General features: G+C 43.6%; 5 protein-coding genes across 15 annotated transcripts in view; 3 read left to right on the top strand and 2 right to left on the bottom strand.

The window, feature by feature from the left end:
* ATP6V0B (ATPase H+ transporting V0 subunit b) overlaps positions 1–6,932 on the top strand; it is a 13,184-nt gene extending 6,252 nt beyond the window's left edge. Inside the window, exons 2-8 of the mRNA XM_081946662.1 lie at positions 88–136; positions 2,343–2,426; positions 2,761–2,838; positions 3,283–3,352; positions 4,363–4,414; positions 5,253–5,443; positions 6,359–6,932. Coding sequence (XP_081802788.1) covers positions 88–136; positions 2,343–2,426; positions 2,761–2,838; positions 3,283–3,352; positions 4,363–4,414; positions 5,253–5,443; positions 6,359–6,385 — 551 coding nt within the window. The 3' untranslated portion in view covers positions 6,386–6,932. The remainder of the gene's footprint in view (positions 1–87; positions 137–2,342; positions 2,427–2,760; positions 2,839–3,282; positions 3,353–4,362; positions 4,415–5,252; positions 5,444–6,358) is intronic.
* A 21,031-nt stretch (positions 6,933–27,963) lies between these two features.
* B4GALT2 (beta-1,4-galactosyltransferase 2) lies at positions 27,964–53,422 on the top strand. Of its 2 annotated transcripts, XM_081948517.1 has the most exons (8): positions 27,964–28,237; positions 40,855–41,231; positions 44,249–44,484; positions 47,790–47,980; positions 48,985–49,107; positions 50,070–50,174; positions 50,568–50,621; positions 51,919–52,050. In XM_081948517.1, exons 2-7 carry the CDS (start codon positions 40,922–40,924, stop codon positions 50,587–50,589), a joined length of 987 nt encoding a protein of 328 aa, XP_081804643.1. In that variant the 5' UTR covers positions 27,964–28,237; positions 40,855–40,921; the 3' UTR covers positions 50,590–50,621; positions 51,919–52,050. The 2 variants fall into 2 exon arrangements, with proteins under 2 accessions (XP_081804643.1, XP_081804642.1); XM_081948516.1 differs by lacking the exon at positions 50,568–50,621 and having other exon boundaries at positions 27,965–28,237; positions 51,919–53,422.
* Positions 53,423–53,775: 353 nt separating this feature from the next.
* LOC309389764 (von Willebrand factor C domain-containing protein 2-like) lies at positions 53,776–59,334 on the bottom strand. The gene is made up of 3 exons (XM_081948518.1): positions 58,843–59,334; positions 55,555–55,684; positions 53,776–54,440 (listed from the first exon to the last, which is right to left on the bottom strand). The coding sequence occupies exons 1-3, from the start codon at positions 59,152–59,154 to the stop codon at positions 54,256–54,258; spliced, it is 627 nt and encodes a 208-aa protein (XP_081804644.1). The 5' UTR covers positions 59,155–59,334; the 3' UTR covers positions 53,776–54,255.
* On the top strand, positions 58,406–72,102 carry CCDC24 (coiled-coil domain containing 24). 4 transcript variants are annotated; one of them, XM_081948515.1, is made up of 9 exons: positions 58,406–58,673; positions 60,600–60,799; positions 66,115–66,281; positions 67,936–68,043; positions 68,707–68,796; positions 69,842–69,896; positions 70,664–70,733; positions 70,914–71,037; positions 71,321–72,102. In XM_081948515.1, the coding sequence occupies exons 1-9, from the start codon at positions 58,634–58,636 to the stop codon at positions 71,685–71,687; spliced, it is 1,221 nt and encodes a 406-aa protein (XP_081804641.1). In that variant the 5' UTR covers positions 58,406–58,633; the 3' UTR covers positions 71,688–72,102. The 4 variants fall into 4 exon arrangements, with proteins under 4 accessions (XP_081804641.1, XP_081804640.1, XP_081804638.1 ...); XM_081948514.1 differs by lacking the exon at positions 58,406–58,673 and adding an exon at positions 59,764–59,943; XM_081948512.1 differs by lacking the exon at positions 58,406–58,673 and adding an exon at positions 59,764–60,015 and having other exon boundaries at positions 60,661–60,799.
* SLC6A9 (solute carrier family 6 member 9) lies at positions 72,052–136,794 on the bottom strand. 7 transcript variants are annotated; one of them, XM_081948506.1, is made up of 14 exons: positions 136,661–136,794; positions 125,158–125,308; positions 84,980–85,136; positions 84,106–84,237; positions 82,177–82,432; positions 80,645–80,777; positions 79,720–79,854; positions 79,495–79,598; positions 78,553–78,790; positions 76,769–76,903; positions 76,551–76,650; positions 75,524–75,624; positions 74,385–74,555; positions 72,052–74,248 (listed from the first exon to the last, which is right to left on the bottom strand). In XM_081948506.1, exons 2-14 carry the CDS (start codon positions 125,209–125,211, stop codon positions 74,033–74,035), a joined length of 1,932 nt encoding a protein of 643 aa, XP_081804632.1. In that variant the 5' UTR covers positions 125,212–125,308; positions 136,661–136,794; the 3' UTR covers positions 72,052–74,032. The 7 variants fall into 7 exon arrangements, with proteins under 7 accessions (XP_081804632.1, XP_081804636.1, XP_081804633.1 ...); XM_081948510.1 differs by having other exon boundaries at positions 125,220–125,308; XM_081948507.1 differs by lacking the exon at positions 136,661–136,794 and adding an exon at positions 135,743–135,833.
* Positions 136,795–143,361: the final 6,567 nt, after the last annotated feature.

Genomic DNA, 143,361 nt, shown 5'->3' with positions numbered 1-143,361 from the left:
TGTACCATCACAATTTCAGGCGTTGAGAAGTAGGGTCTAATTTCAACTTTCAAAGTTGAAACATTCAACTTTGCTTTTGTTTTTCAGGAATCTGCTATACAATATTTGACCTGGGCTTTCGCTTCGATGTAGCATGGTAAGTTGTCCCTTTCTTCCCAAAGGGGGATTGAAGTAGTAGCGGGGGAAATGGCTTATGAATATTCTTCATGATGGCTCAGGAAAGGTGCTATGGAGATTAAGAGTAATTGGCCAGTGTATCTCACAAGCTCTTGGATTATGGATACCTGAAGGTCTGGCAGTGCTGCACCCCAAAGATGAGTAAGCAAAGCTTGGCCTGTTTGCATCCACACTGCAGTTCTTGACAGCAATATTAATGGCACAGTTCACTTTTACTAATCAGTTCTGCTAATAGCATCATTTTGCCCACTCGTCAATTGGCACCCTAACCTCTTATTAATATTATTTTTGAATAGCTTGTCCTCATGCTTGGCTAGGTAAGGTTTACAAGCCATTCAGTGTTGGTGCCCTATTTGTATGGATAAACTTTTACTTCTTGCCCCGAAACAATTTTATTAAATTCATTAAAGATCAGAAAAGAATATACAAAATAGTAGGATTTGCATTCTTCTTTGGTAATGTTTTAATAATGTAAATTAGAATAATTCTTAATTATAATGTAATTAATAGAATCAGGAAAAGGGAGAATTAAAGTAAAAAAGGGCATTGGGAGACTATATACATGAATAGGTAAACCTAAGGAGAACATTTTAAAATACACATTTAGTATTTCCTCTCCAAAACATACTTGAATAAAATAAGATAAACTATCATGAAAAAAATATTATTAAAACTATGAAATGCAGGTTAGAAAAGAATAAAATGACCTTTGATTATAAGGTTCCACACCTTTGCTGTTAATTTCAGTCAATGCAGTGTATCTCATTTTTACATACTACTGATTCAGAGGAAGATATATTTTTGTTTACCAAGTTTTTTGCAATGGCAAAACTGGCAGCTAATAGGAATGGAATTAATGTCTTATCCTGCATCCTGGACATAAAAGTGTTTCAACTCTTCTCCTTGGGATGCTGCTACAGAGCATTGCATGCCAAAACAACTAGACACAGAGATAGTTTTTTTCCTTGCCATCACTCTGCTGAGCACATTATTTCCACAGTTCTGTCTTATGTCTAAGTAGATTAACCATATAGTATGGCTGTATCATTTTTATCCTTCTCATTTGTTCCACTACCTTCTCTATGTGTATCATTATTATGATCATTATCCTTTGTTATTGTGATTATTATCACTTTGTTGTTTTGCATGTATACTGAGAACTTATACATCAAAGACTAATTCGTTGTGTATCTAATCAGAGTTGTCAATAAAGCTATTCTACTCTATTCTATTCTACATACATGTATGTTTGGAAATGCAGAAATAAACTAGCTGTAGGGTAAATTGCCATATAATATTCTTGATTCCATTAAAAACTTTTGACCAAAACAAATAGCTATAGATGTATTATTGTAATAAAAGTGAATATATTTCAATTTATTTACAGCTTCAGACTCTTTCTGCTCCTAAGCCTTTACTACTCTAACATTTATTGACTGAGTCTTCCATGCATGCTCAAGAATCCAGGATGATTAGAATCCAGAAAAACCCTTAGAATATAAATCTTCCAGTCAGTTCCAGAATTAGCAAAAGTGGGAAACAGAATATAATTCTGGAGCTGATTTGTAGGTGTCCTGTTAGGTGATGGATCAAACAAGTTCACTGCTTGCTGCATTTCATGAGCTTTTATCTATTACTATGCCAGCTTCAGCACAACTTTCTTATAGTTTTTTTTCCTGTCTCATTCATAAATAAATTTTTTTCTCACTGCCTGTTTGCATGAATGAAAAGATAATTTTTTGTGCATTGAAATGGAACGATAGACTAATTGTTACAGCCAAGCTACAACTAGAATGTCTTTTCCCAGTGTTTTTAACTAGGACTCCTCCTTTTCTTCTTTTGTGAGAACAATGATTTCATATCTTTCCCTGAAAATAAAACATCCCTGGATAATAAGCCCAATCAGGCTTTTGAGCACCTGTGCTAAAATAAGCCCTCCCCACAAAATAAGCCCTCCCTGAAAAAATTGCAACAGAGCAGCAACCATGAGGTGACCATGCTCGTTGCCTCCTGCACCTCAAAAATAACAAGACTTCCCCAAAAATAAGGCCAAGTGCTTATTTGGGGGGGGGGGTCAAAAGAAAATAAGACAGTGTTTTATTTTTGGGAAAACGTGGTATGATGGGTGGGGAACGGCATATTTTAAGATCTTTTTCTATATATAGGTTCCTGACAGAGACTTCTCCATATATGTGGTCTAACCTGGGTATTGGGCTATCCATTTCATTGTCAGTGGTGGGAGCTGCATGGTGAGTATCTTTTTTCTTCATATCCTCTTCTCATCACTAGCTGGCAAGTACGGCTGATCTCTGCTTTTGAGTTCACTTGCTGATATTAAAATGGTACATGAAACTAAGTAGCTTCAAACCATATTAATTTTTGCTTGGAAAAGAATTGAGGGCCCACGTAAGATACTTTGTCTTGCAAAATTGAAAGGCACATTCAGATGGGCATCAAGAGTTTTATGAATAAATAATTTATTACAGGCATAATCTGAAGAAACTATTTGCCATCTACTGGCACCGATTCCAAATTATCTGTGCAACACGATGAAGGCTGTCCATCTAATCCTTCTGTTTTTAGGGGCATTTACATCACTGGATCCAGCATCATTGGAGGTGGTGTCAAAGCACCTAGGATCAAAACCAAAAATTTGGTCAGGTGAGTAAAGCTCATTTCTTCAGACGTACTGAAAACTACAAAGGTCACCAGGACATCAGGACAATGTTATTCTCCAGATAACAGTGGAATTAAATCATTGGGGCATTTACTTGAACAAAGCTCTTTAAAGGAAAAAAATGTTCGTTTCAGTGACAACCCCTCCCCCCCGATACACAAACCCTACCCCAAAACCATGGTGTAAGCATATACAGATTGAAGCTAGTAATACGCTTCTTTGCGGTACAATATCTAGCAGTACAGTATATCCTATTGTCACCATGGCATCTAGGAAAGAACAGCATTGGGGCACAAAAATCATTTCTTTCTTTCCTTCTTTCTTTTTCTTTTAGAAAAGTAGAGTGTCAAATAATGATATCATCTGGGGAAGATAGCCATTTTTTTTTTGTCCCACTTCAACTGCTAAACTCTTCTTTCTCCTTGCAGTATAATCTTTTGTGAAGCTGTGGCCATCTATGGAATCATCATGGCTATTGTGATAACCAACATGGCCGAGGTATTAACTATTTTGTATAAGAGGGATATATTTCTTGGCTAAAGTTGACTGTACCATTTTTCAGATACGTCTGATTTGATGTTAACCTCATCCATTTCTTTCCTGTGAAGAAAGCCAAGTAGATTATAGTATTCCAAACCAAAATACAGATCAAGTCAATCAATAGATGTCTAGTGTTGTGCTAAATATAATAATTGCAGATAGCAAATAGCAAACACGGCTCAAGCTTTTAAGGTAACCTCTCTAAACATCAGTGAGTATAAAAGCTTGGCCAGATGCTTTTAAAACACTGGGCAGTGTTGTCAAGATTAGTGATCTCCATTGCAAATGAAAGAGAAACTGGTATTAAAATTAATATTGCAGAATATTATAATATTGCAAAATATGACTTTTATGAGCAGATTCCTTTTCATCTGTCCCTAATAAATCTCCATAGACAGTCCTAAGTAAATATTAGTCCAAAAGTTATCAACCATCAAAACTATCTAATTATCAAAAGTTATCAACACTTGTCCAAAAGTTCTCCATTACTAAGAGTTAACCTATCCTAAACGGTCTGCCTTTGCCCCATTTTTAAAAAGAAATTAGTTTTGGTAAATCCTAATGCCAGGGCTAGTATCCTATTTGTGTTTTGCGCTTTGAGCATCAATTGGGGTTTCTGCTACTCTACCTGCCTTCCTGCTTTGTAGCAGCTTCCCTACCTGTGATGCTTGATCCTATGTCTGGATTCGGTAGTGGAATTTTCCAGGCTTATGGTGCTGGTAGAATTTAATTTGCCTTTCCTAGGTAGAAAATTGGAAGCAGTTGGGGAATTATATTCACCATAGATCTGAACCAGGTTTTTGAGGGCCCACCCCACTGGGGGTGGGAGGAAGGGCATGTATCAGACCTGGTTTTTGTCTCATGGGGTTAGTTATAATTGCTATATCTGTTCCTTCTGGTGGGAGATATTATTCTAATCTGTTTGGAAAAATGTTTTTGTTTTATAAAATACTTTTTTTTCCTTGCAGCAATTCAGTGGTAGAACCCCTGAGCAAATTGGTCCCCGGAACTATCATGCAGGTAGGCTATATTTGTAGGTGGGGGTGGGGGTGGGGTAGGAAAAACAGCTCTTACCTTTGTAGGAGCATCATGGATTCCTGGTTACTTGCCAACTACAAGTCATGCTATTATCTGTTTAAGCATAGGAAGTATGGTGCCTTATGATTAATGCATTAACTATAACCGTGGCAACTCATATCTTAACTAGTTTATCTTTTTACTTGTGGGAGTCTAATCAAATGAGTTTATAAAACTATCAAATTTTCTCATTTTGGCCTACGTTAGTCTTCAGGATTTCAAATCTTTCCCAACCTTATAAGGCATGGAATCTGGAAAAACCCACCAAATGGGTTGTGCATGTTGCACTAGTAATTTCTAATGTGCTGTCTTCTTGGATTGAGCACTAATAGCAATAGCACTTAAGAGTTATATACTGCTTCACAGTGCTTTTCAGTCCTCTCTAAGAGGTTTACAGAGTTAATATATTGCCCCCAACAATCTGGGTCCTCATTTTACCGACCTTGGAAGGATGGAAGGCTAAGTCAACCTTGAGCCGTTCAGGATCAAATTCCTGGAGTGAGCAGTGAGTTAGCCTGCAACATTGCATTCTGACCACTGTGTCACCATGGTTTATCAGATTACAATTGAAGAGATCAGAATAATATGCATGCTGTATTCAAAACCACCATACTAGCAGTAATGTTCTTATGGCAAACCTCAGAGGCAAGGTTTTCATGCATGAACTGGACATTCAGATCATGTTTTTACTCCACTATTCTCAAGGAAAAGTCCTGAAAGCTTGACAATTTGAAAATGCCATTGGATACAGCCTATTCCTAATGCCGTTTTCTCTATGTAGGTTTCTGCATGTTTGGGGCAGGTTTGACCGTAGGATTTTGCAATCTCTGCTGTGGTGTATGCGTGGGCATTGTGGGAAGTGGTGCTGCACTAGCAGATGCCCAGAATGCCAGCCTCTTTGTCAAGATCCTAATTGTGGAAATCTTTGGCAGTGCCATCGGACTCTTTGGAGTCATTGTAGCAATCCTGCAGGTAAGTCACTCTTATTTTCCTCCACATGAGATAGTCTGCTTGTTACAACTTTTCGTATAGAAGCAAAAAGTTATTTTTCAACAAAGCCCTAGTAAATTTACAATCCCTGTTTTCCTAAGTTTTCCTACAGTCCCAGTTTCCCAGGCAGTTAGATTAATACAGTAAAGAGCAATTTCCTATATTTCTGTGAATTTAGGTGCACTAACTTCCAAAAGTTGGAAATAGGCAAGAAATTAACTTTTTAGTATGTTTTAGTAAGATTGCATAGCTTCAACCCATTTTCTCCAGGGAGAGTCTTTCATTTACATCAGAGCACTGATCTGAATTTTTCATTTCATCCTCCTGGGCTTTTTTTTTCTAGTGCTCCTTACTCTCATCCAAGACTGTTGTGTTTTCTCATGACCACAAACAGATAGATTTGTAATATTTGTTTTTAAAAGCCCCACATTACTGCACATAAACAAATCTGTTACTTGATGATATGGGAGGAAATAGGATAGTCGTAACTGTTCATGGCTGGCATTGAGAAATTGATCACTCAGAAATAAGTAAGGGGGCTGAGGAAAGCTGTCCTCTCCCCCCCCCCCCCCCCAATTTAACGAATTTTGGAATTATGTTTAAGGAATAGTTTTAGAGAGGATGTTGCTATTTATGGTCCTTTGAGTCAACTCTGATTTCTGGTGACTACATAAAGTTTCTTGGTAGCGTTTTCAGGAATAATTTACTGATGCCCTCTTTCTTAAACTGAGAGAGAGTGACTGGTTCAAAATCACCAGCTTGGTTCAAGCTCATTGGAGGACTGGTACTCAGACTTCCTTGTTCTTAGTCCAACCACTACACAAAACTTGATGTAGCAATATGTAATCCATAAAGTATAGAATTTTCCTGATCTTTTTCTTTTCTTGTATTTTGCAGACAACTAAAGTGAACATGGGTGACTAAACTCTTTGCCAACTGCAGATCCTGTATATATTTATTTAATGTCTCCTGGTGGCCTAGGAGCTTGATGTATAAAGTTCTTCTTGTGATCTTCACCTACTGGGCCATGGACAAACCTGATAAATTGATGTGTGTTTGTGAGAATTTATCCTTCTCTTCCCCCTGCCTTTTTCCTGCTCTGTTTTTCTTTTTTTCCAGAAGGAAGGGGCTGGATGCCTTGCTGGAAAGAGCCTTAGGTGTTCTAGCCTTTTGCACTCTCTGTGGCAAACACTGCCAATTATAATACAGTGTTCTATGAAAGAAAATTGTTCTCGTCCCAAGTAGATGCCCTTCCTGTGTGCTCCCTGCTGATGTGCCCCAGTTATTATCCTGGCTTTGATGGCTGATTTTTATTCCCCCTGAATAATGGTGGCACTGGCTGAGCTCTTGGCTTTGGAGACTGTGGATAGTGCCCCTTCTACACACACCTCCATGTGAAGGGACACAAGAAACGAACAACGTGATTTTCTGAATCATAAATGATTGGTTATTAAAATCAATGATGATGAAAGTTTATTGTATTGTGGTTAATTGTAAGTATTAAATGTTTTGCTTGAACTGTGGTTGGTGAAAGATCTGCACTGCATCAACTGTAGTTTCAAACCCTGCAGTAAAAGCAAAACTGGTTTAGTTTTTCAGAGGAAGAAGATTGTTTTCTAAGATGCTTGGCACTATATTACATCTTATTTTATTTCCCTAGTTCATTTTATTTTTAAAAAGTTCTAAACTGCCCCAATCTCCAGATTCTGGCCAGTATGTATCAGTAATCATTTTTTTAAAAACCCACATCAACTCATACCACCAATAATACAACCCATCAATGTTATGAATGCAAAAGGATGGAAGCAAATATCTAGACTTTGCTTCAAAGTCCTGATGAAAAGAAAGGTTTTGAAAGCTTTTTCTGGAAGCCAGCAGGAGAGAGCCAAGCACATCTCCGGATGCAGCTTTCTTTTTTGTTAATGTCAGTGCCTCTATCAAGAAGGCCTGCCTTTTTGCCATGTACCTCCTATCTCTCAAGATGGGGGAGGGAGGAGAGAAGAGGAGAACCCCCGGCAGGCCTTTTCTTGATTTGACAGGACAAGCAGATTCTTTGCAGAAAGCAATAATTGATCTCATTCAGTGCCAACGCTGGACACCTCCTGGTAATGCAGCAACCATAAAATAGGTGTTTGTTTTTGCAGCAGCAGGCTCTAAATAGCTACAGCTACCAGCATTTTGCATCATTATAGCTTCTAAGCAGGCTCATGCAGAACGTATTGCTATACAGTAATCCAATGAAGTGATGACACTCATTGTCACCAGGGCCTCCTGTTCCAAATCAGGGCATTACTGGCACATCAGCTGGAGCTGGGAAAAGCCTCGTAGCTGGGGCCTCCCCCTGTTGTTCAAATAGGAGCCCTGAGTCAGGGAGGATCAGCACGTCATAGAATTCCTTCAGAGGCAACATGGATTCATTTAGAGCTACGCTTGAAACTGACATTTCTTAGGCTGAGTTTTTATGGATATTCAGCCGTTTTAACCTGATATGGTTTAGTCCATTTTTGAGTTCCCATTTGTAGTAGTAAGTCTCCTACAACACATCTGACTTGGCCTGCATTGGCGATATACCATTGACATCACCCTGTATGGTTATTAATTATCTTGTCCCATTCATCTTAGGTACAAGACCAAACCCTGTGGCATCCTACATGGAGCATCTGAAGGTTTGGTTGCTCTTTCTCTGATAAGAATGGATCTACTATTTAAAAAAAGAGTGCCACCTACAGCAAGATAATAAGGTCAACAATACTACTGAGAGATGGAATAAAACAATGAATAAAACACATGCACACCCATCCAGATCCTAACAAAAGTGCTCCCATCAGAATGACAATGTTGTTCCCCTTCCTCTTGCTAGGTCTTAATTTTGACTGAAAAGGCCCAGATAACCTGCCTTTTCTAATATCTCTAGCAAATTCCTCCACCAATTTCCCAAAAACAGAATGGTACAGACAGGATGGAAGTTGTCCAATAGGGTTTGATTGAGTGATGGCTTTTTCATGAGAGGGTGAATTGCACCCTTCTCGACACAGGAAGTACCTCCCCTGCTTCAAAGAAGCGTGAATAATCTAAACCCATCCATATAGGTTCAAAGAATTCCAGGTAATACTGCAAGATGTTGCCCAACTCGTTTGATCTTAAGTGAATGTATGTGATTTTATCTGCAAAGAAATCTGTAATAACATCATAGCCCCTGCAGATGTTCTGTCCTTCCCATCCTTTTTCCAAAAGGAATTAGCTCATCCTGAACAGGGTAGGAATCTGAAAATGCAATAAATACAAAAAAAAACATACCTCACTATCATATCACCACCATCAAGTCCAAATAAGGAACCATACCTGTGTAGAAGCATTTACTTCTGGTCTTATGAAGCCATCGCTAGGGCGTCTTCACTAGTTCCTATAGTCCCCTGGGAACCAGGTTGTGCATCAGGATTCGCAACTGAAAAGAGGTGGCACGGGGACCCTCTTGTCCAAATGTTTTGGTCTCACTCGAGGCGGGGCTGTCCATCAAATGTCAGGAAATTTTCCAAGTGCCCTTGCCCTCAGAACCTGCAAATTGATAAGAAAATTATCTCACTGTAGTAGAGGTTAAATGATAACACCTTCCTTATCCAGATCGCATCTCATAGTTTCTAAAGTAAAAATTGTGCCCATTCTTGAGAGCTGGGGCCAAAATCAACTGTAGCAAGCCACGATTGCTATGGAGGCCATGGGATCCCAAGCTGTCCCAGCACACAAGAGTTAAACCTGCCACCTTTAACAACTTCAGGAACTATTGTCGTTTATGTACTTCACTTTCTGATCTTACGTCAAAAGCATTTTACGCATGAATGCACCTACACACACACACACACACACACACACACATCTACATGCAGTAAAAAAACACTAATAAAAAAATAAAGCCCTAGAAACCAGCTATTGCCAAAAGAGACAAAAATGCATGGGAGAAAAGATCTGGTAGGTTGAACCCTTTCCTACCAATAGTAATCCTATGAATTAAAGATTTTTTTAGAATATAGAAAAGGAACCATGCTGTTCTTCTTTACTTCCCATTAGAAAACCTGGAAAGCTCTGCTGCATTCAGCAATTTTGAAAAAAGAGCAATATTTACATTCCACAGAAAGTGTCAGTTGGTCTTACCTGAACTGCATGTCTCGAAGATGGCGTGGGAGTAGTCACACATGGGTATTAACACAGCCCTTTTTACCTGGAGGCTGAGGTAAATCTTGAGGCCACACCTCCATACCTCATCTGACCTCCCAGATTAACCGATGGTCGTAGCAAAGAACCTGAAAGAGGAAGGGACAGGTAAAAACACAAACACATCCTTCCTGCCTGGTCCCTGACTGACCGCTGAGCTAACTCAGACCCTTGGCGCGGGGCGCTCTAACGGGGGGGAAGTGACTACTCCCACGCCATCTTCGAGACATGCAGTTCAGGTAAGACCAACTGACAGTCTCCGAAGAGGGGCGTGGGAGGAGTCACACATGGGACATACCAAAGCTAGATGTCCTAGGGAGGGATTACTGGGCCTGAGCCCCACGAGGGTCTAGGACTCCCTGAAGGACTCTCCTCCCGAAGGCCGCCTCCGCGGAGGCATAGGTGTCTAGCTGGTAATGCCTAATGAAGGGCGAGGGGGAAGACCAAGCGGCAGCCCTGCATATCTCCTCAATAGGAGCCTGGGTGGCCCAGGCCGCTGAGGTGGCAGCACTTCTGGTAGAGTGCGCGGTGATGCCCTCAGGAACCTGGAGGCCTCGTGCCTCGTAGGCCTTGGAGATGGCCGATCTGATCCACCTGCTGATGGAGGCTGGGGAAACCTTGGCTCCCTGGGTGGACGTCTGAAAGGAGACAAAGAGCGCCTCAGAGCGTCTGAAGGGTGCCCTGCGCTTCAGGTAGATGCGCAAGGCTCTTCTGACATCCAAGCGATGCCAAGATTTCTCTCTATCCCTGGCCGGCTGCTGACAGAAGTCCGGCAGAACTATTTCTAAGCCTCTGTGAAAGGGAGAGTTGACCTTGGGCATGAATGCGGGGTCCAGTCTGAGGACGACCCGGTTGTCTAGGAATGAGCAGAGGTCCCTTCTGCTGGAGAGGGCGTTAAGCTCTGATACCCTCCTGGCTGACGTGATGGCAACCAGGAAGACTACCTTGAGGGTCAGGAATTGGAGGGAGACCTCTCTCAGGGGCTCGAAGGGAGCCTCGGTCAGAGCCTGGAGGACCGTAGGGAGGTCCCAGGTAGGGAAACAATGGACCACAGGGGGCTTCAGATTCGTCACCCCCTTGAGAAAGCGCTTTAGGACAGGGTGTTGGGATAAAGGCGGGGCGTCCACACACCCCAGGACAGTGGAAAGGGCCGAGACCTGCCTCCTCAGAGTGCTAGGGGCCAGACCTTTCTCCAGACCTTCCTGCAAAAAATCCAGCACCTGGGGCACGGAAGCCGCAGCTGGGACGATGTCCCTCGCTCGGCACCAGTCCGCGAAGGCGAGCCAGGAAGCATTGTAGATGCGAGTTGTGGACTGTCTCCTGGACGCCTCGATGGTCCTAATTACCTGCACGGAATATTGGGCCCCTCTTAATTGTTCCCGCTCAATCGCCAGACGGTCAGATGGAGCCACTCCGGGTCCGGATGCTCCAGAGACCCCTGGAGCAGGGTTACCTCCCCCTGCAGGATCCTCCAATGGGGGGCTGAGGACAGATCCACCAGGTCTGCTAACCAGGGGCGGCGTGGCCAGAAGGGGGCTACTAGGACCATCTCTGCTCTCTCTGCCACTAACTTCCTCAGGACCCCGGGAATGAGGGGAAGGGGGGGGAAGCGTAGAGGAGGCCGGGCGGCCAAGGGCAGCGCATCGCGTCCGTGTCCATGGCACCTCTGGCTGGGAACCTCGATATGAAGACTGGCAGCTGGGCGTTCGCTGGGGTTGCGAAGAGGTCCACTGTTGGATGGCCGAACCTCCTGCAGATCTGTTGGAAGGTGGCGGGATGGAGTTGCCACTCTCCGTTGTCGACTGTCTCCCTGCTGAGCCAGTCTGCCTGCTGATTCTCTATCCCGGAGATGTGCTCGGCTCTGATCGATCGGACGTTCCTTTCTGCCCAGTTCCCCAGCCAGAGGGCCTTGTTGCGTAGGGCCTTGGAGTGGGTACCTCCCTGTTTGTTCACGTGGGCCTTGGCTGCCACGTTGTCGGTCAGGATCAGGATGTGGTGGTCGGTCACTGCGGTCTTGAAGTGGCGTAGCGCCAGGTGAATGGCTCTGAGTTCCAGCCAGTTGATGTTGTTGCGTAGGTCTGATGTCGTCCAGCGGCCCTGCGCTATCTGAGATTCCAGGTGCGCTCCCCAGCCGAACAGGCTTGCATCTGTCGTGAGGACCATCCTTGATGGCTCCCTGAATAGGGACCCCCTGTCCAGAGCTGGAGTCGTCCACCAACGGAGAGAGAGGCGCACCTGGGGAGTCACGAGTACCTTGAAGGTGGCATCGCTCGTCCCGGCTCTCTGGTGTGGGAGCAGGAACCGCTGGAGCTCTCTGGCGTGGAAGCGAGCCCAGGGCATGATCCCTATGCAGGAGATGAATTTCCCGAGAAGCCTGGAAAGAAGAACTACAGGGACAGAGCGTGATTTGCGGATCACCTGCACCAGCTTAACAATGCTGTCCCTACGCTCCTGAGAGAGGGAGACTTCTCCCAACACCGAATCTATGATGGCCCCTAGGTGTTGGAGCCTGGTAGAAGAAGCTAGTTGGCTCTTCTCGAGATTGATCGAGAACCCCAGGGACCTTAGGGTATCGATGGTGAGACCTAGGTCCTTCTCGGCTCTGGCTGGGGACCTGGCTAGGATGAGGATATCGTCCAGGTAGCAATGGAGCCGAACTGAGAGGGAACGAAGGTGACCTGCAGCCGCAGCCAGTACCTTGGTAAAGGTTCTGGGGGCTGAGGCCAGCCCAAAGGGAAGGGCCCTGTACTGGAAGTGGTTGCCCTCATGGGAAAACCTCAGGAACCTACGATGCTCGGGGGCAATCCTAATGTGAAGGTAGGCCTCAGTGAGGTCGATGGAGGCCAGGAAGTCCCCCTGTCGGATAGTCTCTAGGATGGATTTAAGAGAGGCCATCTTAAACCTACGGTAGACAACCCTGGAGTTGAACAGCTTGAGGTCCAAGATGGCTCTCCACCCCCCTGAACTCTTGGGAACCAGGAACAGGTTAGAATAAAACCCTGAACCCTTCTCCCCCTCCGGGACCCTCTCTACTGCCCTGATTTCCAGTAGATGCTGGATGGCCTTGCCCAGTAGGGCCCGTTTGGCCGGATCTGAAGAGGAGGTGAAGGTTCGGAATGTATTCGGGGGCTGCGCGCGGAACTCCAGGTGGAGCCCGAGCCTAACCCACTCATCTGAGGTAACACGATCCCAGGCATCCGCAAATAGGGAGAGGCGACCGCCGATGGGATGATCCCGGGACGGATCATTTGAACCTGCGGAAAGGACGGCCGCCCCCCCCCCTCGAAAGGGCCGCTTGCCCTGCTGTTGGCCCCTGAATCTGTCTCTGGGGAACTGCCTATCCCCCTGCCTGGGAAACCTGGAAGCCGTGTACCTCTGATTCTGGAAGTCCGAATCTGGTGGGCAATACGTCGCTCTCCTGGGATAGGGAGCCTGTCGATGCTCTGAACGCCTGGTCGTGGTGGGGAAGACCTTACGTTTATTCTTGACTTCCACAAGAATGGGATCCAGCGAAGAACCGAACAGCTTGTCCCCGGTGTAGTCAGCTCCTGCCAGGTGCCACTTTGCACGAGATTCTGCCTGCCAGTGGCGCAGCCACAGAGGCGCCGGGATGCTACAGAGGACGATAAAGCTCTAGAGGCATACCTAACCACATCCAAGGTGGTGTCAGCTGAGAACTGGGTGGCTGCCAACACCTTTGAGATGTCTTGCAACAGGCGCACTTCTGAGGCCGGGGTCCTGTCTCTTAGTTGCTCCAACCATAGGACTGTGGACCTGTTAAAGAAGGAAGCGGACGCAGCCACCCTAATAGCCCAGGTTATCGCCTGAAATGACTTACGCAACACCATCTCCGCTTTCTTGTCCTCTGCTTTGAGACAGTTAGAGATGTCTCCAGTCACTACTGCGGAGGACGAAGCCAAACTGGCAACGGGGTGTCCACTGGTGGTACCTGCAGAGCTTGGGCGAAGGTAGCATTAAGGTTATAAAATTTGCGTTCATTGCCCCCTGGTGTAGGGAAGGATCCTGGCTTAACCCACTGGGATTTAAGCACCTCTAAAAACATTTCAGGAGTAGGGATCTCTTCCTTCTCTGCCGGCGGCCTGTGGAAGGGTCCCTTTTTTCTCCCCCCACCAGTGCTGGGGGTGGAAGTCGCTGGAGCGGGCTCTGTAGGAGAGTCCAGGTCCGTAGTGGCTCTGGCCTTACGCAGTAAGGAACTAAATAGGGAGGGAGGGAACAGCCCGGTAATATTGGGAGCCTCCGGGGTCTGGGCATCCTCATCCTCCGAAAACCCCACCTCCTTCAACTCTCCCTCCTCCAGTTCCGAGGTCTCGCTGGCGGTGGAGGGGGAGGGAGACCTGGATTCCCTGGGAGCAGAAACCCTGGGGTTATCCTGATGGCCTCTGGTGGGATGTCGGGAAGACCTTCTACTGGAACTCTGGGACTGGAGTTGCATCCCAGAGGTTATCCCCTGGGCTATAGCCCTGGCTAAGACCTCCTGAAAGCTTGCAGGGAGCTCTGGGAGAACAGGGTGGAGATCTGGGGGTTGCAGCCCTTCCCCTGGAGCAGGAGACTGGGGGGCCAGTCGGTTCCTAGCAGGGCTGGGTGCCCTGTGCCCAAAGGGGTCTCCCCGTGTCTCCGATGGTTGGGCAGGTGAGAGGGGGGGCGATATAGAGCTAGGCCCTCTGCCTGAGCCCCTAGGGGAGCCTGGGAATCCAGCCCTGGCCTCTTCCAGGGCAGGGAGTCTGCGAGGGGAGCGGGATCTGGACGGAGAAGGGCTGATGGTGGCCCTGAAATTTCTCCTAGAAGCCCTGGTGGCCCTCATTTCCTTAGAGGAGGTCTCCTTCCTGGCGGCTCTGGGATGGCCTTGCCTAGCGGAGGACCTTCCTCTGGTGACTGGGGGCCCTTTGGAAGTCTCCTCTCCCGGGTCTGAGTCCCCTGGGGATCTAGGCCTGGTCCCCCTGCTCCTCGTCTCTGCCATGTACTCACAAGTTCGTTGATCACCACCTCCTCCTTCTGCCGGCCTCCTTGCTGCTGTGCGCGTGCTTCTTCCCAGCTCTGCGCTCTTCCTAGCAGTTCCTGCCACCGATCCGCGGCCCGAGCGCCGGCTCTCCACAGCGTTTCAACCCTTCCCCGATCACCGGCGGAGTTCAGGCCTCTAGAAGCCTCTTCCGGCTTCGGTGGAGTCTTCTGAGCGCTCTCGGCGTCCATAGTAGGATCACCGGTCACGCGCTCTCCCACGTGCTTTTTCAAAATGGCAGAGGTGCTAAGATGGCGGACGCCGATCTGCGGCCCGGTTCTCTGCCGCTCAGGTGCATTGGGAGCCGATCCTTCGGTTCCTGGCTCAAACAGCGTCCCACGAAGCTCTCCTGTGAGGCATGCCGCCGCCTCAGTGGTCCTCGCGGCGCGGGGCTTCTCCCCCTCTTACGCGGCCGTCCGGCCGCCTGGGGGCTCGCGCTAGCAAGCGGAGATGCTTTGGAGCTACCTGCGATGAGCACGGATGAGGAGGGGTGAAGAAGCAATCCGATGAAGAGAAAATGAAGCTCTGTGGAAAAAAAAACTGAAGTCTTTGAAGAGAGGGAGAGTCAGGTAAAAACACTCCTTCTGGGCCGAAGGCTGAGGTTAATCTGGAGGTCAGAGGAGGTATGGAGGTGTGGCCTCAAGATTTACCTCAGCCTCCAGGGCAAAAGGGCTGTGTTAATACCCATGTGTGACTCCTCCCACGCCCCTCTTCGGAGACTGTCCCTAGGCCAGTGTTTCTGCCCTAGGCTGTTTTGCTGCCTCTTCGCTTCCTGGTTGTATAGTGTTCAGGTTTCTTGAAACATTTGAAACTGTATAGAGAACCACTTTTCCAATGTTTGAGCAACAATACTTAAAAGTCTTATTCTTCTGTTTATTCTAAAACAGAAAAAAATAGCATTTAGGGATTTTTGGCCATCTTTCAAGGCATAAACTGGTCACCCAATATACTGATTCTGGAGAAAAATCCATTAAAACTAGAGGACTACCAGATAGGATTGGCTTTTAATCCCACTTCTTGGTGATTTAGCTGTCAAGCTACTAACTGAGCTACGTGTCAAGTTAGGGATTAAAAGACATCAAATGCTAATCAATTTAATTTTTATGCTGGCGCAATCTGATACTGCTCTCTCTGAAACTGACTAAAATTGATTTATTACTTCTTTGTCTAAATAATTGGCTGACAGTAATATTGGTAAAGGAAGAATGGAAAGGACATTTCATGGTGCCTCTCTAAGCAGTTTATAGAGTCATATTACCCCCAACAATCTGGGCCCTCATTTTACTGACCTTGGAAGGATGGTCAACTAATCAGGATCGAACTGCCAACAATGGGCAGAGTTAGCCTGCAAATACTGCATTCTAACCACTGTGCCACCATAGCTCTTTAGTATTTTAGTAAACCCTAACCCTATACTTATTTTGATTATTGAAGATTAATAACATCAGTAAATTTATCCAAATTTAGTCTCAAATTTCCACCCCACTCCAGGGGAAGGATACTGTAAAATCCCCATTCCCTCCCCATCCCACTAACCTGCTTTCCAGCTCCGTTCTGCCACACAGGGCAACACAAGAGGACCCAGCCAATCAGCTGGAATGCCGATCAGCTGGGATTCGGGAGGGAGCGAATAGATGGGGGCGGAGCCAGCCAGAGGTGGATTTGCCGGGTCGCCGAACTACTGAAAATTTCCGCTACCGGTTCGCCAGAACCGGTCAGAACTGGATGAATACCACCTCTGATTGATACACGTATGTAGTTTCTTGATAATAACAGAGAAATGATTTGCCACTGCCTTTCTCTAGGCTATTTTTTTCAATTTCCCAATGACACCTACAGCCCCATTCCTGAAACAAGTCTGCTTAACTTCCAGGATCTTATAAAGCCAGGAGGGAGTAGGACCTGTTGAGACAAGATTATTCGGGAGGATTTAGAGCCGAGGGAGTCCACTGTGCCACAGACGTCCGGGTGTGAATCCCTTGTCATGAAATGGGGCCCTGTGAGACAGTTGGGCCTGCTGATAGTATACCTGGCTCCTCGCTATACATCAGCGGCCCTGCCTGAACTCCTCGAGCTGATCGCATCGGTGGCGGTTGAGACCCCCAAACTCTTAGTGATGGGCGATTTTAACCTGCCATCGGTGGGAGAAGCATCTGAGGGGGTTCGGGAGTTCATGGCTTCCATGACAGCCATGGACCTGACTCAATTGATTCAGGGCCCGACACCTTGGACCTTGTTTTTGTCTCTGGCCAGTGGTTGAGTGATCTGGGAGGAGGGGACGTAACCATCACTCCCCTGTCATGGTCAGATCACTCACTCCTCCGACTTGACTTCCCTGGTGCTACCCCCCGCTGCGGGGAGGCGGAACCGGAAATCACTAGATGGTTCCGCCCCAGGCACCTAATGGAACCAGAGAGGTTCCAGATGGAGCTTGGGCCACCTTCTGTAGCCCTGACCCGCCCTCGGGTAGAGGACCTGGTGGTCGCGTGGAACAATGTGACTACCGGGGCCTTGAACCGGGTGGCGCCTTTGCGGCCTCTCCGGTGGCAACGATCCACCCTGGCCCCTTGGTTTACCGAGGAGCTAAGGGTGATGAAGTGCTGCAAGAGATGCCTAGAGAGTCGTTGGAGATCCTCCCGTTCCGAATGTGACCGAACACAGGTACGAGCCCATTTAAGGACGTACCTTGTGGCACTGAGAGCGGCCAAACGTCAATATTGTGCCGCTCTCATTGCATCCGCAGAGAACCGCCCTGCCGCCCTGTTTCGGGTGTCCCGCTCCCTCCTGTTTCAGAGGCCGTGGGAGGCCCCTTTACAGGGTAGGGCAGAGGAATTTGGGAAATACCTGCAGGATAAAATCGTTCAAATCCGGAAGGATTGGGTCCCTTTCAGTGGCCCAGTGGAGACGTCCGTGGCGAGTCTTGAGAAATCAATCTGGGAGGAGTTTGACTTGGTTGCCATCGAGGATTTGGACAGAATGCATGGACGACTGCGACCTACCACATGTTTACTGGACCCGTGCCCCTCCTGGCTTGTACTGGCATCCTGGGAGGTTACACGTGACTGGCTCCTGGGCCTAGTGAACGCTTCGTTGAGTGAGGGGTCTCTTCCGGCCGCCTTGAAAGAGGCGGTGGTGAGGCCCTTGCTCAAGAAGCCTTCCCTGGACCCTACGGAGCTGGCCAATTATCGTCCTGTCTCCAACCTTCCCTTTTTGGCGAAGGTTGTAGAGAGTGTGGTGGCTTATCAGTTTCCACGACATCTGGAGGAAAATGATTATCTAGACCCACGCCAGTCCGGCTTTCGCCCCGGTCACAGCACAGAGACGGCCTTGGTCGCGTTGGTGGATGATCTCTGGAGGGCCAGAGATAGGGGTTGTTCCTCTATCCTGGTCCTATTAGACCTCTCGGCGGCTTTTGATACCATCGACCATGGTATCCTGTTGCACCGGCTGGAGGGGTTAGGGGTCCGGGGCACCGTTTTGCGGTGGTTCGGCTCCTACCTTTCCGGCCGGACGCAACGTGTGTTGGCAGGGGAGCAGAGGTCGACCCTAAGCCCCCTTACTTGTGGGGTGCCACAGGGGTCGGTCCTCTCGCCACTCCTGTTCAACACATACATGAAGCCGCTGGGTGAGATCATCCGTGGGTTCGGGGTGGGATACCATCTGTACGCTGATGATACTCAGCTGTACATTTCCACCCCGAACCACCCCAACGAGGCCGTCGAAGTGATGTCCCGGTGTGTGGAAGCCGTACGGGTCTGGATGGATGACAACCGACTCAAGCTCAACCCCTCCAAGACGGAGTGGCTGTGGGTTCCGGCCCCCCGGTTCAACCAGTTAATCCCATCCCTGGCCATCGGGGGCGTACAACTTGCCCCCGTGGAGCGGGCGCACAATTTGGGCGTCCTCCTGGATGCCCGGCTGTCCATGGATGACCATGTGACAGCCGTGGCAAGGGGGGCGTTCCACCAGGTTCGCCTGGTTCACCAATTGCGCCCCCTACTGGACCGGGACACCTTGCGCACAGTCACTCATGCCCTGGTGACGTCTCGCCTGGACTACTGTAACGCTCTCTACATGGGGCTTCCCTTGAAATGCACTCGGAGACTACAGTTGGTCCAGAATGCGGCCGCGTGGGTAATTATGGGGAGTACAAGGTACTCCCATGTGACACCTTTCCTGCACGAGCTGCACTGGCTTCCTGTGGTCTATCGGGTGCGTTTCAAGGTCTTGATAACAATCTTTAAAGCGCTCCATGGCTCAGGACCTAGATACCTGCGGGATCGTATCCTGCCCCATACATCCCTGCGACCAATTCGCTCACACAGAGAGGGACTTCTCCAGGTGCCGTCCACCAGACAGTGCTGAGGGGCGGCGCCTAGGAGCCCAGCCCTGTGGAATGACCTCCCTCCGGATATTAGGATTACCTCTGACCTCCGCGCCTTCCGTGTAAAGCTCAAGACCCACCTATTCCAAGTAGCTGGCCTGGCTCAACCATAGTTTGATCATATCGCTCCTGACGGGTTTTTTAATTTTGTGATTTTATTTAGGGGATTTTAAACTGTGATTTTAATTGTTTCCATCCATCTGTCTACCTCCTCCATGTATATGTCTATATTTTATGTATGTATTGTCCATATTTGTATTTTATATGTTTTTATTGTACGCCGCCCCGAGTCCTTCGGGAGAGGGTGCGGCTAACAAATAAAGTTTTATTATTTTTATTATTATTATTAAGATATTAAAATATAATAAAAGCTATTTCAATTAGCTTTGAAATGGACTAAGGGGAAAAGCCCTCTATTGACAATAAAGGCATCCCAAGTACCTTGTAGAAAGGAAGGGGGGGAGGGTAATATCCCAGCAGTCCTTTTCCTTGGTTCCCTCCGCCTAATCTCATATTTTATTTGTGCATGATTTCAAAGGCTGCTACTTTACTTTGCCCCAAAAATGGTCTCCTTAGAAATGTTATCGTCCTTATTATTACTGTTGGTTGCATAATCAGCCAGATGCTTAGGCTGGATTTGGCATTTTTATCCACCTATTGAATTGTTCCCAAGGCCCGGAATAGGCAGATGTTGTTTGATGGTGTTTTGTCGCAGATGTAAGCTGTTCCAAGTAAATCTTGCTTTTGAAATTAATTGATGGCAATTTTGTCAATCCTGATGGTGCGTTAGTGGTGCTCTAGAATGTTTATTATTTATTTGACTTTTATTCCACCTTTAATACTTTATAAGTAGCTGAAGGCAGCAAACCTAATACTCTTTCCTCCTCGTATTTGTCCCACAACAACCCTGTGAGGTGGGTTGGGCTGAGTGTGAGTGATTGGTTGAAAGTCATACAGCCATCTTTCATGCATAAAGTGGGACTAGAACTCACAATCTCTAGGTTTCTAGGCAGCACCTTAGCCTTATAGGTTTCTAGGCACCACACCAAATTGACTAAATTACTTTGGATGTTTAACCTGCTGTTTTATATATAACTCGTGGCAATAAGCATATCTAATACTCCTGCCTCCTATTTCTCCCATGTCAAAATCTTGTAAAGTGGATTGGGCTGAAAAAGAGTGACGATTCCCAAAGTTATTCAACTGGCTTTCATGCCTAATGGAAAGCCTAGAATTCAAATCGTCCCCTGGTTTCTAAGGCAGCATCTTAACCCACATACCATACTGGCTCTTCATATGCTAAGACAGTGATGGCGAACCTTTTTGTCGCCGAGTGTCAAAAGCGTGTGCACCCGTGCACGCACCTATAATGCAATGTGTGTGTGCCTCGCCCCCACACGTGTGTGACCCCCATGTGCCCCACCCCACACATGCATGCATAACCCCCCCTCCACTCCCTTTACCCCCACACATGCACGCACGACCCCCCTGCATGGGACCCCCCTTGCCCATGTTTGGCTTCCAGGCTGGTGCAGGACGCTATCCAGGCCCAAAATGGGACATGGGAGGAGGCCCTCATGCAGTGCCCCAGCGCCCCCTTTTGACTTCCAGGTTGGTGCAAGACGCTTTCCAGGCCCAAAACAGGGTGCGGCGGCGCATGAGGCCCCAAAATGCAACGCAAGAGCCCCCCCTCACATGCAGGCCACCTGCACATGCACACATGCATCCCCTGCATGCCGCTGCTGCCCCTCCTCCCATGCGTGGCAGAGACCCAAAGGCTAGCTGGCCAGCAGTAGGCACATGCGCATGCACGGTGGAGATGGGCTGGGGCGACGGCTGGCATGCCCGCAGAGCGGGCTCTGGGAGTGCCATAGGTTTGCCATCACGGCGCTAGGATATTGCTTCCCTAGAAAAACATTCCCTTGCAGCTTAATTCTGGACAGCAGGTCTACCACACAGATGAGCTAAGGAGTCATAAGCATGGTCTTGAACCTCCAGCAGCCCTACACAGTCTTCCCAATTTTTCACCTCTTAGGGAGCAATAGTGATGTTTTCCTGGCTTATTATTTGCTTCTTGATTGATTGGGCTACATCCCTGCAAACTCCTTGTAAAATGCAGCAAATTTATTCCCTTTAGATATTTACTAAGCACCCAACATAAGGAGCCAAGCTGGCTCATCAGCCTAATGTACTGGCAAAAGGATTCACGCCAAGATGGTGGGTGGGTATCAGGATAGAATCAAGGATTCTAAAAGTCTACATCTCTACTCTCTGCAAATTGCAGGTGGTATTAGAATTAAGACAGTTGGGTTGAATCATTGGACTAAGAAGTGAAGCTGGGGAAAAAGTGCTGAGAAGCCTGACAATATCGGGACAGAAAATAATAAATCCAAGAGCCCTCCAATATTGCAATCGGTCTCAAATGTATTTGATCAAGAATATTAGCATAGTCGGCTAAGTGCTTAGAGCCACTGTGTTCATTAATTTATATCAAAGCTGCAGGAGAGACGCTGCAGTGCAAACTGGGACAAGAACTATATAAGGTTAGGTGTTTCAGAGACTTTTCAGCCCCGGACATTTATCTGCTTAAATGTTACAGAAAGCTGAAGCACATTGACTGTATTGATGACATTAAGGGTAACTTAGTCAGTGAGCAAATACAAGCTAATAAATAAAATTCCTGAGGATACCAAGATGAGATTACTTTGTTGCAGTGGTGAAATTCAAAACTGTTTACTACTGGTTCTGTGGTATGGTGGGCATGGCTTGGTGGGTGTGGCAGGGGAAGGATACTGCAAAATCCCCATTCCCTACTTACTCCTGGGGGAAGGATATTGCAATACCCCATTCCTTCCCCACTTCTGGGGCCATCCAGAGGTGGTATTTGCTGCTTCTCTGAACTACTCAAAATTTCCGCTACCGGTTCTCCAGAGCCTGTCAGAACCTGCTGAATTTCACCCTGCTTTGATGGCAACTTAAAAATGCCACTACTTTGATAACAGAGATATTCTTCCCTTTGTTATCTTTTAGCAGGGGCTGGAGTACCAAATATGCTAAATGCAACTTTTGAATTCAGGAACCCACAGATTTAGTTCTTAGCATTTCTGCCTTAAAAACCCTTGTTGCTGGAAATCATCTGGACTTTAAAGAGCCACTATCAGGACAGACAATACCGAATTATGTAAACCAATCATCACATTTTGTACAAAACAGATGTATGATTTCATCTTTTATTGGGTTCCAATAAAAACAGCTCTCCTCTCTATGCTTAATGCAAAAGAATGCCTGGTGTTAGGGGATGAGGGCTTTATTCAAAGGATGTCTTGCTATTGCATCAACCTTGCCTTAACTTGCTAAACACAAATAACATATATATTTATTTAGGCAAATCAGGTTGGCAGAGATAAAAAATAAGGCTGGCAATAATTTAAATAGATTGGAATAGCAAATATGTCATATTTTAGGGATTATGCTAATTATGTGTGTTCTAAGTCAACTCTAAGGCTACAAAAGTTTTCAAGATTCTCAGATAGTTGAATCTCAGATTTTATAAGGTGGTTGAAGATTAAAGGTTGATGGTCTTTAAATATATTCTAGGAAGATTGCAGAAACCGAAAGCAAGTCTACCTGCTATTGTTAAAGATGCAGGTTGTATTCTAGACTGCGTGATTCAGAAATGGTTGATTTGCTGTATTCATGGTGCTTTCATGGTGTCTTTCCTCAGACAGAATTAAAAAGAACTTCCTATTTGATTTTTCTTCCAAATCAAATATATTCTTCTTTTTCAGCTGTATCTTATAACAGATTTATCCCCTTTCGCTGGAAATATATGATCGCATGTCTCTAATCCAGAAGCAGTGTTAAGCGCTATTATGGAAATAAATTTGAAGAAACATATATCAATGGGAACAAAGACAAAACGTGAAAACTCAACTGAATTAGATGGGAAAGCATAGCAACTTAATATAAAGTGTCTGATTCCAAGAAGAAAAGTCTAGGAAAGTTCTTCGTACCTCAGCACTATGGAAAACAAATTATTGAACACTCTGATACTCTATCCATACTTTGAAATACAATATATCCCATAATCAGTGGTGGGATTCAAATAACTTAACAACCGGTTCTCTGCCCTAATTATTTCTTCCAACAAGCAGTTCACCAAACTGCTCAGAAAGTTAACAACCGGTTCTCCCAAAGTGGTGAGAACTGGCTGAATCCTGCCACTGCCCATAACAGTTTTAATTATGCCAATGATTAGCCCAAGCATCCCTTTATTTAGGTTGGATTTACATGACAGCATCCAACCATATTTTATGCCAACCCACCCCAAGAGATTAATTTGAGTTCATTGAGTAGGATATAGTTCACTTAATGTGTCATGCTTAGGGATGTTGGGGCTAGGAATGAAATATTCCTCAGTGGTTTAACTATCCTCTAATTTTACTAAGTAAGATTTATTGAACTCAAAACCTTGTGTTGGAAGTTATCACCCAGCCCTCTCCCAGAAAAAATGAAATATCCTAGGAAATATTGAAAAGGCAGAATATTATATTTTCCTGCATGTGAAAAAGGGAGAAACACATTTTAAACACAAAGTAAATTCCTGCAGCTTCCGGCCCATCCCCACTTTGTCAATGGGCCATTAAGAAGGCCAAGCTAGTCCACTTTACATAATAAAGAGTTCTCCCCATCAGCTCCAGGGGGATGGGATTAAGGCATGATAATATTGGCACTTTACTCAACTGACCACATGGCATCTGAGAACTCAACCAAACCTGGATTCAAAACTCAGCCTAGAGGATTGCCCTTGCACAGGGCCATGGGAGTCTGGCAACCAATCAGAATACATTTCTTACACAGGAACAGGAAACAGAGAGGTGGGGCTGAACAGATTATAAAAATCCCTGCAAGCCCTTCCTTTGCCTTCTCTTCTTCTCCACCAACATTGAAGAATGTGATCACCTTTTCTGTTCAGGACTCAAGCCATGCGGTCCTGTCCACCATTAAAACCATCTTTCCAAGCAGTCTCCATGTCTCCAGTGTCTTTTTCCCCACTTGGAGCCGAACCCAGAAGGACATTTCTTCCAACACTTGCACACCATTTTCTGATCTGATCTGGGCTAGTGTACCAATATATTAATATAGCTGTTGCGGTTTGTGTTTTTGTATTCCACAAAGGTAACTTCAGAGATTTTTTTTTCTAATCTAATAATGTAATTTTAATTTTTGTATGTCCCTGGACTAAACAGTAGAAAGGTCCTTGCATATACATATCCCCTGAATACCATGTGCATATTAACATGGCACCAGATGTACTGAACTTTTCTCCAATTATCTTACCTAGGGAAGGCTATAGGGAGCCCAGGCAAGGTCATGGTTATTTCATTTGCTAGATTTATATCCTCCAGGAAGTTAAAATGGCTTATACAGCACTCTCTCCTCTAACGCTTCCCACAGTTTTACAGGATAGGTTGAATTGAAAGCAAACTTCTTGCCCTGTCATCCAGACCCAGTGATCTTTCATATCTAATCATAGACTTGAACTTGGTCTCTCTGGCTTTATGTCCATCAATTTAACCTCTACACCAATCTGGCTCTTTAAAAGCTGAACTCTGCTAGTACTTATTTTAGAACATCTTGTTTTTCCCCCCCTCACTTTCCTGTAAGAAGGAACAAGGGAATAGATAGCTTCTTTTCTCTTCCTTCTAAAGCAGGGGTGGATTCTGGCCAGCTTTACTGCCAGTTCGTTTGTGCACATGCACTTGCTGTGCGTGCATTGCGCATGCCCTGCGTGCACATACAATTCAATTCAAATTGTTCTGCGCATGCGCAGAACTCCAAAACAAGATGGCGCCGGCAATGGTGGCAACTGGGGAACTGGTTTGGGAGCGTGGCAGGCCTGGGTCACTGTTGGTTCCAGCCTGCCTACCCAGTTCAGCCCAACTGGTAGGAATGTATTATTTTTACATTTAAAAAAATGCAGTACCGCAAAGTCGAAGTGACCATACATCTACATTATATACAGCTAGTCTCATCCATTAACAATTAGCGTACTTAATACATTGTCTATCTTTCTGTCCAATCACAATATATACAATTTGTTCCAGTCTTGTCACCTTGCCTTATACCAATCATAAAATCTGTTCCAGACTTTAAAATATTCTGAATCCCCTTTATTTTTAAGTTCAAGAGTGAGCCTATCTGCTTCTGCACAGGCCAACACTTTTCTGATTATATCTAGCTCTGATGGTGTATTTTCTTTTTTCCAATATTGTGCATAAGTTATGCGTGCTGCAGTTAGTACATGTATAATTAGATAAAGTGTATCTTTCTTAAACCCCTCCGGTATTATACCTAGGAGAATAATTTCTGGTTTAAACAAGATTTGGTCTCCCACCATTTGTTCTAACCATGATTGAATCATTTTCCAATATTTTTTTGCCTAATTACTCGTCCTCCACATATGATAAAAAGTGCCTGGTGTTTTTTTACACTTCCAACAATTTGGGCCCAGATTTTTGAACATTTTGGAGAGCCGTGCTGGGGGGAGATGCCATCTGTAGAACATCTTATAAAGATTTTCTTTATGCACCATAGCCATTGTTAGTTTCTGATTAAGTATCCAAAGTTTTTCCCACTTAACCAATTCCACATTATAACCTCTGTTTTAAAGTCTTTTTAATTCTTCCAAACTCCAGGTTGGAAGACCCAAAGTCTTCTCTTTCCTGTTATTTCACCAAATAGCCCCAAACTTTCTAAGTGGCTTGTTAACACCACTTTCAAGCTAAAATATGCTAGATGGAACAAGTTAGTAGGATGCATTACCAGCGTAAAAAGAATAGTGATGTATGCCAATAAACTGTATTTTTGGGACTATAAGACGCACCAGAGTATAAGACGCACCATTATTTTGAAGAGGTACATTTTATAAAAAATGTTTTTGCAGTCTGCATTCCTCCCAAACCTTCTGCACACAGTGTTTTTTTTTAAAAAAGAGAGGAGCATGCAGAGCTTTGGGAGGCTTGTAGAGTTGGGGGATTGGGGGGGGGCAAAAACGAGCAAAAAAAAGGCCTGTTTTTCGCAAAAATGGGCCGTATTTGGAAAAAAAAGGCATGCAGAGGCTTTTGGAGCCTTGTAGAATGCTCCTGGGGGACTGGGGGGGCAAGCACGGTCCATTGTTTGCTCATTTTTGCCCTCCCCAGCCCCCAGGAGTACTTTGCAAGCCTCCCAAAACATCTGCACGGTCATTTTTACAAAGGGGGTGGGGTTTTGGGAGTCCAAAAATGCTGTATTCAGTGTATATGATGCACCCAGATTTTAACTCTCTTTTTTGAGGGAAAAAGGTGCGTCTTATACTCCAAAAAATACGGTAAGTTGTCATGGGCCAAAACTCCAGAGCTCTTTTGAGCCAGAAAGTAACTATGGCAGATGGTCCAGGCTACCAAGATTGTACAAACTGGGCAGGGGTGAAATTCAGCAGATTCTGACAGGTTCTGAAGAACCGGTAGCAGAAATTTTGAGTAGTTTGGAGAACTGGCAAATACCACCTCTGGCTGGCCCCGGAGTGGGGTGGGAATGGGGATTTTGCAGTATCCTTTTCCTGCCATGCCGACCAAGCCACGCCCCCAGAACCGAAATTTGAATTTCACCACTGACAGGGCGGGGGGAAGTTGAACACTATTTCAGAGGTGAAATATTAATTCAGTACGTCTCTACCTACATCTGAAAGATCACTGATTTCCGAATACCACATTAAATCTCCTTCTGTTTTTTCTTTGGCAACATATTGTAGCTTTAGCTACCTTGTTTCTCTCTCCAGAAATATGGGCCCATGACTTGCCATTGCCAACTGAATGTCTAAAGAAAGCTTCAGTAGATTTGTTAGATGTAATTGTTCATTTTGGGGAGGTTTATGGTTACTTTGTGGAAAAAAGAGAATTCCTTCTTTTTAATTACAAGACTGAAGAGTTGGGGGCTATTTTGAAATGAAGAAAATACGCTTTTCCCTGAAGCTAAATTCATCCTGGGTTGCTTTTTGATATGCTGTGACACTCTATAGTTTCATGTAGGGTTGCTGAGATGTTGAGACTTTGGAAAAAGTACAAAGAAGAGCAACTAAGATGATTAAAGGCCCAGAGACAAAAACATGAAGAACTGTTGCAAGAATTGGGCACGACCAGTCTAGAGAAAAGAAGGACTAGAGGTGACATGATAGTAGTGTTCCAGTATTTGAGGAGCTGCCACAAAGAAGAGGGAGGTCAACTTACTTTCCAAAGCCCCTTTAGGCAAAACAAGAAACCATGGATGGAAACTAATCAAGGAGAGAAGCAATTAAGGAGAAACTTCCTAACAGTGAGGACAATTAACCAGGCTTGCCTTCAGAAGTTGTGGGTGCTTCATCACTGGGGTTCTTAAAGAAAATACTGGACAGCCACCTATCTAAAATGGTATAGGGTCTCCTGCTTGAGCAGGGGGTTGGACTAGAAAACCTCCAAGGTCCCTTCTAGCTCTATTCTGATTGAAAAGGTTGAATTCTCTTAATATATGTATATATATAAAGCTCGTTTATATATATAAAGCTCGTTTATATATATAAAGCTCGCCAGATGTGTATGAATACCAGAACGGTAAGAGAAGCAGAAGGGTAGGGAGTCTCCCATAAATCTTTTCCTGCTTGATTCCTGTGACCGGGAATTCCGGTCCTCTCAAAGAGTCCGGACTCCCACCAGCCTCGGAGATGCTCCACCATCTTCCCATCACGTGACTCCTCGGAGAAGCGCCTCAGCCTCCCCCCCCCCTTTCCCTCCCCCGTCGGATGAACTAAATGGGGCCGATGAAAAGAGCAGGCTCGCTAGAACGGCTGGCAGGGGCTGGCAGGGGCGGCGCTGAGCGGGCAAAGAGGCGGAGCTGCCGGCGCGCCCAAGCAGGCCTGATCCCGCAACTCGTCTGGCCATCAGTCGGTCTCCCGCCTTAGCTCCGCTGTGCTGCCCGCGATGGCGCGCAGGGGTCGCCCTTACTGGTGGCCGAGAAGCCGCTCGGCGTGAGGCCGGGCCGGGCTGGGCTGGGGCCGGGGGAATCGCCGCGCCGTCCCCTGAGCCGCCCGGCCCGGGCGCCGAGAGACAGCCGGCATCAAGAGCGTACAGCATCGGCCAGGAACGAGCAGGCGGTGAGCGGGAGCGGACGGGGCCAGGGAAGAAGCCGAGTCCCTCGCGCTGTTTGAAGGGGGGATAGGGAAAATCCAGGGGAGAAGAGGGGAAACCCCGGCGGGAGGAGGAGGAGGAGGAGTGGGGCGGAGACCTTGCCCTTATCTTTCTGGTCCGGCAACCTTCTTTTGTTGTCGCCGAGACGGGGGATTGGGTGTGTTCCTTCTATCGTGTCTGTCTCTCGGGGAGGGGGGGGCTAGCATTGGACAGTGGCATGGATTCCTCTTTGCCATTCTGGAGCGCATCCCAGGCTGGCACATCATCCATGCCCGGGCGGTGTTTTAGTAGGCTCTCTTGGGATCCTCAGTTGAGTGAAGCGGCCGCTGTGTGAGGACTTAGGGCTTTTATTTATTTATTTATGCGTAGGTGTTTTGTAGGGCGTAGATGGGTGCCGGTTCTTGCAATGGGAGAAGCCGGACTACCTACCTCTGCCCGGAGGTATGTTTACAGGCAGATAACGTGTGGACGCTTGGGAAAGAGTGTAAAAAGGTGTGCTTGTTTCTGGAAGTGCGTATCTCTAGGATGCTCAGAGTTGAGCCCCTCCCCCAACCAGGCTCGTTTCTTCCCCCCCCCTCCCCCAAGATGGCTTCTGCACAAGCCCCCAAGTTGATTTTTGTAATCAAGGATGGCTGGAGTTGTGTCTGGGCTGTCCCTGGATGGGCTTTGGTACTCCTAAGGCGAGCATCTTTCCTTCCCTCTTTCTCCTCTCTGGCAGGATTCCTTTTGGGGTCCTTTTCCTTATGGGTACCCGATAGTCAGTGGATTCCCAGGTTCTGCCTCTGATTTCCTGGATAAACTAATTAGCTTGTCTGTGTTTTTTTTTTTAAAAGACAAAAAGCAGAGGCATTTACTAGTGAAGATAAAAAAAGGGGGGGGGAATCATACAGCATGGCTCTGTTTACCAGGTTGCCTGTTCCATATAGAGTGGTCTTGCTGTTGGAATTTGAATCAATGTACTTTAAGCACTTGGTGGGTAGCAGTTTATCTTTCTCTGTGTTGCCACGTGATTCTGGGTTTCTCTGAAGCCAAATTATTTTGCACCCTTCAAGAGCTTGTGTGGAAAAAAGGGTTGCTGGACTGGAGCGCCAAGTCTGAATAGATTTCCTTAAGAGTGCTGTGGTCTTAGCCTAGAAAAGCAGGTGTTTGAAAATCAGAGAGCTCGGCACTCCTTGTGACTTCTTACATCTTCTTGTATATAGTGGCTTATTTTCCTACCAGTATCTGCTTTCAAAAGGTACCATTCCCAACTTGGTAACTAGAAGCACAAACGTCAAGTCAGTTTTCAAGGAACATCATTGACTCATAACGGTTCTTGGCTTTCATAGTTAACCTGAATATTTCTGTATGTCATCTAGTTAGTGGAGCCTTTCTTCTGTTGATCGCTGTACAGAAGAGAAAGCTGAGTTTCCAGCTAAATTATTCAGAACCCAGGAGCAGCCAAGTAACAGTGCAATTCCATTAGTGGATTGTTAACGATGCAACAACAACAACAACAAAAAAGCCCTTCAAAGACAGTGCCCTGTGTTTTTCACAACTCGCCTTCGCTTCATTTTAATATTGGAACACATAATTACATAATTAATTAGGAAAATAAAAACGGAGGAGGAAACCTATAGATGCATTTTGATTCACTATTTCAACTAATTTAAAGAGGATTTTCCTCTAATAGTGGAGGTTAAAATGGCCCTGCTTAAATAAATAGCTTCCTCAAAGATTTTTGTAAAATTTGCCTTTCTGGATATGTCACTTAGTGGCTGAGACACCAGTGTATTCCTCTACAAGGGACAAAGTGCAAACTGGCAAACTACTTTTGAGCTTGGAGTTTTCAGTCTGCATTGTGAGTCCAATAGCTTACAGTAGCTGCTTGGTCATGATGCTGATATGTTCTCAGTGGCCTGCTTCTTCTTAGAGTGCAGCCCTTTGCACACATGCAATTCAAGAGAGTGGTTGAATTGATGGACATTAATATCTAATATTAAAAAGCTGAAAACGTACAGAAGGTTCTTCTCTCTTCCCATTCTCCATTGCATCAAGATATGGTTACTTTTTGTTCTTGGACAGTTCTTTGTTGAGTGAAATATACTGGTGGGTAAGACAGTTGACTGGTTATTGATGCTTCAGCACTCCTTGAAGTTGATACTCTCCCATTCTTCCTTGGGTGTGTTTCATTAAGTCTGGATCTGAAAGAAATCTGATACTGGGAGTGATATTAGGAAGGTGCTTGTGATATCAAAGGTATAAGATACATTTCTGTCAGTCCTTTAATTATCGTCATAATCATGTAAATGGCCATTATTTTTAGTTATGAATGTGAACTCTGGAACCTTTTTTAAGGCTCACAGAAATCACTGGCAAAAACATTTGTAAAAATCCTAAGAATAAATGAGGAATTAATCTCACTCTTTTTCAGCAGGAAAACAAGTGCTGTCTAATATTACTCAAAAATATTTTTAAAAATACTGAAAAAGGGAAGTGGAATGGTAGTAATTAAGTATACTGCACAGGAACCTGCTTGATTGATTAATTAAATGCTTTGAAATTAGCCAATTTCTGCCTGAATTAACGGTTGATTATTTATTTTGATTATTAATTCCCTTATAAGCCACTTCAGTAAGTCACTTCAGTAAGGTACTTCAGCTGTATATAAAAGCTACAGCCACAGTCAATGCAATAGTAACAAGAAGTTCAATTGCAGAAATACAATATAAGGTAAAGGTAATGGTTCCCCTCGCACATATGTGCTAGTCGCTCCCGACTCTAGGGGGCAGTGCTCATCTCCGTTTCAAAGCCGAAGAACCAGTGCTGTCCGAAGACGTCTCTGTGGTCATGTGGCTGGCATGACTAAACATTGAAGGCGCATGGAACGCTGTTACCTTCCCACCAAAGGTGGATCCTATTTTTCTACTTGCATTTTTTACATACTTTCGAATTGCTAGGTTGGCAGAAGGTGGGACAAGTAATGGGAGCTCACTCCATTACGCACCCCTAGAGATTTGAACCTCCGAACTGCCGATCTTTCTGATCAACAAGCTCAGCGTCTTAGCCACTGAGCTATCACATCTCATAAAAAATGCAATATATGATTATATTAAAACATTTAATATAATATTTCTGGCACCAGAAGCTCAGAGCACTTGGGCTACCACAGGTGCCCCCAACATGAGTGACGTTGAGCTGGCCACACACCCCTGCACCCGGCAGGTCAAGCACAACCCTGATGCGGCCCTCAATGAAATCAAGTTTGACACCCCCCAGTTTAGAGCAAGGCTGTTTCTGTGTTTCAAAGGCCATGTGGGCATTTAGTAGAAAATCCCTTTTCTCAGATTGCTTGGAAATTGCTCCATTCTATCGCAAGCTTAAATATTCCACCTTGGGCAACGGAGAGCCTTTCTTCAATTGCACAGCCTCTTTTATAGCCTGCATGGTTGACCATCCTATCTGGCACAATTCTTCCAGCCACTCATACTTTCTGAAAATGAATAGATTTGCAAAGCTTTGAAGAGGATTTTCAGATGAATAAGAGGTCCTCTCTGTAGTCCTTCCACTTCTACCTGGAAAGCAGTCTTCTCATACCAGCTTTCCCCTCCTCCTTTGTAGGCCAAGCCAAGCATCCTCAAATGATGATAAGGTTTTCTGTTACTTTCAAACAAAAAACCAGCACACTGGATAAACAATATGAGAAGTCTAGGAGAGGAAATGTAGATATTTTATAATAGCCATTTTTATGATTATTTTTATTACAAATGCATGTTTGCTGCTTCGGTCATATTATATAAGTGTCTTACAGCCTAACCTACCAGACAAAATACATCTAAACTATTAGACATATCAATAATAATAATGCTGTCAATTTAGATTCAATGTGGTAATAATAATATATAACCTGATACTAAACAGCAAGACTCATCTCAACTCAGGCATATCTCTCATCCTCACCTTCGTTCTAAATGCATATTTTAAAAGGCCCATTTTGAAAAGCTTTCTGAACGCCAAGAGTGAGGCTGATGTTCTTGTATTTGGTGGGAGGATATTATTATTAGCATGAATTAATTATGATGTTTCTTCATCAGGGTGAGCTCCACACAGCTGCTGCAGTGCTGTCTCTTGGTCCCCTCCTGCTTCTTTCCCAGCCAGCCTTGGCACATTGTTGACAGGATTCCCCAACAGCTGGGCTCTCTTCTCACTTCCTGGAGTTCAGGGGGTGGAAAATATTCTGTTCTGAATCTGATCAATTTCTCCACTTCGTCTTCTTCATTTTATCTCTCACTTTTCTCCAGTCAGTCCATTAACGGCTGTGCGTTGCTTTTAACAAGATGTTGTTTCTTTCCTTTCTTGTCCTGTGGGATACTGACTTAGCCTTTTAATTGCACTCCTTTATTCCTCTCTACGCTTGATTGTCTTTTTCCTGTTAGAAGTTAGCTTCCAACCACTTTTGAGAATCTTATTCCCTTTGAAGGTGAATATCCTGGTGCTAATAAGACCTCAACCATATGGTCCTCCTGCTCAGTTGTAGGAGATGTTTTCTGCTCTTATTCCCACAGAATCAAAGTCAAAAAAAGAGGGAAAAGGGTGTCATAGGGCTTTTAACACTGGAGGCTGAGCATTTGGTTTGCACCCAGGCAGCCATTTGGTTTAATTTAACTGTATGCTTAGCTTGAAATTAGAGGCTGTTTTATTTTGCTTAAGTGGTTTAAAATCAGTATCAGTGGGGTTATATTTTAAAATTCCATTCTTTGTATTGTAAATTTACATCGCTGTAAATCCAGTGAAACTTCAGTAGAATTTTGTTATTAAATGCACTTGAGTGTTATGGAGACTTCTTTCTTAATCTCAGAATAAGCAGACCTGCTTCGTGCCTCCTACTATAATCAGAAGACAAAGAGGGACAAAGAAGTGCATTATTTAGAGAGTGATACTTGACTCACATTGCAGGTCATAATCCTGAAGCAAACATCCATCCCATTATCTACTCATTTTTAAATTAGATTTGTACATAAAAACCCATCACATAAATAAATAAGAATTGAAAAAAATGAGCAACAGTAACAACCAATACAATATGCATAGAGGCATCCAACTCATCGCTGAAAAATGGAGCCTGTATCTTATGTTCCTTCTCTCTGCTTTTTTACTATTATCATGCAAACTAAACGAAAGACAAAAGAAAATGTAATAATAAGACACGAGAGATACTTTTGTCTAGGGGTTAAAGCACCAAGTTAGAAAGCAGGAGACGGTGAGTTCTAGTCCTTAGACATGAAATTTAGCAGGGTGACAGACTACAAATATTGTGTGTGTGTGTGTGTGTGTGTGTGTGTATTTCAGGCATGTTCAATTGTGCCTCAGTTTCCGCTTATCCTTTTCTTTTTCTCTCTCTCTCTGTAAAAAATGAAAGACGTGCAGCTCAGGACATTGAAATCTAGGCAATGGGAATGGAAAAGCTCCTTTCTCCTAGGCGCTGCTTGGAGTGTCCAAGCACGGGTTAACTTCAGCTTGCTGCCCAAGGACTGAGTTCGAATTCTTGTAGCTCCGCCCCTTGCTCTCCTCAGAGGCTCAGTTTTAAAAAACTCAGTCGCCCTACAGGACGCTTTTTGGGGTGCTCCAGTCCTTGTGCAGCAAACGGGACCCCCTAGATAGCATAGTGTAGCTCCTTTTTTGTTTTTTTGAGTATAGTTAGACAATTCCTTAGCGTTTGTTATTTTCTTCCTCCTGTCGCTTTAAATTGAAGACTGAGATGCGCGAGGCAGGCTGCCTGCAGCGTGGCTGGCTTTCGTTTTCCACGATCGCAGCCGCTCCTCGGGGGGGGGTCGTTTGGAATCTCCCAACGACCAGAGTGGGGTCAGGTAGGCAGTTAGGGGCCCCAGGGAGGCATTAGGCTTCTAATTTCTCCCCCCGGGGTCGCTCCAGGTGCGAAAAACGCGGCCGCGGCCGCCATTTTGGATTGCAAAATTGGCGCTATTTTCTCCTGGGCTTTTGCCTTTGCCACGCAGCCTGCTCTCACAGCAGATCACCGCTGAGAGGATTCCTTAACTCCGGGCCTTGTTCTGGGTCTCCTGACGGGCTCCCCTTCCTCTCTAAACCTCCTAAGCGGCTGCAAGGGTTCTTTTGAGTCTACCAGACCATTCACTCTTGCCTATCAGCGCAGATCTGCAGGCACCCGGCCTTCTAGCCGGCGCCATAGACCAGCCCCACTTGCCTCAGCTTCTACAGGCCTCGAGCACAGCAAGCCAGCAAGGCCTCATCTCATCTGACCTTCACCCAAGATCTGATGGAGAAGCAAGTGGATCCTCAGGCTCGTCCTACCACCAGCAAACGCAGCAGGCCCAACCCTGCTGCCAAAGGTGATGGGGTGGGGTGCCCAGCCAAGGGGAAGCGACCCAAGGTTCAGAAGACCTCCAAGGCCGCAGAGAAAATGGCTGAAAGGCGCCAAAAGGCTCTTGAGAAGCAGTTCCAAAGGGCCCAGTCAGCTCAACAGCAGCAGCCTTCTGCACCCTCACCCAGGGAGGAAGGGGCAATAATTCCTGCCCCCTCCCTCCAACAAGCTGAATCCATTCCCTTGCCAGCTGAGGAAGATTTTGGGTTTTCTCCCAATCCCTCTAGGGCCTCCCTTGGTTCCCCCAGCCATTCCCTGGTTGAGGATTACCTGGATGAGGCAGATTCCCTGTATGGGGAGGGTTCCCTGGCCCCCTCCCAGGCTGGCCCAACCCTCCTCCAGATGCAGGAACCACACCTGTCCAAGGCCATGCAGGGGGTGGTGGAGCGCGCCATCGCTCAGGGTATTTCTGATGGCATGCAGCAGTTGGTCTCCAAGTTGCCCCTTATGTCTGCTATTCCCAGCAAGGGCAGATCTGTGAGAACCCAGGCCCCTCTGGCTAGAGAGGTCTCTCCCACACCCACTGGCATCAGTGAGGTGTCTGACTGTGAGGAGGTTGAGCAGAGGACGAAAACCCCACCCCAGAGGCCCCTTCCACCTCTGGTCTCTTCAACCCCTCCATGTTTAGAGCCATTCTGACCAAGGCCCGTGCCGCGGGCCCCCAAATGGGGCTTCCCCCGGCAGATAAACCCACCTCTGACCAAGGTGGCAAGGACACCATAGGGCCTCAGGATCCGGGCGCGGGGCTCTTTAAAGAAGTTCCCCCTCCCATTGATTTGGTTCCTGCCCCCCAACTGTTCCTGGACATCATCCAGCGACAATGGGCTCAACCAGGTTCCATGGCCAATCCCAGTGGAACTGATAAAAAGCTCTTTACCATGGAGGCCCCCCTCGAAGAGCTATTAAAACTTCCTCAGGTGGATGACCCGATTGTATCCCTCACCTCTACCTCGGCTCTCCCGGCTGACCTACTGGAAGGCCTTAAAGCGGAGGATAAAAGGGCGGAGTCAGCTGCCCACAAGACCCACCTGGCCACTGCGTGGGCCATGAGGGCTTCATCCTCCTCCTCTTATTTCGGCAGGGCGGCCCTATTCTGGCTCCGCAAATTGCTGGCCAGCCTCCCAGCGGGGGACACCAGGACGAGGCAGGATGTTAATAAGATAATAGCGGCCGTGGAATATTCGGCCGACGCCTCGCTTGCGGCTACCAAATTCTCTTCCAGAGCCTTAGCCTCTAACGTAACCTCACGCCGTCTGCTGTGGCTCCGTCACTGGCAGGCAGACATAATGGCGAAGTGGAAGCTCGCTTCCGCGCCCTTTAAGGGAGGCAAGCTATTTGGAGAGGCCTTGGATTCATTTTTAATCGAGTCCAAGGACAAGCGCAAGATCTTGCCCGCCATGACTAAGAAACCGGACCGCAAGGGCCAGCCATTTCGCAGAAATTCCTTTCGTGGCTCAGAGCCCTCTACCTCTTCAGGGGGTACCAGCCGTCCTTACGCCCAGTCCCAAGATCGTCCCCAGGATAAATCATCCTACAGGGACAAAAATAAACAGCATGGCTACCGTAGACCATTCCGTGGGGGGTACTCCAATCGGTCCTTTCAGAAACAGAAATGACCGTTACAGGGATCCTCCCATAGGCGGCCGTCTCCAACTCTATGCCGCCCAGTGGGAGGAGACCACGACGGACACCTGGATCCTGAACACGGTCCGTTATGGGTTGACCCTAGACTTCCTATCCTTCCCTCCGCGGACCTTTGTCCGCTGCCCCATTCCCAAATCCCCCCTCAAACTCCAACTCATGAGGGCGGAGATAGACCACCTGTTACAGATAGCGGCCATAGAGAAGGTACCCGAAGGTCAGGAAGGCACAGGCTTTTATTCCATCCTGTTCCTAGTCCCCAAGTCATCGGGGGGAGTGAGGGCAATACTGGATCTCAAGAGACTCAATACGCATCTGGAGTACAAACGCTTCAAGATGCAGTCCCTTCAGACCATCCTGGGCTGCGTCAGGCAGAACGATCTCATGACCTCCATAGATCTGAAGGAGGCGTACCTGCACGTCCCAATCCACCCGGCACATCGCAGGTTCCTGAGATTCCAGTTTGCCAACCAGCACCTCCAGTACAGAGCCCTCCCCTTCGGACTCTCGCCAGCCCCGTGCACCTTCACCAAACTACTGGCCACCATCGCAGCACATCTCCGCTCCATCCCGGTGAGACTGGAATGCTACCTGGACGACATTCTCATCCACTCGTCCAGGGGGCAGGCCCAGAGAGATCTGGACATAACCATCCGTGTTCTACGACAACACAGCTTCTCCGTCAACCTCGCCAAAAGGCATCTGACCCCGACCTGCAGCATCCAGCACCTCGGCACAGTCATCAACTCCGAGTCCTGCAAGGTCTTCCTCACACAGGAGAGAGTGGACAACATCAGGTCTCTCGTGAGGAAGATACGCTCCACAGGGTCGGCGTCGGTCATCTCCCTATCCCAACTTCTGGGGAGACTGGTGTCCTGCATCTCGGTGGTCCCGTGGGCACGTCTCCACACACAGGACCTCCAATGGTTCTTGCTACCGCTCCAGAGACGCAAGGCCAGCAACTTCAGGTGGGAGGTGCGCCTACCCCCCCAAGGTGCTTCACTCCCTCCGATGGTGGCAGTCGGGCGCTCTCCTGAAGGGGTGCTACTTCAAGGAGCCGGAGCGCCTGGTCATCACTACAGATGCCAGTCTCTTCGGGTGGGGCGCCCACCTTCAACAGCAGGTAATTCAGGGCAGGTGGTCGCCAGCGGAGCTCGCCCACAACATAAATTGGCTAGAGCTCCGGGCTGCCAGGCTGGCTCTGCGCCACTTCCTCCGGCTGGTCAAGAACAGAGACGTGCTGATCCTGACCGACAACATCGCGACGAAGGCGTACATCAATCATCAGGGCGGCACAAGATCCTTTGCCCTGATGACGGAGGCGGAGGCCCTGGGAAGGTGGGCGGAGAGACACCTGACATCCCTGCGAGCAGACCACATCTCAGGAGAGGACAACGTGACGGCAGACTGGCTCAGCAGAACCACCATCCAGAACGCAGAGTGGCGCCTTCACCCGGCGCTGTTTCATCAGCTGTCATAGAGGTTCGGCCTCCCAGTAGTCGACCTCTTCATGTCTCCAACCAATGCCCAGCTCCCCAGGTACTTCACGAGGTTCCAGTGCCCCGGGGCGGAAGGCACAGATGCTCTTCGGTCTCGCTGGCCTCCGGGTCTGTTGTACGCCTTCCCGCCTCTCCCTCTGATTCCTCATGTCATCAGGAAAATTCTGTCAGAGGGGGCAGAAGTGCTGCTGGTAGCTCCTCACTGGCCGAGGAGATCCTGGTTTGCCGACCTGATCAGCCTCTCTGTGTCACACCATTGGCGCATTCCTCAGGATCAGATATCCCTCAGCCAGGGGGCAGTACAACATCCAGAGCCCCAGTGGCTGCAACTTGCCGTATGGCACTTGAAGGGGACATCCTGAGGCTCAGCGCATATTCAGAAAAGGTGATCCGTACCATCCAGGCATCCAGGCGCCCTTCGACGGTCAGGATCTACGAAGCCACCTGGTCGTCCTTCTATCGCTGGTGCCTCCAACATCAGGTCGTCGCTACATCTGCCACCGTCCCTCAGGTCCTGGACTTTTTGCAGGAGGGCCTTGACAAGGGCCTGGCGCCCAATACCCTCAAACGCCAGACGGCTGCCTTGGCCACCATCTTATCCACAGGCTCGCACCTGCCTCTCAGCAAACACCCGCAGGTGCGTAGTTTCCTCAAAGGCGCCACCAATCTGTCACCTCCCACCATCCACAGGTATCCAACCTGGGATTTGTCTGTGGTGTTGCGCTCTATGTCCGAACCTCCCTTTGAACCTCTCCGGACAGTTGGACTGTGCCACCTGACTCTAAAGACCGCCTTCCTTATTGCCATCACCTTGGCACATAAGATCTCTGAACTGGCTGCCCTCTCAGTCAGAGACGACCTCTGTGTCATCCATTCCGACAGAGTGGTCCTTCGGCTGGACCCAGCATTTGTGCCTAAAGTCAACAGCGTTTTCCACCGTTCACAGGAGGTTGTTCTCCCAGACTTTTGTCTGCGTCCCAGTCATCCCAGGGAATGCGGGTGGCATAAGCTGGACGTCCGTCGCACTCTCTACATGAAAAGGACAGCTCCCTTTCGCAAGACGGAGGCACTCTTTGTGTCCTTTCAACCTGCTACTATGGGCAGGAAGGTTACCTCTTCCACCATAGGGCGCTGGATAAGGGCGTGTATCCAGCTGGCCTACAAACATCAAGGCAGACCAGCTCCTCCTCGTGTCACTGCCCATTCAACGAGGAGTGCCGCAACCTCGGCTGCATGGGCCACCCAAGCATCCATCAAAGACATCTGTCGGGCTGCCACGTGGTCGAGCCTGTCGCCCTTCATCAAGAATTACAGACTGGACGTTTTCGCCTCGGCTGAGGGAGTCTTTGGGAGGAGAGTTCTGCAGAGAGTTGTCGCGAGCCCCGTGGCTGTGGACAATTCTTCCCTCCCTGGGACAACATAGCTTTGGCATGTCCCGTGCTTGGACACTCCAAGCAGTGCCTAGGAGAATGACCGTTGGCTTACCTGAATGGTCTTTCTCTAGGCGCTGCGGGAGTGTCCAACCCCACCCTGTGTAAGGGCCGCGGGGTACCTTCCATTGGACATCCAGACTATCGCCATTGACAGGTCCTTTGGATTATTCCTTCGTTTTTTAAAACTGAGCCTCTGAGGAGAGCAAGGGGCGGAGCTACAAGAAATTCGAACTCAGTCCTTGGGCAGCAAGCTGAAGTTAACCCATGCTTGGACACTCCCGCAGCACCTAGAGAAAGACCATTCAGGTAAGCCAACGGTCATTTTAATCAGACTCCTCTTGCAAATTGTTTCCCTCCAAATCCAAATGCTATAGATACACTTTTAGTTGTCGAAGGATATAGATACGGTTGACTGCTCTGGGTTGTCTTCTATGCATTTTTGTGTGATTCAGACCTTTGAAAAGCGCAAAGGGCTCTTTGATAGACCACAAAAAGAAAAGGGTTAGGAGGGCTTATTATGGGAGCTACGAAGTGGTAGGAAATGAATGCAACTTATATCTCAATTGTCACTGGAGAGGCGGGGAAATTCTACTTCCTGAGAAACAGCCACATAGGTCCATATTTCCGTATTTCCTCAGGGGATTCTTAAGCTTGTCCTTTTCGGTGTTCAAAATAGCCCTCTCCTTTCATATATGCTATTAAGGAGAGAACAATGTGGATACTAATTGTGATAAGTGGGAAACTATCTTTCATTTTACTAATGACTCCTTGGATAGGTGTTCTAGCTAAAAGCCAATCTTACAGCCTTTTATATTTGCATTTTCAGCTGGGCTTGTTTCTGCCCAACTGCCTCTATCAGTGATGGATAACCTTTTGGTTGTTGGGTGCCAAAAATGCAAGTGCGTGCATGCGAGAGCGTGTGTGTGTGTGCGTGTGTGTGTGCTGGTATCCATAATGCAAAGCACCCCCCCACATGCGCATGCGCGCGTACCCCCCCCCACACACACACACTCCTGCACACACACGCCGCATTGCTCGCCTCCAAGCTGAGCTTGGTATTTCCTCCGAGGGGTCGGGGGAGGCCATTTTCCCCTTTCCCAGGCTCCAGGAAAGTCTCTGGAGCCTAGGAAGGGTGAAAACAGCCTCTCCCGATTCCCCCCAGGCCCTCTGGCAGCCATAAATGGATCGTTTCCAAACTTCTGGTAGGCCCATTGGGCCTGTTTTTCACCCTCCCCAGGCTTTCCTGAAGCCTGGGGAGGGCAAAAATGGCCTCCCCTAGCCCTTCAAAAGGCCGAAAATCAGATGGCTGGCGCATGCATGCACGCTGGAACTGATGGCTTGTATGCCATAGGTTTGCCATCACAGGTCTATATTGTCTATAGAGGGAGATGACCAGTAAATTAGAAGAGCTTATCTGGGTAAGTTGGAACCAAGATGCATAGCATAAGCATGCATAGTCATTCTGCAAGACAGGAGTGGCCTACTAGCTTTTGAGATTAAAAAAACAACACATTCATAAAGATGAGAGACAGTGTCTTCTTAATTTTATCCAACTTTTTTTTTTTAAAAAAAGAAGTTTTATGTGGTTGGTGGGAAAGGTATCCTTCCTCACTTCTTTTTCTCTTCCCCAACAGGCTTGGTGTTTGGACCTGAGCTGCCGATGCTGTGCTCTCCTGATGCTGAACAGCCTGTGTCCAGAAGATGAGCAGATTGTTGGTGGGAGTGACCCTCGAGAGGATTTGCAAAGCTGTACTTCTCCTATGTTTACTGCACTTCCTTATCATCATGATTCTCTATTTTGACGTCTACGCCCAGCGCTTGGACTTTTTCAGCCGCTTCAACGTACGCAACTCTTCCCGCTCTCTGCCCTATGCCAACGTCTCTCGGCCTAATGGTACTGCTGGGCCTCTGGGCGCTGAGCTCCTGGCTCCAAGTGTCAAGCCTGTTGGGACCAACAACACGGTCACTGAGAAGCCCTTACCTCCCTGCCCAGAGATGCCACCTGGTCTTGGTGAGATTATAAATGAACCCTGCCTGGTTTGTATCTTGTCTTGAATGAAAGCCTGCTGTGAGGATCCAGCATTACGGGGTTGAGCATATCATTGTTCTGCTTACCCCTGTTTTTCTTGAATCTTGGCATCCCTTCTTGCTGAAAGGTGATATTTGACTTCAGAGGCAGGAAGGGAACTATAAGATAGAATCTGCACAGTGTTGCAAATGGAATTGGATAAATAATCCAATCCTGTCATTAGGATGCAATGGAAAACATGTGAGTTAAACCAAGAAGTGGTCACGTAATGGATTTATTTTTACCTTGGACACCCTTTTGTTCCCCATTTTAGCACAACTCTAAATTCTTGGCTGCCTATATTTTCTGGCTGTCCCCTTTCCATAAAATTTTATTCGCATTAATCTTTGCCAAAGTATATTAAAAATGTACAAGGCGGTGGTAAAACTGAATTAATTTCATCAGAGTTGTCTTTTAGATGTATTTTTTTTTCTCTTGAATGTAATCTTTCTCATTGCAGGGTTTGTGATATACTCCCCATTCTTCTAGGAACTCAAAGCAGACAGCAAGTACAGAATTATCTTAGTGGGACTTTCCTTCCAAGTACTTGCCATATTTTCAAATAGGACTCAAAGCCATCCTAATAAGTCAAACTAATAAAATTCAGTAGACTGATTGTAACCTTGGTGATAAAACTGAGGAGTTTTCTAGTGCCTGCTATAAGGATCTCTGTGTATGGATTGCAAATAATTGTTGTTGTTGTTTTTAGTTGCAAAGTCATGTCTGATCCATTGTGATCCCTGGACAACGTTCCTCCAGGCCTTCCTGTCCTCTACCATTCTCTGGAGTCATTTAGTGCTTCGGTGACCCCTAATGCTTCAGTGACTCCATCCAGCCATCTTATTCTCTGTCATCCCCTTCTTCTTTTGCCCTCTGTCTTTTCCAGTATTAGGCTCTTCTCCAGTGAGTCCTTCTCATTAGGTGGCCAAAGTATTTGAGTTTCATCTTCAGGATCTGGCCTTCTAAAAAGCAGTCAGGGTTGATCTCCTCTAGGACTGACTGGTTTGATCGCCTTGCAGTCCAAGGGACTCGCAGGAGTCTTCTCCAGTACCATAGTTCAAAGGCCTCAATTCTTTGGCGCTCAGCCTTCTTTGTGGTCCAACTTTCACAGCCATACATTGCAACTGGGAAAACCATAGCCTTGACTATACACACTTTTGTTGGCAGGGTGATGTCTCTGCTTTTTTGCAAGCTGTCTAGATTTGCCATTGCTTTCCTCCCCAGGAGCAAGCGTCTTTTAATTTCTTGGCTGCAGTCCACATCTGCGGTGATCCTGGAGTCCAGGAAAATAAAATATGTCACTACCTCCATTTCTTCCCCCTCTGTTTGCCAGGAATTGAGAGGGCAGGATGCCATGATCTTAGTTTTCTTAATGTTGAGTTTCAAGCCAATTTTGCACTCTCCTCCTTCACCCGCAAATAATTAGGGAAATGTTTTAGCATCTTGTGCAGATTGTAAAAGTACTGTAATAGTGGCTGCTGATCCTCTGCTCAAAAATACATTGTCGTTTTAGTTTTGGAGGCCATAGCATTTCACATTTTCAGCTGCAGATAGTAGCCAGTGCTTGTACTGTACTTATCACCGCTGAATGGGTGTGCCTTTATCAAATTGCTACTGTTGCTCTAGAATGAGATTACCACCCATCTGTAATCTCAAATTTGTTAACTGAACCTTTTCTCAAGAACCATTCAGGGGTTTATTCAGAAAAGATACTAAACTACAATTTGTTAGAATTCTGGCATAATGGAGAAGGAACAGTATGGTAGTTTCCACTATTCTGATCACCCCAGCTGGATCCTCTTGGGAGAAGATAAGGGGGAAACTGTTTTTCTTCATATTATATAGATGGAAGTGATTGTACTTATTCACACCTATTGCTGCTTTCATTGATAACCCTGCCCCGTTTGCAGGGCAGCTGTGAGTCACTGCTAAATGAATCGAACAAAATGTTAAAAAGTTATGATATTTTTGTAGTTCCTTACCAAGCACACCCAAATTACAGTAAAGTAACCAAAATATCTTTACAATCCCCAAGGCATGTCACAACTTTTGAGCACCCCTAATGTTTGGAAATGGAAAGCTGAAAAATATGACACGCCCTATATTGGGAAGCTTGCAGTTGGGTCACCTAGATAAAAGTATAAATACTAAGACGTATTTGGGCAAGTGGGTTAATTGTGCTCTTGACAGTTTGATGCCCCAATTATACATAAGGGGAATTTGCAGAATTTGTATATGCGCATCAAGTAGCATGGTATGCAACATGACATCATCACACAAATGACACAATTTGAATTAGACATGACTGATGCAATTTTCGCAGTCAGTGACATTTGTGTGTGATGGTGGCTCAGTGGCTAAGATGCTGAGCTTGTCGATCAGAAAGATTGGCAGTTCGGTGGTTCGAATCCCTAGCGCCACTAATGGAGTGAGCTCCCGTTACTTGTCCCAGCTTCTGCCAACCTAGCAATTCAAAAGCATGTAAAAATGCAAGTAGAAAAATAGGAACTACCTTTGGTGGGAAGGTAACAGCGTTCCATGCGCCTTCGGCATTTAGTCATGCCAATCACATGACTATGGAGACGTCTTGAGACAGTGCTGGCTCTTTGACTTTGAAATGGAGTTGAGCACTGCCCTCTAAAATTGGGAACAAGAAGCACATATGTGCGAGGGGAACCTTTACCTTAAATGATGGGGCATATTATGTCAGTGGCTTGAACTACACGCCTTAGTGCATTATAAGTTTGGATTTTAAGTTCCTTTGCTGAGCTTTTCAGGACAGTAGCCTCCCATCTTGATTAACAGAAGTGGCAAGTTCATATTGAGAAGTTGGTTAACTGAAGCATTTTTAACGGAATTATTATTTCTTCTTCTTCCTCCTCCTCCTCCTCCTCCTCCTCCTCCTCCTCCTCCTCCTCCTCCTCCTCCTCCTCCTCCTCCTCCTCCTTCTTCTTCTTCAGTGGGCCGACTCCTTATTGAATTTAGCTCTCCCATGAGCATGGAGAGAGTACAGCGGGAGAATCCAGATGTCCAGGAGGGTGGCAAGTATTCACCCCTGGACTGTGTGCCTCGACAGAAAGTGGCCATCCTCATACCTTTCCGCCACCGCGAGCATCACCTCAAATACTGGCTCCACTACCTGCATCCAATCCTACGACGTCAGAAGGTGTCCTATGGAATCTACATTATTAACCAGGTAAATGTAGGGTCAATTATAGCCCTGTTGTAGCAGTCCAGGGGGGGGAGGGATAAGTAAGATAGGATGGTGTCATATGAGGAAAAAACCTGATTGTTAAATTTGGCCTTGATCGAAATAGCCTTTCTATCTTAACCAGCAATAGAGAGGCTTGCTGGTCTCTGGCAGTTTGCAGCCTTGGAATGGTATGTGAGTATGACCTTGGGAGGCAGGGCAATGAGATACAGCCAAGGGAATGGTCAGATAAAAGGTACTTAGCTTGCACCAGGAATATGGGCAGGGCAAGAGGCTCAAAAGAGACCCTCCTTAGATTTTTGGGCTGTAAAATGAATGGGTGAGAAAAGAACTTGCAGACTCGAAACGTTTTGTTAATGTAACCTTATGATAAAGTGGAGTTAGTTTATCTGACTGTGTTTCCTGTCTAGTCTGTTTAGTAAGGCTAATAGACTTGATTTAAACACACACACACACACACACACACACACACACTTATTAGACCTCTGGAAACAGTCATTTACCCTGGCAGTTTCTTCAACTTATGGAGGAGCTGAGAGAGAGGGAAAGTCCAAAAATGAATGTCAAAAAGAAGGGGTGGTTGTGATTATTTCTGGCCCTCACTGACATTTGGCTTCAAGGGAGTGGGGCTAGAAAGATTTTCCCAGTGATGAAATGACAGCTTCCAACATACTGGGAAAGCGATAGTATTACACTATGAATTAGGGATGGTCATGATGTTTTATTTATAGTCAAGTATGAAAAGCCAGGTTAAAGCTTTTGTTTGATCTGATGACTGGAGAGGATTTAGAATCATACACAGAAATTCAATCGTTGAGAACAAGCCAGACGTCGCGACGACACAACGTGCGGTCTCGACAGTCCGAGACCGCTGTTGATTCTTTTACCTGCTGCATGGTCCGTAGGGACCTAAACCGTCCCGGAGAGACGGTGACAGGGAGACAAATCCTTGCTGGTCTCAGGGACACCGCAAAGTCCCTGATTGACCCAAGGGAAGTTCTCCAAGCCAGCGGTAAACAGACAGCCCCCAGGCTGACAAAGTCGGAGACGGCTCCGGAAAGAAGGTGAAAGTGAGTCCAGCTGGTGAGGGTTTTTTTTTTCTTTGAGAATGATTGCTCAAAGAATTTTTTTTTTAAAGATAAATTAGTCCTTTAAGCAAAAGAATAAAGCGGTGAAATTTATCTTTATTGGACTGTCTTAGAAAGTTTCCCCCCCCCCTCTTCTATGTAACAGCATTTTGTGGATTGAAGTGATTGGAATGCTTCCTGTTTCTCCTCTTAAGTGAATGAATTGATTTTTCCTCCTAATTTGTGCTACCTTTATTTTTTGGCTGATCTAAAACTTTTTTCACTTTAATAATCCTTCCTCTTTCTGACTATTAAATTTTATTAAAGACATTTAGAGATCTTTGTTCTCCTTAAGCTTGATACGAATAAGAGAAAGTTGAATCTGCCATTCGGAAGCCAGAACTTGGTTTTTTTCTCCTTTTGAAACAAAGTATCCTTTGCTCTATTTTCTCTGAGTTTTTTGACATTGTAACTAGAGGGTTTGCAGCTTGTCTGTAGAGACTGATACTGGCTCAAGGACATGAACTGCTTTTCTTGCAGGTGTCCTTGTGGAATATTTTGGACAAGGGAAGGGAAAGAAAAGAAAAGATAGAACCCTCATTTTTTTTCTCCTTGAAAAAATTAAAAGGATCTTATGTTTAAGCAATTTTAAAACAAAAAAAAATTTTTATACATAAAAGAGATATTGAAGGCGAGAGTGGCAGTGGATTTCAAACTTTTTCTTTTCTTCTGGGAAATATGCATTCATATACAGATGAAGAAACCCTAAGCTACCAGGATTTTTTGGATGGCATTTTAAAGATATTGGAAGGATTTGAGAGGTTTGATAAGAAGCTAGATAGATTATTGTCTGGCTCATCAAAAGATGAAGGGACTGGAGCCTCAAAAATTAAAGAAGAGAGTGAAGATATAGAAGATAAAGACAAGATAACAGATGAACCTAATAATGGAGCACCTAAGAGTGAAAGTGGAAAGGAGGGAACACGGAAAAGTGAATTTGATTATTATTACATACTTGAAGATTTGGAGTTCTGCCCCCCCCTGTCAAGATATGGATTTGATGATGGAATTAAGAAGAGAAACAGCCTTAGAAAGACATTGGATAATTAAAGACATGCCAATTTTAATACTAATTCAAGGGCAACCAGACTATATGAGAGATCTTTCAAGCAAAAAAGTGTTGAGACAAGTTTTTAAAAACGTTATAAAGAAGTTTATAAGAGAATTGACACAATTGGCTAAAGAGATAAGACAGTTTTGTTCCTGGAAAGACACAGGCTGATGATGAAGATTGATAACTCAAAACTTAGTTAACTTTTGGTGATTAATAAGTAGGATTTCCTGGATACTTTTAGAATGTTTTCTTTAAAAAAATTTTTGTTAATTAATAATTCATTATGATAATAATAATGAAGTAAAAATCTCAATTAGTAAAAATAATTTGGATATAAACTGTAAATTGCGACCTGGGGAAAAGATTTATCAATTCCACTAATATATTTTTGTTTAGATTTTATTATAAAGATGCAATTTTTCTTGGGCACTTATAAACTCTACTAACAAACTTTTGGTTAGACTTTATTATAAAGATGTAATTTTTCTTGGGTCGGCGGGGAGGAGATGTGATATAAATGTCAAAAAAATCTTTTTTTTTGGATAACTACAATAATAAGAAAATGTTAATGGATAATGTTTAATGATTTTTATATGTCTTGGCATTGGTAAACGCAATTAGATATAAGCCTTAGATAGTGAGTTGGGAAAAAAGGGGGGAAATATGCTATAAAAGGGTAATTATTGGAGGTTTATAGGAATAGCTAATGAATGCCAGTAGATGGCTGTGTCTTCAAGTGCAAATGATTCTACATAAAAGCATATTTAAATAATTACAGCTAAATGAGAATGATGGTATATTGATGGTAAAATACATAAAGATCTTCGATTTTAAAATGTAAATTAAAAATATGAAGGATGAATAGTAACGCACGAAAGTCATTTGTAACCAATCGACAGGCTTTCTACAAGATGTAATGAAGAATGGGTTTTTTTGTATTTTTGTTTAATTAAAACAATAAAAAAAATTCAAAAAAAAGAAAGAAATCCAATCGTTGTAAATTTCTTTACAATGCAGAAAATAATTAAGTTCAAGCCAAAAATGTAATGTACCTATCAAAGGGATATGTTGCTTAGGGTTACCCTGTCATTTATGATGTTTCCAAACAGTTTGGTGAAGACACATTTAACCGAGCCAAGCTGTTGAATGTGGGCTTTCTGGAAGCCTTAAGAGATAATGAGAGCTATGACTGCTTCATATTCAGTGATGTTGATCTTGTGCCCATGGATGACCGGAATCTTTATCGCTGTTATGACCAGCCTCGGCACTTTGCTGTTGCCATGGATAAGTTTGGTTTCCGGTGAGTAAATGGATTTGGAATTTCTTTGCCAAATGGACTCAAAGTTTGATTTGGATTGGAGTTTCACTATGCTATTGGCACAGTATAGTATAACATACTCATAACTTCCCATCTGTTTCTTAATACATTTCAAAACCAGCTCTTTGAGATTGCATTCAGATGAAATTATTAATTGGAGCTTGCAGGTTAATGTAGTTCTTTGCACTCTGGTTATTCCTGAGACACCAGAGGATCTTCGAAATTTTTAGACTCAAGAGTAAAGGAAGAAGCAGAATCTGGATATATTTTTGTTTAATACATGCACACATGTGAGATATAACTTACATTCACACTGCACACTTACCATACCTACATCTGTCCCTGTTTGAAAATTCTGTTATCAGGCACGGATACATGCAAAATCTATGTACTAGTGATGTAAAAACTTAGGCTGCAATGCCTTGTGAATATTTCATATTGTAAGCCTTATTATCAAGTGTTTCCAGATCATTGAAAATGAGCAAGAAAAAAGGATATGATCCTGGATTTATCAGATAGAAGAATCTGATAAGAGACGAGGTGGCGCAGTGGTTAGAGTGCAGTACTGCAGGCTACTTCAGCTGACTGCTAGCTGCAGTTCAGCAATTGAGCAGTTCAAATCTCACAGGTTCAAGGTTGATCAGCCTTCCATCCTTCTGAGGTGGGCAAAATGTGGACCCAGATTGCTGGGCGCAATATGCTGACTCTGTAAACTGCTTAGAGAGGGTTGTAAAAGCACTATGAAGTGGTATATAAGTCTAGGTGCTATTGCTATCTGTGAGTCCAATTAATATGATGAGAAATTGGACAGCATTTAGAGAGAGCACGATATTGTGGGAACAATAAGTGACATAGATCACATCACACACATGGTTTAGAAATCGGGGCTTAATCTACAACAGGCTTTCCCTGGACCATCTAGATCTATGCTTCTGAACTTGTTTCTAGTTTGATTGATCCTCATCTCTCTTGCTTGCCCCCTACAGGTTACCATACTCTGGCTACTTTGGAGGAGTCTCTGGCCTAAGCAAGACACAGTTTCTGAAGATTAATGGCTTCCCTAATGAGTATTGGGGCTGGGGTGGAGAAGATGATGACATATTTAACAGGTATGTGAGAGACTTCAGTTGGGCTAAGCCCACCCAGTACTTGTTCTTCTGTGGGTTGGTGGCATGAACTATGTAATCCAGGAGTCACCAACCTTTTAGATCTCAAAGGACCACTAAATTCATAATTTAAAATCCCGTGGACCATTAATATGAATTTTTAAAAAAAGATAAATGGTATTTAGTGCAATATAAAAAATGCAAATAATTTTCCTGCAGACCACCAAAATTTTCTCATGGATCCCCATTGGTCCATGGACCACTGGTTGGTGACCACTGGTGTAATACATTTTTCCATATAGCATCTACAGCAGGCATCTCCAACTTTTCTGGCTCGGACTGCCGGAGATGGTGACAGTGGGATGATGGGGAAGAGGAGGATGGCTTAATGCGTGCCACCGTTTTTACACATGCAGCTTCATATATGCGTGCGCACGTAGGTGCATTCACCTCACTTTCGCAGCTCAGTTCCGAATGGGCTGCAGCCCAGAACAGGACCATGGGCCCCTGATGTACAGGGAATATTTGGACTGATTCTTTTGCTGGATGGGATGATTCTGCAGCTATGAAGAAAAATACCTCGACAACATAGTATGAGGCCGGCGCAAAATGCAATTAAGTTCACATGGAGCAATAGGACTGGGTGTTTGTTAGTAGTATTCACTGGGCTAGGGATTTTTTGTCTTTCACTGTGAGTTGTAGTGTGTTGGGAAGGTGCACAAAGGGAGGCTCAGCCAATCTCATTGTACACATGATGTACTCTGACAATAAAGGGTTGAATTGAATTGAATGATATATACTGAATTTTTTGTAATTACCTTTTTCTCCTTGATCAATTCATGAAAGCCAGAAATATGGTGGGGAAGAATGGAGAATAGAATATTGTTAAATAGTTCCATTATTTTAAAGGCTTGTTTGAAGCTCACTGTTTTCCTAACCTCTGTCCTATACTGTTCTTTGCACAGGATCTCACTTAACGGCATGAAAGTATCACGTCCTGACGCTCGCATTGGGCGCTATCGCATGATCAAGCATGAGCGCGATCGGCACAATGAACCAAATCCCCAGCGGTAAGACTGTACCTGTGTTGACTTCCTATCTAATCCTCATAACTTTCATCATACTCTCAATCCCCAGACTGCAGACCAATTTTCTGTTGCAAAAAGTAACCTTCCTGACATCGATTGGAAGGTTGTGGGAGTAATCTTTCAAGGATCTTCTCTTTATCAAAGGGAAGTAAATGATATGCTGTACACATTTTTTTTAAATGTTTCTCCTTGTAGCAGAGGAGTGCAGACTATTTTGTGAGAGGAGGATAAGGACCACAGCCTTTGAAAATAAAGCTAAAACCACAATTTAAAAATTAAGGAAACTAAGATAAAGAAGTGGGTGGGAAAAGGGAAAGGAATCTGATTAAATAATTAAATAAAAAAACCAATATTTAACCCTCTTATATTTAATAGTTCCCCCTTCTATCAACATTGAAAAATAGAATTTGCTGAAAACTTTGGAAGGAGGTACGAAGTTATATCCTTGAGTCTTAGATTGTACTTCCCCGCTGTAACATGTCTCTGAAGGGAATTTTATGCTGTTCAAGTCTTCTCTTTCCCATCCTACTCTCATTCGCCTCTCACTCCTATATATGTACATGTATCAATGATTAGAATAAAGCTATGGTCTACTGATGGAGGAAAGGATTTGAACTGACTGCCTTAGAATTTAGTATATAGAGCAGGGGTCCCGTAGCCCAATCTGTGGCCCTTTGGGAACTGGGCTATGCAAGTGGCGGGCATATATGCGAAGCTTCATTTGAGCATCTGCAAGATTAGGTAGCATGTGAAAAACCATCCCCTCCCTTCACACCACCACTGCCATCGTTCCATGGAGCCAGAAAGGTTGGGGACCATTGATGTAGAGAATAGGCAATGTGGGATAACTAGGATGGTATTTATTTGATATTGATTTACATAGGTTTCCCTTTGTTTATCTGATAAGAGAGCCAGGATTGAATTCCTCTCAACCCTAATCTTTTAATATAATCAATTTTTACTGTTCTCTTGCCAACCATTTCACTTTGAATTCCAATCAGGGTATGTCATTTGAGGAAGATTCTTGTATCTCTTTCCTGAATGTTGTGGGCTGCATGGAGAGTTTTGAGTAGCGATTCTGTCCCCATGCATTCAGATCGGGGTGAAATGCTACCAGTTCTGACTGGGACCGGTAGCAAAAATGCTAAGGTTCAACTGAATTGATAGTAAAAAAAAGTTTTAAAAAGTGAAAAAAAAGGTTCGGTCACCCTCAGCTGTGCCGTGCTATCATCGGAAGCTTTCCCCCCCCCCCCACTTTTTAAAGCATTTTTTCCTGCCGATTTGGGCAAATAGGTAGGGAAAAAATGCTTTAAAAAGTGAAATAAAATGGGTCCAATGATCGCACGGTTCATAGCTGATCCACATGATCGTCAGAACCATTTTTTCCATTTTTAAAGCATTTTTCCCCCTATCTGTTCACCCGAACTGGCAGGAAAAAAAATGCTTTAAAAAGTGGAAAAAAGTTGGCCATTGCCACCCGATCACAACCCCCACCAAGCCACGCCCACAGAACCGGTGGCAAAAAAAAAATAGATTTCACCACTGGTTCACATGACATCATTTAGTTTTGGCAGCCCTGTACAGAACTTATGGAATAACAAATGCATTATGGTGGAAACTACAGAGACCACTGCATCTTTCATTAATTTATGTAATGTTATCGTATGTAATGCACTGATCAGAATCCCACCAAACGATGTAATGTTCTGTTTTGTTCTTGTGGCAGGTTCACCAAAATTCAGAATACCAAGGTGACCATGAAACGCGATGGCATTGGTTCACTGCAGTACCGCCTCGTGGAGATGTTTCGCCGTCCCATGTACACCAACGTGACTGTGGATATTGGCCGACCGCCACCACGCCCTTCTCGGGGTTGACTCTGCTGCTTGGCCCTGCCCATGGTCCCATGCATGAGGAGCAACATGGATCTCAGCCCTGACCGGTTCAGAGGACTGTGTCCTGACTTGGATGACCTGTCTGCCTCCTTCATGGGAAAAGCGGAAAGGCTCAGGACATACCTTTGTCTTGTCCTTGCCTTTGGCTGAAGACCAGCTCCTTAACACTAGTCAGTTCTCCGCAGTGCCCTTCAGATTGGAGAATGAATGTGTGTTACATGCTTGGTCCGGTGTTTCAATTTTGGGCAGAGCCAAGCTCCCAATTGCTGAGGAAAGCCCTGAGAGCAGAGAAGCCCTGTGTGTAGGGCTTCCCTTTGTCTCTGGCAGAGTCCATCCTCTCCCTCAACTTTTTGCAAGGCTGTGTCCCTGAAAGATTCCAAGGGTATGGTGGCTGCTCTTTGCTTCTTCTCACAGACTGAAGGACTACTGCCTTTTGAGCCTTTCTTCCAGGCACAGTCTGGTCTCACAGTGACTGCCAGCTACCAAGGTGTAGAGATGGTTCACAATTGAGGAGAGCTCCATCGCCAGTAAAAGCTCTAATGGGTCTGGCCCACTGCCCACCTCCATTCATGGCTTGGTGCTGTCCCCTGCTGGATCCTGGATGCTTTTTTTCTGACTCCAGTACACAGGGGTGTTTTATACAAATCCTCATTAGAATACTTGAGTGCTTCCTGGGTTAATGTATGTGTAGCCTGTCTGGCATGGTACAACGGGACTTTCTTCTTAGCTGTGATTTCTCTTCTTCCTTTCCGTGGAGCAGATTGGATGGTAGTGAGGTTGTACCTTTTAGTAGGGTGGATAGATGGATGTATGGTTTGACATACTTGCTCCTCACTGTCATAAGCACGCAGAACCTATAGCCATTTGTTATAGAACGGAATAACGTGAAGGTAGATTTCAGCCTGTTTTCCCTTGATCCACTACCATCCCAACTTCCACTCCTCAAGCAATTCTAGCAGCCCTACAGTTTCTGCCAGGCATCCTGCCCTTAACCACTCATTCTTCTTTTTTTTAAAAAAAATATCAAAGTACCCTCAATCACAGCCCTGATGGTATCTTGGTGGCAGTCCTACACCTAGTACTTGGAGCTAGGAAGCTGCTGGTGTTCCTTCATTCTGGTTATGGTGCCTGGCAAGTAGAATCACCTGCACCTCTGTCCACTTTGGGATGACAACTGGGCCAGGCTGGAAGCCAGGCACCAGCATGTCAAATAGCCCGGGTGCTGGTGACTTTTGTACATTTGAATGTTTTGATCCCTTTTCAAGCCTATGGTGAATGCAACACTGGTCACTATGATCAGACTTTTGTATTCAGTAAAGTTTCAAAACTTGGAAACTCCTTGTGTCTAGAATTCTGTAGGAGACTCTGGGTTGGGACAGCCCATACCATTGCCTTTATTAATCTAGTGCTCTCCAGACATGCCCGGACTTCAGTACCCAGAATTCTCAGCCTTTAATTATACTGGCTGACAATGTTGCTTGTTGAAGTTTTTGGAAGACACCAGATTGGACATACCTCATCTGTGGTTTCCTTTCCTTTCTTTTCCTTAGCAAGGCCAAATTTAAGACATTTCCAAAATGCATCGTAGTTTCTCACACTAACTTGATTTTAGCGGGTAGAAACATGAGTAATTGGCCCAGGAAATTATGTGTGTAGTTGTAGAGGAAAGAGAAGCTGTTTTATAAGGATCCTTTATTGTCACATATTCAAGAAGTACATGCAAATGAAGCACAGGATTTGACTTTTTATAAGTATAACCCTGTACAAAAGAGCTGTCCTTTGAGTGGGATTGACTGGAATTCTAGGAGGAGAGTATAGGAAAGTCAAATCCTATACGAAATATATCAGAAATTGCTATTAGCAATGTGTTTGGGGAGCAGGGATGGGAAAGTTGTTGCCTTGTAGCTGTTGCAGAAGTGTATCACCCACCAACCCTAGGCAGGAGTGCCATTGGCAAGGGATGATGGGCATTGTAGTGCAGCAGCAAATGAAGGATCTTTTATAGAAGGTCTAGATAGGAGGAGTAGGGAACTGGACTCTGATCAGGGTCTAGGATAGGTAATTGTAGTTTGGAATTGGCAGAAGAGTATCTGGTGAGGTTTGTTTGTAACTTAGCCCTTAAAGAGATTATGAGATGTGGTTAAGGAACCACTTAATATTTAAATGGGTTAGGAATGGTGCCTGTTTGGAACTCGGCATCCTGCCAACTGCTCACATTTAGCTAAGCGGTTTCCTTCCCAGTAGCCAGCATCCTGGCCATCGTGACAGCGGCAGCGAATACAGGGACCGACCCACACACTATCTCCAGCAGGAATGATGTTGTGTTGGCTCCCATCAACATAACAATTTGGTCCTGTGGGAATAAAAGTATTTTCTCAATGTTTCACCAAGATTTACCCTGAAGATAAGAGAAAACAACAGAGACCATCAATCATCTCACACTTGGCCATTGACCAGTGGTGGGTTTCAAATTTTTTTAGAACCTCTTCTGTAGGTGTGGCCTGCTTTGTGGGAGTGGCTTGCCGACCATGTGACTGGGTGGGAATGGCTTGCCGGCCATGTCACCGGGTGGGCATGGCCAACTTACTTAACAACGCTTTTGCTTAGCAACCAAAATGTTGGCTCAGAAACTCTGGCATTTGAAGCACGCAAGTCTTAAAGCTGTCAAGTTACAAAACCCTTGCACCCCTAACTCTTTAGAAAAAAACAACCCAGTGGTGTTCAAACTTGACAGCTTTAAGACTTGTGGACTTCAATTCCCAGAATTCCTCCTCCAGTCCTGTTGGCTCAGGAACTCAATCATTGAAGCACGCAAGTCTTAAAGCTGTCAAGTTACAAGACCCTTGCACCCCTGCCATTGACCCTCTAAATGTAGCTTGCATGAGTTATCAGAAGCAAAATGGGTTTTCTATGTGAGTGTGGCATAGAAAAGGCAAATACAGGTAGTCCTCACTTAATGGCCCAAATGGGAATTATGGTTGGTAACCTGAGGTCATTAAGCAGATCACCATGTGGCCTTGCTCAATTTTACAGCTGTTTTTATGATGCTCACAAAATGAATCACCACAGCCATTAAGTGAACCACGTGGTCATTAAGCAAATCCATTTGCCTGTAATGGACATTTTTTTGCCGGAAACCAGCAAAAAACACCACAAACTGCAAAAAAAATTTTTTAGCAAATTGCAATTATACAATCACAGGCAATTTGTCAAGCACCCAAAATGTGATCAACTGACCACAGTGTGCAGCAGTCATACATTTGAGGATGAGTTTGTCAGAACTGAACAATTCCCTGCATTCCCAGATTTTGGAACATAAGTAAGAGTATAACTTTATAGTACTTACATTAGTCACAGAAATCTAATTCATTCTTTACATTTTCATTAGGGCACCCCTCAAAGAGGAAAGCAAGCGCCATAGCCCAGGGGTTACTTGGGAGTGGCACACCTTTCCCTTAATTTCTCACCTTCCTTGCAGATGGGGCAGCAACGGCCTTTCTCATAGATGGGATTGACACATGGTGGAGGGGCACAGTCTGCTACCAGGCAACGGGCAATTCCATCCAAGTCACAAGTGCACTGCTTGCATTCGGACGGCTGTGGGGTGGGTGGAGAAAACAAAGCTTCATCAATGGGCCACGACAATTTGCAACCACTCCTCTATGTACACAACAGCATTGGAAGGATTTATTCCCAAGATGAGCCCATCCTGTGTTATACTTTGCAACATGCATATTCTTACAGACTGGCACAAAACTTATTTTGAAGGTTATTTCTGCACTGTCACATTGCCATGCTGCAAGGTTCTGGAAGATGCCTTCTGGGCAAGCACGCCTCTTTTTCTTCATTCTCTCACTACAATGACTCTCTTAGCGCTGTGCGAACAGTTCACTATCACTGCAGTCACATAGTAAGTATTTGCAAGACATAATTAATCCCCTTTAAACAAAAACTTGACAGAGGTCACCTTTTTAGAGACAAGCAGAAGGAGTGATTTCAGTATTGATCTCATGCTTAAGCAACTTCCTTCTTGCTTACTCACACTTCCCTTTTCAGGTCCTGCTGAAGTCTCTTCCAGAAAGAGTTTTTCTAAAAAAGCATTAAGAATAAGATGCTGCCATATTGCTACTGGGATCCTCCCAGCTGAAGAATCTCACATTTGTGCCCAAATCTACTGCAGCAACAGTTTTTATTTTAAAGGCAAGTGTGTTATCCAAGCAAGTGGGAGAAAGACATGCCCAAAAGATTTATTTGCAGACATCATACTTCTCCATAAGTGAAACATTTTGCAAGCATTTCCACATTTTCTGCAATTTTGTGGCACTTGCAAACATTTTCATAGACTTCACAATACTAAGATGGTACCATCAGAGGGCACCATCCATTCAGATTGGCTTCAGTTTTAGGAGAAATGCAAGCCTCCCATAAGATTTCTTGAGCTATTAGCCTCCAGCCACCACTTTTATATAGTAGGAAAAATATATTTTTTGTTCTGATTATGCATGTAAAGATTGTGGTATGGAATTTCAGATCAGGATGTGCTAAACACATCTACAACAATGGAGGTGATGCCCTCCAGGAATCTTAAGGATCTGCACTTAAATAGTCAACAAAGATGTTACTGTTAATTTCAGTTTGTTATATCTCTAATAGCAAAGCCTACCAACAGTGTTAGGGAAGCCAAACTAATGATAATGAATAAATATAAATAAGTAACGATCAGCTTGACCCTATTCTCAATTCTCTTGTGCCCTTCCTGCTAGCTACCATATTTACTTAAAGATACAATCCTCACATTATTCTTCGCTGTATTAAATTCCTTCTCCATTGGACCAGCAAATGGTTATATAAACTCACACCTCTATTGAACTGTTGAAATCATTTTAGTTGGTCACATGGACATTATAGGCCTGTTGCCAAAAGACATGATCAGAATCCTAAAATTAAAAAACAAATTTATATAAGAAAAGAAGCTTTCCACAGCTTCTTAAAAATCCCCAAAGGCTTTCCAGATCTGATTTGGCAAGATGTTGCCCTATTCTGGTGCTATAGAAAAGCAAACAATTTTTCCCCTTCTTCCTAAATTGCTTGTCTTGTTGCTTATAATACTAAAATGTAATCCCTTCAGCTAACCACAAATTTTAAAAAGCTATTTGCCAACAACATTTCACTTTTATACAAATGCAAATGGTGTTACAGTTTCATTGTTACTTTTACTAAAAAATCAAACATGCAATATTGTACCCATTCTCCAAAAAGTTCTGGGCAAACTTCAAAATTTAGGCCTCTCTAAAAGGGCTGATCGTGCCTCACAAGCTACAGGAGGAAGCACTCTCTTGTTTCAGTAAGCCTGAAAAAAAAGATGCCACTTTTAAAAAATGAATTAACTTTAATGAATTTAACACAGTTCTGTTGGCACAGAAGCATGAAAAAGGTTGTGGTTGCTCTAATGAATAGGGGGAGATGCTTACTCATGAGATCCAAAGCAATTCTCTCAAATCATTTTCAAGTGCACACAATCTTACTCATTAAGAGTGAGAGAAGAAAATTAATGGGAAGGGAAATAATTATTTTTGGTGAATTAGGCTCCATCTGCTCACTGAAAAATGTCTCTTAAGAACACTCAGCAAAGTTGACAGCAAGGACATTATCTGCTCACTGTCCAGTCATGAGGATTGGCCCAGCTTACTTCATGGGAATGATTCATGTGATTCTCAGAGGCAGGGAATCCAAGAGTAGAGCAGGCTTTGATCTTCCACCCATAACATCTTAGTCTAGATCTGTTTATTCAGCTATTGGTAAGGATCTTTGCCCCACCCCCATTGCCCAGTTCCTCCTGGCCAGCAAGTTCTTTGGCCTGACAACTCACCTCTTAAAATACGTTTCAAACAATTTTAGCAGCAGCCAGAAAGAAGGTACCAAAGTAATTTAGTGTCGGAACTGAGAAATACCATAGAGCAGGGGTGTCCAAACTTGGGAACTTTAAGACTTGTGGACTTCAACTCCCAACTGCTGGCTGGGGAATTCTGGGAGTTGAAGTCCACAAGTCTTAAAGTTCCCAAGTTTGGACACCCCTGGCATAGAGGATAGTTGAATAGACAGAAATTGTACTACAGGCAGAAAGTCCTAAAATAAGTCCTAAAGTCCTTATTTTACTTGCATGCTGTCAAGACATTTTGACTTTAAGAAACCTCTTCTTCCTCATTTTAAATCTAGTGCTTATCACCTACCTCACTTTCTAATACACTGTAAGACAATCCTCGAAGTGGTAATTCCGTTTCCATTTCATAGCCAACTATGCTCCAGGAAAACCTCTAGACCAGTGATGAAATTCAAATTTGTTTACTACCAGTTCTATGGGTGTGGCGTGGTGGGCGGGGCAGGGGAAGGATATTGCAAAATCTCTATTCCCTCCCCATTCTGGGGCCAGCCAGAGGTGGTATTTGCCGGTTCTCCGAAGTACTCAACATTTCCGCTACCGGTTCTCCAGAACCTATTAGAACCTGCTGGGTTTCACCCCTGCTCTGGACTGAACAAGTCAACCCTATGTTGTCAATGTCCCAACTCGGATCTTCAATAGACGGAGGTACTTCTCAACTACTTTTGTTAGCAGCTTTCACTTTTAGCCCGGGGTAAGCAGGTTCGCACCCTCAGGGAAGGGGCCATCACCCATCCCTGCCTGGCCTCGGTGTTGTTGCCTGATGGTTTTTCACACCCCCACACACACCTCCCCCGCGTTCGTTGGCTTGCCTCACCTGGAAATACTGTCCCAGGTCATAAACCTGCCCTCGGTGCTCACAGCCGACGCGTTCGCAGCGCGGACAACAGTCGCCCGGATAATGGCTGACGTGAATGCAGGCAGGCGGCAGAGCGGCGCAGTCCGTGCGGGCACAAGCTGGCCCTTCCGCCGTGCACTCGCACTGGATGCAGTGGTCACTTTCCAGGGAATACCATTCCCCTAGGAAGTAGAGGCTCCCGTTGGCATCGCAAGTGATGACTGGCCCCGCCAGCCCGGGCCGAGTCACCGTAGCCAGCAGCAATGCCAGGCTCAGCAAAGGGAAGGGCATCGCGAAACTCCAGGAAAAGGGGAGGGGGCAGCGGCTGGGCAGAGCGGAGAAAGCGGGTGGAGAAAAGCCCCCGAGTCCGCTTTTCTCCAGGCAAAAGGGACCCAGCCCGCGGCTGACAAGCAACCTGCCTGGCCCTTACGCTCCTTTTGCCCTTTGTGCAGCCGCCCGACCCGGTGTGAAACCCGAGCACCCCTTCCCCAAAAGGGAGGGCGGAACCTCGGAACTGGGAGGGGCAGATGCATTGCCCCCCCCCCCGCCTGCCTGCCTGCCTGCCAGGCTGGTCCCGCGCTTCCCCTCCCACCCGCCTTCAGAGCCCCCCAACCCTCCGAACTTCGCACCTCGAAGGATCGCGCTGCCTCCCGGCTCGGATGCCCCCGCGCAGCCTTTCCTTCGATGCCCCTGTACGGTTCTGGGAACGGGAATGTAGCAAGTGGCCGGATCGGATACCTATTCCACCCTTTGCCAAAAGGCTGTTTCCGAGGGTGCTTGTCTGCACTCTGGGCTGGCGGCTGTTTCAGCCTTCTGGACGCGGCTCCTTTAAGAGGCGAGGCTTCCGATGAACGGGGGGGGGAGTGTTACCATAGAGACAAGGAGTTGATGCTCCCGAGAGCTCGCGCGGGAAGGTGAAGAATTGGGGAGGGGGTGTATAAGTGGAGAGAGGGATTTCTCCCACTCCCCGTGGAGCTGCGTGCAGAGGCTGTTGGTCAGTCCGAGGGCAAAAGCGAGAGGGGCGAGGAATTAAGTTGGCAGCACGATCGAAGCTGGGCCCGGTGTAGGGGAGATTGCGGGGTTAGTTTGGCCAGGCAAATAATACCGGGATGAGCTGCTAAAAATGTTGGAGCTGGGGATAATGGAGAACAGGTGGGTTTGTTGGCTGCGAGGGGGGGGGTTAATGAAATCTTCCCAAACTTTCCTTCCTTGCCCAAAAATATCCTTTTTAAAAGTTAAGTTAATTGTTCTTGGGATGGTTGTTATTCAAAGAAAAAAAACCCCACTTAAATCAAATTTAGGCCATTTGCTCAGGTTTGGGAAGTACTGGATCACTAAATAGGTGTGCGATTATGAGTTTGATGTATTGCTTAGTGACTCAGGGACTGTGACCTTGCCTTGTTGTGAATGATTAATACACAGTAACGATTATTATTATGGCTGGTCACGCCCTTAGATTGGATTTGGCAATTTTATCAACCTGTTGAGCTCTTCTCAAAGATTTGGGATAGGCAGATTTTAATTATTAAAAAAGCATAAAATGCAACATTAAGCCTAATAATATGTAGTAACAACAGCAGCAGCAGCAGCAACAACAACAACAACAATAATACTTAAATGGTATTCATTAATGCTGCTTGTGAAGAAATGGAGATAAATTGCCAGGTGTCCTTGCATTGGGTGCCTGTCACCTGCTATTTAATCCATATATCTCCTTCTTTTCTCTAATGCATTAGACTTGGGAATTTCTATTGTTATCTTGGAATTGGACTCTGCCCCCATGTTCCCCTTGTCCAGTTTCTCCTGGGAGCCCTTGAAGCCAGTGCCATCGCTCTGGAGGATGATAGAAGAGCAGCTAGCACCCAGCGAGAGACTGGAAGTGAAGACTATTTTGGGAACTGATCTCGTGGACCACAGCTTGGAGCTTCATGATGAGGTTTGGAAGGGGAACTTCAGGCCAACTGTATGACCTAAAAGTGTGGTTTATGCATTTTCCTATTGAAATATAGGATATAGTATAGAGAGGCTACAAAAATCACCACCTCATTTTGAATGGGTGTGGGTGGTATCTACCGTCACAATAGTGTCCCTTGCATTTTTGACAAGTTGAATAAAAACTTCATTGGTATTATTTATATGGAGCTGCTTTAATGTGATGTGCTTTTTAAACATGGGAACTGTAATCCGAATACTTTTGGAAGATTAGGTTGGGGAAAAGTGCTGAAGGCACACATGTAGACCTCATCAGTCAGTTTGGTCTAGTAATTAAGCCCTCAGGCTAGAAAGCAGGAGACCACAAGTTTCCTGCCTTAAGCATGAAAGCAGCCTGAGAGACTTTAGACTAGTCACTCGCTCTCAACCCAAATCACCTCAAAGGGGTTGTTGTGGAGAAAATAGTAGGAGAAAGCTCTGTTGGATATATTCACCACCTTGAGTTTTCTATAAACGTCTCAAGAGGTGGAATGCAAATAAAAAATAAATAAAGAGATGAGACTAGACATTTCATTTGTCATTTACTGTTTGCCACATGGAACAAAGAACTCTTCAGTCAAGAGCCATCTGCATGCTATTTAGTAATGTGAACTGATTAACGTTGATATGTTTGGCTAAAGTATCTATAATGTTTTGCCAGCATCATATTTTATACTTGTGGTTCCCGGCACTTCATTTCAGCAGTCTGTGCAAAATTAGTGTAGATCGGGGGTGTCACATTCAATGTCCTTGAGGACCTCATCAGGGTTGTGTTTGATCTCGGTGGGCTGGGGTAGGCATGGCCAGCATGGCATCACTCATGCCTGGGGAGGGGGCTCCTGTAGTGGCCTGAGCACTCTTCTACAAAAACAGGCTGCTGGGTCCCATTTTTGGTCTTGACAGCCTCCTGTGTGCGCCCCCCTGGAGGGAGGTTGTTGTGGCCAAAAATGGAGTCTGGGACAGCCTCGCGCAGCCCTCCCGAGCTCCGTTTTTGCTGACAGAGCCACCACCGGCCAGTCCTTCACTGTTTCCAGGTTGGCCCCATGAGCCAGATCTAAGCACCCCATCGGCTAGATCTGGCCTGGGCACCTTGAGTTTGACACCCTTGCTGTAGACTGTTGAGTTCTGGAGAAACCATCTCTCTTTTCACTGCTTTTGAAATAAAAACAAATAGTCATTTTGGGGAAAAATTCAGAGTTATAATCTGAGAACTGCCCAAATAGGAGGATTATGACTTCAATTATTTCTCCCTCCAGTGATCAAATCTTGGTCTCAAGCAATAGCATTCAAGCAATAAAATAATATTCATTATTTTATTGTTCAAGTGTTGCTCTTCTTTGTTTTTGCTTTTTTGGCCAGTTCAATCTGGATGTCCCAACTACTTTCAAAGTCTAGTTTAGATCCTGTAAGGGAAATTTATCTGCTCCGAGAAAGCCAAATTGTAAGAGTGAATTGATGAATTGCCTTCTCTCTCATCTGCAAGTTTCCCTTTTGACCCATGTCAGCTGGCTTCTAACACTCGACTAGAGTCCCTAATCCTATTTCAAGCTCTTTGTTCTACTACAGTCATTCACACCCTTTATTCAGCCTGGGGCAAAGAACAATAAACATTCCAAAATCCTTTCTCATGCTAATGGATTTACTTCTCTCTGCATGGATTAGTTAAAATATACTATGCATGTAAAAATAAAGAAAATAGAATAAATAACATGGGATGGATGGACAGAATCAAGATATTACTGGAATATTTGTGGAAGTGACGTACTGTGGATTGTCCCCAGAGACTGGTTTATCTGGATAGCTGTCAGGCCTGATTCAAAGGCACCTAATTCCCTGCCTACCAAGATCAACTGGTATGCTTTTCCATCTATATCTTCCTGGGGTCCATGACTCCAAAGCATCGTAATTTCTATTGTAATAGTAACTCACCATCTCTTTTGAGGTTTCTTACCTACCTTTCTATTTCCTTTTAATTTCAAGCTGTCATGTGGCAGAAGGGATACCTAATTTCACTGCTCTGCTCTTGTCCCCAGTCAGGACAGCTGAGAAGTGGTTCAGTAAAATAATTGTACTTTTGTTGATATGTAGGGCCAGTGGCGGTGGCTCAGTGGCTAAGATGCTGAGCTTGTCGATCAGAAAGGTCGGCAGTTTGGCGGTTCGAATCCCTAGCGCCGCGTAACGGAGTGAGCTCCCGTTATTTGTCCCAGCTTCTAGCTGTTCAAAAGCATGTGAAAATGCAAGTAGAAAAATAGGAACTATGTCTGGTGGACAGGTAAGAGCATTCCGTTCGGAACGATTAGCACATATGTGCAGGGGGAATCTTTACCTTTAGGGCCAGGAAGGGAGTGCTGGAATTTGCCCTCCAATAATGCCTTCTATTATGTCCTTTGTAGGCTGGGGATATTTTGTCTGCAGAGTTCAATATATTCCTTCCCTTTCTCACAGGGGAAGCAATAGTTGTGAAGGGATATGAATTCAGCTTTGCAGCTTTTATGGAATATCAGTGTTACAAAGATGATAGCAATGCAGTCTTACCTTGCATTGGGTGGCAATACAGATGGTCCTCGACTTATGACCACAAGTGAGCCCAAAATATTTGTTGCTAAGTGAGACAATTAAGTGAATTTGCCCCATTTTATGACCTTCCTTGCCACAGTTGTTCAGTGAATCACTGCAGTTGTTAAGTTAGTAACACAGTTGTTAACCGTATTAATGGTTCCCCATAGACTTTGCATGTCAGAAGGTCGCAAAAGGTGATCCCATGACCCTGGGACACTGCAACCGTCATAAATATGAACCAGTTGCCACGCATCTGCATTTTGCCAATCTGACTGTGGGGATGCTGCAGCAGTTGTAAGTGTGAACAATGGTCGTAAGTCATTTCTTTTCAGTGCCATTGCAATGGTTTTTAAATGAACTGTTGTAAGTCAAGGACTACCTGTATTCTGTGCTAGTCTGAGTGTGGAGAGTAGGTATTTTAATGTGAGAGTGGGGGAGTGTTATTATTGATAATAAATTTGTAGAAGAATTTTGTCCACCTTTTGTTAAAGGGTTGTGGCATAATAGCTCCCTCCTCAATTCTAAAATGCTTTTCAGAGCAGCTTCCCTCAGCTTCCTGTCCACCAAATGAGTTGGCACTACAATTGCAGACTGGCTGGGAATTTTGAGAGTTACGCAGGAGGATGGAGGTTAGAGAGTGTTGTTCTATAATTTCACAGCCTATGCCAAGTCCCTAGACAAATTAAAATGTTACTGAGATATATGAGCCATGGTGGCCCAGTGGTTAAAGTGCAGTATTGTAACTGCCCACTGTCAAGAGTTCGATCGTGACTGGCTCAAGGTTGACTCAGCCTTCCGTCCTTCTGAGGTCCATAAAATGAGGACCCAGATTGTTGGGGGCAATATGGTGACTCTGTAAACTGCTTAGAGGGGGCTGTGAAGCACTGTGAAGCGGTATAGAGGTCTAAATGCTATTGCTATTATGGGCTTTATACAGCAGCAGGCTGCTTCAGCATTCCAATCTTGAGTTTTATGACATGGATGAATTTAATGGAGAGCATTATTAATCATAACATAATATAATGTTGTATACATTGTTATCATTCATGAAGGGTGCTAAGTCTTGTAGTTACATCTGCTTTTGTTCTCTCACTTTTGTCTTTAGTTTTTACTTTTTAAAACTTTTTTCTTTTAAATTTAATTCTTCTTCATATGCTGCTGCTGTCTTAAGGGATATTCCCCCCCCCCCTTGGTATATGTTTTCAATCCATAGATCTCTGTTGTATGAGCAGGGATGTTTTTCTTTTTTGAATTTCAGAAGATTCATAGAAAATGAATTGTTTCTGTGTCTGTGTTTTGAAATTGATACATGTCAAAGAAGTAGAGTATGGGGGCATATGAGAGAGGCGTTGGAAACGAAGGGTGAAAAGATATAGGAAATAGCCAAGTGAGATGATAAGTAGCACAGATGAGATAAGGAAGCAAATAAAAGGGAAGGACAAGTAAGATAAAATATCTCTTGCAATCTTCCCCTTTGTGAGATCTCCTAAGATAGAAACAGTTATTATTTTGAGACAAATGACAACTACCATAAGCTATGGTCAAACGTAGCTGGATGTTTAGAGAAGAATGGTACAAAGTGATAGCACGCTAAGGAAACTTGCTGGAAAATTTTGAGTCAGTTTTGTTTGATAATTAAGATATTGAGCTGGTCCTAGGATTTAAATCAGGGGTGTCCAAACTTGGGAACTTTAAGACTTGTGGACTTCAACTCCCAGAATTCCCCAGCTGCCAGCTGGGGAATTCTGGGAGTTGAAGTCCACAAGTCTTAAAGTTCCCAAGTTTGGACACCCCTGATTTAAATCCATCATCAGCCACAAAAGTTCCTAGGTGACTTTGAACCAATCACTGCATTTTAGTCCATCCAACCTCACTGGATTGTAGTGGGGAAATATAGGAGGAGAGAGCGCACGGCTATGAGGTCGTAAAGAAAAAGTAAGATATCACATAAATGATTGATTTTGACATTTTGGATATTTGCATCGGATATGTCCAGAACCTCCACAACCATTTTAACCAATCTTGCAGCCTACCTAATATGTAGGTTTGTACCATGGTATTGAAGACTATTCAGTTATGAATCTGAACCCCAACCCAGATTTGATCTTGCAACATTATCCTGGGACACGTATATTTGCCTTCATTTGTGAAGATTATCCAGGCTACGTTATGACTTAGTCTTTCAAAGAAAAGGGAGAGTTTCTGCATGATGTTATTATCTTGCTCAATTTAGCTCATGAATCTTTGAACAAAGAAGCATCTGGAATGTAGCAGGAATGCTACAATTGTAGTCAGTGGTGGGATTCAAAATTTTTTACTATCAGTTCTGTGGGCGTGGCTTGGTGGGCATGGCAGGGGAAGAATACTCTAAAATCTCCATTCCCTGCCCACTCCAAGGGAAAGTTGCTGCAAAGTCCCCATTTCCTCCCGGTCAGCTGGGACTCGGGAGGCAGAGAATAGATGGGGGCGGAGCCAGTCAGAGGCGGTATTTACCGGTTCTCCAAACTATTTCCGCTATCGGTTCTCCAGAACTGGTCAGAACCCGCTGAATACCACCTCTGACTGTAGTCTTCAGATGTGTAACTATTTTTCATTATTTGGGCATGTGATGGAAGGGCATGGAAAGATTAACAAGTGACCTTCTTGGGATTTCTATCATGCAACTCTAAATATTTTGGGGTATGTCCGATGCACACAGTTAAGCCTCCTCCCTCTTTACAGGTAAAGACTCTCTTGGAATTCTATCAAGAATTGCAATTGGACCATTTTGAGCAAACACCTGATAACTGCATCTTACTGGCTGCTCCTCCCCACCTGAAAGAACTAGTAAGAGAGGAGATTCGCCTACTCCTGGTTGGCTTGCAGCAAAAGGCATTGCAGGAGGGCAGGTACTGGTGAAAATGAAATGCTTCACAGTGAAGGTGTAACCTGCTTGCAAATTCTAAAATATTGCAAGCAGAACTCTAAATTAAGGTCTGTAGTCTTCGTAGAAAGAAAGATGCTGTAAATCTCTAACTCAAGAGCCTGTGGACCAGGCTATATAAAACTTCCAAATTCCTTGAGATTCAAATTCCCCAGAAATCACACTGTCAAACTTTATGGGCCAGAAAGATGTTATTTCCCACTTTTTTTTTGTAGTGATGATGGGGAAAAATAGAGAAAACTTTCCCCCTAGTTCTACTGGGCATTTCCTGATGCATAGAACTTAAATCTCACTTCTGTCTCCACCTCCCATTTATGCAGACATCTCACAACAGCACAAGTCCAACATTCATCTCTTTTGTTTCTCTAGTGTGCATGATCCACAATCCATATACTGAGGCTGGGATTATGTCCCCTCCCTCTCCAAATTCAAAAGAGGGATTCATCTGAATGAGAACCCGGATCAAGCTCAGCAAAGGGGCTCTTGGCCAGATATTTGCCTCCTAACTTTGTTGCTGTATAAATAATAGAAAGGGCACTGAGGACAATTAGAATGGATTAGCCAGCAAGGAAAATGTTTTTCTTCCCAATATTTCAGTTGCACACTGGAAACAAGTTTGTTTTATTACCCCTTCAGGGTTTTCTTCACTATTTAAACCTTGCTGTCTCTTGGACCCAGCCTTGTGTAGTTTGGCTAGAAGAGTTCCTCTCCCATTATCTTTATTCTAACCGCTGTGCCATGATGGTGCAGTGGTGAGAAGCTAGTATTACAGGCTGACTCTGCCCACTGCCAGGAGTTCAATCCTAACCGGCTCAACCTTCCATCTTTTTGAGGTCGGTGAAATGAGGACCTAGATCAGTGATGGCTAACCTTTTTGCCATTGCATGCCAAAAGCAGGGGGAGCGCGGTAGGTCGTGCAAGCGCATGCCCCACCGATAATTCTGTGCGTCTGCCCTCCATGCATGCACACGCAACACCCCCATGATCCCCCCATTTTTGGCACACAATGGCACGGTGGACCCATTTTTCCTTCTCCTCAGGCTCCAGAGCCTTTATAGGAGCCTGGGAGGGCACAAATGGCCTTCCCCACCCACCCCCGGAGATCCACTGGAGGCCAAAAACAGCCTGTTTCCTGACTTCTGGTGGGCCCAATAGACCTGAAAATCAGCTGGCCGGTGCGCACGTGTGCTGAAGCTGAGCTTGTGTGCCCAACAATATGGCTCCACGTGCCACCTATGGCACACGTGCCATAGGTTCGCCATCATGGACTTAGATTGCTGGGGGCAACATGCTGATTCTGTAAACCGCTTAGAGAGGGCTGTAAAGCACCGTGAAGTGGAATATAAGTCTAAGTGCTATTGCTATCGCTATTGACCTGATTACGTGAGTTTAAGCCATGGTTCCTTTCATGCAGTGGCTAGGGGGAAAGAACGGCCTTTTGGTTAAACTTGCTTTTTTCTTTTAGTTTTAAGGATGCTCATCTAGATGATTTTCATTTCATATTCCAACAAGTTTATGGCTGCAGTCCTTGACTGTAAGAGATGGGTGGCCTACTCATGACTCTTATTAATTAGAAGATTGGGGCTAGGTCCTTGTCTCATGCCTGCTTCTTATTGCAGGGACCATGACTCTGCCATTGCTAAATACAACACACATGTGATCAACTTTGCTTTTAAGACAAATGCTGGAAGTAATCGGCCATCATCCAGGAGCAACAATCTCATCAGGTAAGACCCAAAAGTAAACTTTATTCAGCTGTCTTGTATATTACATATCTATTGCAATATGTTAATTCATATATACATCTGTTTTCCCCCTTTTTTAGATTCTTTGGGGGGGGGGGATAGATATATTATTTTGTACATTGTATTTCCCCCCATTTTCTTCCTAGTTATGTTTATATGATATGGGAGAGGAAAGGAGGAGGGAGACACAGACAAATAAGTGTTCCATTAGACTTATTTTTGATAAATATAATTAAGATTTCATTAATAGTACCTAAGTATGTATCAACATATAAGGGATGTTTGCCTAGGTCCAATATTTTGACCTGATGGTAACTGTAGTTTTTTTGGAGTTTGGATATTTGTGCAAAAACTGGCCGTAAATGGCTGCCTTGTTCATCTACTGCTGGAACTGAAATGCATGCTGTGCTAGGCGGGTCAAGCACTGCTCTGTACTCTCCATAGAGGAGAGGGAGTTCAGGACATTTACAGATATGCAATGAAGGTTACGAACAACTCCATCCAGATTCTGCTTCCCATTCCTGATCCGAGCTACTTCGTGCCAGAATGCCTAATTGTGGATTTGGAATCTTGCCTGGCTGAAGGAAAAGCTGGTCTGTCTTAAATTGCAGGGCATTTGTATTAATCCCATTTCTGTTTTCCTAGGTCATTGTCCTGTAGCAGCCCAAATGATTTGGAACCGTATTCTGATAAACTGAATATCGCTCAGATCGGCGAAATAGCTTCTAGACTTAGGCAAGTCTGCACACCTCCTTCCTTCTTTATATTTTTCTTCTAGGAACAGTTGTTAGAAGCAAGGAGCGCAAAGAGGACTTGTAAGGGGGGGTGAACAGAATTGCCAATGGTAAATATGGCAAATAATGGACTGGCTCATCAGAAATAGGAGTGCTTGGGGCAGCAGAGCATAAAAATACATGCCAATGAGCTCAACAATTTGTATTCAGAATTTTCTCCTCTACTCCCTATAGAATAACCTGCATCATACTCATGAAAACAAGAAGAACAGGGAGATCTGCAAGCATTTCATTCTGATTTCCTCAGCCTGCACATGTGTGTTGTGTTTTCTTCTGTGTGAATGTAGTGTATGGATCAGTTGTGGCAGAAGAGCTTTTGAGCAGCAATGCAATAGGAACTTTTAAACTGGGAAATCTTAGTGAAACAGCTCTACTACAATTGTTCCTCACGGCGTCGTGTTTGCTGCTGCCTTGAAATCTTGGCCTGAATGTATCCAAACTTCCATCTCTTTCCCTCTTTGGAAGAGGCAGAATGTGCAACCTGTCCCATTGCATTATGGGATGCAAAAAAATGTGGTTTTCAGGAAAAAGGATCACGAAGCGGGCACCTCACTAAACAGTTAAACAGTACCATGAGTTCTATGTATTGGATATAGGAATGAAAGGGGTCCTAGTTGCAAGGAATCCAGCAAGAAACAGTTCACTGCTCAGGAGTTTGGGAAATTTTGAACCAAAATGCTAACAGAGGAACAGACCCTATTAAGGTTAGGAGTGCCTGTGAATTTTCTTATTGAGCGTTTTCGTTAGGCACCTCCCTAACCTGAATTTCACATCCTCCCCAATACACTGAATTCCTACTTTTTTTTTTTAAAAAAAAAGCTGATGTCCGGTCTTCTAATTCAGTTTTGAATGGCTAGTTTCTATAACGGGAAACAAAAATTGGAGGAATCCATGGAAGTCTCACACTCAATCTCTGCCCCTGGCGATTGCTTGTTTTTCTCCCAAATCTCACATTCTGTCAAATCTTTATTGACATTTTTATCTAGGACTTTGCTAGAGGATGAATGCCATGCTCTGGAAAGATACATTACACATTTGCAGGTAAGGACTATATCTCAGCTTTCCCAGAGCTTCTAGACACTTGCACTTCTAAAAGTCCAATTCGGATTTTGGTCATGGATCTATGAGGCTGCTTTGTGCACCAGTGTATTGAAACTTCACTCTCAACTTGCTCTTCATTTAGAATATCCAAAGTGGTCCGGTGATCATCTCTGATTTGGGAGCTTGTCCTATGAAGTACTCTCAGTCCCATAGCTACAGCACTTGAGTTTTTCAAGGAGAGGGAGTATTGTGTAATGAAGATACGTTTGACTTTTATCCCAGCTTTGTAACTAATTCATTAGCTCCCATTCCTCTCATCTTTTCTGGTCTCAAGGTGGTGGTAGATGAGGGCTGAGAGATGCAGAGGAGAGGTCAATGGCATTTTTGGTGTGCAAATGCCATTGCTCTGGATGCAAAGTTGCTACAACACTACCCCCTACTGTTTGTCTCTGCTCTTCTGAACCAACTTTGCTCTGTGCTCTTTGCACAGGTATTCTGGGTAATATTGTCACAATGACATAGGAATGCAGGCAGGAGAAAGGAAACTTAATCTCCTTGACTGAAGGGACTGGGTGTGTATGGCTCATCTAAAATAGCTTTCTGTAGTGATAGGGGCATGTAAGAAGGGGGGAGAGTGAATCACTTCTGTGTACAGAACTCTCAATGCATAAATTCTTTTGGGAAAGGCAGGTATTCCTCTGGGGACTTACAAAGGAGTATGACTTTGACATTTCAGTGTCTCTTCAAAAATGTTCTTTGATTTACAGAACCAACTAGAGGAGGTGCATCAGCATGCTACTGAGCTGCAAGACAAAATGCATGAACCCACCATGGCTGGTAAGCAAAACTCTCCTCTCATGTTTTTATTTAGAATTAGACTGGGGATTGGAAAAGAGGTTTTTTTTCCCCAGTATAGACAGTATAAATAATTGGGCATAGATTATTTCTAAGCGGTGGTCCCCTGTGTTGTTCTTGGGCTTATTGTTTCTCCATCTTGAAATAATCCTCTGTCCGCAGAACTACAGGAAGAGAAACGTGTCATGGAGCAGGATTTGCAATTGAGTCTGCCCAAGTCATGTCCTAGGCCACCTTCCCCGATGTCAAACCAGTTTGGGAATAGCACCCCTTTGTCTCAGCTCAGGTAGGATGAAAATGCTTGCAAGCTACAATACTAAGAAGAGGTGGAAAGAGCAAAAGCCTTACAGGAGAAAGTGAAAAACTTAATCCAGCCTTGATTTATTATTACTCTATCTCCAGAATTTTGAAGTAACATTTTTGGAATTTGTTCAGTCCACTTTAGTGGAGTTTGGAGATCCATAAACTCTTCTGCAATGACTCGAATTTCTGCAATTTTGTTACTTTTGTTGGGGAGATGCTTAAATAAAACCTTTTGTATCACACAACCCCTTCTCTTTATTTCACAGCCATCCAAGAGGCTTAGTGAAAGGGCCAGGATTTGGACAGATCAATCCTGCTTCTAACGAGATTCCTTCACCAGATCCCAGGGATCAGATTTCTCTACTCTGCTATCAGCCATCATCCCGATGGAGCCATTCGACAAGGACCCCTTTGGAATGGATGCATCAAAAGAGTGAGGATTGCAACCAGGCAAGGAAGGACAGTGACACTAAGCTGCCTACAACACTGGGACATCCAACTGCTTCAGTATACAGACCAGCATCAGCATCAGCCTGGGAACCTGCTTTCCTTCCCATGCCTCCTGCAGAACCTTGTCCTCCGACTCGCTTTTGCCCCCGTATTAGATTGTTGCAGTGTAAAGGACCAAGCTAAGAAAATTAGAACTTCCTCTTCCTTCTGACATCTCACTGCTTGCTCCGTGGCAACAGTGCCCATTGGAACCACATGCTGCTGTCCCCTAGACTTGAAATGGGCTTAATGTTGACTACTGCTGTCTTTGCTCATTCTTATGTTCAAATTCATGGATTCCAAAGAAAGTAACAAGGCCATGCTAAATATCCTTTCTTCTGTACAGATAAGTGTCCTGGGAGTGCAGCACTGTCCCCCTGGGATCCTTCCTCCTCCTCCTCCTCCTCTCCATTAGGCAGTACAATAATTCCATTATAATATTAAAGGAAAGATACGGCTCCTCAAATCACCCTCTTCCGATCCCACAAAAAGAACTGTACATCCTGAGTTCAGGAATATAAATTTCATTAAAATCTATGAGACTTTTAACAATCTACAACTGGGAGAGTCACAGTATGGGAGACTCGTACAATTATTGCTGTGAACAACTGAGAGGTGGCAGTGGCAGTTGCCACACTCTGCAGGGGAGGGAGGGGACAGACATGGAACCATGCATTAAATAGTGCATTTTCAGTACAGAGGAGGGAAAGGATTGGATGCTGGCGACTTAAGGTAAAAATGCCATCATGACACGAAGCCATCTTTCCTCCCCATCATCTGTGCATGATGCAGACATTTGGCACTTAAAACACTGGCCATTTCGCCCACGTCACTGGCTGGGGCAGTTACCCTGTGGATAGGGACCAGATGTGCCCTTGCTGTTGGCATTGTAGCAATTGTGCATTCCTGGGAGCTGAGGGATGCCCCTTACAAGAAGTTTGGCATTGGTATCCCTACAAAAAAGTTTGGCATTGGTGTCCTGGTACCATTGCTGCCACAGGATAAAGGGCAAGGGAGTGGCTGTCAGGACCTCCTCCAAGGCCTTGCTCAGGATAAAGTGCAGGCAGCAATGCTGAAACGAAAATATGGGGCAATGAGGCAGGAAGACACAACCATTTAGTTACCCCTCCCCATTTGAGCCAGAGTGAGACCTGGCTTGTGTCACGAAGAGATCATCCTGCTATGAGATATTGGTGCTTCTGGCCACTTTCTTCGTGACTGCAGCATGGGAATAGAGGCTTCCATCCCCATTGGGAAGGGCTAACCACGGCTAACCAGGAATAGCTTTTGTGGAAGACCATGCTTTCTGACCTTTGTGCTTCCCTCAAGTTGCAAGGGTTGGTCTTGGCACATCATCTACTCTTAGCACCAAGGTTGGCTCTGCTCCTTTCCCTAGGGACTGGGGCCGGGCTAGGTCCCAAGGGTCCCTTGCAAGTAGAGGGACCCTGTTCAAATTCATTTGCTCCTCTGTAGGGGAAGAGAATGAACAATGGCTTCAGAGGCTCCATTCCTCAGAACTCAAGTACAAGCGTCTGCATAATTCAGTTCAATACTTTGCTCCACCACCTCTACACAGTGTGGCAGCAGCTTACAGGAGGTTTCCCACGAACTTGGGACTTTCCTAGATTTGAATCAGTCACATAGCGTCTCTATTAAGTGTGTGTGTGTGTGTGTTTGTATACACAAGAAAAGAATTCTAGACAGTTAGACAAATAAGGCTAGATCCTCCCTACCAATTATGAGAGATTTGTGGAATTTTCTTAAGCTTTTGGAACCATCATTGGAACTTTATATCTACAGTCCTGAAAAGGCTACCCCACTTTTCATAGAATACTAGAGAAGTGGGAAAGCTGGGAAGGTATAGATACTGATGGGTAGTGTGCAGTTTTCCATGCATGTGTGCAAGAGTGCTCATAAAGGCAGTAGTCTAGCTGAAGGTTGTCTAGCTCTAGACTGAACTTTGCCTAGAATATCAGCTCAGATTTGAAACCACTACTGACCCCCAGCACTCCCATTAGTTTCCTTGTGGGGCCAGCCAAATAGCCCTGATCCAGGGCAGTGAGGACCGTATCGTCCCCAATAGATTCTAGATTCGCTGGACCCAGGAGTAGCTGCCAGAAACCACCCTGAAGTGATTTCTAAGCTTCTAAGACATCAACCAACCTTCCTACTGGTACCTCTCAAGGAACCCCCGCCTAGTTAGCCAGTGCACACATCTGTCTCTGATCCTGGTCCTGGCTGTGAATTGGGGCCATGAGTATTACTTGTAAACAAAAGGGTTACAAGATGGCACAGGGACACTAATGAGGTGGGTGGGATGGGAACTCATAGCCCCCTCCCCCAGAGTCCAGCACAGCCTGGGAGCCAGGGGTCCCCCACCCAGTGGGGGTACTTTAGTATATCTGAGCAGAGTAGGGTTTAGAGAACCAGGACAGGTGGGAATGGATTGATGCAAGGAGTGCTCTCTGCCCTGCCTCCCAGGCTAAGGTTCACATCATTGAGTCTTGGCTGTGGGTTGAGCCATTGCTTCCGATGGTAATGGCAGCCATCATGCCAGCCTCATCACTTTTGGGTTTCTCAGGGTTCAGCAGCTGCACCTCCAGCTGGGATTCTGTTGAGCTGAATGCTGTTGCGTAGCGGCCGGTCTTGTGCTCAATAAGCGCTGGGCCCCACTCCCGGCTTGGCCGAGTAGCATTTTTCAAACGCTGCAGAGATACAAAAGGCAAACAAGGAGTTGGTGGTTTCAAGAGCTGGTTTGCAGTGGGATCTGAGGCAAGTACACCCATAATGTCCAGAAAGTAGCAGCATCTCTGCCCAGTTGCCTGCAAGCCCCGGTCCTACCTGCAGCAGTGAATCTCCTTCTGAGCGCAAAATGTAGTAGCCTGCATAGATGGGGATGCAGATGACCGATGAGAGCGCCATACAGAAACCAATGGCGATGGCCCAGTTCGGGTACACATAAGTGTTGTATGTAATTGGTTCATACTGAATCACTGTAAATATGAGGATAAACTGGAAGGAGAGGAGGAAAAGATTGATTAAAGCCAACTATATTGTTCTGATCTAGGCTTCCTGATACAGTAAAAAGCACACGCTTAGTCCCAAAAACCGTCTTTTTATTTCAAAGGCTGTGAATTGTGTTCATTCGCAGCCCACAATGAGTCTCAAATAGTTGTAAAGAGTCCTACAGTAGGCTGCAAAAGTCCTTCGGAATAAGGCTGATAAGCACCCAACTTTATCTTCCTTGACACACTGCCAAAGACTTAAATAGCAATGAGCTTGGCAAGGCCACACGGAGCAGAGTCAAAATGGAGTTTAAGAAGATAAACTGACCAGCATGAACCAAATTGCTTTCTGGAAAGGCCCATGTGTTTTTGCTCCTCCTTTATGTCCTATGGGAGGGGCCAATCACCTCCAAGCCTTACATCCAAGTCGTCCCTTCTGTCTTAACTATTCTTGCCGTTTGGCAGCTCTGCACATGCGCGCACTGGGAATAGGTGGAGCCTGTTCCTCTGCCTCGCTGCTGTCTGTCTCTGGAGGCAGCACATAACTCCCAGATGGCCTGGCCTCCTCTCTGCCTCTGATGCAGAGCCCTCATCCAAGTCTTCTCCAGACTCCAGGACTGGCCCATGTCCCTCCCCAACCTCCTTGCTGTGTTGACTCTGCTGCCAACTCCGCAGGCTGCCGGTGGACCACAGCATATATACTGCCTGGCATCATTCCTAGTCTTGCATTCTGAGGACCTTCAAAAGCCCTCTTAATTTCTCAGACATGCTTGTTTTTATCACAGGAAGTAGAAAACCTCTGGCCTTCTCTCCCGCCTCCCACACTTACTTATCTCTTTTTTTTTGTCACAGTGACAAAAGCAGCTTAGTCTTTATTCCATTCTGGTTATGTTGTTAGTCACCCAGTCCCCTTTTCCCTCACTCCCAATCCTGTCTCCTATGTTCTTTTGTGCGTGTCCCCTTCTTTGTACTCACAAAGATGATAACCGGAGAGATGAACCTCCAACAGATCTGGAAAAATAGGGGTGGTGGAAACCCCAGCATCATCTCAATGTCCTTGAAATAGCTCCGGTACCCTGGATAAGAAGATGGTCAGTCAATTAGACTGGAGGTATTGTAATTAGACACTAGGAATACTGCAAAAGTCCACAGGGTATATTTCTTCATTATGCTTCTCTCCCTGTTCCTCAGTATGGCTCCTTTGCTCCCTACCTCTATCACAACTCCTGAGAGGGAAAGCACAGCACAAAAAAAGTCTATGCAATGAAGAGATCTGAAGCAAGTTCTCATTGCCTACTGGCAGAGTGCCTGATAGGGTTAATGTCCAGACCAGAGAACACTAGGCAAAATAGAGGAACCCCCTCTAAGGACAATGGGTCCCCTTAGTATACTGTAATAAATGTGATAGCAACAGCAATGATTGGGAGGTGGTTAAGAGACATCACAATGACTTGATTCCCTAGAACGCTAGCCTTATGCCCTTGAAACTTGCCCGAGGAGGCCAGATTTCTGCACTAAACCTGCTGCTTTAATCTGCTTCTTTAACTACAAACTCTTTTTAGTTGGGGAGCAAGTAATCAGATCTGCAGCTTGGATCCACAGTCTTCTGAGCTGCGAGTGAATGTATCCAATGAAACCAAACACTGGCAACAGCCAAGTAAACTTTAATATCCTTTGAATTTTTGTGATTGGATATTAGTCCGGTCTGCATTTGAGTTATGGACTCTTCATAAGAAAGAACTGAACACAAATTCCTGATTGCAGCTTTTCCCTAGCTGTTTCTTACTCCAGGCTCCAAGGAAACTGTAGCCAGGGAAAATGCCATTTTCTACTCTTGAATCTATGTAATATAGTTAATTTTTCGGTATTCCTGGCTGTCAGGCCCACAGGGGAGTTCTGGCTGTACTGATCAAGTGCTAACTGTTGGAACATCCGTATTCCAGCCGTTCTTATATTCTTCTATTGTTCTAATTAATCCATGGAACTGACAGAAGTTACTCACCATAGACATACATAATGGCAACACACATGATGCATGAAATAACCACAAGTGAGAAACTTGCTGCATAATTGTCCATCAACGATAACCAATAAATACCAGCCTAGAAGAGAAACAAAAAGAAGAAGAAGAAAACAATTAAGTACTGGATTAAGCAAGCCTTGCCCCTTCCAGCCTTAGAATGGGCTATTTCTGCCTTGCCCTTTAACTCTCCCTCATACCTGTGTGGTGAGTGGGATACCTAACAGAAAGCCCACCACAGCCACACCTAGAGTCACAAAAGTCTTCCGACGCAATATCCATTCATTTCCCACTTCATCCACAATGGCTGTGACAAGAGTTTCCAGGAGACAGAACTGAGGAAAACATAATGAAAATGAAAAAAGTATAAGTTATACAGTATCTATATATCTATATATCTATATCTATCTATCATCTATCTATCTATCATCTATCTATCATCTATCTATCTATCTATCTATCTATCTATCTATCTATCTATCATCATCTATCTATCTATCTATCTATCTATATCTATCATCCATCTATCTATCTATCTATCTATCTATCTATCTATCTATCTATCTATCTATCTATCATCTATCTATCTATCTATCTATCTATCTATCTATATCTATATCTATCATCCATCTATCTATCTATCTATCTATCTATCTATCTATCTATCTATCTATCATCTATCTATCTATCTATCTATCTATCTATCTATCTATCTATCTATCTATCATCTATCTATCTATCTATCATCTATCTATCTCTATCTATCTATCTATCTATCTATCTATCTATCTATCTATCTATCTATCATCTATCTATCTATCTATCTATCTATCTATCATCTATCTATCTATCTATACACATACAAGTTTTGCTCTCTCTATTTTTTTTCATTTAGCAACAGTAAAACCACTGTTGGTTGGTGGTCACCGGTGGTCGATTTTACCAGTTCTCTGAACTGCGCAAAATCATAACCGGTTCGCTCAAATCGGTCCGAACTGGCTGAATCCCATCCCTGCTTACAACTATTTATTTAGTAACCATTTGAACTTACAACAGCATTGAGAAAAGTGACTTAGGACTGTTTGTCAGACGACCGTTGCAGCATCCCCATGGTCACGGGATCAAAATTTGGATGCTTGGCAACTGGTTTATATTTGTGACAGTTGCAGTCTCCCAGAGTCGACCTTCTCACAAGCAAAGTCAATGGGGAAGCCAGATTCACTTAACAACTGTGTTACTAACTTAACCATGGCACTGATTCACTTAACAACTGTGGCAAGAAAAGTTGTAAAATGGGGCAAAAGTCATTTAGCAGCGGTCTCACTTAGCAACAGACATTTCGGGCTCAATTGTGGGTGCAAGCCAAGGACTACCTATGCATCGGTTTTGATTAATTTAAAGGTTGGAGATCAGCGGGGCTTCTTAAGTGACTCGGCACTTGGGGCAAATGTACTTTATTTGGGAGGAGAATCTAGCGCTAATAGTTAAGTTCAGTGCCTTAACCTGCCACCTACCCCCAGGTCGGTGTAGTCCAGATGTGCATGACGACAATTCTCATCATTCTAAGTCAGCATGAGAATTGATTATACAACTTAAATAGAATGGGAGCTTCCATCTAGAAAGCACCAGGATAGGAGACAGCTGCCCTGCTGGTACAGCTTCATTATGACTCACTTGGCCATAAAGGAATTTGGAATGATAGTCACTCGGCATCAGAGTAATCATTCTCCGTTTCCCATGATTTCCAAGCACCATTAAACCTTCATCTTTCCTTCGAACTAGATGAATCAAGTTTGGGACATGTATGTACATACGTACAGGTGATTTGCATTTTAACAAACACATATGCGCACATATAATAGGTGCGCATTATTTTCCATTCACGTTTATTAACTAATTTAGGCTTTCTCTGGAGTTGTAGCTTTCAGACATGTTGGGACCTAGAATTGCCCCAAAGCATAAACTGCACATAGCTGTCGTTTACCTGTGTACCCAGCCCCAGCAGGATGAGCATGAAGAAGAAGAGAATAGACCAAAAAGGGGAAACGGGGAGGAGTGTCAATGCCTCAGGATAGGCCACAAATGCCAAGCCAGGGCCTTGGTCGGCCACCTTGGAGACATCCACTCCCAGGTGATGAGCCATGAAGCCGAGGATGGAGAAGATGACAAAACCTGCGTAGACACTGGTAGCACAGTTGGTGATGCTGATGATGATGCTGTCTCTGTGGGCACACCAAGATGGGAGAGCTCATGAAAACTACAGCTGAATGGGAGAATCCTGAAGCAAGCCCAAAGATCTGCATCTAAAGAATGGGCTCCCATGTGTGACGTGCAAGTGGGTTTAGGTACTACATTAGGGGAGAGGTTTATTTTCATCGTTATATTTTATTGACATTTAACTATGTTTTAGTTAATTCGACTGTCTATTTTAATTCTTGCAGCCGTCTTGAGCACCATTTGTTGGCAGGATGGGACATAAACCCATCTGACTTGTGCTTTCTAAAGGCAATCTTATGAAAGCCACCCGCAGCTCTGAGATCCTTAGATGAAAGAAGGCAAAATTATTTCATTACAAAGAACAAAGGAAGCCCAACATCTGCTTCAATTCGCCAAATGAATACAAACCATTATGTCAGCTCGGATCACGTTCATAATTAATCTGCACTTTGAGGCTGCTCCACTTCGTGCTTTAAGGCAAAACTAAACTTTCTAGTTTCCGTGTTTCCAAGAAAAGCTCAAAAACTGTGCATTGTTTAAAATCAAATTCCCCCACAATGGGACAGACAAGGATTCTAGCAGTTTTACTACACTGACATCCCTGCACTATTTTTCATGCGGTTTACTTTCTAGAGATATGAACTACTATCTATCACCCCAAAATCTCTTTGTACATTCTTTCCCCATCACTTCTATCAAACATCGTTACCTGTAGCAGTTGTTGTGAAACTTGTTATACGACGCCATGGTGATAAGCCCACCCCAGGCACAGCCCAGTGAATAGAAGATCTGAGAGGCAGCATCTCCCCATACCTATCAAAGATAAAAGATGTTACTGGGGGAACAGAGTTGCCTCTGTAGTTTCGAATTAGAGGGAGGTATGGCTCTTGGCTGCACAGCTTATGAACCCCTCTGTGCTATCCTCTCTAAATACCTTTGCGTCAAGGATTTTGTCCCACTGTGGTGTCAGGTAGTACGTGATGCCATTAACTGCACCTTCAAGAGTGATTCCCCGCACAAATAAGATTGTCAGCACCAGGTACGGGAATGTTGCTGTGAAATATACCACCTGAAAGAGTGGGGCACAGAAGAGCATTCAGACATATTGCAAGTAGAAAACAGGTTCCAGCAAAAATTTCTTCTCCCTGAACTTTGATTTCAGAGGCTATCCAAATAAGCTTTGACTCTCATCCTCTTAATAGCAATAGCAGTTAGACCAGGGGTGTCCAAACTTGGGAACTTTAAGACTTGTGGACTTCAACTCCCAGAATTCCCCAGCCAGCCATGCTGGCTGGGGAATTCTGGGAGTTGAAGTCCACAAGTCTTAAAGTTCCCAAGTTTGGACACCCCTGAGTTAGACTTATATACTGTTTCACAGTGCTTTATAGTTCTCTCTAAGTGGTTTACAGAGTCAGCATATTATCCCCAACAATCTGGGTCCTCATTTTACCAACCTCGGAAGGATGGAGGGTTGAGTCAACCTTGAGTCTGTGAGACCCGAACTGCCAAGCTGCTGGCAGTCAGCAGAAGTACCCTGCAATACTGCACTCTAACCACTGCACCACTGCAGCTCTTAAAATAAACACCCTATTGCAGCCACTATAGTTTAACAAATATATAGAATTTAATAAGTACTTAGGAATACCCATCTCTGACTAGATTATAAACCCACAGAATGAGATAAAGCCACTCTTATGTGACCAAGGATGAACATCAGGAGTGCTATGTCAATGTAAAACGGGAAAATAGTCCAGGACAAGGGTGTTTGCAGATGGGGTCAAAAGCCAACCTAAAAGCAGTAAAGGATTTATATGCAGTGCTTGGACACAGGTGAGTTAAGGAAGAGGAACACTACTTGCTTTTCCTGAGGACTTCACACTCTTGATGAGGCAGAGGAAGACGACAATCCAAGAGACGCCCAAGCAACCCAGCAGGGGAAGCCGCACTTCACCCAGAGTCCCGATGTCACTAGAGAGCTTCAATACATACCGCCTGGAAGGAAAGATAGGAGTATAAGCTCCAGTTTGCAAGCATTTTACATCCATCTCTAGCAAATGCACCAAACTAATTTGCATCCACAGGTCTCCAAAACTGGCACTCAGGATCAACTAATACAGGGGGGAAAATTCTTAAAGATGGGATAGTTAACTGCTTTGAACAAATTTTAGAGTCAAAAATTAAGTACACCAGTATATAGATGTTTATAGTTCAGCACTACAAACTTACAGCAGAATTTATGGAGACATTTTGTTTTCAACCACCTCTAATAAGAAACTCTTTAAAATACAGGTGGCAGTTAAGTCTATTAGAGTATAAATAGCTCCCCTAACATGATAATTCTTCGATTTCCTAATTCAAGGGTCAACATGGATTTATTTCAACTCTAGTAAAAAATACTGTGATTTTATTTTCTTCCCTACTGTTTCCATCCCTTGATCCAGCACTAGTATATCGACCTCTGATTATAAAACATGTTAATAACATATGGCTCTGCCTCACTGGTGGGTTGCTAGCCGGTTTACTAATGGTTTGCTTGTGTGCGTGCGCAATGCTTCTGTGCATGCACAGAAGTGTCTGGGCGGGTGGGTGGAGCCTCCCACCGCTGCCACTACCATTTTGGCCGAACAGGGAGCAACCCACAGTGGTGGGTTCCTGCCGGATCGCGCGCTCCCTTTCAGCGCTGAACCCGGAAGTACATTCTTGCCCCGCCCCTGGCAACGGGACGACTCTTGCCTGCGCTCCACCAGCTCGGCTGGGACCGGAGACGTTTCCTCAGAGGAGCGGAGCGCCTGAAAGGGACGCAGGCTCAGCCTGCCAGGCTGCCACCGCTCCACTGAAGACATTGCTGAGCAGAGAAACGTCTGCGGTCCCAGCCGAGCTGGTGGAGCGCAGGCAAGTGTCGTCCCGTCGCCAGGGGCGGGGCAAGAACGTACTTCCGGGTTCTGCGCCGAAAGGGAGCGCGTGATCCGGTGTGATCCGGCAGGAACCCACCACTGGCAACCCACCACCGCTCTGCCTACATCCAATCTTTCAGATACCTGTTCCATTTGAAGCAACATCTTTCCAACATGCAACTTGACTTAGGTAATACCATTCAGACACAGAAGTTGGGATGATGGCTGAAACCTATAGACGGAATAAGCTAGGATCACAGATTCCATGTGCCATTGTGACATACCCAATTATGGATAAGTCTTCCATAATTGTGTCCCTGTCTATATGTTTTGAATTAAAACTTCCATCATCCCCAGTAAGTGTAATAACTAATGTTCAGAAGTGATAAGATCAGATTATTCCCACGGAAGGAAATCTCTCACAAACCAATTCCCATTTCCCACCATATCCATTTACTTAATTACCCTCCCTGCCCATTATCTGCCCCCATTATCACCTCCAGTATTCCTCACTGGGGCTAGTGCGCTTCAGAGTCTGGTTGAAGATACGTGTGATGTTGAGTGATGAACCCATTGAGCTGTTGGTAACATCCAACACACTGGTGCAATTTCCTGTATTCCAAAAGTTATTACAATATGTCCAGGGTAGCACCCGTGTCATTGAAGAGAAGAAATAATAGAAGGAGATACAGATCACAACGTTGTAATAGATTCCAATGTAGCTGGAGACAACCATCATACCATAGCCAACACCTGAAGGAAATAAAGTATAAAGATAAATAGGGAGATTTTGAGATGTGAGTTTGCTGCTAAATGTAAAAAACAGAACACATTGATGTTGGAATTGTAAAACAGAGGATGTAAGTTTGCAACATACACACCACATATGGCAGGGGCATGTTTAATTTAAAGCAGAAACAATAAAGCCCATGAGGCTAGTTTATGATACAGAGCTATGTCCTGCCAACACTTACACACAATGATTAAGTTTATGCAACTAAAACAATATTGTGGTTTGTGGTTCAGCATGGTTTTTGGAACCTAGCCATTCTCCTATCCAGTTGTGTGGATCAGACTACCCATTAAGCCATTATATGGTTCGGTGAAGCGTATGCAAGGAGGTGAACACCACAATTAGAATTGGCTGGTGGTGGTTTAGCATTAAATATCTAGTGCAAACACTGACATTACAGTCTTCTGCTTTCAGATTCAAAACAGCAGAAATGTAGCCATGAGGTGGAAGCAGAAGACTGCATGTGAATAGTAATGTATCTAGATTAGAGGGACCATAACTCATACATTTACAACTGGGCAGAATAAATCTGGCAAAAGCTAGTGCTAGGAAGTAAATATTTTGACCTTTTCTTTTGGATTTATTGTGAACTTCAGATTTTCTACCTTTAAAAAAAAGCAGATTCTCTGAAATGAAAATACGAGCTTCGTTGCTAGGCATTCAATCAGGTTTTTTAGCAATAATCAGATATGGTTCTAGAAATTGTGTTCACATTATATGGCTGATAGTTATCCAGTCCTCTGGCTAATTACCTCAGCTCCATGCCAGTTAGATCAAAACTGGATGGCATACAGCAGCCATTTTTAAAATCCTAGAGTTGCTGAAAGGAAGCTGAGGGGAAAGCTTTTCTTTCCAGTTCCTCTCCACAGTGGGGGCTTGGAAAGTCACGAGTGGATGTGATAGGCATCCACCATTGTTTTGTTTTGTTTTATTTTTTGTTTTGTTGTTTTCCTTCCTTTCCTTCCTTTTTCCTTCTTTTTTTCAACACATATGCAGCAAGTTGAGATTTTGTCAAATGATGAAATGTGCATTGTGACATGAAGACTTAATCTCTGCCCTTTACATTCTTGTGTGCAATTTTGCAATGTAAGTAGAAAGGGACTAGGATCTGTACTGCACTGCATCTATGCACGCTGTGTCATCTGCACCCTTCTTTGTCGCTGCAGAGATACCTGTGTGTGTGTGTGTGTGTGTGTGTGTGTGCGCGCGCCCCCTAGAGAAGTGTCTTTAGGACTTCAATTCTACCTCAGAAGAAGAAAGTAATAGTCCATTCACAGGAAGCAATGTGGATGATGTACCTGACCTGGAAGTGGGGTAAGGTAGCAACGTTCATTTCCAACTACTAAAATTCTCTGCTTTAAAATGTTTGTAAAACATACTAATATATCTAATGATACAGATTTCTCATTTGATAAGGCCAGTGTGTCTTGAAAAATCTCAGCTCAGACCTTTGGTTGCCTGAAACAATGGAGAACGTAGTGTTCCCTGCCACACATTTCAGCTCTGATTTATGGTAGAACTGGCCCTGCTGTAACACCGGGAAGGGGTGGTGGTGGTGGAGGGCACACAGGATCCAGATGGAGAATGTGATTGTGGCAGTAATCTGAGGGAGTGTCCATTGATTCTCTCTCACCTTTGAACATGGGGCTGATCCTCCAGACACCCAAGCAGCCCTGGCTAGCAAATTGTCCAAAAGAGAGTTCCAAGAAAAACAGGGGGATTCCACAGAACACCAACATGATGAAATAGGGGAACATGAAAGCACCTAGAGGCAGAATAAAAGGAAGAAATCAGCCTTACAGGAGGATTTCAGGAGTAGAAGTCATGCTCTCTATGCCAAAGTCAAATTCAGTTCCGGGCATCTGCAGTTATAAAAAGTCAATGTAAAATAAGAAAGCACTGGATAAGGTTTAAAAACAATCTTGAGTTGAGGGCAGCTTCTTATTCTCAGATTGAAGAAATGGAGGACTTTAAAGCCATTAAGAAATAAAAAGTACATTTTAGGTTTTATTTGAAATGGGGATAAAGCCTGCTACTGTATTTGTGCCAGTAATTCTCAGCTGTTTCAAGCAGTCCTTTCATATAATCTCAACGCCAGTACATGCAATTGGTAGTTTAGTTGGGCTTTCCCCAATCTGGTGCCTTCTAGAAGTGTTTGGGCTATTAGTTAAAGAATTCCCAGCCCGGCTTGGTTCACAAGTCCTGAAAAATCATAACTTAATACATTCAAAGTACCCCTGGTCAGGAAGGTAAGACAGCATATAGCTTCCCCTCTTGAGCGAGGCCACAAGAACAAACCTGAGTCCCAAAATTGTTAGAGGACATTACAGCAAAAGGCCCACCATTCCCTGTTGTGCTGTAGCAGAGGCGGACGAAGAATCAATTCTGAAGAGCTTCTTTGCTACCAGCAACTTTGTACTTTTCGGGCCAGACTATGGTAGACACATGCTCCCACACAGTCTTCACCAGCCTTTCCACAAACACAGCGCTCTGACGTCCGTACTCACCTCCTCCATTGCGGTAGCAGAGGTAAGGGAAGCGCCACACGTTGCCAAGCCCAACCGCATAGCCGACACTCGTGAGAACAAATTCAATCTGGTTGCCCCAGTTGCCTCGTTTGATGGTCTCATCTCGCTTATCTGTTTCACCAGGCACAGCCCCATTCTGCCAAAAGAGGAAGGACAGTTATTACTGCTAGGCTTGTAAAGGAAGGTTTGATTCTATGCAGGTTTTTGGGAGCTCCTTCTAGGGATGCAAAGAAGGAACAGCCAGATATGAAAACACAGCCTACACCCACTTTATCTAACACAGGATAATGAGGAAAAGGCTGCACTCTGGTTGTTTTATGTCTCTCCCCCTCCCCAACTGATGGAAAGGCAGGCAAGGATGGAGAATCTGAGGATGTAATGGGGCTGCTACCCCCTGCTTGCCCAGATGAATAATCCTGGGTCAAGCTGTAGAAAAGCTGGCAGCTGCAACACATACAAAGCAGGCATGAGATGAGGTGGCACAAAGGAACCTCTGTTCCTCTTTCTTTTGCCTGCCCAGTGATCCAGCATAAGAGACCCCAGGCAGGGCCAGTTACTCTAGTTGCCCACTGTGAAGCTAAGCTCCCACAAGATCAGAGAAGCCTTGCTAACTCAGACAAAGACTCATCTAACCCATGTTATCTTTCTATCTTTGGCCAACCGGATTCATTTGGGAAGCGCACAACCAAAGCTGAATGTCAACAGCTCTCCCTTATTGCTTGTTCCCAGCAGATGGTTATTTATAGATATAAAGGTCCAATTATTTTAGGAATCACCTTCTTGTGTGGTGCTTCCCTATCTAAAGACCATGTGCAAGTGCTGCCCAGAATATGTTATCCAGGAAACTGTCTTCATTTTTGAAAACTATTTAAACTAATGATTGCCTCTAGTGGTAGGGAGTTTGACATGTTAATTATTATTTGAAAAAAGAAGCCAAATGCACTTCTCTTCGTGGCAACCTCAGAAATCAAACTCAGACTCTTGAACTCTCTTAAATTCTTTGGTGGAAATTTAATATATATATATATTGCCTACTTAGTATGTAATTTAAAACAATCCTCGTTGATATGATTGGTATCCCCATTCCAATAGGTTGAGTTGCAATTCCATTTTTCTCCAGGCAAACTTGCACCAGTTCAGTGAGTGGGAGAGTGGATGGGGGAATCAGCTAAATACTGATTAGCTTAAAGTAAGGTAATTTTAAAATATTTCAAAGAAATATTGAAATATTGAATATTTATTTATTTATTTCTTGGATTTCTAGACCGCCCCCTCTCCCAAGAAGGGACTCGGGGCGGTGTACAGTCAATGCAGATAAAAATACAATATAGTTGCACATGTTCAAAATAAGATAACCAGTAGAGGGTGCCAAAGGATATAAACATCTATAATATTCTGTTGCCAAGTAATGGTCAATTGAATTTGGTACCAGATATGGTAACTGTTTAAATCCCTTTGTATCATAATGAAAGCGGTGAGCAAAATTATTTGTTTTTCCTATTTAGCATTAGGATTTAATGTAAATTATATTTAAACTCAGTATTTTTCAGGGTGCCAGCTTTGATAGCAGCTTTATATATTTTCAAGGAGGAATCTTTCCCATTATTCTCTGTAGGTCCTAGATATGGGATCATGTATGTGCAAAACACGTATCTGAACTTCAAGGTATAGCTTTTCCTTTTGGGATAGGAGAATATTAGTTTTCCACAAAATGCTGAAGGATAGATCGATATTGGGGCTTAGAAAGAGCAGCTTAAGGACATGTGATGACTGTGTATGTACTTAGCCAGAGTCACATTTATTCATATAACATGCTGAGCTTGATTAATGTTCGTGTGTGTGTATGTGTGTTTCAGGGGTGGGTTCCTTCCAGTTCTAACCTCTTCTATAGAAGAGGTTCCACAAATCTACAGTGCCATTTAGAACCGGTTCCAGCTCCCTCCCCCCGCCCGTCCACACATCATCAAGATGAAGAGCGAGAGGAGGAATTCTGGGAGTTGAAGTCCACAAGTCTTAAAGCTGTCAAGTTTGAACACCCCTGGGTTTTTTTTCTAAAGGGTTAGGGGTGCAAGGGTCTTGTAACTTGACAGCTTTAAGACTTGCGTGCTTCAAATGCCAGTTTCTGAGCCAACATTTTGGTTGCTAAGCAAGAGCGTTATTAAGTGAGTTTCACCACATTTTACAAGTTGGCCACTCCCACCCAATCACATGGTTGGCAAGCCACGCCCACATGGTCACATGGCTGGCAAGCCACTCCCACCCGGTCACATGGCCAGCAAGCTACTCCCACAAAGCAGGCCACACTTACAGAAGAGGTTCTAAAAATTTTTGAAACCCACCACTGGTGTGTTTCATAGGTTTCACAAAGCCAGTTTTTTTCAGTTCATTTATGGTTTGTTTATTAGGCACCCATCTTTCATTCAGAAGCTCAAAACATCATATTAGCAATCTAACGTCCTCTTTTTCTTCACAACAAAAGAACCTAGGAAGTTGGTTGGGCTGAGAGAAAATGGCTCCACAGCTGAAAGGGGAATAGAATCTGAAACTCCTTGGCCCTAGTCCAGTACTTTAACCATATTGCTTTAATTTTTTCTGCAAAAGCAGAAATGAGCTTTTTTAGTTAGTTAGTTAGTTAGTTTTTGATTTGATTTGCTTGTATCCTTGTTGCTTGTATCCTCATATTGATATTGTTATATTGATATTGTTTCCTGATTGCTTATTTGAACCCTATGACAATCATTAAATGTTGTACCTTATGATTCTTGATGAATGTAACTTGTCTTTTTATGTACACGGAGAGCATATGCACCAAAGACAAATCCTTGGGTGTCCAATCACACTTGGCCAATAAAGAATTCTATTCTATTCTATTCTATTCTATTCTATTCTATTCTATTCTGCAAATTTGATGAGTTCCCCATTTATTCCCTCATCCAAATCATTGACGAAGATGTTGAAGAGTACTGGGCCTAAAACAGAGCCCTGGGGTACTCCACTGGATACCTCCCTCCATGTAGATGCAGCTCCATTGAGGACTACACGTTGAGTGCGGTTGGTCAGCCAGTTACAAATCCATCTGGTGGTGATGCTGTCTAACCCACATTCTTCTACTTTATCTAGTAGTAGTTATGGTCTACCTTATCAAATGCCTTACTGAGGTCCAAACTATATCAACGGCATTCCTCTGGTCCACTAATTTTGTCACTTTGTCAAAGAATGCAATAAGATTATATTCTATAATATATAATAAGATTAGATTAGATTAGATAAGATTCTATTCTATTCCTTTTGATTCTGTAGCTGCCAATCTTAGCAAATGACTCTGTGCAACTCACACATATCCCAAATATACCGTATATTACAATTAAAATTAAAAAAAACATTTTAAAACAAAAATATTAAAAAGCAATAAAACAATAAAAAACATGTCTAATCCGAAGTATGTACAAAAGCAAGGTATCTGACTATATAGCCAATATAGCCAAGAGGTGGGGCCTTTGGCACATGTAGGCTGGGGATCATAGCCAATTTTTTAGAGCTTTATAGAAGGCTAATAGGGTTGGGGACATGCTAATCTTAAAGGAAGGATGCTTCACAGAGCAGGGGCCATTGCAGAAAAAGCTCACCTTCTAGTCCCTGTCAGCCAACATTCTTTGTCTGATGGTATCTGCACCATATCCATTCTATTTGACCTAGTTGGATGGGTAGGGACTCTAGAAAAAAGCCAACCTTTTCAGGTACACTAGTCCCAAGTCATGATACAATAAGCAGGTTAAGGACGTTTTACGAATGCAACCAATGTAAGCTGGATAAATTCAAAGCAAGTGCTTTCTGCTTCATAGTTCAGTTTCTTACCTGAACTAAGTTACATCAAGTTAACTTTATATCAGTCAACAACCATGAACCAAAAAGAGAGATAGAGGATAAGGCATTCAAAAGAAAAAGTGGAAACGTTTGGATTGTCCTTAGCGCCATTAATAGGTTACGAGAGATATTATTTCCTTTCTTCAAATTCCTACCTTGATTAAATCAAATTAGCAATCTGCTGTCCAAGTTACAACTATAATTTGGAAAAAAAAAGAGTGGTCGAGCAAAAGCCGCCATTCTGAAGCAATATCAGTTAATATATTGGGCTGTGACTGGGGAAACTTACAGTTAAATCCCAACTTGACCATTGGAGGTTTTTTTTGTAGTAGTGATTACAGCTCCACCCCAAATCCTTTACAGGAATATTGCTGTGATGATATAATGATGAGAGGCCTCTACATATGCCACTCTGAACTTCTAGAGCAGTGATGGCTAACCTTTTTGTCGTTGGGTGCCAAAAATGCAAGCGGCACGTGCGATAGTGCATGTGTGTGCCGGCACCCATAATGCAAAGCGCAGCCCCACATGCACATGTACGTACAAACCCCCACAGGCTCCCCACACACGTGTGCTGCACTGCCGGTGTGCTATTCACCACCAAGCTGAGCTTGGTATTTCCTCCCGGGGGAGGGGGGGGAGAGGCTGTTTTCGCCCTCTCCAGGCTCCAGGAAAGCCTCCGGAAACTGGGGACAGCGAAAAGAAGCCTCCTCCAGCTCTCTGGAAAGCCCAAAAATCAGCTGGCTGGCGTGCGCATCCGTTCTGGCGATGATGTAGGGCAACGGCTTGCGTGCCCGCAGAGATGGGTCCATGTGCCACCTGTGGCACACGTGCCATAGTTTCGCTATCACGGTTCTAAAGGAAATACTAATGTATAAATGTAAATATATACTTTCCCGACTGGAGGAATATGGTAGGCACTTCCACTGTTGTTGTGAAATTATAGTGCCTTGTTCACAGAATTGTATAGAGGACATGACATGCATCATTTCCAAATGAAAATATATACTTCTACTTTGTCTTTCTTCCTGGCGGGGGGACGGGGGACGGACACCTGTCTTTTGACTGGGAGCCTTTAGAAGTTGTGCTTCTCAAACTACTCACTGAGCCTGTGATCAGTACAATAATTTCTAGGATGTAATGAAGGGGCATGACCAGAAGAGGGAACTTCATGCCTCTCACAACTCCAGCTCTACAATCTGCTGCTATTAGATAAACGATGCTAAAGCAAGCTTGGCCCATTGCTCTCCCAAATGAACCTATTGCTATCCCAAGCCCCAAAAGACCTGGATGCATGCTCCCATCCTCTCTGTCCCATAGGGGGAAAAAGGGGATCAAACTGCTTATTATTGCCTACATTCTGGGCTGATACAGGCACATTTTAGTTCTGGAACAGCAGCTTGCACAGATGCCCAAACAAGATGGGATGCTGACATCAAGCATGAACCCTTTTCTAGGACAACACAAATGGATCTTTTGTCTGTCTAGCTCCACACTGGCACCACCACTTCTCTGTATCTCCCAACAGAACAATAGCAAAGTTCAGATCAAATGGGGAGCAGGGAGGAGAGTTCCTCACAAAAAAACAGTTTCTCATCCAGATATGGGGAATGAATTCCTGGCTTTGTGCTGGAACAAGAGTCTCCTGGGTGCTGTGGCTCTTCTGCTGCCTTTCATTCTTTTGGGAGTTGATAGACGCTACCCACCTCACTTGCAAACTAAACTGGAACTTTGATGGTCCACATCTCCTATGCGGGTGGAATAGATGCCTACATTAATTTCCACCAGTTCGGTTCAACCTTCGTTTTACAACTTTACATATTCAGAAAGAATTCAGAAGTTAAAGTGGATTGACGGTATGTCAGCCACTTATAATAAACCAACAGATCATGAATTTCCTTTTTGAGATCATAGCAGAATTCTTCAGACAGAGCAGAGAAACAAAGTCAGAGGTGGATTGCTCCCGGTTCGGCCCGGATCGGGTGAACCAGTGGTAGCGGCAGCGGGAGGCTCCGCCCACCCACCTGGATGCTTCTCCGCATGCGCAGAAGCGTTGCACGTGAATGTGCCTGAACTGGTAGTAAAAAAATTGGCAACCCGCCACTGAACAAAGTAGCAAAGAGATGCGACTGAGATACTTGTCTATCCTTAATAGCCAGGAGATTGCAAGCTTTGGATTGTACCTGTTTCATTTCACTATTAACTAATACCAATGTGATTTTTGGAACTTTTATATCCAAAAAACGTGTGTTTGGTCCAATAAAAAATATTGACTGGCATCGTATGAATCCTGGCTGTTGAATAGCTTGCACATTGAGTGCTATATTAGTCATTCAAATGCAATATCTCTGCTGAGGAGAGAAAGGAGTTGAAGAAATGGTTCCTCTGTGGCCTAATGGAAGATTTAGTGGCCTGCATTGCTCAAATAAAAATAGAGGGGGAAGAAGACATGGCTTCCTAGACACATGAGATGTGTCCAAAAATAACACCCGGACAAGATCATTTCACAGAATCCTCAATATAAAAAAAATTCTCCCCTTACGTCCTGCCTCATAGGACACGACACAGTTCTTGGATGTATATTATGCTGTTCAATCAATTGCTAACAACTGCTATAAGTGCTTAACAAATGGAAACTGTCATTTCAGTTCTGCTTTCTGCCACCAAGATGGGATGGGGCTGGCAGACAGTGAATTGTGCACTTCAGCGTGTCATTCAATTAGAGATAGCAGTCGCATGGGCACAGAAATGCCAAGAAAAAACCATCTTCACTAATTTGGAAGACTGGCAGAATGCAATGCAGTGTGTGTGTGTGTGTGTTGGGCCTTCTACAAATAACCATAGCTGCCCATAACACTTGGGAAGAGAAGGTGAGGGTCATCTAGAGTGTTAAGCTTGGTGGGAGCAAAAACATATAAGGCATAGGGTTATCTTTTGGATTAGAGGAAACTATTACTTTGGGTACTCCTGAGATACTCCTTCCTGATCATGTTGCTTTACTCTCCAAACCACTGGCCAAATAAAAATACCGTAGGATAAAATTCTTTTATGTCACTATAAATATTGACATAAACAATTCAAATTCTACAGCGATTCTTGTCTGTGTCTATACTTGACCTTTTGGAAACTTGAAAACTTACACCATAATAAACAAGATCTTGGAAGGAATGCAGACAAGATAAATCTCTGAAATTTTTGCACATTCGTCCCAAGCAATGTGGGGAGATATGGGAATTAGCTCCTTGGCTCAATACCGTATTTCAAAAGTGATACAATATCACGGCCATGATGGAGTGATTATGTAAGAGTAACCTACTTAATCCGACCTTAGTTTTTGTCCTTTCAGTCCATTTCATCAGATGTGTGAAGTATTGGAGCCCAGTTGGCAAAGTGTGCACACACACATGTAGCAAAATGGAAAATATATACTTTGTGACATTTCAAACAAAGCTTAAATAAATGCAAAAGCCGCATTTACAATACAACAGCAGGGAACGGCGATTACATAATTGTTGCTGTGGGCCAAAAAATCAATGTTCCTGTTCATATCGAAATGAAAAATAATCTACCTTCATTAGAAGTTTGCAGTTGCATGATGAAATCTCTTTTGAGTGATTATGCACTGAAGAACGGCATTTTTCAGATCAGCTGGGTTTATTTTAACATGGATAGGGGGCGGGGAGGTTGCTCTGCTATTTTCTGATTATAATACAAATATCTCATTAATTTTCTCACGTAAGACCTGAGCTGGCAATGCTGCCACATTTAGCAAACTTTCAGTGTGGAGAACGGGGGGTGGGGGTGAAAGATGTAGAAAGACCCTAGAGCTGAGCTTCAGATGACTGCATTTTTCTTGGCAGCCTTGCCATTGCCTTTTTCTGGGTTGTTTTTCAACTTCTCAGAATGTAGCCAGAATCAACTGACTTTATTTTCAGGCGGTTCTTGATTCTTTCTCTCAAACAATCCAGGGCTTTGGGATTGCACAGACATGCCGTGATATTCACACCTTCACCTTCTATTTCCTATTAAGGTGCTACTTCTCCTGAGCCACGGCGGCCTGGATGCAGCTTCTCTCTTTTGTATTGTGAAATATATAGCAGGACAGAGAGCTGAGATTCCGGAGTGCCTTTTCCTTTTGGCCAGTACAACTTTCACTATGGTTGAGCAAGGAATCTGGGGCAGAGAGAGGAAGCACTGGTCTCCCGCCCTTGTCCCACGGAAGCAGGGAATCCAGATGCTGTAAATCAAACAACTAGCTCCTTCCCTGCTCTGCTTGTCCTTCCTGCTTCGACTGAGTCCCTGCTTGGGGCTTAGGGCCATTCATGCTCCCTGAGCACGGGCTCAGGACAAGATGTTCAGGCAGGAGCCACATGTGGCTGAGTGGCACGTTTGCCTATGCAATGAATTGGTTGTCTGCCTGGTTACACAACACTACAAAGGAAATTTGGTACACCATCTGGGAGTCTTTGCTATAAACAGCTATGATGAACGAGATGCCCCAGGCAGGCCTTTTCCAACTTGTTGCCCTCCAGATGGGCCAGATTACAATGCACAGAATTCCCAGCCAGCTAGCGCTCTCCCAGCTGGCCAGGACGCTGAAAGGATTCTCATTTGGAAAAAAAAGCTGCTCCAATGTATCTTGCAACCTACAAGAGCATCACCTTTATTCTGGAATTTGACACGTTTCAAACCGGGCAGCTGAACTAGAACAAGCCAAATGAACAATAAAGAAACAGGTGCGTTTGAGATCTCAATTCAGAAGCAAAATACGAAAAACAAAAAAAGTCCTACTGTCAAGTCAAAGGACGGATCTTCCATTGCTGGCCTGTTAGAACAGCTAATTCTGACCAAGATAATCTGATTAAGTTGCAAAGTGAGCATTAATGAGGCGTGCACTCGGTTTAATTAATGGAGCTTGGCCCATTCTAGCCACATGATTTCCAGTGAGATGGGGGCTCCAGCTTAAAATGAGCATAGTAAAAATCTGAAGTTAGAAGCTCCCAGCGTGTTTCCATCGTGATCAGTAGAAGTTTGGGATCAATTTAGCATACAGGTAGTCCTTGACTTATGACTATAATGGACCCTCCATTTTTGCATAATTTTTTCACTCTCCCCAGGCTCCAGAGGCTTTATAGGAGCCTGGGGAGGGTGAAAACAGCCTCCATGCCCCCCCCGGAAGCCCTCCGGAGGCTTCAGGGACCATCACGAGGCTTCCCTGCAGCCTCCGGAGGAGTCAAAACGACTCTCCGAGCAAACCAGAAGTCACTTCCGGTTTGCTCAGAGGGTCGTTTTGAGCGCTCTGAAGGCTTCAGGGACCTTCAGGACGCTTCCTTGAAGCCTCTGGAGCAGTCAAAGCAAACCTCCGAGCAAAGCGGAAGTCAGTTCCCGAACTTCCGGTTTGCCCATAGGAGTGGTTTTTTGCACTCCGGAGGCTTCAGGGAAACTCATGAAGCCTCCAGAGGGCCTCCGGGGGGTGGGGGGTGGGGCGGGGAGGCTCTTTTTGCCCTCCCTAGGCTCCTATAAAGCCTCTGGAGCCTGGGGAGGGCGAAAAATGGCTTTAAAAAAGGGTGAACTCAGCTGGCCAGAGTACGCATGCGCGCTGGCCAGCTGACAGGGCAGCGCCTCGCGTGCCCTGACAAATGGTTCTGCGTGCCACCTGTGGCACGAGTGCCATAGGTTCACCATCACTGGTATAAGTGATCCTGTTGCCATGTGCCCAAAATGCAGTCATGTGACTGCAGTGGGCACACAGGCCACCGTCAAAATTCTAGAACTGGGTTGTAAGTACCTTTTGGTGTATCCGTTGTAAGTTTGAATAGTCACTATGCGACAGTTTATTAAGCAACTTCCTTAATAAGAAATTCAATCAGGAAATCATTTTTCCTCCTGCATGCCAGGGGAAAGGTGAGTTCTGAAATTTTAGCCACCTGGGCTTCATTCACCTTTGCTCATCTTTGCTATTTGCCAACCCCACGAAGAAACTGGTTTAGCAAGGGAGGATTAATTCCCCAACAGTTCCTCATTAGAAGAAAGCCCATGAATTTATTTCCAGAGAAGATTAAGGCTGCTCATTTAGTGACCCTGTTTCTAACCAGGAAAGGAGAAGTAAAACAAGTTTTCTTCACATAGTTCATTGCTCACATCTCACATCAAGTCTCAGTTTAAAGACAATTAGGTATTTAGGCAATAAGCCAAAATATATATTTGGCGGAAGGTATGTCCAGTTCTAGGAACATGCAAGCCATGTCAGTATGGCATGTATTTGAATAATAATCCATTTCCACATTTGTATTGGAAATACAAATTATTAATTTGTGGATTATTAAAGCATACCAGTATGAATATGTTACAGTTATGCATTTTAATCCCTTTCTTCTGTTTAAAAAAAACATTAAAAACAACTATATATAACTCTTCTTAACACCTGATATATATCTTTGCCTAATATTTGCATAGTTGAATATGCATTTGTTTTATATTCAGTAATCTTACATGCATCTTTGCTGCCCATTTTGTACACATTTTTGTATGCAATTTGAGCTGAGAAATATTAAATCGTATTAGCAGACAGCTACAGATTGATTTTTTTAAAGACTTTATGTAAAAAAGAATTCTGTGATAGTTTTTAAAAAGTTCCCTAGTAACTTATGTTCCTGCAATTTCATAACAACCAAAAAAAACCTCACTCTTGATTTCTGTCAATAGCAAGATAGGAAAACTCACCCAAAAATAAATACAGTATTGCAAGATAATAAGATGTTGGTCTGAAGATTAGAAAATATTACTGTAAACGAATTGCATCAAATAAGTGTTTTGTTCAGCCAGAGGGTCAACTCAAACATTTCAAGACCACGTCTTCTAAGAATGCTCTGGGAATACTGGAAAGTAGTAGAAGAGAGGTAGACTGACTTTTGTGAGGAAGGTTCAACACACTATTTCATTCCCATTGAATCAGGATGATTTTATTGCTTGGCTTGGTTTGGCCTTACAAACATGATGCAGAATATGAAGTCTTTCTTTCTTTCTTTCTTTCTTTCTTTCTTTCTTTCTTTCTTTCTTTCTTTCTTTCTTTCTTTCTTTCTTTCTTCTTTCTTCCTTCCTTCCTTCCTTCCCTCCCTCCCTCCCTCCCTCATTTCGAGGGATGTCCTAATTGGTAAACTATGATTAAACAATCTTTACCAATCAGAATACCAAACTATTTTCCTTGCCTCAGCATTACAGTTCAAATACGATTAGTTTAAAAACATGCACATTTAGGGATACACATTCACTAACACGTACATGAACTCATCTGTGGAATAAATAACAAATCCTTCCTTTTCTATGTGCACATTTACAAACACACATTCTGTTCTTCAATTGTGCAGCACTTTAAATTCATTTCCAAAAAGGCGAACTAGATCATAGGTGAGTTGGAAAGTTCCTCTCAATAACTTTTTCAAACAGTCCCATCTTTTTAGAAACCACGCAGTAGCTGGATACAGCTACAAAGAGAAGGTATGTTTGCTCCTGCTGGTTGTGAAACACCTGAGTATTGCACAGCCCTAATGTATATAGTTCTAGTTAAGAAATGTAGTAACTGCCAGAGCGACGCCTGAATTAGACTGCTGTAGCAAAAATACCATTTTAAAAACTGACACATTTATTCTGTCATATGGTTGCGGGCAAGAGTCAACTTTGGATAAATCGAATGAAAATCAAACTGCGTTAAAGATGTGGTACCAAGGCATTTTACTTTTGAAATTACATGGTTCAGAAAATTGCCAAATTTCTCTAGGAAGCTCATAGACATAAATGGGAAGAAAACATTTATACTCCCTGCCATGTAGATCCGGCAGTGCTGCCTTTCTCCTGCCATTAACCTGCTTGCCTTAAGCAAAGTACCTCTTAATTGAACTTGTAGGCCGTCCAGCAGCTCCCAACAGGAAATCTCAATCTGTCACTAGATTTATGCTGAGAAGCACCTGCCACCTGCAAATCCTTTTTTGGCAAGGAGTTCCTAAGGGACATGTTGCTCTTGCAGTCATGAGGGAAGGTCTGGGCTGAAAGCCAGGTGGCAAGTAGTAGTTGACTAGAAGCCAAGGGAAATCCTTCTTTGGATCCTTACTCATGCATTTTACGGATCAAGTGCAGCCTTACCTGACTCCATCAAAAAAGATCACAATCAAATAGGTGGCAGAGTGACCAGCCTACGCAGGTATGGAAAGGATCAGCGCTCCCTAAATCCATCCTGTTCATAAAAAGGTGTCTTTATTACCAAAGGACTTGGGAAACCACTTGGAGTGTCAATCATAACTGAGAAAGAATAAATCTATCCCTAGGTTCAAGTTGCTCAGAAGCATTAGTGTGCAAACTGTAGTATCCAGGTATTTGTTTTTCCAGACAAAACTCCAAATTCCAAAATGCAGGAAAATGAACTGCTAGTTTTAATATGTGGCTCTTCCTCATTATAGCAGCTCCCCTACTCGTTAGTTAATGTCGATTTTAAAAGAAAGAAAAGTTATTTGCTTCACTGACTGCAGTAATGCTTTGGACTCCATCTGGCATATAGGGATGATGAACGTTAAATTGCCACACAAAGCAAAATAGAGAAAAGATGCATGACCTGATTAAATCTATGCATCCACTCATCAGTGCATGATAAAAATAAACAGGCAAAGCGAGATTTCCAACCAGGCATAAAGGAATTAAACAAGAATGCAATTCTACAAATTCTTCTACTTTCTAACTCATCCGTGAGTGGCTACCAACTTCACTTATGCTTTGTCTTGAATTAAATGGTCACTATCTATTTCTATCGGTATTACTTTCACAAAAGCACCAGGCAAATCTAGTGCAGTAACAGAGCCCTATAAATCAGATGAGAAGAAATTTCTGTGTTAGCTTTTAACCCTCCAACAAGTGATGTCAAGGCTGCTTCAGGGAAAGTGACAGTCAGATGTCTTTGAAAGCTAAAAAGAAAGGAAGTGGGAATAGATATCAAAGCTCTTTATCTAATTCTAATGCAAATAACACATTTGTTTGCAGACTGAAGGTGTGGACACTTGTTCAGTTTGCATTCCCCGTTCCTAAGTTCCTAATGATAGTCACTAAGCTTAAATTTGCCTAAAAATAACCTAGCAACATTTTTTCAACAATAATAAATTACTGGCTTATGCTCTTTATTCTTCCTTTTTGTTTCAGTATATGTGAAAATATACATGTGAAAATGAGGGCAAATATGCTGTTTTTGGTAACTCCAGAAGTTCTTGAACAAATTTTAAAATATGTATTTGTATGTATCTTTTGGTAAGTTAATTTTAAAAACTTTTTAACTTGCAACTGACTTTTTAAAATGTTCCTTGGCTGAATCTCGATAGAAATGATGGCATGGCCAAGACAGTACCATCCTAAATAGTTTCAAATTTACCATCTATAGTTTCTGTAGGCAAATTACTAAGGTAAACCATAAATAAACAGTCAGTATTTTTATTTTAAAAAGACACTCATCTTCACTTGAACAAGTTACAAATAGCCTGATTTATCAATCTGGCTATGGAACTGGCAAGTCCCATCATTAGACCAGATGAACAGTAGGTCCTGGGTGAAATAATAGGTCTGCGTATGTCCCATGCGGCTTGTCTCTGATCAATGTTGGAAGATTTAACTGTCACTTTAGTTTGTTTTCCTAACTGTTGGCCTCAACAACAACACACCAGGGGCTAGGTTTGCTAAGGGAATAGCTTCTTCAAATGGTCTCTGTGCTCTGAGAATGACTCCAAGGGCAATGGCGGAAGTGGTAGTGTCTCCTGTATTTCATGGAAATATGCTATTCAAGGGGAAAAGGAAGTATGAACATTGATAATGAAATTGTATTTACTCTCCTTATATATCTTTCCCATGACTTTATGCTTGGCCGTGCTGCATTCAGTCGGAGTTTTTGTTCAAATTTACAATTTGATTGCATTTAACAAGTGAGACAAAATATTTTCACTTTTCCAAGAGTGTAACACTTACACTATATCTATATACATTAAAATTAATTCCTTTCCAAATGTTATTCTTTAAAAAAACATATTCTAATCACCGAGGATTCAGTTTGGGTCACTATAGAAAGTGGTCTAAGAAAAGATTTCCGCAGCAAGGAGCGAACTAGAATCTTATTTCACCACCTCCCATTCTATTTAGTTACTTTTTCTATTCAGTTCAGCTTAATTCTATGGTGGTTTAAAGAATCGATTTCCAGAGTTCTCTTGCCTCACAATGAAGTGTAATATAATTAGAAATTTGTGGCACATTGATCGAATTTGCCGCTATGGGTGAGAATTTTACCCCATCACAAAAATTTGGTAGTACTGGTCAAATCATTTATGAGATATGACACATTAAGGGAAAAAAAGTTGATCATGGAAGATAATTAATCATGCTATGTAATGTATTTCATTCTATAGAGAAACTCAGCTAGCATTTGCAAAATCTGAAAAAAATGGAAAAGGAAAGCAATATAAACGCAGCTACTGAATTAGGAGGTAAGCATGCACACCACAAAATCACAGCAAAGAGTGATTATAGAGTTTGTGCTCCTCTTTTGAGATACCGTAATTTCGGCTCTTTTATTAAGGATTCATTGCCTTTAACAACCATAGACCAGGTATGTTAAAAAGGGAAATATGGAGCTGACATTCCTACACTGCTTTCTCTATATCTTAATTTTAAATAATGTTTTTCTTCACAAACCTGATTATGACAGGAAAAATAATTATAACATACCTATTAACAAAACATGCAGTTCACATCTGGAACACAATGACCCAAGAGATCAAGGCCAATAGACACAAATTAGGGCCAGGTTTACACGCGCACATACACACATCTATCGTTCCAAAGCTTTTCCTAAGCCTTTTGCTGCTGCAAGAGGAAAAGAATGAACACCCTGCATCGTTTTTCTTCTGAACCATTTAAAGGGACAGGAAGGGGCAAATGGGTAAAAGCAGCAAACCTTAAAAAGAGAACTACTGTGGGAAGCCCTGAGAAGATATCTAGACCAAATGCAACACAGTCTTGGAATTAAAGGATGTGTAGGGAACGTGCATGGAAACTTTTTAAAAAAAATCTTACCTGTTTGCTATAATAAATATGTTTATTTCATTTTATAATGAAACCGTTTCCTGTTTGGTTTTGCTCTTCTCTGCCCTTATCCGAACAGGATAAATGGTGGTAGTGCCGAGTACTTCCTGTTTCCCAACTACACATGGAAAACTTAAGAGATGGCAGGGACTCTCCAAGGAAACAAGAATGGCAGCTTCCCGGAATGGGAGGACCCCGCCTTTTGGTGGCTCACAAGAAGGGAAGACCTGTGAATCCCCAATTAAAATTATTGCTTCATTTTACACATTCCTCCCCTACCCCCAAGAGCACAATTGCAACATGCTGGCTTCCTGAAGCAGGTGGCTCATCCTCCAAACTACCCTCCCTTGCCTGCGTGTCTTGGACTTTAGCGCTCAAAAATCGTTTTGTGTACCACCACCCCCATGACAAGCAAACTGGCAAAGATGCAGGAGCCACATTGAGCCTGGTAATTCCTCACTTCATGCCGCTGTCTCCCTGGGAGCCAGCACAAAAAGGCTTTGAAAGCGTGTAGCCACCGGCTTTCATTGAGTCTCCGGCATTAACTTTTCCCCTTTTCCCCCCCTTCAGTAACTTGCTGCAGGAGCAGGAGCAGCAATATCATTGCGCTAGGTGGTCAGCTTTACAGTTCTCACGCACGTGCCTCTGTTGGTCTGTCATCCCCATCAGCAAACAGCTCCTTCCCCACCTGGTGCATTAGGAAAGGTGGCCCACTGACCTGTTCTTGGGGGCAAGGTCTCCCTTGGCTGCTCATTCCTGATATCTTAGGGCGTTGCAAGCACTGCTGCTGCTGCTGCTTGCTGCTTTCTTCCCATCCGGTCCTGCTGCTTCTGGGGTGATAATGCGCTTGCTCTCACTCATGGACTTGGCATTACTTTCAGCTCAGTTCCTCCAGCACCATGCTGCCCCCGCCTGCCCAGTCCCCTGCGTGCCCTACCGGGAGCCCATCAGCATTCTGTGCCCAGACACATAGCTCTGCAGCTGGTTTCTCCACTTCTTTTTCTCCACTTCCTTTCCTGCACCCCACATGGTAGTGTAAGAGCCCTCCACATTTGAAATCTTATCAATACCTCTCTTCACTCGCAGGAGGCAAAATTTATCTCCTGTCTATTCTACCAAATTGATGTAGGCAGGGAAACTGTTCGGGCCAAACTATGCGATATCTTGAATAACTGCAGCTGAATTTTGTCCTTCATTGAAGAGTAATCCAGAAAATGCCCCATTAGAACAAAGCAAACTCATGGGAGAAAGGAGCTTTTTACATTCATTTCACAAATACTTTTCCACATTGAAAATCTGCAAGGGCACACATGGACCTTATGTGTCTTTCTGGAGGCTTTCTACATTGTATATTTAAATTGATCCAAAATGAATGAAATGAAATATCATCAGAAGATAAGATAGTAGGATCCAACAAAATCTACAAATAGAGCTGAGGCTAGGGATATTAATAGCATACGTAGTTATTTCTGCAAAAGTATTTGTTTAGATATAAATGTTGAAATAATTACTCCCACAGAAAGAGAAATTTAATGTTTTTATACAGTAAGGAAGAATATGACTCAGATTTGGTACATATTCCATTTATTGGGAAATCACTACAAATAAATAGGCAACTTTGAACTATTGCTTTCTCTTCAATTGTTCTTACAATGAACATAAGCGATGTCCTACTGGTTAGATCCCTAGCCCATCCAGTCTGGCAGTCTGTTTTCACAAGGGCCAACCAACTGCAGAAGGAAGCCCATCTGCAGATGGTCTTTAGAAGTTTTCACTGCCACTGACTGATTCCCTTGACTTCCTTCAATTGGTCCAATCCTTTTTTTGAAGCCAGCAAAGCTGGTAGCCAACATCACATCTTGTGGTTCTGAATACCAAAGTTGAATGACATTTTGTATTTTAAACAAAACCCTTTTGCCTCTCATGTTTCTTCGAAGATTCAATTTCATTGCATGAACTTGGGTTGTGGTCTTTTGAGAAGGGGAAAATAGCCTTTCCTTGTCCGCTTTATCTTTTGTACACCTTAATCCTATAATGCTTTTATACAACTTAATCATGTCTTTTATTCACTCAAGTGAATTTATTAACTTCCTTTCTAGACCAAATAGCCTCATATGTTGCAATCTTTCCTCATAGAGAAGCTGCATCAGCTCCTTGATCATCTCAATTATCCTCAATATTCCAGATGTAGCTTCACTATTGATTTATAAAAGGATATTGTAGTATTGACATCTCATTTTCAGTACCCTTCCTTATTATCCCAAAATGTTATTGGCTTTATTAAAAAAAACACAGATGCCCACTGTGTTGACATCTTCATTGAACATTTTACCATTACTCTGTTCCATTTCAGCAGTCTCTAAATCATTGCTGGCTCCAATTCCATTAATTTGTAGGAGCGGTCAGAATTTTTGGCAGCAATGCACATCACTTTATATTTGCACTCTTCTATTTTCCAAGCTGAATGGTAATAGATAGCTTTCAAACCGAGAACTATCTTCTTGGACACTGGGATGCAAGAGTCCCCATCAAAGCAACCCAAGCAGAAGGCTCTCTAGTCTTTTCAACACACCCAAAGAAGGTAATCCTAGGGTTTTAGACAGAAGACATCAGAGAACAAACTACAGGCCTCTTTCATGCAAACTGTATGCTCTGCTACAGTTCCTACTTTATTATAGAGAATGCGGGTATAAAACAGTTGAAGCAACAGGCACCTATAGTCTTAGCTGCAGGACAAATAAGAAGGCCATAATCTGAGATGCAAAGAAAGTTCATGGTGCCATTGTATTATCAGTTAGAACTGAGAGAAGGAAAATCCTGAGCTCCATGGCTATATTGTATGGGGAACCTATTGTATCACGGTAGGTCCTATTCTTGTCTACTCAGCACACATACCCCCAGTGCTGAAAGAGTCATCTGATTTTGTTCTAATTAGGATTACCGTATATACTTGAGTATAAGCCGAATTTTTCAGCCCACTTTTTGGGCTGAAAAATCCACTTCGGCTTATACTCCAGTGAACAAAAAAAAAAAAAAAATGTGGCTCTTTAAACATTTTAATGCGGCTCTTCTGTGTGCCGGGCGCCCGCTTCCCTCCCTCCTCTCGGGCTTCGGAGGAAAGCTTCTGCATAGCCCCGGTGAGTGACAAGTCTCCCAGGCTGTAATTTGCCGAGCTGTACGCACGCGCCTGTTTTCCACGGCGTGGAGCAGCGGCGAGATTCTGGGCGGCAAGCGATGATTCCGGGGGCCATCAGTGTGGGGGGGGCAGGGTCCCCCCTCGCGTTCCTCATCTTCCCGGATGGCCCCTGGAATCATCGCTCACCGCGCAGAATCTCGCCGCTGCTCCACGCCGTGGAAAACAGGCCCGTGCGCACAGCTCGGCAAATTAAAGCCTGGGAGACTTGTTGTCACTCGCCTTTGCAGAAACTTCCCTCCGAAGCGTTCCGAGGGAGGGCTGTAAACTTCCCTCCGAAGTCTTGGGATGTTCTGAGGAGCCCCCCCAAGGCAAAACGCCGCTGCCAGGTAGTTAAAAGTACGTCTCTGATTCGTCTCTGTCAGTCTCTCTCTGATTCCCTCTCTCTCTCCCTCTCTCTGTTCCTCTGTCTGTCTGTCTCACTCTCACACACACACACTTTTAGCAATTTTATTGTTATCTACCTGTATTTTTATTTTTGAAATTTACCGTGAGCTGCTGCATTTCCCAGCCTCGGCTTATACTCGAGTCAATAACTTTTTCCAGTTTTTTGGGGGTAAAATTAGGGGTCTCGGCTTATACTCGAGTCGGCTTATACTCAAGTATATACGGTACTTGTCTGGGTCCAGCTACTGACCACTACCACCATCCCAATTAGTCAGCTTTAAAAAATGGAAAGAGAGATAATCTGCTTCAAAGATGGGCTCAGACCCCATATTGTGTCTGGACTAGGAGAAGGGTAGCAAGTAAGGATCGCCACCATCAAGCCCTCTACTTAACTGGTCTGAGATATTCTTCAAGCTCAGGCTTAGTGTTAGCATGCAGCTTGGTTTAGTTTTGGAACCAGGCGTGCTTGGCATACATTGAAGAGTACAGATTTACTGGTATCTACCCAAGCAAGCTACATCATCAGCACTGCCTCATTCACTGTGTTCATATCCTCCCTCCTCGCAGGGCTATTTTAGGCTTGGCTGGTGCAGCCTGATCTTCCAAGGGCTCCTGCTTGCAAGCACCTGTTGCAGGGCATCCTGAAAAGCCCAACCAATCCTAGAATTGATAAGAAGCTAGGGTTGCTGGGAGGTCACTCAAAGACCTGTATATATAGAACACCACATTCTCTCTAAGGCTGAGGGTAATCTGGGTGATAGATGTGAACACCAAAGACTTGATGATGAAAATCAATACTCTTCTTTCCTCCCACTCCACATGGATGTATGTGTGACACTGCTTCATAGGTTATATTCTGGGCTGCTGGCTGAATTGGTAACGGCAGGTTGCTAATACAGTACTACAGGTAGTCCTCGACTTACAACAGTCCAACTCTGTTGATCTGTAATCAGTTCATTTAGTGACCATTCAAAGTTACAACGGCACTGAAAGAAGTGACCATTTTTCACACCTATGACCACTGCAGCATTCCCCATGGTCGTGTGATTTACATTTAGATGCCCTGACAATTGGCTCACCTTTATGAGGGTCGCAGTGTCCCGGATTCATGTGATCCCCTTTTGCAACCTTCTGATGAGCAAAGTCAACGGAGAAAGTAGATTCACTTAACAGCCGTGTTACTAATTTTAAAGCTGCAGTGATTCACTTTACAAATGTGGTGAGAAAAGTCATAAAATGGGGCAAAACTCACTTAACAAATTTCTCACTTAACAATATACATTTTCAGCTCAATGGTGGTCGTAAGTGGAGGACTACCTGTATAGGTTGAGGACTGTGAATTGGAAACCCACTCTAGGAGTGCCAGATGAAGCCTGCAGCTTTCCTCTCTTTTACAGAAGCAAAAGAGCTTCACTGCGGAATAAATGTTTGCAGTTCAGAACCCATAATACTGGACGGAACCAATAAGCCAGGGGTGTCCAAACTTGGGAACTTTAAGACTTGTGGACTTCAACTCCCAGAATTCCCCAGCCAGCATGGGCTGGCTGGGGAATTCTGGGAGTTGAAGTCCACAAGTCTTAAAGTTCCCAAGTTTGGACACCCCTGCAATAAGCTAATTAACAAATGCAAGTTTCCTATATTAGGGTTGACCAACAATTCATTTTGTAGAACTTCATTCCAGCTTCTTCTATTCAACTCTCAAAGATTTCAAAGATCAAAGATTTCCTGATTTTGCAACCTAGTGGTCCCAGAGTATAGGAAGTCTGGACTAAACCCATTACTGTTCAAATACAGGTTAGTTAAGTACCGTATAATCCCCACATTCAACTAGACAATCTCTCTAGTGACCTCTGTAACTTTAACCAAACCAGAAATATTTAGCTTAGTCGCAATTGGTGAGGATGAATCTTAATGTTATCATCTTGATTTACTGATGTCCCTGATTCCAAGATGGGATGAAGAAAAGGGAGGAGCATGATCTAAGTGGAAAGGGGAGCGCAGGTCTTAATGACATGAATTTAAAGTAAGATACCCCAGATTGTTTTCTTCTGATGATCTCTAGCTGCATCTCTTCTTCTTAGCATCATGATAGCCATTTCTATGGTAACTATTTACAAGGTCACTTTGCACAAACGGGACCATCTGGTGACATTCAAAAAGTGGATAAGAGGGTGAATGAAAATGACACACCAATGATTTAGATTTACCCCAAATTTGGATATATTCCAAGAATATAGAAACTATCCTCTCCTTCTGATCTCAGCACAGCTTGCTTTGGCTTTTTCATTAGGGAGAGTTGCCTAGTACAGCCTATGACAGAATGTTAAGCTTTCCTGCTCCCTTCTATGGCTTCAAGCAGCCCAGATGTTTCCTGAACATCAACATCAAGAAGCCCAATGAGGCATGAATGCAACAACAGACCATCGCAGTAAAATATGGAGGAGGGGGGGCAGGTTTATGCCAGATGAGGTCTGGGGGGGGGGTCTACCATAGCTGCACATAGAGGGGCTCTGGTGTGGAGCCAGTTGTTACAAAATGGTAGGCTTGACCAGTCTCTCGCTCTGCATGACCTTGTTTCACTGATGCAGGAAAAGCAGATAGGAACACCAGCAGTTTTTGATGTGATCAGTAGGGGGAGCTAGTTAGATTAGGCAGGAAAAAAAAAATTCAACGCACAGATTAAAGAAGTTTTCTGCTGTTCACTATAACAGCGGCCCCCAATCTATTGGGCACCAGGGACCAGAGGTTTTTCCACAGACTGAAGGGATGTGCCTGCATCCCACAGATGGGGCTTCACTTATTTGCACGTCCCAGTTTGTGGCATGTTGCGGCCTGGTCTCGTTCTACAGACCAGGAGTTGGGGACCCCTGTATTTATAGTACATTAATCCAACACAGCATGCTTTTTTATAATAACCAAGCAATAGGAGCATGTATCCAAATCATAACACCACTCTCCAGAGTATATTGAAAATGCAAATATGCGTCAGTATGCACCACACTGACGCGTCTTCATGTATTTAAGTAATTACTCTTTTAAAAAATCCTGTCTGTTCATGTATGTACCAGCTATTAATAAACATGCATTAAGACTAAAACTTGCAAACGATGATGAATTATCTTCCAACGACCGCTTGGAATTGCCCAACATAACATAGATTTAGAACTGCTAATTTGTTTTTCAGATCAAACATTGCATTTTAAGTTTGCTTTTGACAATACTTAGTTTTGCTTCTGTCAGAAATTGATTTTATAATTTGGATCCTACTGTTTGGTTCCTATGCGGCAGCGTTACTATTTTACTTAAACGGAATAGTTCAGTCAGATTAAACTGTATTATGAAATCTGCTATACCGGAGTCAAATTCCTTTGAGATTGCTAGCGGGTTATAAAGCATTGTAAAGTGATTAAAAAAGATAGGCAGGAAAAATAATAAATATTAAATTGTAAGTAAAACACAGATCACACCTGAGTAAAAGAAACTACAAAGAAGGGCTCGTAAAAGCCATTTTCCCACTTGCTATGTCAAGGCATTTCATAAATTCTTCAAAAATCAGTTGCCTGCTATGAACTGTAAGAAAATATATGAGACGGAAGTCTCAGACATCAGCATGCAACCAGATGCATGGGGAGAGAGGGTACTAAGGGCGTTACACAGGCAGGGAAGGAATACTTTACTATACAGAGCTACCAAACAGAATCACTGAATTATCCAAATCATAAGACTGGAAGGGACGTTAGAGGTTGTCTAATCCAATACCCTGTCCAATGGCAGGAGGCCTTACATCATCCCGGAAAAATGATTTTCCAATCTCTTCTTGAAAACTCTAGCATGTTTACCAATGTTTAAGAATAGACTTGAATTATTGCTTTTACTGACATTTATCGTAAACTTCATTGAAATCTTTATTATTTATATAAGCTGGAAAACATAATTTTGCTGATAGCATTAACAAGAACAATAAAAGGACAATATTGGACTCTCTTACAAATTTAGGTTTTACCTGAAAACAACTGTGCGGCTTTAGGCACAAGAAGCATTTTATAGACAGGATACTATAAATAAATGACTAACTTATCATTAGGTACTAGAATTTTTTCCAAGGAGATTGTAAAACAAAACCAAGAGAAGATTTGACAATCGGTTTTTCAGTGCTTTTCTTATATACAATTATTAAAAAGAGTTAAAGATTATAGTTTTTGTTTTGAATAATGTAAAACTGGGTTTGAAGCAGAATTATGCACTAATGATGAATACAAAAGTATACACTTTTGTTAAAATATGAGAACAAGATTAAGTGAAAGAATGTACCGGTATGTCAAAGTGGTCTAAAAACTTTGATCACAATATACAAATGGACAATGGTATAAAACAGAAAAAAAATCACTTATGACATGTCATTTTTACGATAGAAAAAGCTGTTTTGTAATCATACAAGAAGAGACAATTTTGCAATCATATTTATATTTACTGTAGAGGAAATCAGAAGCTTCTTTCTGTTTCTTTTTATTCTTTTTCACTACTACCATGTTCCCTTGAAAATAAGACAGGGTCTAATTTTCTTTTGACGCCCAAAATAGGTGCTTGGCCTTATTTTCGGGGAGGCCTTATTATTTTTGAGGTGCAGGAGGCGGCGAGCATGATCACCTCATGGCTGCTGCTGTGTTGCGATATTTTCGGGGAGGGCTTATTTTAGCGCATGCACTCAAAAGCCTGATTGGACTTATTATCCCGGGAAGTCTTATTTTCGGGGAAACAGGGTATTTTTTTCCTTTTTTCCTTGTATCTTTTTTCCTTTGTTTTCTCTGTTTCATATTAGTCTGTGCAAGTTTTTAGGTTCTCTTTAAAACCTTCAACAAAATTAATTTTTAAAATATGAGAATTCCTTATGACAAGACATAGGGATGGCCACTAACCTGGATAGCTTTAAAAGGGGGATAGAATCAATTCATTACTATTTCCAAATTTCAGTTGATGGGAATATCTCCTACTTGTTAACCCACCAGTGGTATCATGTTGGTCACTGAGAGTAAGAAAATGCTGGATGAAGATTGATCTAACAGAGCTGTTCTTACAAACTCACCCAAAAAGCAAAACGAAAACTAAAAAGTCTTTCCTCTTAAAATACATGAAATGGGAAAATAGTTTTAGCTTATTTACACTATGCAAGTTATACCAATACATACATTTGGGGCAGAGGTGTTGGTGGAATTAAACACCTCACTTTCCGGTAATAGTAATGTCACAACAGCTATCAGTCTTTTTCTAGCTTATGCGGCAATTCAAGGGCTATTTGAAATAACTGAATAAACTTATGCAATCATTTGTCTAACATAAAGAACCTCCGGCAGAGACTCATGAGATCTAGGACAGTTCCTTCAACTCTTTAGCAAGGGGAAGACTGAATTTTTATTCAGTATTCATAAAACAATAACCACGTGCTATAGCATAAAATGGGATACAAATCAGGAATGCAAATATTTTTAATCTGCAACTGGCAGCCTTCTTGAGCCATGGCAAATATCAGACCAGAAGTTGTTCAAACATTCAACGTACAAAGAACATTCCAATATAAGCAGTATTACTGATTAAAAAACAAATGTATATCTATGAACAGATCTGAGAGGCACGGTAGACAAAGATAGGATAGGACAGAAAATTCAATCCATGCTGTATTTTTAGTTTAGGAATATTTCACCACTATAGATAGTCCTCAAGTTATGACCACAACTGAAACTGGAACTTTTTTTTTGCCATTGATTGTTAATGGAATTACACAATTGTAAAGTGAATCTAGCTTCTCTCACTGACTTTGCTTGTCAGAAGCCAGTCGGGAAGGTCGTAAATGGCCATCATGTGACTCTAGAATGCTGTTATAAATACCAGTTAGTTGTCAAGCACCCTAATCATGACGACGTGACGGTCGTCACTTTTTTCATCACCATCGTAACTTTGAACTGTCACTAAAACAAATCGTCGTACGTTGAGGACTATCTGTATTATACATTTTGCTGCAGTAAGGCAGCAGGCTAGAAACTAAGGGACTATGAGTTCCAGCCATGCCTTACACACTAAGCCGGTTGGGTGACTTGCATCAGACTCTCCCTCAGCCTTCAGATGCAGACAACGCAAACCATTTCTGAAAACTTGATAAGAATCAACACTGACTCAAATGTGCCAAAACAAACAAACAAACAAAAAACATTAGAAGGATTAGTCACAACACACACCAAGAAAGAAATGCTTCGCAATTGTATTAAATTTGTATGCCACAAGCCACAAACTCCGTTATCATTATTCATAATATCATGAATATCTATTCAGAAGTAAGTCCATTCTATTTTTCAGAGAATTATTCTCAGGAAAATCTCATAGATTTTCTATGGAAAATCTGTGGAACTTAACCATGTATGTGTCTACTCATACTTAAGCCACTTGTCAGCCAATGCCATTACTGTAGGTTGGAACCTTAACTGATATTTAATTTAAAAATAATAGTAATTATCAGTTACAGATAAGGAAATGCCATGGCTCAGCAGTTAAAGATGCCGAGCTTGTCAGCTGGAAAGATGACAGTCTGGGTTTGAGACCTGAGTATTGCGCAATGGGGTGAGCTCCCATTACTTGCTCTGGCTCCCGCCCACCTAGCAGTTTGAAAGCATGCAAATGCGAATAGATAAATAGGTACACTTTAGTGAAAAGGTAACACTTTCCGTGCACCTTGATATATAGTCATGCTGGCCACATGACCACAGAAGCATCTTTGGACAACACTGGCTCCCTCAGCTAAGAAACAGAGATGAGCACCGCCCCTTAGAATCAGACACAACTGGATAGGGGAAACCTTTACCTTTTTTAATTCCAAAATATTTATGATGGCCATGCTTATTGGTAGCTCTAACAAACAAGCAAGTAACATACGTATATAAAAAAGTCACAGGAAGTTGATTGGAAGCTCCTGGTGTTCTTTCCTGGTGTTCCCCCATTCAAGTAATAACCAAGTCCAATCCTGCACAGGTTTTCAAGGTATGTATGTATGTATGTATGTATGTATGTATGTATGTAAGTATTATGTATGTATGTATGTATGTTACAACCCCTGGTATGCCCAAACAACACACATATATAAATATAAATATATATAAATGTTCATACATTAATTTATTTTTAAATATTATATTGGTATCAGATATGAACAGATTAGGAAGATTAAAATACCCATATTAAAAGATAGATATATTTAATCAAAATTAAATAGAGCTATATTTAGTTTGATTACTTAGTATAATACCACAGTTAGCCCAATTAGCATATACAATATTTTATTAAAATATTTCAAAATTCTTGTAATAAAATTATGGAATAACAGCCGTGTAATTTTAAAACTTGTCTATTACAAGCAAAAGGTCCCATTAAAAGAACCTGGCAATAAATGTTTATACCAGAATAAACAAATACAGACTTGTATTTCTTAAAATATCGTGAACACATATTTCAGAACACATAAAACTTGAAGTTATTTCACATATCTAAAATCCATTTTGTCCTACTCACCAAAGAACTACAACATGCTTGTAGATAATTTAATTTAGATATTATGAAATAAGCTGCAGTCACTCAATGTCTCTCATAATGGGGGGGGGGGGAGAGATGAAAAAAATGCTTATCGACCTTATCATATCAACCCTCTCAAGATCTGCATATACCGTAATCTCATGATCTAAAGCTCAAAAGTTATCCTGCATTGTGATTTATCTTCTGGAGGCAACAAAGGACATTAAAAAGAAATATACTTCCAATGAAATATTCTTTCCTCTGAATTTCACACCGAATCTATCTTCCAGGGTGCAGTAGGGAAAGGTATCTCTGCTTAGAGAAAACAAGGAGTGATGGTATGGCGTTCTCCCTTCCTGCTGCTGTTAAACACATCTCGCCACATCAAGGAATCTAAGCATGTTGGTGCTCAAACATCTGTTTTCATAGAGAAACCTCCTAGATTATAAACTCAGAGTGTTTGCATAAAATCTTGATTTTACTCAACCTGACTCAAGATACATACGGAATAATGACATTAAGTGAAGGAGATGTTATGCTTCTTAGCATCAGGTAGAATTTTACATTGAGACACATCTCCATTTTCAATTACAAATTACAATTCTGTAGCCTTGAAGATTTCTGTCAAGCAGTTTGCAAACTTGGTGGTTATATTATACTGCTTTTTGAATGTAGATAAATAAACATCCTTTCTAAAGTTTCCAATGTAGCTTGCTCTTACTTGCAAATAACAGATTAACAGAGTTGGAAAGGACCTTATTGGTCATCTAGTCCAACCCCCTGCCCCCCGCTCAAGCAGGAGACCCCACACCATCCCCGACAAACGGCAGTCCAATCTCCTCCTGAAAGTCTCAAGTGATGAAGCTCCCAGAACCTCTGAAGGCAAGCTGTTCCACTGGCCGACCGCCCTCACTGTCAGACCTCTCCTTGTTCAGTTTACATCCATTATTCCCTGTCCGGCCGCCAGGCGCTCGGTAAAACAACCTTACCCTCTCCTCTCTGCCACAGCCCCTCAAAGACAGGAACACTGCCATCATGTCTCTCCTGGTCCCCCTCCTCACCAGACCAGCCATGCCCATTTCCTGCAACTGTTATTCATATGTTCTAGTCTCCAGTCCCCCAATCATCCCGGCTGCCCTTGTATATCAATAATTTAGCACCCTTCATGCTGATGAGGTCAATATGCCTGTTATACACAAAATTACTTTCAATATATGAGCTAACAAATAAGTGAACGTAAAATATAGTTTACTTTGTTTTTTAACCTAGAATATCTGTTACCACTATTTCTCACACATTGGACTCTACTTCAAAGGGTGATTGTAGAGAACTTTATAGATTTTTTACAATGTTTTTGGACTCAATATTTTTTTTATAATGCTTTTTGGACTCAAAGTGACATTACTGGAAGAGGTGATAATGAATCTTTGGCTCATATTTGGAGAGAATTTAAATCCCCCTCCACTTGCATTATTATCATATGAAACGGTATAGGGTTTCCTGCCTAGGCAGGGGGTTGGACTAGAAGACCCCCAAGGTCCCTTCCAACTCTACTATTGCATTGTATTGTAAAATCATCAGGCCCAGCAAGGCTGTGGAGATTTAGTAGAAGAACTACCGGTAATTATCAAATAAAATCAACCAAGTCTTAATATCTAAAATGTTTAATGAGATTGCTATGCTAAACAAGCTCGTACTTTTGAGATATTAGTCTGAACTCCAGACTAGGATTAAATATTTCATCCAGATTCCAGAAGGCGAACTATGGGACCCCTGATTAAAACAAAGAGAAGCATACCAGCAGTAATAGCACAATGAAGAAAGGAGCAACTGGTAAATTGGGAGTTTACAAAGCCACTTCTGGCTTTGACTGTTTATTCATCCTAGAGGACAGAAATATTTTCTCATACCTTTTCTCACACACAACATCCCTGTGGGTCTACACTGACCAGTACTATCACCACATCATAATACTAAGGCATTAAAGCATATGGGTGCCGAGAGACTATTAAGTGTTTGATGACACATGGCCAGGCAACCTAAGCTCCATCTATCCTAAATTTCACTTTAAACTTCAGGAACAAGGGCAAGCAGTCAGGTAACAATAACAGTCTTCCTAGGAGGGAAGGTATTTTCCCCAAGTATGAGATGTTAACTCTATCTAGCTCCCCCATTCACAGGTGGAAGTTTTGTCCCTGTCATTCTGGAGGATGCGGGGAAGTGGCTGTGCCAGGCACATACATCCTAAGGCTATTTTCTCAGGCCCTGCTGACGATTGGGCATCAATTCTCCAGGGCTGCTCAGGCAGAAAATCCACATCAACCCCCCTCCCTCTGTTCCATCTTATTATTCCAAACAGACATACTTCCGCAGCCCAATCAAGACTCGGCACCCCCTGTGTGTGCGCAGGAGGTGGCTTGGTCAGGGGCCAACATGCATGAGCCAAGGCTGTTTCTGAAATCTCCACAAACAAGTCCAACGTCTCACATTAATTCACAACATCACAACTCAGAGTGTAACCCCCTTGCATTGACTCTGAAATAAACACAACACCATGGTGGCCCCTGTTCCTTTGCCACCTAAAAATACTTCGAAAGATGCTGCAAGCACCCAAGCAGACAAACTGCTCAAAAGTCAGAAGCCACCGGTCGAACTTGTTAGATACTTGTTCTAAATGTAGTGGTTTCCACCAAGGTCCTCCGTTCCGGTGGGAACAGAGGTTTAATCCTATTGGTCGAAGGGTCTGACAGCTCCCTTTAAAAGGGCTGCTGTCAGACTCAACCTTCGCTGGATTGTTCTCATTTGTTGTACTTAATAAAGAGCTGTTGTTACCGTTAAGCCTATGTGGGCCTATCCATTCCCCAATCTAACACTGGCGACGAAAGTGAGATTGGAAGGCAACTAGGTGAACCAAAAAGAGCGTAGAAATCCAGCAAGTACATCCAGCCCAGAGCTCAGTGCGGCTTCGAGCAGCCATTTTTCAGCGGCAAACTCAAAACGCCCTCTGAACACAAAATGGCCATGCACGCCCCACCAACTCCGTATGACTCAGTCACCGAGCACTGGGACTCGTACATACTACTATTTGACTGCTTCCTTGAGGCAAACGACCTCATGGGCCTTTCTTTTTTTTATATATATAAAAATTTTTTATTGGTTTTTAGACATTTATAGGAAAGGGTAGGTGGATATACAAAAAATTTTGGCAGCTACATCGTGCTAAAGGTAGAAATCTCTCCAAATCTCACAACTTTTACAAAGAAAAAAAAAAGAAAAGATAAAAGATAAGCAGAAACAGCATCTTGTTATACATTGTATCAACCATACGTTCAATCATATCTTTTGCCACTTTCTAATATATCAACAATTACAATAATATTTCAAATACAATTATTTTTGTAACCTGTGTCTCTCATGAGCCTTTTTGAAGGTCGCAAGAAGAACATGTTCCTCGGATACTGTGGCCGGGAACTGACCATCATGTTGTGGTCTACCCTGAAGCAGGCTATCCCTAGCCTGAAGAAACAACATCTTCACACCCCTGACATCCGCCTTCACGATTACCAGGGGAACCGAGTCCCCATCGTGGGCCAAGGCACCTTCCGGGTGAACTTCCACAACTTCAGCGGCCAGCTCCCGGTAACGGTGGTCAGCGAAAACCTGCGGAGGCCCTGGGACTTGACTGGTTCGAAGCCCTGTGGCTGGAAGTGACTGGTGTCAACGAGAGCACCGACAAACTACTCACAGACCCTACCCCCGAGACGCCAGTTTTTCGCATTGACTGTTTAGAGACTGGTTCCGTCTCGCTTAGTGACGTTGCCCGCCACTCTGCCAGAGACTCCACAATCAAACAGGTTTTGAACTGGGTGTGGAGGGGGTGGCCCAAGGGGCCTGTTGAGGATGAAAGGCTGTTTACTGTGGGGGGACCGAGTCGTTGTTCCACCCAAACTGCGCATTGAAGTATTAGAGGCTTTACACGTAGGGCATCCTGGAATTGTCAGGATGAAATCTTTGGCTAGGAGTTATGTGTGGTGGCCTAACATGGACAGGGAGATCAAAGCATGGGTGGCTACCTGCACACTGTGCCAGGAGTCCAGACCAGCTCCCCCAGAGGCACCTGCTAAGGAGTGGGAGCGACCTCAAGCACCATGGTCTAGGGTGCACATTGACTTTGCTGGCCCAGTTCACGGCTAGACATTTCTCGTAGTTGTGGACGCCTACTTGAAATGGTTAGAGATAGTCCTGATGACCTCCACTACGGCAGAAACGGTCATCAAGGTGCTACGGAGACTTTTCTCCATGCACGGCCTGCCCGACGTCTTGGTCTCTGACAACGGGCCCCAGTTAACGGCCATGCAATTTGAGACCTTCCTAGCAGCTCAGGAAATCAGGCATGCCCTGGTCGCGCCATTCCATCTGGCCTCCAATGGTCAGGTGGAGAGAATGGTGAGATCTTCAAAAGAGGCCCTCTCTAGGATGGGCCCGGGAGATTGGCAAACACGGGTTGACCACTATTTGCTAATTTAGCACATAACACCCGGTGCCATTACAGGGAAAAGCCCCTCCGAGCTTCTCAGGGGCCGCCAGCTAAGGTCCCACTTAGACCGGCTACACTCCAATTATTCTGCCTCATTGCCCCCAGACTCCACAAGCAAGATTCGGACATTTAGCGTAGGGGATTCGGTATACGCTCACAACTACGCCGGGGGAACTCTGTGGATTCCTGCCACAGTGATAGGCATTACCGTCCCTCGCTCTTACCTACTAGAGCTCGAGGATGGTAGGAATTGGAGAAGACATATTGACCAACTCCGTGGCCGCCTCTCCAACTCCACTCTTAGACAACCAGAGGTAACTCCTGCATGAGTTAGCCAAAGCCCTACCCAAACGGAGCAAATACTCACTCCTTCCACGGCCAGCTCAAGCCCGAGGGTACCGGGAAACTTATCTGGTTATGTTGCAGGCCCGCAGCGAGCTCCGAGCGAACCGGCTCTAGAAGCTCCAGCTGCGGCCTGTAAAAGTTTCCAGGAGGTTCCACCAAGCGGAGCTGCGGAGCAAACAGGTCCGTCCGACCTGTCCAAGGAAACCCCTCCTACTCAACTACGCAGGTCACGCAGAACTACCCAAAAGCCCGCCTACCTGCGTGACCATGTAACAAGTAGGATTGTTCCATCCAAGAGGGGAGGGGTGTTAGATGCTTGTTCTAACTACAGTGGTTTCCACTAAGATCCTCTGTTCCAGCGGGAACAGAGGTTTAATCCTATTGGTTGAAGGGTCTGACAGCTCCCTATAAAAGTGCTGCTGTCAGACTCAACCTTTGCTGGATTGTTCTCACTTGTTGTACTTAATAAAGAGCTGTTGTTACCATTAAGCCTGTGTGTGCCTATCCATTCCCCAAGCTAACAGAACTGTTGTGCCAGCAAGAGCGATGGCAATTCCAAGTACAAAACATCATGTCCTTAAAATAAGCAAGCAAAAATGGCCCTAACTGGTGATGGGGGGGGGGGGGGAGTTGGAAATGAACCTCTTTAGAAAGTGTTTGCACACACTTACACACACACACACTTTCCAGGAGTGTCAGAGAAACAAAGAGAATTTGTGTATGGATCTCAGCACTGTGAAACAAGCAACTGTCTTAATGTTTCAGGATTCATGCCAGTCTTCCCTATAGTTACTGGGTTTTCCCGCAGGTCTTTAAAATTTAAGCAGTATCAAATGCTGGATTGTTTCTGCAGAAGATGTCATCCTACAGCAACTCTGGAACTGGTTTTCTGCCTACGCTATCTGAATCTTCAACTCACTGTGGACAGCCTAGGCCAGTGGTGGGCAACCTTTTTTTTCAACTGAGCCAAATCTCGCCAAAACCACGATTGAAATTTACTTTGAGAGCCACATTTTTAAAACCGAAAATACATAGGATGTACACTGTTTTTAGTTTCAATAAGTTTTTATTGAGAATATTCTGCATGCAAGTATCCACATAGGTCGGGAGGATACAAATAACACAACTAATAAAACAAAAACTTTAGAACGATATTATTTATTGATAACATTAAATTCCGTAAAATTTGCCTTACAATGTAGAGAAAATTACATCCTGACATTGACTGACAAAGTCACAACCACTAATGTGAACATTGGCCTTGCATTTCCTTGGATAGTTTGAGTAAGTCAGGTTTGTATGTTGTTGTTTTTAATTTCATCTCTCTCTCCCACTTTCTTTCTTTTTCTCTTTTTCTTTCTCTCTCTGGCTCTTTGTCTCTCTCTCCCTCCCTCCCTCCCTCCCTCTCTGTCTCCCTCTGTCATTTTCTCTGGGTGTCTATCTGTCTGTCTCTCTGTATCTCTGTCTCTCTCTTCTCCCTCCCCCATCTCTGTCACTCTGTGTGTGTGTGTGTGTCTGTCTGTCTCTCACTCACTCTGTGTGTGTGTGTGTGTGTGTCTGTCTCTGTCTCTCCCTCTCTCCCCTCCCTTCCTCTCTCTCTGTCACTCTGTGTATGTGGGTGTGTCTGTCTCTCACTCATTCACTTAATCACTCACTCTGTGTGTGTCTCTCTCTGTCTGTCTATCTTTCTCTCCCTCCCTCCCCCTCTGTGTGTGTGTGTGTGTGTGTGTATGTGTGTGTGTGTCTGTCTGTCTCTCTCTGATTCCCTCCCTCACTCCCTCTCTCTGTTCCTCTCTCTGTCTGTCTGTCTCACTCACACACACACACACACACACACTGTGGTCACCTTGTTGAGTGTTCCAATCACATTTGAAACACTCAACAACTGGCCTGCATTTATGGTATTTTGCAGCATTCTGCAGTCATAGGACCAAAATTGGTTGTCACTTGCCCGGGCTTTTGCAGAAGCTTCCCTCCGAAGCCCGAGAGGACGGAGGGGAGCGGGCACCTGGCACACAGAAGAGCCGCATTAAAGGGTGTAAAGAGCTGCATGTGGCTCGCGAGCCGCGGGTTGCCCACCACTGGCCTAGGCCAAGAGGGATGCTCTAACTGGCTGGAGCCCAAGCTTTGTCTATTTGATGTCAGGAAGGAAAGGAATGGACAGAGCTGTTTTGCTCAAGTTTACCTAATCCTCCATCCATCCTGATATTAGCTAAGTAAGTTAGTCTTATTTGTTCCCTGGGATGAAGAGAAACCAAGAATCTGCTTGCTGTTACTTAAGATTTTTTTTAAAATTCTTTCCCTCTATCCCCCTGGCATAAAGTTCCTATAAAAATGATATGTAACAAATATTTGGCAAACATAACTTTTTCTCCCTTTCCCACAAATACACACACTTTGTAAAAGAGGAATGCTGTCGTCAGATTTTTTTGTGGATCAATTTCCAAGATTCAGCAACAAGTGGAATAAAAATGTTCCAAAGTTCAGATTTATAGCACAGTATCCAGAAACGATAAATATCCAAACCTCTGTTTCCTGTGCCTCAAAACACTACATTTTTGTTATCACTGATTGTTTTGCTATAATAGTTAAAATCTGTACAGTAATAACAGTTATACGTTTGTAGCTATAATAACATCCTATTCTATCTCAATCTATGTTTTGACTTCCTAGAAGTTGCCTGTTGCTCAACTCTTCATTGGTTGGTAAACCTGATCTCTCTTTTTCATCATCTTTTTTGCCAGTAACTGTTCAGAATATGGAAAAAATATTGAAGTCTGCAAGTCATCCTCTCTCGATAAAGCAGGATTTGTATTCACTCCTCTGAGTAGGGCAATTGGATTTAGCAGCCAATTTCTTTAGCCAAGATGATCTGATTTGGCCATACTGGTTCTTTTAGTATTAATTCTGTGAATGGGAAGGTGGAGTCTTATTCCCAGACAAATTTACTGCAAAGTAATTAAGTCTATGAAGCTAAGGTGCTGTATTCTTATAATCCTGCCACACTTCAGCTAATTTTTCTCTTTTCTTGTACTTCCTTGGTTTATTAGAACTGGATATATTTTAAGAGGCTAAAATGATATGGGGAATTGTGAGGATTCCATTCTTCAAAGACCAAGATAAAAATCTTCACTATGTTGGAAGAAATATAGGCAATTCTAATACTGTATGAAGTAGTCCTTGATTTACAATCATTCATTCAGGAACTGTTCTAAGTTACGGCAGCACTGAAAAAAAGAGATTTACAACCGGTCCTCGTACTTACTACACTGGCAGCATCCTCATGGTCATGTGATCCAAATTTGGGCACTTTTCCCACCAGCATATATTAACAATGATTGCAGCATTTCAGGATCATGTGATTGTCATTTGCAATCTTCCCAACTGGCTTCCAGCAAGCAAAGTCAAGAGGGAAAACCTTTGATTAAGCTTTACAACTGCATAATTCACATAACAACTGCAGTGATTTACTTAACAACTATGGCGAAAAAAAGATTGTAAAATCAAGTGCAACTCACTTAATAACCACCCTGCATAGCAATAGAAATTCTGGCCCCAACTGTAATTGTAAATTGAGGACTACTTGTATAAGAATAAGGACAGTGATATGTTGCAATTTTTTTTAAGCAGGAGGGTGAATGGGCCAAATGCAAGGAGAAACATCTTCATGCTTCTGTTTTGGGAGCAAAAGTCTGACATGAAATATTAAAAGGGAATATCAAAAGCCCACAAGAAGCTATGAATAAATACATGCTTTAGCAATGGCTTGCAAATGGCCACATCAAACTAAGAGTGTCTGTGGGTTGTATGTAAGCATGTGTTTGTTGAATCAGGCAGGACAGCAGACATACGGCTGTGATGCAAGTCCCATCCTTTTATTCTGCGTCACAGGCACATCAAAAGATGTATGGCTCGCATCACAACACTCTGCCTGCCATCTTATCTATTCCTCCTATTTCCCATGTTTGCTTTTGCGACTGACCTTTTCTGGACTTGGAAGCAAAGCAAGGTTGGGACTGATAACCATTAGAATGGGAGACTTTCAGGGAATACCAGGGCTGCAGCCCAGACTGGAAAGTTGAAAAGCATATCAAAGTTTTGTTACTAAAAACTTATTTGGAATTAAACTCTTTTACTCTTAGACAGGCTAATGCATTCTTGATTAATGTATTCTATTTTATTTTTATTTTTGTACACTGAGAGCATATGCACCAAAGACAAAATCCTTTTGTGTCCAATCACACTTGGCCAATAAAGAATTCTATTCTATTCTATTCTACTCTATTATTCTATTCTATCATTCAACATATTCTTTACTTGTGAATGTAAGAGGGTCCACATCAGTGGTGGGATTCAATTTTTTTTACTACCGGTTCTGTGGGCATGGCTTGGTGGGTGTGGCGTGGTGTGGCTAGGTGAGCTTGGCAGGGTAAGCATACTGTAAAATCTCCATTCCCACCCCTCTACAGTGGAAAGATACTGCAAAATCCCCATTCTCTCCTGATCAGCTGGGATTCGGGAGACACAGAACAGATGGCGGCGGGGCCAGTCAGAGGCGGTATTTACCAGTTCTCTGAACTACTCAAAATTTCCGCTACCGGTTCTCCAGAACTGGTCAGAATCTGCAGAATACCACCTCTGGTATTCGATCCGTATCATTATAGCTCTTTAACAAAAAAAGAGCCCCATCCCCAGGGTTGTTGAGTGACACTGAACAAGTTTCCCCCAAAAAACAACAGAACAGCTTACCAAACTGGGATCTTCCCATATACATAATATGGGAACTGTGACTGTAGAATTCCCAACAGCAGTCCTACAACATCTTAGAGAACATTTAGTTGAAAAAGGCAATATAAGCTTAAAATAGTTACCCAAAGCTGAGTGATATTCTGTATTTAACTGCAGTTGCCAACAGGACTATCTAGTTACTAATAATCTCTACAATGTTTGTCCATTATGCTCCCTAGACAAAACCAACGCCAAGCAAAGGGGCTGCATAGTGTGCTGGTTATGCTGCAGTTTACTTAATTAGGAAGTGAATTTCTTGATGTGTGAATACGTATAATAAAATGCAGAAATCAAAGCAAAATGTTGCACCCAAAGTTTCGTATTTATCTTATACTGCATTGTCCATGTTCAAACATCAGAATGGGGCCTTCGGTCAAGCATTCATTTTAATAAGATCCTGAAGAATTATTGAAAAGGGTTTGGATTACTAAAAATTTTTACTTTTAGAACAAAATCCAAGTCACAACTGGGCCAAACTGAGTTGCAATGAAATAATTCCATAAGAAAGTCAATAGGAGTTGAAAATGTATCAAAAAGGATAAAAAAGCTTTCGAGCACGTTTGAGCACACAGTAGTCTTCTCTGTTGAGAAATTTTTCTATGGTTTTCACACTGAAACATATTTTCCTAGGACTTGTTTGTTTATTTAAAATTACAAGAAAAATGATACTCAAAAGAAAGAGATACTCATAAGGAATTAACAATAATGGCCAATCCCTAAAGGGAAGGATTTCTAAGGAAATTATTTAATTTATTTATTAAACCAATTGATAAGGCTACGTATCTCACAAACAGCAACATAACAGCAATAGGCTATAAGATGCTGAATCTATCTTGCCCTAGGTTATTAGTGGATGATGGGCTTATGATGCTATTTCAAGAATGCCTAGGCAGCAGAGTGAGGGGATTAGCATCTTCCCTGTGGCCCAGAAAGCTGTTGATGGCTGTCCCAGTGACCCATCCACACATGATGTATGGGACCAATTAAAGGTTTTCATGGCAGGTGCAGGCTGTATAGGTAAGAATGCTCTCCTAGCAATCTCTTCAATATCCTTTTCCCCAAAACAGTATGCGATTCCCAAACTGAATTAGAAATTGATTAGAATAGGCTTAAAACAACGAAACAGCATTGTCCCATTTTTTTAATCGGGGGCTCCATTTTTTTGTTTTTGTTTTGTTACTTTCTTCAATGGTTGAGAACTGCAGAGCTATGACATAGTGATGTCTTCAAGTGGATTTTTGGTCCTGCTGCACATTTTCAGGTTTCACTTTTCTGTTCTCTCGGTGTTACAAAGGGTTACATCAGTGTTTCACCTTCTTTTGCTTTTGCTAAAATTTTGTTGTTAAATCTCATGGTTATGGTTTGGTGCTTTGCCATCAAGTGTATTACAGTGTATTGTAATGTGATTCCAGGAAGCAGACTCATAAAAGAGACGGTAACAAAAGCTGAAAATGGCTACACGTGGCTTATGCACTACAGCCTGCCCAGCTCTGTCTTAAGTGTTATACTAAACTTTCATGGCCCACAGCCCGCTTTTTCCAACAGGCTAAGTGCTATTCTGAGATGCATTTTCCCTTGCTGCTGCATACAATGAAGCAGCTACTTCTGACAGTAGAGAGAGATGGGAAGCGAATTGGAGCCAAGCCTCCACTTGCTGCCTTCCAGCTCACTACATGGAGCAGGTTATCTAAGGAATATCACCGATAATATAAGCGTTACTCTGAGGGACTCTAAGCTTGTTGTGTTGCTTGCCTATACAGGCAAGCAAAATCTGCTGCAGATTTGGAGGGTCCTGCTCAGAAGATGTACAGATAAGGCAATCAACTGGCTGACTAGCCCTTTCTTGAGAAAGAGCGTGCAGATCTTCTGCTCATATAGAAGTCCATTTAGGCTGCCACTTTGGGAAACATGTATACATGGCTAGGACAAAGAACTATAAGTAGTGAGGTCAAGGAAAATAATGTGCAGAAAGTACAGACAGTGACAATTATGTCCTTAACAGCAGCATTCCCAAAGCAGCTGCTGCCTAGGCAACCTGGGCTTGTTCGGTGTTCTAGCCTATCCTCTTCATTTCTGTCCCGGGGTGTACACTGCTACTCCAAAAGAGCTCCTGAGCATTAGACAATAACAGACAAAATAGCATAAAAGGAAGAAGGCAAATATGTTCATCATGCACACAGGAAGAAATGCAGTGTACTACAATAGGGGTAAATAAGCACAAACATTTGTAAATCTCTGCTAGAAGACTTTCGACAGCAGCGTGAACAGTTGAAAGCAGCCAACTGCTTTCACACACACACATTGCTTCCTGGAATCAAACCAATACAACACAGACCAGCCAAAGACAAGCACTTTCTTATGTCTATTTTTTTCAAAGGGATTAATGCTGGCTGATTGGTGTTACTTCTTAGCAATCAAAACTGAATAGGGAGGATACAGGCCAGTTCTTCTATGCATATCCCTCTAAATTGATAAAAGTGGGCAGAAAAGTGTCCTTATGCATGGGTGTGGGTGGGTGGGTGAGTGGTGCATATTACTGTATCGCTTGCAAGTAAATATGAATGCAAATCATATTTGCATAATGTATGATACTGCTCAGCCAACTTGAAGATAAAGCATAAAATGATACACAAAAATGTGTTCAGAGAAATGAACAATGCTTGTGAAACATTGCAGAAAAGAGTCTGTGTTCCTTATGTTGGCAATTATGTGTGTGCTTATATATACATAAATATGTCTTGCAGCTATCTGAGTCCCTTCCCCCACATGTTCCAGTACTGACACTGGCACGGTGCCTCTGGCTGAGGTGCAAGCTATTTCAGGCGTCTCCTGGGAGCCCCATTCTTTGTCAATGCAGAAACCCAAACCACAAACAAATAGCAACATACTGGAGCCAAACTTTTCCCACCTGCTGGACACTGACTGTTTCCTGGGCAATGCTTGGTGACTTTACAGCACTTCAGAGGAAGTAACATTACCTCTGAAGAAGTAATGCCTGGAGAAGGCACTTCCTGCATTCTTCCGTCTACACTATTTGGGACAGGAATCATAATCAAGGGGCATTAAAAAAGCTAAGTAAGGATCCTATTTTCTAGTCTCATGAAAAATGTGAATTCTCTAACAGACCATAATCTAGTCCGGCTATATCTCGGCACTGAGCCTGACTTGCTAAGTAACTACCATATTTTTCAGAGTATAAGACACACCTTTTACCCTCAAAAAAGAGGGTGAAAATCTGGGTGCGTCTTATATACTGAATATAACATTTTTGGCCTCCCGAAACCCCACCCCTTCACCAAAATGGCCATGCATAGCCTTTAGGAGGCTTCCAGAGTGCTCCTGGGGGCTGGGGAGGGCAGAAATGAGCAGAAAATGGGCCTTTTTTTTTGCTTGTTTGTGCCCCCCCCCAGCTCTCAGGAGTACTCCCAAAGGTTAGGTATGCCCTTTTTTTGACAAAAAATGGGCTCATTTTTGTGAAAAACGGGCTATTTTTTTGCTCGTTTTGCCCCCCCCCCCAGCCCCCAGGAGTACTCTACAAGCCTCCTAAAGGCTATGCATGCCCTTTTTTGACAAAAAACGGGCCCATTTTTACGAAAAACAGGGTGGTTTGGGGAGGTCTGCAGAGTGCAAAAACCTTTTTAAAAATTTGTCTCTTCAAAATCTTTTATACTCTGCTGCGTCTTATACTCCGAAAAATACGCTACTTAATATAAACTCTAATACTGTCACAGTTAGTCTCCTGAATAAATTATATCTTTGTTTAATATAGGTTTTGTACTTCATTCCTCCCCCTAGTCAGCTTCATACTCAGGTTAAATTCTGGTGATTAGGCCTAGAAAGTTTCCCACCCATCCTGCTTCTTGTTCTGGGACTCTTCTGATAAGAGGAGGTAACCGAAGGTGGGGAATGGTGATTAGCAGAGAGCTCCTTCATGTATAGCATGCAGCTCCAGGCCCAATGCAATAGACAGCCAGTCCCCAAATCATTCAAGTGGGGAGGGTGAGGAACACAAAGGGCTGGATGTTTTAAACCAGGGATAACCAACCCTTCGGACCTCAGGGACCACGACATTCATAATTTTAAATCCCGCGGACCACTAATATGATTTTTAAAAAAGATAAATAGTATTTAGTGGAATATAAAAAATGCAAATAATTTTTCTGCAGACCACCAAAATTTTCTCATGCACCACCAGTGGTCCGTGGACCACTGCTTGGTGACCACTGTTTTAAACAGTAGCCAAAAGTCTGAAAGAGACACTTCTTCCACCCAATTCTATGGACTCCCCCAGTTTCCAAGAGACACCCTCTCTCTCTCTTTTTTTTTTAATGCCAACACTTCAAGCACAATATTGCAGAATCCACAAGGGATCCCCAGACTTACCAGTAACCCCTCACTGCATTTTTCTGCCATGGTTCTGGGCCAAGATGTGGGCATCCACTTGCCTGCTATCCCGTCTCGCTGGCTATACTTCCAGGATAAGCAGAGACCTCAAATCATATGGCAGGACAAATTAGACCAAGGAGACAGCAAGCTGTGGAGAAGAAAAGGACAGAACTTAGAGAAAATAATTAAAAAGGAAAAAGTAACTAGGATGAATTGCCTCTGAATCTTCAGTGAGAAGCAATTATGCTCAATTATGCTTCTCGAGGTCCAGTTTGCAGTAACCACCAATAAACCCAGTTTGATTAACTTGTAAAGGTCATTTCTTTTTACTGTGTATATATGTGGTTATATCACAAACATAAACCATAAACACACATGCACGCACGCACGCGCACACACATACTGACACATACTGTAGTTATACAATCTACATTCAGCATATGCCCAAAGATGGTAAAATGAGTCATGTCAGCAGGACTGGGAAAGAACACAGAGTTTGGGTGAACAAGCACTATATTTGCTTCACTATTTCTGGGTTTTTCTGTCCATTTCTTCCATCTGAAGCAGGAACAGTCCCCCCTAATTGCACATGGCTGAAAAGAGCATAGCTAATGCTCAGAGCATGAAGTCTTCAGGGCACTGAACACGCACAGGGGCACAGCTGCCATTCAGGACACAGATGGAAGGCAATTGCCTTCCACACTATTGCACTAGTCACGTGCCAAGCCAAGCCTACTAGAGTCCAGGTGGTACTGCCAGGAATGAAAAGGAGGCAGGAATTAGCCCACCTTCTCCCTGGTTCAAGGAAAATTTATTCCAGGAAACCTGCATAGGTATGCAAGTCTGTCCATTCAAGGCAGGAAAAGCTACTTTGTGAAACATAGCAAGCCTGAAGAATATGGAGGATATGATAAGAGCTGGGAACGTGAAAAAAATGACTTCAGTGCTACAGCACAATGGAGTGGATAGAAAGGGTGACAGAGTTTCATGGCAAAACCTAAGGAGATAAGAATTTGAGTAAGGTGCCCAAACCACTATCTCACTCAGACGTCCGTAACTGGTGACTCAAACTCACATTTTCTCTCTGTTGTATGAAAAGTAATCTGTGCAGAAAGTAACTCAGTTCAGGTTATTCAAGTTCACAGCTTCCTATTATTTTAGGGTCAAATATTCTTGAAGATCAAAGCAATGTTTATATCATATAGAGACATTAATGCAGAAATGCCATTGATCAGTGCAAGGGTGCTTCACACTTTAGATGTGGCTTTTTGAGGTTTTGTCTTCCCTGCTGCAATTCAAGCCACCATAAGTTCCTCGTTTCTCCTTCTCCTTTGCCCTGCTGGCCCATCTGAGATAAACTGGTAGGTCCCACGAGTCTTGTTTTACCCTCAAGAGAGCTAATTTGGTACCACAGGAACATTTTGATTCTTGGCGACAAACATTACCTAAATTCCTGTTAGAACAATTACCCAGAGAGGTTGTGAGCTCTCCTTCATTAAATGGACAATTCGAATAGAGCCTAGGAAATCCTCTGATACTTTAATTTAGACTCCTGCACTTCACAGAGAGTTGGACACATGAGTCTAAATACTTCCTTCCATCTCTATTGTTTGTTTATATAAGCAATATTATTAAAAGTCTTCTTATTCTTTGCTTTATTTCTTTATGTTCAGGTCTGACCACCAAATGAAACCAGTATCAAAACCAGAATTTGCAGATCAGATACATAATAAAGTCTGTTTAAAACTTTAAACACGAAAAACTAAATAAAAGCAAAAAAGCTATTGGATTCAAGCTCACTTATTATGATGCAACCCAATATAATTATGCAAAGGGTGTGATTTAATTTTTTATGGACTTGCAGATTTAAAGGAGTCATACCAGGGGTGGGTTCCTGCCAATTCTAACCTCTTCTATAGAAGAGGTTCCACAAATCTACCGTGCCATTTAGAACCGGTTCCAGCTCCCTCCCCCCGCCCGTCCGCACGCTTGCCCCGCCTGCAACTGATTAGCTGGCTCACCAATTGCCCCACCCGCCTCTAAGAGACCTATCTAAACCTTAAAGTTTTAAAGCTGTCAAGTTTGAACATCCCTGGGTTTGTTTTTTTTCCTAAAGGGTTAGAGGTGCAAGGGTCTTGTAACTTGACAGCTTTAAGACTTGCGTGCTTCAAATGCCAGAGTTTCTGAGCCAACATTTTGGTTGCTAAGCAAGAGCGTTAAGTGAGTTTTATCACATTTTACAAGTTGGCCACGCCCACCCAGTCACTTGACTGCCAAGCCACTCCCACTCAGTCAGATGGCTGGCAAGTCACTCCCACAAAGCAGGCCACACCTACAGAAGAGGTTCTAAAAATTTTGAAATCCACCACTGAGTCAAACACAGAGGTGCCAATCCTGGATAATATGACAGAATCATTAGGCCAGTAGAAAAGAACTATAGTAAAAATGAAAAGGGATAGAAATTTATTTTAATTTTAGGAAATAGCTAAATTTGAAGAAGCTACAGGCCCTGGGAATTTCATTGTCCCTCAGTAAACATCTTGTCATCTAGGTTTCTTATGGAGGAAAAAAATCAATAAAATTTCTAGCCCTTTTTCACATCTTTAGAGCACAACAGATTTTGATAGACACTTTGAAGCAAGTCTCCTAAGTAGTTTAAAATAGTGTTTAGATTAGTTGGAAAAAGTTGAGTGTGTGCAGGGGTGCAAAAGTAGCACACTCCTTTGATTCCCTCATTTTCCAGATTATTTTACTTAATATCTTATATAACGTCACCATGTCACTATCAACTCTTTGTCATCACATAGATTTATTTTCAGGACATCTGTTCCCAGCCTGGTTCAACAATTGGACAGACACACACACACACGGCATCTCCCAATTTAATACATGCTAATAATACTGTTTAAATATTTGTAACTGCATATTGCAGGTGGCTTACAAAAATCTTTTCAATAGGCAATAGTGAGATTCAATGACCTCCTAATTCATTCCAGAACTGCATTGAATTTAGGGATTACTTAACATCTGGGATAATTAATTAGTTAAACTTCTTAGCTTAGGACAATCAGGTATGCTTTTAAAATAGTAAAGTATAGTGCTAAAACTGTCCTGCAGTATTTAGAGACATTCCTGCTCATTCCTCTAAATGGGGTCCCAAAGGTTCCTCAGAATCCTCCTGATTGCATTAGTCACATCATTAACTATTAGGCGTGGACTGTTCATATCTGAAAACATTATTAAACTATGAGACTGTCTTTAAAAACTGTCCGGAAATTGGCTCAAAATGCAACAGCCAGGCTGCTGGTACAGGGTGCAGAAATCACATGTTACTAGACTGAAAAATCTGAAATGACCACCAGTTGCCTATTGGGCACAGGTTAAGGTGCTTATGCTGACCTTTAAAGCCCTAAAAGCCTTACCGTTCAACTATTTGCCGGATTGTCTCTCTCACTCTGAACCTGCCAAGAAGCTTAAATCAGCTGGAGAAGCTTCTGGAAGATTTCCCCCCAGTGGTATGCTGATAAATGTAAAATACCGATATTTGGTCCTGCCAGCTCCAATGCAGCTGTGGTGCTGTGAGCCGCCAAACAGTTGATCGGGACACAAGGTGGCATGATTCAGATGGCTTGCTATATTCCTGAAAATGTAAACATGGGCTGCTGCAAGCCAGCTCCAATATACCGCTGGATTGTCCCCTCCTCCTACGTCCAGAAGTTCCATCTGTCTAGTACACCAGAAAGGGTCTTTTCTCATATGGCCCCCATGCACTTCCCAAAACGATGCATTTGGAGCCCAGAATTTAGGACATTAGTTTTACCAAGCCTGTAATTATTAGTGGCGCAGAACTTTAGCTTCAATGATACTTATTTTAAATGTTGTTTTGATTTTAAACATAAAGCAGTATTCTTACATTTTGTACTTTCTATTTGTAGTAGTCATAAGCTACTTTGAGCAAAAAGGTGGGGCATAAATTAAACAGTGCCAATTGTTACTTCGCTACTAACCTGCTGAGACCAGACAGGGAGCACATGAAACAAAAATGGCAAAATATGTTGGCACATGCCTGAAGAAAACATGAGCAACTGGAAACTGAGGAGGTAAAGAGAGTTGCAGCAACAGATCCCACTAGAAATGGCTGTGGCATAAGAGAGCAATATAGCAGTGTCTGTGAATGCAGATAATAAATGGAGGAACTGTTTCCCTCTATAAGATTGACCTGCCTTACTTGCTCCAGCAGAGGGGGCATGCTGTGGACCCTGTCGGTCAAGGAATTCTCCCTGGTGGGGTCTAGATTAGAAGAATCTTTTCTGCTGTGGCCATCCTTTGGAGTATCATGCACTTGGAAGTGAGATCTGCCTCTATCCTCTTGGACTTCTGGAAAGACTTCAAAACCTACGTAGTTCTGCCAATTGGGGCACCTTTTGCTGGAGGTGGCTGGTGGAGAGAAGATCACACTGCTCATATATTTGGTGCCTAAAGGTAAAGGTAAAGATTCCCCTGCACATGGTGCTAGTCGTTTCTGACTCTAGGGATGCTGCTCCTCTCCGTTTCTAAGCCAAAGAGTCAGTACTGCCCGAAGACATTTTCATGACTAAATGCCGAAGGCGCATAGAGCGCTGTTACCTTCCCACCAAAGTGGTCCCTATTTTTCTACTTGCATTTTTACATGCTTTCGAACAGCTAGGTTGGTGGAAGTTGGGACAAGTAACAAGAGTTCACTCCATTATGCGGTGCTAGGGATTTGAACCATTGAACTGCCAACCTTTTGATTGACAACTTCAGCGTCTTAACCACTAAGCCACCGTATCCCTATAATTTGGTGCCTAGTTTCATATAATTCTTGTACATTTAATGTTTGTGTATGTGTGCTTTTATTGTATTGTAAACCACTGAGAGTCGCCTTGGATAGGTGGGTGGCATATAAATTTATTAAATAAATAATAGAACTAGGCAAAAAACTGAGGTGCCAGAGAAAGATATTCTTGCTGCCACCCTCAAAAGAGAGAGATGGAATGGAAAAAGAGATAAATACTTTAATATAAACTTGTGTTTTGCAAAATCTGAGAAGCCTGAAAGGGGGGAAAGTGGTAGATTTTCTCAAGCTCATGGGGAAACAGTCTAGTGTCCCATGAAAGCTCTCCTCGTGGTTCACTAGTGCCACTGAAGCACCAACTTCCACTGGTCTGGAAGTTGAGTTATAGCAATTGGGATGTCAGGGTTCCCAAATAACATCCAAAATTAAATCAGACATGCTGATTAAGCATCGGGTGCAGCCGGTGTCCACAATTGCTTCAACCTCCCAATCCCCCACTAATGAAACAGCATAGTAGAATAGAATATTAGTGGGGCAGGCCAAAGATCCCTAAGGCAGGGGTGTCCAAACTTGGGAACTTTAAGACTTGTGGACTTCAACTCCCAGAATTCCCCAGCCAGCCATGCTGGCTAGGGAATTCTGGGAGTTGAAGTCCACAAGTCTTAAAGTTCCCAAGTTTGGACACCCCTGCCCTAAAGGAACTGGCTGCAGGCCTGACATGGGCTTCTTTCTTGTTGATCTGAAATATTTTGTTGCTTATCATTGTTTCAAATCAACAAGAAAAAAAGTCCAGTTGCCATGACTCACGGACAACTCTACCTGGATGACTGAAAATTTTCATCAACAAGAGGAAATGATGCAAAAGCAACAGATAAAAATCAGATTTGATGTCCTTTAGAAACCGTTATGTATCATCAAGTAGATATCAATTTTTAGTAGAGCATATTTATAGATCTTCTCCATAAGGATCTGTCCCTAACTGGTTATTCAGGTCTTACAATGCAACTTACAGTGCACGTATCACCCCTCTGAGTCCAACTCTTGCTTTTTTTTAAAAAAAGAAAATCTTATAATAAACGTCTAGTGTGTTTTAGAGATTAAGGTCTTGGATGGGGATCGAGGAGATCTAAATTCATATCTAGGTTCAAACCACTGAAATTCACTGGGTGACTTCTGAATTCTGGGCGATTTTCTCTCTCAGGGTTGCTGTGGAGGAAAATTAGATGTGCTCTTTACACCACCTTGAACTCCTGGAGGAAAGGGAGGATATAAACCTATCAAACAAAGAACAACAATGACAGCAATTGATTGTTTTGGCAATATTAGTGCTGCTCTCCAATTTAAATGTGGAGTGAGCTCATAACTCCAGGTATATGATACTGAAATGTTGTTTACCCCCTTATGATTAAAAAAAAATCATACTATTATCACAAGGCTAATGAATGAAAATGCTCTTAGCTATTGCTACTCTGTGCTCTCAGTATCAGAAAGGACTTCAAAGTCAGATCAGTAAAGCAATTTTTACCTTACTATCTCTCAGCATGCTAAGGTCCAGCTCTTGAGAAGAAATGTTTAATTTGCTTCATTGGAGGATATTGTAAACATTCTCTTTTGTAGTTAATCACAGGCCAAGAAATCAAGGTGGAAATGCAACAAGCACAACAAAGAACCTCTCAGGCTAAAGAAGAAATTGTGCAACCAAAGGGACAGTGAGGGGATAATGAAACAGAGGCTCTTTCTGCTTCAGTGTCCTGAATTTAAGGAAGTATGTGAAAGGTATTCCCTACTGTTGTCAAGGTCCAAACAAGAAAAACTGTACTCTACACAAAGAGGCAGGAAAAGGTGACACAGGAAGTATTATGTGATATGGGGTCTGACTCCATCTCTAGATGCAATTAAGATGCCCCCACTCTGGACAGGGACTGGAATGATGTTTTTCTTTTCATCCTGAGCAGCCCTTGTCCTGCCAACAAACTCCTACTGCATTGGGATGCAGAAAAGTTTTCTACTCTGCCATGCCAAAAACAAGGAAGTGCAGTAAGAATTCTGCAAAATAGCAGGGACATCTCACAAAAGGGTATGGGAAAGCTTTACCAGAGATGAAAGGATGTCTCAGGATGAAAGAGAGACAGAAAAAGAAGTCATTTAGTGGAGTATGCATTTGATAGAGCAGGGTGCATTTTCCACTCATACACCATAGAATAAGAGTTGGAAGGGATCTTGGTAGTCTTCTAGTCCAACCCCCTGCTCAAGCAAGAGACTCTATACCAGTGATGGCTAACCTTTTTGTCATCGTGTGCCGAAAACGCTGCTCCCCCCGCCCCTGTGCATGTGTGCACAACCCCCTGCCTTGCGCATGCACCTGCCGCATGCGCCCCACTCCCTGCCCATGAGCGGCAGAGACCTAAAAATCAGATGGCTGGTGGGAGGCATGAGCGCATGCAGAGTGGAACTGAGCTGGGGCGACAGCTCACATGCCCGCAGAGAAGGCTCTGCACCACCTGTGGCACGCATGCAACAGGTTCGCCATCACAGCTCTATACCGTTTCAGACAAGGGGCTGTCCAGTCTCCTCTTAAAACTCTCCAGTGACGGGGCACTAATAGTAATGGCCTGGTATATGGAGCTTTTCTGCCATATAAGTCATAGTCAACTAAACAGATGTTGCTAGCAACATATTACAGATACAGGGAAACAGAAGTTATTAAAGAAAACCAATTAATCCATTTTTGAATATTTATAATTTTTTTTTGAATGGAGGCTGTTCAATTCAGGTAGTTTGCAACTTACAACCACAAAAGTTAAGCCCAAAATTTCCATTGCTAAGCAAGACGTTGTTAAGTGAGTTTTGTCCCATATTACCTTTCTCGCCATAGTTGTTAAGTGAATGACTGTACTAATCAAGTTGGTAATATGGTGATTAAGTGAATCTGGCTTTGCTATTGACTTTGCTTGTCAGAAGGCCACAAAAAGTTGACACATGACCCCAGGACGTTGGAACCATCTGGCATAAATACATGCCAGTTGCCAAATTTTGATTATGTGACCACGGGGATGGTGCAACAGTTGTAAGAGTGGAAAACAGTCATAAGTGACTTTTTTCAATGCTGTTGTAACTTTGAATGGTCATAAACAAATGGTTGTAAGTTGAGGATTACCTACACTGATACGAATATATTTTAGCTGATAGTATGAGAAAAATGTTGCCCCAGCTTAGCCATAATGTTATATTGACAGTGATCAGTTCTCTAAAGTTGTTACAGATTCACTCAAAGGGTAAATGAAGAGTTATTCAAGTTGAACTTCATTCCTGGTTATCCCATAAGCACACGTCCTTGTTTTCTTATCAAAGGCACAGAATGGTTTGCCTTTGCCCTGTCTGTGGTGTCTTTTTTCATTTCTCAAGTCTACTTACTCCCATGCAAGTGCCAACTAGGCCTGACCCTAGTAAGCTATTTTAAGATCAGTCAAGGTCATTTAGGTGCTGCCATCTCCTAGGGCTACTGATTCACTTCAAAGGATTCATACTATGCTACCCAATCTTAAATTGCCAGCCCTGGACCCTCGGAAGCTTGGGAGCACTGCACCCATATTGGAACTTGTGTTGGAAGGCAATAGAGCAATGGCTACTGTCACACACACACACACACAAATGAACCTGTAGTATCACCTTCTCAAGGCTGGATAGACAGTGTCTACAAGGATGGATAGACCGTTTCTGCAAGAAGATTGAACTAAAATCTGGTGGTTTATGTTCTTATATTTGCAGAATATAAATGTACAACCCCAACAATAAAAAGTTCCCATCTCCAATTTAAATTATTATTTCATGCTCTTTAGAAAAAGTTCTTAACCCACAAAGCTTATGCTGCAATGGAAAGATTTTCCTCTTTTAGTAACACAAATCTCTGTTTTTACTATAAAATGTAATATAAAATTACACTGTAATTCTGTAATTTCTGTTCATTTTTAAAAAATGAATCTATCCCAGTTTCTGAATCTGGATTGGAAGTGACATTTATGCTTCTCAAGAATGCTCATGGCAAAATCTTTAATATTTAAATTTCTGTATTTTACATTCTCCCCACCCCCATTTTATTATGTGAATAACTTCCTGTAATCGGGAAGTTGTTCCATTTATTAAGTTAAGGGATCTGTAACAGGCTGAACAGTTTGGTACAGTATGCTTTCAATAAAACAGCAATTTAACTGAATAGCAAATAAAACTGTAGTAATTATATTGTTATGCTGAAAACATACTTTTAAATGGCTACCTTTTATAAGAATAATACATTGCTACTCCTTCAGTTCCCAGTGTGTGTTTTGGTACATTATCTTTATCAAGATAGTGTGAGTTACTATTTATTGGGAAATGAATGTTGGCTGATTTTTTTTTCTCCTTTGGCAACTGATCAACTAGAAAATATGCATTTTATGCATTTGGTTAAAGAGAGATAGAAAAGGAAATGGAATAATAAAGAAACTGGTATAGTACTCAGTTTTTGACATGTATTGACAAACTATCTTCCAAATACTTTTAAGGTTGCTCTTAAACTATGCAGTTTGTTTCCTGGAGATTTATGCTTGGGCCCCATCCTTCCCGCTTATGGAAGAGAGGTAATTCCTTTTAGCAAGATCTTCTCAATCTAAACAGGTGATCCATAAACACTATGCATCACCTGCTTAGACTGAGAAGATCTTGCTAAAAGGAATTTACCTCTCTTCCATAAGCAGGAAGGATGGAATCCAAATGCATAATTTTATTTATATATATATACACACCCAGTGTCCTATGAGGGGGAAAAAGGGACCACTGACAACAGTCAGTCCTTATTCTGCCAAGTCAACCCTTCAGCTAAATTCCGTACTTTAGACTACAGCGTGGTCCAGTGGTGAGATTTTCACTAGCCAACGGTTTGAGGAATATCCCAAAGAGGATAAATAATGATCCTGAACACCTGACAGCAGAGGATGCCCAACCTTTAAAACCGATGGGTGGGAAGCGTGGGTTACATCAGCTGCCACGTGGGAGCAGTTCCACGTCCACCCACACATGGTGAGGTGGAAAATTACAGCCACGAACCCCCCCACCCCAGCTCTGGCCGCGGGACGAGAGGCAGCCGAGGACCCCACCCTCCATGTCATACGGCAAAGACCCCCCCCCTGGGTGGGGAGTGACCACGCCCCTAAACAATACCCCCCTCCCCCGGCATCGAAAGGCTCCGACTGCAGCCATCCTTCCCCAAACTGAAAGGCAATTCCGCCTGGCACCATAGGGCCAATGACAGCGGCAAATGCACAGCGCTGGAGGCCGAAGGAGGCGCTGGCAGCTCTTACGCTTCGCCTCAGGTTTTCTAGCGGCACGTTTTCCTCTCCCGCTAAGGCGCAAGATGCCGGATGCCACTCTCACACCCCAGCGCACGATCCACGCCGCCGCTTTTTTCTTTCTTTCTTTCTTTCTAATCTGGCGCGGCCAGGCAGGTTCCCCAGACAGCCTGGGGGGGGGGGGGGGACGACCCTTGATTCGCGCGTTCGAGTCCCCGCAGCCTCCGCTGCCGCCGCTTACCCTAACCATGCTGCTCTGGTGCCTCGCGCGGGTTCTCTCCAGGCGCGTTGTCAAGGTGGCTTCTCCCGCCCGCCCCGCTCAGCGACAAAGTTGCATCAGATCTCGCCGCCGACAGCTCTCGCTACTCCCTTTTCCCAAGCCCTCCGCGCGTGGTGGTCGTGGTAGGGGGGGTCGAAGCGGCCGCACGCGTGTCAAGCCCACCTTCGACTCCCGCTCTCTGCTCTGGGGGGGTCGAGCGCCGCCGACTTTAGTGAAAGTTTTGGTCGCGGCTTCGAAGAGGGAAGGAAGGGGGGGGGGGCGGCAGCAGAGAGATCCCGCCTTCCTCGCGTCGTCGGCTCAATCCAGCCATCCCGCCCCCTTTGCTGATTGGAACGTCCTTGCTTCTCAGTCTAGCCACGCCGCGGAGCTCCGGGGAGGGGCTGCGGCGCCGAGCCTGGATTTGCGGTGCCAAGCAAGGCTTCGGGGAAGGGCTTAACGTTAGTTCTTCCCCGCTGGGCGCTGCAAGTCCACGCGGCAAGGAAAAAAAACCCTAAGATACCTGCCCGGCATGCTCGGGCAATAAGCTTCGGAAAGAAAGGGGTAAACGCCCGTCACATGTGGGGGTGGCTGGGAGGATTTACGAGGGAACCGATCCGGGGCGAAGGAAAGCACCCCACCCCACGGTTCGCCGCGTGCTTAGGGGGTGTCTGGCTCCGTCTGCGCGCGCGCGCATAATACCAGCAACACATTCGATCGCGACGAAAAAACGTGCCGATCTGTTTCAACGTCTGGATGCCCGAGCCTAGAGACGTGAGAGCGCGAGCAACTGACAGCTCGTCGCCCAAACATCGGAAGGCGGGTTAGGGAAACAGGAGGGTGGTGGGGAAAGGCAAGCATGCATCGCTTATCTCACCTTCAAACAGTACCATGGACAGTCACACCGGGAGAAAAACTAATTAACACCTACGTACAACACAAACACACCCAGAAGCGCAGGTTTTTAGCTCACCACGGTGCTCATCCTTAACCTCCTCCAATCTTGCAACGGAGCCAAGAGACTTTTCCCCCCTTGCAAGGAAAGCTTAACTCCGTAAAAGGTTAGCAAACAGATCGTTGTTTTCTTTGGCCTCTTCCTCCTACCTAAAGATCAGCCTGTGGATCGCTAGGCACTGCCCGCAGCGCCTTGGTATATAAGCGTGGCTCGATCTTGACTCGGCTATCGGGGGCCGGTGGATCTCCTGCGAGTCCAAGCGCAAAGTATCTGACTGGCTCGGCGTGTGTCATATAAAGAAGGGGGGTGGGCAGTTCAAAGCCTTCTTTCTCCACCCCTGACAAATGTTGCCTTCTTTCTTCCACTCCACGCCGTAGCCACACACTGGCGCGGACGCATACTCCGCCTCCGCCTTTAGCATAATCTCCTCTATCTGGGTGAATACGTGGACTACAGCCCCCATAATCCTCAACTACGGAAACGAACGCAGAAGGCATGTAGCGGGTACCGTACTGTGGAAGGCTGCTTTAAAATACAAACGTCCCTCTCGCATTCTGCTACCTCAGGCCTGTGGCAGAGATTGGGCGAAGAAGGACCAAGGGGAAGGGGTGGGGGCAGATCTTGACCTTCTACGTGGCATCGCTTTCCCAAACTCTGCCTGGGAACCCCTGGATTTTGTGCCCTGCCGCCCCCTGCTGGCATCCTTTCAGGCATGGGGGCCGTGGGGGGGGGGGATAAGACTTCACAGCAGAAGAAGCCATAATTTTGGTAAATAGCAACGCTTGGGTTTCTCTCAGTGCCCACATTCCTGCAGTCACTCAGTTGGATCTTGGACAGGATGTAACAAGTAGCCTAGTTTGTCTAGAAGGCTAGTAGTAATATTTGCTCCAAGTTCATTTATGCTGTGTGTGAGGGAAGGTGTATTTGAGAGACAGGCAAAGCAGCAGGCAGGCTTGCCTTCTGGTAAATGCAAACAACAACTCCTGGTGTGATACTGAACTCTTTCAGGCTTCTTAAATGGCAGTGAAGAATGCAACCAGTTCCAGTGTATCCAATGACCATTTACTTGAGCGGTTTATGTAATGGGAGTGTGCATTAGCTTTGCAGGCATTTGCTGCAGGGAGATGGCTGATGCAATCATACTGGAAAATACGCTGTAAAAACCCAAGCTGGCTGAAGGCACTCCTTTTTTTCATATTTGTTGACAGTGACTCCAGTTTCTTTGCAACACAACATTGGACTCAGCTAGAAGCACATGGTCCCTCCCTCTTCTCTCACCTCCAAACACAAGAGATCTTTTGGAAGAGAAGGAAAAACACTTCATATCCTACCCTAAGATAGCATTTGGCTTTTTTGTGGCTGTTTCACGTTGCTGAGACATGTACAACTTGTGTTTCACAAGGGCACCAAGATCCTTTTCACATATACTACTGCCAAGTGAGATTCCCATCTTCAATTACTCTCTTATACGCTTTGTATCCAAATGAAGAACTTTGGTCCAGTTAAATTCCATCTTATTTACTATAGAAACATTCAGGAAATAGCCACTGATCCCCTCTCCCCCAGCATTGCTGACTGAAACGATTGTCCTGCTCTACATAGGAAAGTCCAGCCTTATGGATTTTAATTTGAGAACAGTGTTTGTGTCATCCAAAATAGCAGCACTGCTACCACTGCTTAACATGCACACAGTGCCCTTCTTTAAAGAAATGAGAGTAACTCCTGTGAATTGATGATTTGTGAGCAAATAGTTACCATTCACTTTTTCTTTTTTGTACTTGCTGAGACTTGTAACAATGGCTTGCTTACAAATCTTGTGTTTTTTTCTTCTTCAAAATGTCAGTTACTGAAAGTGAAAGAATTGTGTGTGGTCCATGCATGTGTGTTGGAGAATCAATTGTTTTGACTATAAATCTTCCTGCAGTAGGAAATAACCTGGATAAATGGGAGCAAATAAAAACTTATTTACAGTCATCAGATTCCTGTATATTCCAGTTTAGGTCAATGAGCTATTACATAATAAATTGTCCTGCATTTTATGCTTATTATTTTAGATTTATACATTTTAGTTACGCTCTATTGCTTCTTCAGTCCTACTGATAACACTGTTCTCTACCAGATACTCACCAATCCTCTTGGAAGGATCCAGCTCTAAAACCTAGACTTATAAAAATGTGGCCAATGATGGAGCTTCTGCTGCTCCAAGAGAAATTAATGTTGTTAATAATGACTCTCTGTATGAATGACAAAGATCAGATCTTTATCTCACAGAACTATTTAACCAGCTGCTTTGATCATCAATATTTATATGAAATGGGTGAATAAAATAAAAGAGGACCCAGATTGTTGAGGGCAATATCCTGACTCTGTAAACCGCTTAGAGAGGGCTGTACAGCACTGTGAAGCAGTATATAAGTCTAAGAGCTATAGCTATAGTGCTATTGCTAAATATTATAGTTCTTTAGTGATCATTATCTGGATTTTAAAAAAAATGTTAACATTAAATTTGTGAGGAGTTCTACACAGTGATTGCATGCCAGAGAAAAAGAGAGGGACAGTGGAATTTCACAATTTTCTTAGGAATCAAACTAAGAAGTCTCAGTTTTTTTCCTCCAGGCAAAGTATGGATAAGTGGAAAAATTCATGATGCTACACAGAACCCACCTTTCAGAGCCTTATATTTAATTACACAAGACCACTGTCAATGAACAGGGGGAGGACAAAGCTAATAGCTAACTTTAGAAAGGGAGGGGGATATTTTTTTCATCATGTGTGGACTTTTAACTGCAGAGAAGACGAGAGTCTTATTGATGTATACGGTAAGTTCTCCCCTCCACCTCATTCCACTATGTTAAAAAAAAGGAAAAGAAGATAGATGCACTTAATCTCAGATTAGTCAGTCTGATATCAGTTCTTTGGAAGATCCTAGGAAAAAAACTACGAAGTTCCTTAGAAACAAAGTCTCAGGAGGAAGAACCACAAGCTAGACAAACTGCTGAATTTGTGGAAGGAGTACGGGTGTGGCAAATTCTCAAAATTTCCATTGTGGTTTATTCCAAAATCAAACTGATAGTATTTCAGATGCTTCCTGGCTCTTTTGGTTTTGCTTAAATGAGTAGTCCTTAATGTGCCTTTCGTTTCCAGTATTCTGTAAGAAGGGACAAAGAAGCAGCAACAGTTCAGGAGATGGAAGAAGATTTGAACATTTGAAAGAAAAAGGATTTTGTTTCAGATTCAGAGCAGTTCCAGAAGACTCTGGCAAAGACACCTGAAAAAAAAAAGTTGTTCAATCTTTCACAATGTTTTTGGATTTGGGATGAAGATTTTAACTGCAGAGAAGATGAGAGTCTTATTGATGTGTATGGTAAATTCTCCCCTCCACCTCATTCCACTATGTTAAAAAAAAGGAAAAGAAGATAGATGCACTTAATCTCAGATTAGTCAGTCTGACATCAGTTCTTTGGAAGATCCTAGGAAAAAACTTACGAAGTTCCTTAGAAACAAAGTCTCAGGAGGAAGAACCACAAGCTAGACAAACTGCTGAATTCGTGGAAGGAGTACGGGTGTGGCAAATTCTCAAAATTTCCATTGTGGTTTATTCCCAAATCAAACTGATAGTATTTCAGATGTTACATGGCTCTTTTGGTTTTGCTTAAATGAGTAGTCCTTAATGTGCCTTTCGTTTCTAGGATTTTGTTTCAGATTCAGAGCAGTTCCAGAAGACTCTGGCAAAGACACCTGAAAAAAAAAGTTGTTCAATCTTTCACAATGTTTTTGGATTTGGGATGAAGATGGATTACTGCAAGGTGCTCTATCTTTGAAGACTACCCAGAAATTTCAATGGGTCCAGAATGCAGCAGTAGGCGGCCACATTTTTGTTGTGTGACCTACAGTGGATGCAATTCAAGGTGCTGTCCTACAAGGTCAGATAGGGTGGTAACACTGTTAAGTCTCTTCCCCTATATCAGGGGTGTCCAAACTTTTTGCGAGGAGGGCCAGATTTGGTGAGGTGAAAATGTGTGGGGCAGATTATTCAGCCTGACATTCTTTGAACCCTTAACATTAAATGCGAATTAACTACCGTATTTTTCGGAGTATAAGACGCACCAAGATTTTGAAGAGGCAAATTAAAAAAAAAGTTTTTGCACTCTCCCACGAAAATGGGCCTATTTTTTAAAGGGCATGAATAGCCTTTAAGAGGCTTCTAGAGTGCTCCTGGGGGCTAGGGGGGGGCAAAGTTGAGCAAAAAATGGCCCGTTTTTTGCTCATTTATGCCCTCCACAGCCCCCAGGAGCACTCTGAAAACCTCCTAAAGGCTATGCACAGCCATTTTGGTGAAGGGGGCAGAGTTTTGGGAGGCAAAAAATGCTGTATTCAGTGTATAAGATGCACCCAGATTTTTAGCCTCTTTTTTGAGGGGAAAAAGATGCATCTTTATACTTCGAAAAATACAGTATTTTATGAAAGACTAAACAAATAACTCCAGTGGGGAGAAGAGGCTGCGGGCCACTTGAAATTTGAAAAAGGGCCACATTTGGCCCCCGGGCCGCACTTTGGACATGCCTGCCCTATATATTGCCATCTGATGCGAGATAGGAAGCATGCCTTTTCTGTGGCAGCCCAACCCTACGGAACATCCTGCCCCTTAAAGTTTGGCAGGCTTCCACCCTTTTAGCCTTCAGTAAAGCTTTGAAGACCTGGCTTTCCCCCCAAGCACTGGATAACATTGGATAATTGCACAATGGGTATTTGACTTAGTGCCAGCTCGCTGTGGTTCTTAATGTTCTGTGGTTTTAATCTGTTTAATTTTATAGCTTTAATATGATTTTATATGTTGTTTTCTCTTTGGGTGGGAGCTGTTCATTTGATTAGATGATTAGATGACGGTTATAGTAAATGTTTTAAATAATCAATAAAATAAAATAAAACCTTTTTTATTGGTCCTGCAGAAAAGTATGGCTAAACCTCCATCCAATCCAGTGTATTCAGTTGAATATCTTGATCAAGTGTAATACCAGATGCACTACACATATTGACAGTTTGGTTTTACCAATTGACAAGTCCATCTACAGACGAGGTTACCTTTTTTGTTAGCTCTAACTAAAATTTGAATTGTACATTGATTTTTTTTTGCGCCACACTGCACAAATTAAATTGTATGAAGTGGTGTAGGAGGGAACTCATTCTCCCAAGAATTATACTCTTATTATAGCAAAATGTGAGCTATTTGTTTGCCACTAAGAATCCCAATGTGACTGCCATAACAAAAGTCGGCTTTTGACCATGCTGATATTTGTATTCCCATGATACAGCATGAGCAGCAACACCTTGAAATAAAATCTTTGGCTGCCAGTCACAGCTGAAGAGCTCCATTTGGCTTCCTTATATCACCTCAGAAAAAAAAGTTGACCGAACATAGAATTAAGGAAAGAATACAGTAGCATCCAACAAACAGAGCAACAAGTGATATTCTCCATATATAGTAGAAGGAATAAAAGTAATTTCCGCCTTTAACTTTCAAAGATTTCTCTTTTACCTCTCCCTGAAGTGAAATGTGAACATAAGTGAAATTGATAAAAGTCAAACAAACTTAGATTTGTAGGGCCCTGGGAAGATGTTGTACCTTACGAGATTGCATAAGGCAAATCTCTCTGTAGAAATACTCAACTGGACAATGTTGGAAGAATGAAAAAATGTTCACAGATGACATAATTGCACACGTGTGTGGAGAGGCTCCCCTGATGAAATCTGCCAGGCTCAGCAACTAAGCATAAAGTTGATAAGAAACACACGTACAAATTAAGCACTCACCGAAATTAGCAACAGTGTGAGGAGGTCAAAACTGCCATTACTTTCCTGTTTCTCATGTTTCTTACAGTTCTTCTTGGCACAATTTATTTTTGAGCTTTTTTGGAAATTCTAGTATTCTTTGGAAGAACACAAATAACGTTAATAAATAAATAAAGTGCTAATGCTAGAAACCACCAAATCAAAATAAAGGCTTGAGATGTTGTTTTTAAAGGACAGTGCAGACCTTGTGAACATAATAGAATTACTGGATATTCTGATTGTGTCATTATCTACAGAAGGATTGGTTAATGACATTCCTGGGGATGGAATCACTTAGTACATCAAGAAGATCATGCTAAATAGAACAGGGGTGTCAAACTCAAGGCCCGTGGGACAGATCCGGCCTATGGGGGGGTTAGATCTGGCCTGTGGGGCAGCTCTGGAAACAGCAAAGGACCAGCAGAGGGTTGCAGGAGGCCATCCTAACCAAAAATAGAGATCAGGAGTCTGTTTTCACTGGCAAAGCCCTTGGGCTACAACATGAGTGACGTCAAGCTGGCCATGTCCCTCCTGCCCCCCCCCGCCCCCCCCAGGTAAAACATAACCCTGATGCAGCCCTCAATGAAATTGAGTTTGACATCCCTTATTTATTTATTTATTTATTTGATTCGATTTATCAGTCGCGCCCTCTCCGCGAAGGGATTCGGGGCGACGTACAATCAAATATATAGGCGTGTGGCATGGAGGAGGTAAATACATCAATATTTAACAATTCAAATAGAAATAAAAGCCGCAAAGTTAAGATAAATAACAGTAAAATTACAACAATTAAAACAGTTAAAATACCCAAAAGATTTAAATTTACAGTTTAAAATTGCCAGGGAGGTTAGGGAGTTCTAATTAAGCCAGGCCGGCTAGTTGGAACAGGTGGGTCTTGAGTTTCGTGTGGAAGGAGCGGAGATCAGTCGTTATCCTAATATCTCAGGGGAGGTCGTTCCAGAGGGCTGGGCCCATCACAGAGAAGGCCCTACTCCTGGGCGCTGCCCTCTGGCACTGCCTA

The sequence above is a fragment of the Natrix helvetica genome (assembly GCF_964273705.1).
Source record: "Natrix helvetica genome assembly, chromosome: 3".
Lineage (NCBI taxonomy): Eukaryota > Metazoa > Chordata > Lepidosauria > Squamata > Natricidae > Natrix > Natrix helvetica.
This window is presented reverse-complemented; position numbering and strand designations above follow the sequence as displayed.

Excerpts from the sequence above, each read along its gene's own strand:
- B4GALT2 (XM_081948516.1), top strand. The coding sequence starts at position 40,922 with ATGAGCAGATTGTTGGTGGGAGTGACCCTCGAGAGGATTTGCAAAGCT. Across the intron at positions 41,232-44,248 it reads AGAGATGCCACCTGGTCTTG|TGGGCCGACTCCTTATTGAA; the intron begins GTGAGATTATAA and ends CTTCTTCTTCAG. Across the intron at positions 49,108-50,069 it reads GATGATGACATATTTAACAG|GATCTCACTTAACGGCATGA; the intron begins GTATGTGAGAGA and ends TTCTTTGCACAG.
- CCDC24 (XM_081948515.1), top strand. The coding sequence starts at position 58,634 with ATGTTGTCAATGTCCCAACTCGGATCTTCAATAGACGGAG. Across the intron at positions 66,282-67,935 it reads AAGGCATTGCAGGAGGGCAG|GGACCATGACTCTGCCATTG; the intron begins GTACTGGTGAAA and ends TTCTTATTGCAG. Across the intron at positions 69,897-70,663 it reads GATACATTACACATTTGCAG|AACCAACTAGAGGAGGTGCA; the intron begins GTAAGGACTATA and ends TTTGATTTACAG.
- LOC309389764 (XM_081948518.1), bottom strand. The coding sequence starts at position 59,154 with ATGCCCTTCCCTTTGCTGAGCCTGGCATTGCTGCTGGCTACGGTGACT. Across the intron at positions 55,685-58,842 it reads ACCTGGGACAGTATTTCCAG|CCGTCCGAATGCAAGCAGTG; the intron begins GTGAGGCAAGCC and ends CCCACCCCACAG. Across the intron at positions 54,441-55,554 it reads CTGCCCCATCTGCAAGGAAG|GACCAAATTGTTATGTTGAT; the intron begins GTGAGAAATTAA and ends TTATTCCCACAG.
- SLC6A9 (XM_081948506.1), bottom strand. The coding sequence starts at position 125,211 with ATGCCCACATCTTGGCCCAGAACCATGGCAGAAAAATGCAGTGAGGGG. Across the intron at positions 82,433-84,105 it reads GATCAGCCCCATGTTCAAAG|GTGTTGGCTATGGTATGATG; the intron begins GTGAGAGAGAAT and ends TATTTCCTTCAG. Across the intron at positions 76,651-76,768 it reads GTATCCCACTCACCACACAG|GCTGGTATTTATTGGTTATC; the intron begins GTATGAGGGAGA and ends TTTCTCTTCTAG.